The 123,748-nt window shown below is 34.0% G+C and overlaps 17 protein-coding genes, 1 long non-coding RNA gene and 1 pseudogene across 25 annotated transcripts; 11 read left to right on the top strand and 8 right to left on the bottom strand.

The window, feature by feature from the left end:
• The first annotated feature begins 5,217 nt into the window (after positions 1-5,217).
• On the top strand, positions 5,218-25,710 carry LOC109159001. Its single transcript, XM_019306963.1, has 4 exons — positions 5,218-5,233; positions 24,667-24,789; positions 24,980-25,306; positions 25,405-25,710. Exons 2-4 carry the CDS (start codon positions 24,720-24,722, stop codon positions 25,560-25,562), a joined length of 555 nt encoding a protein of 184 aa, XP_019162508.1. The 5' UTR covers positions 5,218-5,233; positions 24,667-24,719; the 3' UTR covers positions 25,563-25,710.
• Positions 5,240-8,643, top strand: LOC109158996 (uncharacterized protein At1g04910). The gene is made up of 8 exons (XM_019306956.1): positions 5,240-5,933; positions 6,321-6,393; positions 6,474-6,541; positions 6,626-6,714; positions 6,798-6,930; positions 7,010-7,242; positions 7,323-7,799; positions 7,892-8,643. The coding sequence occupies exons 1-8, from the start codon at positions 5,382-5,384 to the stop codon at positions 8,151-8,153; spliced, it is 1,887 nt and encodes a 628-aa protein (XP_019162501.1). The 5' UTR covers positions 5,240-5,381; the 3' UTR covers positions 8,154-8,643.
• Positions 12,332-15,121, bottom strand: LOC109158999. Its single transcript, XM_019306961.1, has 5 exons — positions 14,678-15,121; positions 14,137-14,315; positions 13,390-13,741; positions 12,961-13,077; positions 12,332-12,753 (listed from the first exon to the last, which is right to left on the bottom strand). Exons 1-4 carry the CDS (start codon positions 15,083-15,085, stop codon positions 12,997-12,999), a joined length of 1,020 nt encoding a protein of 339 aa, XP_019162506.1. The 5' UTR covers positions 15,086-15,121; the 3' UTR covers positions 12,332-12,753; positions 12,961-12,996.
• Positions 16,319-18,814, top strand: LOC109158997. Of its 2 annotated transcripts, none has more exons than XM_019306958.1 (7): positions 16,319-16,584; positions 16,698-16,914; positions 17,135-17,335; positions 17,418-18,096; positions 18,185-18,288; positions 18,388-18,447; positions 18,540-18,814. In XM_019306958.1, exons 1-7 carry the CDS (start codon positions 16,399-16,401, stop codon positions 18,575-18,577), a joined length of 1,485 nt encoding a protein of 494 aa, XP_019162503.1. In that variant the 5' UTR covers positions 16,319-16,398; the 3' UTR covers positions 18,578-18,814. The 2 variants fall into 2 exon arrangements, with proteins under 2 accessions (XP_019162503.1, XP_019162502.1); XM_019306957.1 differs by having other exon boundaries at positions 18,535-18,814.
• On the bottom strand, positions 18,761-20,674 carry LOC109158998 (fructose-1,6-bisphosphatase, chloroplastic-like). Its single transcript, XM_019306960.1, has 4 exons — positions 20,146-20,674; positions 19,830-20,057; positions 19,114-19,620; positions 18,761-18,997 (listed from the first exon to the last, which is right to left on the bottom strand). The coding sequence occupies exons 1-4, from the start codon at positions 20,566-20,568 to the stop codon at positions 18,926-18,928; spliced, it is 1,230 nt and encodes a 409-aa protein (XP_019162505.1). The 5' UTR covers positions 20,569-20,674; the 3' UTR covers positions 18,761-18,925.
• Positions 25,711-31,969: 6,259 nt separating the features above from the next.
• LOC109159000 (phosphatidylinositol:ceramide inositolphosphotransferase 1-like) lies at positions 31,970-35,253 on the bottom strand. Its single transcript, XM_019306962.1, has 11 exons — positions 34,575-35,253; positions 34,357-34,446; positions 33,818-33,904; positions 33,659-33,727; positions 33,410-33,490; positions 33,209-33,280; positions 33,049-33,109; positions 32,855-32,957; positions 32,654-32,749; positions 32,388-32,550; positions 31,970-32,296 (listed from the first exon to the last, which is right to left on the bottom strand). Exons 1-11 carry the CDS (start codon positions 34,605-34,607, stop codon positions 32,216-32,218), a joined length of 936 nt encoding a protein of 311 aa, XP_019162507.1. The 5' UTR covers positions 34,608-35,253; the 3' UTR covers positions 31,970-32,215.
• An 11,720-nt stretch (positions 35,254-46,973) lies between these two features.
• On the top strand, positions 46,974-51,596 carry LOC109159032. Its single transcript, XM_019307020.1, has 4 exons — positions 46,974-47,079; positions 47,196-47,282; positions 50,179-50,341; positions 50,877-51,596. Exons 2-4 carry the CDS (start codon positions 47,214-47,216, stop codon positions 51,449-51,451), a joined length of 807 nt encoding a protein of 268 aa, XP_019162565.1. The 5' UTR covers positions 46,974-47,079; positions 47,196-47,213; the 3' UTR covers positions 51,452-51,596.
• On the bottom strand, positions 51,585-55,624 carry LOC109159029. 3 transcript variants are annotated; one of them, XM_019307018.1, is made up of 3 exons: positions 55,389-55,624; positions 52,194-54,607; positions 51,585-52,095 (listed from the first exon to the last, which is right to left on the bottom strand). In XM_019307018.1, the coding sequence occupies exons 2-3, from the start codon at positions 54,522-54,524 to the stop codon at positions 51,823-51,825; spliced, it is 2,604 nt and encodes an 867-aa protein (XP_019162563.1). In that variant the 5' UTR covers positions 54,525-54,607; positions 55,389-55,624; the 3' UTR covers positions 51,585-51,822. The 3 variants fall into 3 exon arrangements, with proteins under 3 accessions (XP_019162563.1, XP_019162561.1, XP_019162562.1); XM_019307016.1 differs by having other exon boundaries at positions 55,393-55,624; XM_019307017.1 differs by having other exon boundaries at positions 52,194-54,602; positions 55,393-55,624.
• A 2,709-nt stretch (positions 55,625-58,333) lies between these two features.
• Positions 58,334-58,888, bottom strand: LOC109158751. Its single transcript, XM_019306649.1, has 3 exons — positions 58,830-58,888; positions 58,753-58,799; positions 58,334-58,596 (listed from the first exon to the last, which is right to left on the bottom strand). Exons 1-3 carry the CDS (start codon positions 58,886-58,888, stop codon positions 58,334-58,336), a joined length of 369 nt encoding a protein of 122 aa, XP_019162194.1.
• A 4,759-nt stretch (positions 58,889-63,647) lies between these two features.
• On the bottom strand, positions 63,648-64,633 carry LOC109158750 (annotated as a pseudogene).
• Positions 64,634-72,405: 7,772 nt separating this feature from the next.
• On the top strand, positions 72,406-73,143 carry LOC109158749 (copper transporter 6-like). Its single transcript, XM_019306648.1, has one exon. It carries the CDS (start codon positions 72,406-72,408, stop codon positions 72,970-72,972), a length of 567 nt encoding a protein of 188 aa, XP_019162193.1. The 3' UTR covers positions 72,973-73,143.
• Positions 73,144-73,931: 788 nt separating this feature from the next.
• LOC109159033 (copper transporter 1-like) lies at positions 73,932-74,647 on the top strand. The gene is made up of 2 exons (XM_019307022.1): positions 73,932-73,937; positions 74,044-74,647. The coding sequence occupies exon 2, from the start codon at positions 74,054-74,056 to the stop codon at positions 74,477-74,479; it is 426 nt and encodes a 141-aa protein (XP_019162567.1). The 5' UTR covers positions 73,932-73,937; positions 74,044-74,053; the 3' UTR covers positions 74,480-74,647.
• A 103-nt stretch (positions 74,648-74,750) lies between these two features.
• On the bottom strand, positions 74,751-80,806 carry LOC109159031 (peptidyl-prolyl cis-trans isomerase PASTICCINO1). Its single transcript, XM_019307019.1, has 20 exons — positions 80,533-80,806; positions 80,346-80,430; positions 80,095-80,164; positions 79,778-79,875; positions 79,519-79,641; positions 79,229-79,261; positions 78,645-78,703; positions 78,434-78,518; positions 78,026-78,184; positions 77,619-77,676; positions 77,256-77,404; positions 77,036-77,133; positions 76,873-76,942; positions 76,643-76,702; positions 76,305-76,361; positions 76,124-76,192; positions 75,855-75,932; positions 75,538-75,639; positions 75,359-75,430; positions 74,751-75,271 (listed from the first exon to the last, which is right to left on the bottom strand). Exons 1-20 carry the CDS (start codon positions 80,604-80,606, stop codon positions 75,014-75,016), a joined length of 1,857 nt encoding a protein of 618 aa, XP_019162564.1. The 5' UTR covers positions 80,607-80,806; the 3' UTR covers positions 74,751-75,013.
• Positions 80,807-88,686: 7,880 nt separating this feature from the next.
• On the top strand, positions 88,687-90,009 carry LOC109159200 (universal stress protein PHOS32-like). The gene is made up of 4 exons (XM_019307272.1): positions 88,687-89,038; positions 89,127-89,236; positions 89,338-89,456; positions 89,674-90,009. The coding sequence occupies exons 1-4, from the start codon at positions 88,864-88,866 to the stop codon at positions 89,762-89,764; spliced, it is 495 nt and encodes a 164-aa protein (XP_019162817.1). The 5' UTR covers positions 88,687-88,863; the 3' UTR covers positions 89,765-90,009.
• A 3,668-nt stretch (positions 90,010-93,677) lies between these two features.
• Positions 93,678-96,277, top strand: LOC109159199 (rop guanine nucleotide exchange factor 7-like). 4 transcript variants are annotated; one of them, XM_019307270.1, is made up of 6 exons: positions 93,678-93,925; positions 94,010-94,229; positions 94,308-94,744; positions 94,828-95,091; positions 95,353-95,676; positions 95,753-96,277. In XM_019307270.1, exons 2-6 carry the CDS (start codon positions 94,010-94,012, stop codon positions 96,152-96,154), a joined length of 1,647 nt encoding a protein of 548 aa, XP_019162815.1. In that variant the 5' UTR covers positions 93,678-93,925; the 3' UTR covers positions 96,155-96,277. The 4 variants fall into 4 exon arrangements, with proteins under 4 accessions (XP_019162815.1, XP_019162816.1, XP_019162814.1 ...); XM_019307271.1 differs by having other exon boundaries at positions 93,678-94,229; positions 94,308-94,424; positions 94,515-94,744; XM_019307269.1 differs by having other exon boundaries at positions 93,678-94,229; positions 95,753-95,906; positions 95,940-96,277.
• A 581-nt stretch (positions 96,278-96,858) lies between these two features.
• LOC109159201 lies at positions 96,859-99,594 on the bottom strand. 2 transcript variants are annotated; one of them, XM_019307274.1, is made up of 6 exons: positions 99,097-99,594; positions 98,637-98,703; positions 98,233-98,387; positions 97,957-98,017; positions 97,790-97,854; positions 96,859-97,118 (listed from the first exon to the last, which is right to left on the bottom strand). In XM_019307274.1, exons 1-5 carry the CDS (start codon positions 99,211-99,213, stop codon positions 97,838-97,840), a joined length of 417 nt encoding a protein of 138 aa, XP_019162819.1. In that variant the 5' UTR covers positions 99,214-99,594; the 3' UTR covers positions 96,859-97,118; positions 97,790-97,837. The 2 variants fall into 2 exon arrangements, with proteins under 2 accessions (XP_019162819.1, XP_019162818.1); XM_019307273.1 differs by having other exon boundaries at positions 98,233-98,399; positions 99,097-99,593.
• Positions 99,595-111,942: 12,348 nt separating this feature from the next.
• LOC109158629 lies at positions 111,943-113,285 on the top strand. Its single transcript, XM_019306513.1, has one exon. It carries the CDS (start codon positions 111,981-111,983, stop codon positions 112,998-113,000), a length of 1,020 nt encoding a protein of 339 aa, XP_019162058.1. The 5' UTR covers positions 111,943-111,980; the 3' UTR covers positions 113,001-113,285.
• Positions 113,286-113,624: 339 nt separating this feature from the next.
• LOC109158630 lies at positions 113,625-115,550 on the top strand. Its single transcript, XR_002050424.1, has 2 exons — positions 113,625-114,473; positions 114,759-115,550. It is a non-coding gene; the product is annotated as an uncharacterized LOC109158630 (long non-coding RNA).
• Positions 115,551-116,227: 677 nt separating this feature from the next.
• On the top strand, positions 116,228-118,198 carry LOC109159321 (aldehyde oxidase GLOX). Its single transcript, XM_019307451.1, has one exon. The coding sequence runs from the start codon at positions 116,477-116,479 to the stop codon at positions 118,076-118,078; it is 1,602 nt and encodes a 533-aa protein (XP_019162996.1). The 5' UTR covers positions 116,228-116,476; the 3' UTR covers positions 118,079-118,198.
• Positions 118,199-123,748: the final 5,550 nt, after the last annotated feature.

The following is a 123,748-nucleotide window of genomic DNA, read 5'->3' as shown; positions in this document are numbered from 1 at the left end:
TAATCATATTTAGTAAAATAATTTTATTGATGATAGTATCAAATTTAATCATCTGCTATAATTTTTAATTCAATTAATGTTAATTTCTAACATTTTTGACAATTTCATAATTTTAGCCTCATTTATAAACAACATATTAAATGACAAAAAAAAAAAAAAAAAAAAAAAAGTAGGGGTAGCCTGGTGATTGGGATATACGGACTCTATGTATCATTGCTGATGAACTTCTTCGACATGAACTGAGCATCTCCCAACCTAGCAAGTTGTGTAGTTTGGTGTTGATGTGGGGCATGACTGACTTAGCTATTCATTGTTTGGATGCCACATGCCCCTAGTGGGATTTTTGACATGTGTCTCGTTGACAATATTATAAAAGGCGAGCGACATTTCTAGAAGAGCGACTTTTTGACACAGAATACTCTCTTAGTACATTGGAATTCACCAACCTAAAACTTTCAGCAAATACGGAGTAATATATTACTTTTTTTTTTTTTTTTTTTTTTTTTTTTGGAGGGGGTGGGGGGAAGTCATATTTAGAAGAATTTCATTTCCCCAATTTTGGAGTCATATAAAATTTAGAAAATGTTAAATTAATTATAAATAGTTTTTTAGCCAAATATTGTTAAAAGAAATAAATTTTGCAATGTTACAATAGTGGTAGTAATAATAATTAATAAAGAGTTAATACCCAAAATTGTCCTCGACTATAGTGGTTTTTCTCAATTTCATCCTAAACGACTTTGGTGACCTAATATAGTCCCAGACTTTTGTGTTTCGCTCAATTTAGTCCTCCGTTTGTTATTCCGTCAAATTGGTGTTAAATAAAGGGACAATTCAATAATATCAATATTGGCCTCTCTTTACTTTCAACCTGGGAAGTGAGAAATCTCTCTTTCTTACACGAATTACACCCAGAGTTACTCTCAGACATACGAATCAAATTTTATATTCGCAGCATTAGAAGTGATTCTGGGAGTAATTCGTAAAAAAATAGGGATTTCGCACTTCACATGTCTATGAATAAAGAGATGCCAATATTAAAATTACTGAATTGTCTATTTATTTAACAACAAATGGACGGAATAACAAATGAGGGACTAAATTGAGCAAAAACACAAAAGTCTGGGATGAAACTGAGTAAAAATACAAAACTCTGGGACTACATTAAGTCACCAAAAGTCGTTTAGGACAAAATTGAGAAAAACCACTATAGTCGAAGACAATTTTGGGTATTAACTCAATTAATAAATATGAATCTTTGTTATGCACCAAAACAACAGCAATGCGAAACCAGTAAGAAAAAATACATTAGAAAAGTCCCAAAACTAGTGATAAAGTGAGTAGAGCATTATTTTCATGGCGGCACCTTCTTAGTTGAGTACATTGAACAAGTCTTCTTAATGCAATTTACTTCTCATGTATAGTTTACAAGTTATTATATATGAACATGGTTTACATAACTGTAAGTTTCCGTAATCATCTAAAAAATACATTAGAAAAGTCATTTATTCAAAAAAAAAAAAAAAAGTTTTAACATACTATAAATAGTGTACTTATTTTTGTTCTATTATAAATACTACAAATGACAAAGAATAAGATACGAAGATATGAAATGATTTTTGGGCACTTGGTTAAGTTAGACCCATGGGAATCGTTTGATGGTTTAGGAAGTACAAGTACGTATTGATCAACATCTAACGTACGTGCCCCAAACAGCTATCATAACATACTACATTAATTCTTTATTTTTAATTTAATCATATTTAGTAAAATAATTTTATTGATGACAGTATCAAATTTAATCATCTGCTATAATTTTTAATTCAATTAATGTTAATTTCTAAAAATTTTGATAATTTCATAATTTTAGCCTCATTTATAAACAACATATTAAATGACAAAAAAAACAAAAACAAAAAAAAGTAGGGGTGGTCTGGTGATCGGGATATACGGACTCTATATATGTATCATTCATGAACTTCTTCGACATGAACTGATCATCTTCCAACCTAGCAAGTTGTGTAGTTTGGTGTTGATGTGTAGCACGACTGACTTAGCCATTCATTACGGGATTTCTGGCATGTATCTTGTTGACAATATTATAAAAGGCGAGCGACATTTCTAGAAGCTAAGAGCGATGTTTTGACACGGAATACTCTCTTATTACATTGGTTGGAATTCACCAACCTAAAACTTTCAGCAAATACGGAGTAATATATTACTTAGTTTTTTTTTTTTTTTTTTTTTTTTTTGTGTGTGTGTGTGTGTGTGGAGGGGTTGGGTGGGGGGTGGGGGGGGGGGGTTCATATTTAGAAGAATTTCATTCCCCCAATTTTGGAGTCATATAAAATTTAGAAAATGTTAAATTACTTATAAACGGTTTTTTAGCCAAATATTGTTAAAAGAAAGAAATTTTGCAATGTTACAATAGTGGTAGTAATAATTAATAAATATGAATTTTTGTTATGCACCAAAACAAATATCACCATACGCACGCATCATCGACCGACAATTAAGTTTTAATTTTCTTGTCGGTGGACTCTGTGTTCCATAACGTATGTATACATACACATCTGATAAAATCAAAGACTAAATATATAATTTTAAAAATAAAAATTAAATGGGACATTGCATAGAAGCAACATTATTATTTGATTTTACAAATTAAAGTACAGAAGACAAACAAATATTTATATTATATTGTGAGATATTTGATGAGATGAATAAATGAGACCACAATTTAATGATGAATTGAAGCAAACATGGAGACCCTTCCTCCGACGTGTTGTGTCAAAACGAAATTAAGGCTGTAGGTCAGCTTGCTCCGATACGATTCACTGGATTGTGATACGTACCATACTTCTAAAAGTATTCGGGCGGGTAGTACATGAATTTCAAATTTTAAATTGTATCACAAATTAATTCTTATATATATATATATATATATATATATATATATATATATATATATATATATATATATATATATATTATAATAATAACAAAATAAATAATTGAAATGAATATGGGACCGACGAAATCGGTTCCAAATCCTCATTTTATTTATTACTTAATGAATTATGTGATGAATATGTTATTAAACACTTATTTTGGGTTTTCAAAAAACAAAAAAAAAAAAAAAAAAAAACTTATTTTGGAAATAATTTTTTTAATGGGGGGAGGGGGGACATACATATTTTCCGATCCCTTTTCTATAAAAGCACATTTTTTATTTGGTACATAAAAATGGATCACGGAACTTCATTGGATATGTGTTTTATTTATTTATTTATTTATGGATCATTTTGAGTCACTATAAAAACTCGCAATCATTATTAAGAGTTTACATGGTGTAAACCTCAAATTGTGACTTAATTTAGCAGTTAAAGAAAGACAATGAAGTAAATCAGTTTAAGTTACTTATAATTTGATTGGTTCAAATCGAGGAGTTTAATAAGCTATTCATGTTGGGAGTCGAACTTGTAACATTGTGTGTGTAATTTTTTTTTTTTATTTATTTACTAAAACTAATAGATCTCATGTTTACATATATCCATACACATTTAAATACTTAATTATTATGGTTACTGGGTGGAATTTTTAAAATATATTGAATATTCACATATTATTGTAAATAAAGTAATATAAGAGTAATTTAAACAAATCTGGATATATTTGATTTTGTGTTGATAAGTAAGAGTATGGTAGCAGACATAGAAGATTTATTGTGATTATATGTTCACCAATATTTAAATAATATTTGGGAAGAATGTATATATGGTGAGCCAACTAAGCTGCCGACATTTTACACGGACGGCGATTGGTTGGCCTTGGGACTAAGAATGACGCGTGTCCCGGTGATGATTGCATCATCTAACGCGGGACCTTACAGCCATGAAATGTCGCCACCGCCGCCGTTAGTTGCCGACTGTTACCCTCCGGCGAATGCCGACGACTATCGTTATCATATACTCAGTGCTTCAATCTCACTTCCATATATCATGTTAATACCAGATTAAGAATCGTATCTCCATCATTAAGCTAATTACATTAACTTACACGATTTCTTGCCTTGTTAGTTGCTAAGCGAAACGGGAACGTTATATTATATTATTATATACGTAAGAGAAATTTCAGCCCTGAATAATCTAATTATCCTTAATTTTCGGGTAATTTAAGTATTTGTTTTTATCTTTCAAACTGCAAATTTATTTCCCACACTCAAAGCCCCGGCCAACAGGTCTGAGCATCTAAGTTTTTTTCTGTTTTTTTTTTTTTTTTTTTTTTAAATAATTTGATCCGAGCGAGCTTTGAGCGATGAAACGTCTTAGAAAGTTTTGTAGTTGACATCAAGCCAAACAAATTAATCATTTAATTAAATTTCTTATGTAACAATGCAAGTAGGTTGCATGTAGTATAATTGACCCATTTCACTGTTCAAATATTATGCTAAAATGTTCTAGAAATACAATTGTAAGATTGAATGGGTTTTTAGAGTTAATTTCATTTGTTGTCCTACATTTATAAGTGGTAATCTACTTTTAATCTTTTTTTATTGGAACATATCTCTCTGGTTCTAGTATTATTGTGGAGGGATCATTTTATAGAGGTTCCGATAGCTATAAATTTTTTTTAAAAGTTGAATTCCAACCCTAATCTTGGCAGCTATTCATGCCAACCAAGCGGCTTGTCTTGCGATGTATATTAATTATTATTATCATTGTCCACGTAAACTCATACAATTTATTTATATTTATATATAAATATATACATAGAATAATTGATTGATGGGAATATTTACGTGACGAAATATAAAACAAAAAGGCATTAGTTTGTTGGGAATCTAAGGGTTTTGCAGAAGGCATTACCAAAATTACTAGTAAAAACGATAATATTGATATAAATGCATATGCGGAAATCAAGGGCAGTTCCGTCACTTCAAGAAACTTTCGTCTATCACCCCCAATGAAAGGGAAGGGAAAACCGGAAAAGAGCAAAAAATAATAAATTTTCACATAAATCGCCTTCGCGGCTAACAAAACCAGACATCCCTTTTTTGAGTTGGAATATTAATCTCGTATGAAACCTTTCCTTAATTGGAGGAAATCCATGCTATATATACTCTCTAAAATTCTCTGGAGAGAGAACAAGCTTAAAGAACAACCTTTTTTTAGAGAGAGAGAATTGTCGTACACCCCTCTCTCTCTCTCTCCCTCTCTCTCTCTCTCTCTCTATCTCTCTCTTTCTATCTCTATCTCTATACACAAACAAAGCAACGGCACACAATAGGAAATTAGAAAGATCTCTGCCTTGTAGCGCGATCGGTTTCCTCGTATAACGCACTATTTTGTTGTTTTGTTTGCGTTGTTCTCTCCGGGAGAATGCCGACCATTGCCGGCTCCGCCGGCGGAAGCCCCCATACGCACCACCGTCGTCATTTTACAGAGGCCCCGAACGCCGGCGAGAAACTTTCAGATCAGGCGCAGAGCTCCTTCTCCGGCGATTTTGGTGATTCGGAACACAGCAATGCCAATAGTGGTAGTAAATGCGGCGGCGCCGGCGCCCACCACCCGGCTATTCGCTACCTTTTGGTGCGTAAGAGGGTGCCGGAGAAAATTGTCTATAGAGGAGAGGAATTCGTGTCCAGTATTTTGGCGATTGTGCAGTCTTTTAGATCGAGGAAGAACACGGGGCGGTCGGTGCTTGGGCTGCTGCTTGCATTGGTGATGGTCTCTGTGTTCCTCAAATTCTCCTTCTTCATAAATGGCAATGTCGGCGAGGTTAATGAAAGCTTGATGAGGTTAACGGACAATGGCCAATTGGTCCTCCAGAATTTCAAGAATGCTCATCAGAAAATCGTTTCTGAATCAGACTCTTCTCCCTCTTCTTCCGGCGATAATGTTGTTCTCAAACGTCAGATGAAGGAAGTTTTTGTAAGTTTCTTTATACATTACTAATTAAAGATTCAATTTTTAACCGGAATCCTTGCTGTTCGAAAAAAAAAAATCATTTTTTTTTTTTGTTTTTTACTTATTTCCGGTTGATTTCCAGAAAATCTGTGTTCTTTGTTTTTTGTTTTCTGTGTTCTTCTTTGACCCACCCGTGAAGTAGTGGGCGGCATGGGCAGTTGCTTTAGAAATGTTAAACTATGACTCTGACCGTTGTGACATTTCTTGTTAATAAATTCACTATTAAATTAATTAATTTATTTCCCATATTATTTTACTTCCAATCAGCTCTATATGCATGCTTTGCAAGGATTTGTTGCAGCTGGTTTCTGTTCATCATTTTGGGAAGCTTAATTAGGAATTTTTTGGCAGGTCCCAGAAATATGGATGAAACCAAACAGTGATAACTACTATAAATGCATTGCTCGATCAAAGAATGAAATAAGTATGTTACACCTTTTGTCTTTGGTTTTGGCTTTGATTTTGGTTTTGGATGGTGCGTTTATATGGCTGTTACTCTTTCAGGGAGACCAGCAAGAAATGATTATATCTTGGTTCATGCAAATGGAGGACTAAACCAAATGAGAACAGGAGTAAGTAGAAGAGGCAAAATTTTGTGTTTGCTAAACCGAACTGGAATTATGTGCTAATATAATGTAGCTATATGGTTCCTGCAGATATGTGATATGGTTGCTATAGCCAAGATTCTAAATGCCGCTTTGGTTCTTCCTTCTCTCGATCACGAGTCTTTTTGGACTGATACTAGGTGCCATTCTCTAGTCCTTGTGGAGTTGTGATCAGTTCAGAATTGCCATTTTTCTCCAAAGTTTTTAAATTTTGCTTTTGCAGTGATTTCAAGGATATCTTTGACTGGAGGCACTTCATTGAAGCTTTGAGAGATGATATTGAGATTGTTGAATCTTTGCCAGCAAAGTATTCAGTGGTGGAACCCCTGGTTAAGGCGCCTGTGTCTTGGTCACAGGTCAGAAAACTGGATTTTTGCTCAGAAATCTGTCACTTTGTTATGGTTGGAAGTGAATGTTGATGTATTATTCCTGCAGGCTAGCTACTACAGAGGAGAGATTTTGCCATTGCTAAAGAAACATAAGGTAATCCAATTTACACACTCAGACTCGAGACTTGCTAACAATGGCTTAGCTGCCTCTATTCAGAGGCTTCGTTGTCGAGCAAACTATGAGGCTCTTCGGTACACACCTGAGATTGAGGAGCTTGGAAAAAAATTGGTTAATAGACTAAAGAACAACGACAATCCGTATATTGCTCTTCATTTAAGGTATAATAACTAACACGGTTTTTGTTTTTGGTTTAATGTTTGAGGGGTAACTTAATTAACTGACTTCCTTTGGAGTGTAGATACGAAAAGGACATGCTTGCGTTTACTGGCTGCAACCACAATCTGACTGAAGTAGAAGCTGAGGAACTTCGCGTTATGAGGTATAATGTGCAACACTGGAAAGAGAAAGAGATAGACAGCGAAGAAAGGAGACTGCTTGGAGGGTGTCCTATGTCCCCGAGGGAAGCGGCCATGTTTCTGAAGGCAATGGGGTACCCATCCACGACAAAAATATACATCGTTGCAGGGCAAATTTATGGTAACAACAGCATGGATGCATTCCGCTTAGAATACCCCAACGTGTTTTCACACTCAACACTCGCAACAGAGGAAGAGTTGGAACCTTTCAAGCCATACCAGAACCGCCTCGCTGCATTGGATTACATTATAGCCCTTGAAAGTGACGTATTTGTTTACACGTATGATGGTAACATGGCAAAGGCAGTACAAGGGCACAGGAGGTTTGAAGGTTTCCGAAGGACCATTAGCCCTCACAGGTTTGCTCTCATCTCATTCTAACCTTATACTTTTTTTCATTATAACATATGCCAGTCGTCTTAATAATCCCAGAATTATTTTCACCATGCAGATTAAATTTTGTAAAGTTGATAGATTCATTGGATAAGGGTGATATTTCTTGGAATGAGTTTTCTACTAAGGTTAAAGCCTCACATTCCAATAGGCTTGGAGCTCCATACCTTAGAGAAGGAATTGACGATTCACCCAGATTAGAGGAGAACTTCTACGCAAATCCCTTCCCCGGTTGTATCTGTAATAGATCCCACGATCAAATTAGTAGCCAGCAACTTGTTATGAAGAAGCCAATCCCGGAAGTTGCTTCACAAAGATAGGGTTTTGTTTCATGATAGTCATAGGTTGTAAATCACACCGACTCCATACCCTAAAAACGGGGGCTTATAGATCCCAGAATCCAGGCAGCATAAAGAGGGTTTTGATGAAGAAGTGAAGAACTGAGAATGGCGGTATACATATCATATTGTTTACAAAGAAGAAGATATTAATGGCGGCATGCTATGCTGCACAGAGGAGATGATACAGAATTGTTCATGGGTGTGTTGATGGATCAAATTTGCACATATGAAAGCTTTGTTGTTTCAATGCTGTAATGGAAATACTTCTGCTCTGTTGCATTTTGCAAAGGAATTTGTTGTTTTCTTTTACGGAGTACTGTACTTTGTTGTCATCTGCCCCATTCTAATGTTTGATTTGGGCATAGGAAGACCACCACAGTCTGTCTGTCTTTAAGATTCACCTTTGTGTAAAAAATATTGTATTAATAACTTAATCTAAGTATTTATATTACAAAAGAAATTATATTCCCTCAAGTGTCGGTGGGAGTTTTTTTTAAAAAAATTTAATTTTTTTTTTCAGGGAGTGTAGCCACCTGGATTGGCATGAATATTTGGGAGGAGATTGATGTTCGATGTAGGCTGTAGTTTATACAAATTGATTAGTTCAAAGTTATAATATTATCAAATTGAGACCATATATTTTCAACGATTCAATTATCAAATTGAGACCATATATTTTAAACGATCCTCTTAAAAGACAATGGCCATTTCTAGTGGTTGATTTAATAGGAGTAGTCCAACTTAAATTTGTATAGGACTTTTTATTGTTGTGGTGTACAGAACAAATATAATTTCAATTCATAATTTGTATGATATTTCAAATGTGTTTCATATTTAGGAGGATGAAATTTGAAGATAATCACTTAGAAAAATTACACTTTTGTCTATATTTTGTACTTTGGTCTATAAAGTGTAACTAGAAGACAAAAAATAACCATTTCAATGACTAATTAAGAGTAGCACTAAAAGAAAAAGAGTATATTTGCAACAACATTTAATTTAATGCTTATATTATACTTAAGTTAAATTTTAAGGTCCAAAAGTATAATTTTTTTTCAAGTATCTTTGTAATAAATAATAAATTGGTGATTACCAATTATAATTGCTAATAACTTCTAGAAGTGATCTTGCAATACTGCAACTTATAATTATGATATAATTAATATTATTAAAGTAAGAATTTTAGATATGATCAATTTACTAAATATAATTATGATAACCTTTAATTAAAATTCAAATGATTTTTTTATATTCCTCCATTATATAATATCTACATACATTGTTACCATTAAAAAAATATAAGAACAGATATTGTGTGTGCGTGTGCATTAAAATAATAACGGGAAAGATAACATAAGTTATAACTACAAAGATATTTTTGTCTAAAAATTATATAGTTAAACTCTTATAGCATAATGTATTTAAAAAAAAAAACGGACATAAGTAGTGATATAACATGAATTGATACTTATTATGTTTAGATTTAGATAATAAGAAAAATGTTCCCCATTCTAATTTTCTAATTTATAGTCATTTTTTGATGTGATTATTTTTGTGTGGTTAATTTTGTTTTTTTAAATAGATTTTAATTCACCACAAAATGTCACATAAAGGAATGAACATGTGTGGGGTAAATGTGGGGGAGATTTAATTTTCAATAGCTTTCAGTTAGATTATTATTATAAATATCAAAATAAAAATCAATTGATTAATTTATTAATAAAAAAGAAAAGATTATAAACAATTTACAATTTAATGCAATTCTTTTGAAGTGGAGGTAAACGGGCGGCCCAACACTGCCTTTTGAGATCCAAAACCTCATTTGGGCCGGACCATTATCCCATGAAGATCTAGGGTTTATGCCGTCTCATATCACTTCTCCAAACAATTCGATCAAACGCCGTCGTCTTCCTGGAGACTCCTATATATAAACACCTGCAGCTTGTTCATAGTACCGTCTCATAGAATTGAAGCATTGTTTTCTGGTGTGTTTTTTTTTTTTTTTTTTTACCTGCAGATTTTTAACAAGAATATCTCAAGTATTTCCACGAAGCATCTATTTCCGTTTTTTTTTTCTTCTTCGCTTTTCAGTATTGGATCAATGAGGAGTAATTTTCCCGAATCTGAATCTTCAAAACATGAAGATTAATCAATCTTATTGTATTTCACTTTTCTGAGATCCATCTCACCATTTCTCCCTATATCATAGTTTGTGAGCGATGCTCCATTTACTGGCCTGCCGATAAATCTCCGGCTGAGCCATGGGATCTATTTTTTCATACTTTCAATGGCGAGGCAATTTTACGATTATTATTTTGCTACATTTATTTTTCTATTATTGTTTTCGGATAACATTTGTTCATTGATCTGTGATGGCTGAAGAATAATCTGCGTTATCTATCTGAAATTCCATCTTGGAATTGAAGCTGAACATTTTTTTCTTTCTGAGATCAATATCGTAATCCTTTCTTTCCGATTTTTTTTTTTTTTAAATCGTTTTGTTTTTGTTTTTGTTTTTCGAATATTAAGAGAGCATCAATGAGGAATACCAAATCGTTATCCTTGCACTATGATTCTCCCGTGAAGAAAATTTTGGGGACCAACAATCTGAGTTGCTCTCTTTTTTTTTTTTTTGAATTATTTTATTTTAATTGTTCTTCTTTTATATATAAGTTAAATTTCATATAATAATCATATATGCTTCATTTTAATGAGGTTATCTGGGTATGATTCCTTCCCTTCTCTAGATAGGAACACAAGACACTGCCTGTGGAAGCATTTCGAGATTAGTTATGGACTTTAAATAAAATTAAAATATTTGAAAATTATTTTAAATAGCTGATGAATTTTAAAAGAATGATGTGGTAGTTTTAAAATTATAATAAAATAAAATGCTAAAGAAAGTAAATAATTATAATTTAAAAATTTATAAAAATTCAGTGTTAATTGTAGGAAATGGAAATGGAAAGAGTGAAAGTGATTGTTATAACTATTTGAGTTTATTATTATCAATTAATTAATAAGTTTAGCCTAAACAATTCTAACCTTAATTTTTAGGAGGTTTTTTTAAAGTTTATTTGTTGAGTCTCTTAAGTTTATCATTTCTTTTTCTTTTCACAATTTCTAAAAAGAAAAGAAAAATTGAAAAATGAAGATTAATGTTAAGCCATAGGCCATAGCCACAAAAGATCAAAATTACCACTAAAGATCAAAAATTTCTTTTGGCAACTCTGCTCACAATCTCTTCTTACTTATGAACTTCTGAGATCAAAGCATGTTGATGTTAATACTGTTTGCCAGCTTTGCAACATGGAGGATGAATATGCTTTTCACCTTTTTGTGAGATGATCTATGGCCAGAAATTGTTGGGATATTATTGGTGGAATTGACTGCCACAGTAATAACTCTCTTCTCAATTGGCTGGAAACAATGTTCACCAACAAACCAAAGGATGATCTCTGCTTGCTAATCACAATCTGCTAGAAAATTTGAGAGGCTAGAAACGAAAAAACCAAACCTGGAACTATAAATGCTTTCAGCCCCCTAAAGTGCACAAGCTTACCTTCACAATTGGAGCACAGCCAATTATGAAACTGATCAACCTCCTGTAAATCTTAGTTACACTGAAATCTGGTTGAAACCTGGCTGGATAAAATTGAATGTTGATGTTGCCCTCGATCAGAATAACAGAAAGATGGGATTTGGTTTTGTGCCGAGAGATTCCACCGGCTCCTTTACCGGGAGAAGCTGAAGGTATTGCTGTCCGCGAAGCTCTAAAATGGCTAAAGGAACTCCATTTTGACCACGTTCAAGTGAAAACTAATTGCCTTCAAGTTATCATTGTGATTCATACGCTTAATTTGTAGTCTCTTTTGATCTAATCCTAAATGATGTTAGAGAACTAGCCCCGATTAAGTTTTTTCAAACTTTGTTTGCTAAACAATCTGCAAATTAGTTCGTTCACTTTTACTATTTTTCTGTTTCTTTTCCTTCTATTATTCTGAACTTGGATCTTAATTAATATATTTCCATTTTACTTAAAAAAAAAAAAAAAAGAAGTACTCAAGCTAATTATTAGTTGGTACTCAAGCTAAATTTTAGTTTATTAGTAGCAGGCCTTAAATAATCGAGTATAAGGTCACCCAAAAAAAAAAAAAAAAAAAAATGAAATAAGGATAACTATAATCCAATGTAGCATGAGACTTTGATCTTATAATTTTCCACAATGCCACAATGCAGCTTTCATTTTCCAGGAACCCTGTCAATGAGTATCTTTCTTGTGTTTCCTGTTTTACAGACTGCATGGATCTTTCAGACTTCACACAAACTGTTCTCTATCACTCATGGTACATATACTCTTCTTTCAACCTTCATTGCTAGAGCTGGACCCTTGCATAAAAATGATCCTTGCACCATTGATTTTATGGATCTGTGAACCGACACATGAGAAACAAAATGGGTTCCTTCCCACTTCCAGTCTCGGTGCAGCCATAGCTAGCATTAAATCCTAGCAGACCTTGATAAAATCTTGAAACATGTCTGTATATGTATTAAATTCTTCAAGATGCACATTTTGTTCCTGAAATGACATAATGAATTGTCAATTGGCACCACCTCTCATCAGATGGTGAGGTGTCAAGATAATTCAGTCTTTTCCTATGAAAAGCTAAATATTTAGTTCTCAATTATTGGTTATAAGTGTCACATTCTAGCAGGCAGATTAGAATGCATACCCGTCCTGCTTCCTACATGGGTATGCATGACTAATTTCAAATAAGATGCTTACCACCAAGAAAATGATGATTATGAATGGTTGTGAGTATTAGTCAACCTCGGCAACAATTTCTTTGACATCTAGATCTGCTAAAGTTTCCTTGCCAAATAGTGTGAATCCAACCGTTGCCTGCAATAACAATTTTCACATAAGTTCTAAAAGTTTATCAAACAATATTTACTTTCCTAGCTAACCTGTTCATTTCTATCAAAATTATAAAGAAAATGTCAATCTTCATTAAATTATGTCAAATTGTTGATTGTTGATTTTCAACCCAATTCCTTCCACCTCTCTGTGTATCTGTGTGTAAATTGATAGGTGAACACAGGGCAGAAAGGGAGAGCATGAGAATATGAGAACCCAGGAGGGCAAATTCAAAATCTACCCTCACTATTGATTTCTTTGGAAGGGGATGAAAGAGAGGAAGGGAAAAAAAAATACCAGGCCAGCTTTTTTGTCAAGCTTCTTGAGGATGCCCGAAAATCCTAAAAAGGTTCCAGATACAACTTGAATGGTTGACCCTGGCACTAAAAGCTTATTGTCTGCTCCAAGAGGTTCTGAAGCTTTTCTGCCCCGCCGTCCCCGTTTTGTAGGACTAACTGGTACTGTAGCTTCAGGACTAACTGGTACTGTAGCTTCAGGACTAACTGATACTGTAGCTTCTGGAGCTTCTTTTCCTCGCTGCTCTTCTTCAAAGGCTTGATCAGCTTTCTCTTGCTCTTCCTTTGCTTGTTTGAATATCGCCTCCATATCTTCCTCATCTACAGGCCTAGGTTTATTTATCTGTCGCTTTCTGCAAATGATTCAAATATGTTTTCACTTTCAAATACAGGGAATTTGAAAAAGGATGTCAGCTACATCCACTCATTGTATGAAAAAGCCTTATCACATTTTCTGCCCAGAAATTTTCATAAATATAAACAAATATTTTATTTGAATGCCTTTTGCTCATTGCAATGGTAAAACACGATTTTCAGGGATGATGAAACACATTCCACGGGAAATCAATAGATAGGCAGACATCCTGGTTTATGTGGGTTTGACCACAAACCACGTTGCCAGTCATGGAATCAGTATCACCTCCCAAATAAATGGAGCACCTTCCAATGTGAAAGGAAAATAATAATATTTGATAACATGAAATCACCTTGCTCAAAGGCTCCTAGTAATAAAGCAGTGAATGCTTACATATTTCCAACCTTGGATCCCACAAAGCCTCCAATGCCATCGCATTCTCTAATGAAGTCATGTATATCCTTGTTCAAAACACACTTCAAAAACATACATCCAGGGAAAAGCGATTTTGGTTTAACAGAGAGTGTTCCGTTCTTTAATATCCTTTTGGTTTGCACGGATGGAATGTAGACCTGGGATAGAATTCCAGTGATGCATTCAGACATCCAAACAATCTCTTATACTAATAAAACGAACCAAATCATAAACATAAAAATGCATTCAATAACCTTATGCCTTCTTATTGCTCAATTAATCTCAGACAGTATTAAACATCAGATTCAAGTGCTTGGATTTGTAATGATACTAACTTGGTGATTGTGCCAAGCACGCTATTCAATGTTCTTAACTTGAATACAATTATAAATTAAGGATTAAATTGTTAAGATTTACATTTCACCACAATAATTTCTCTTAATTCAGCATGTTTTCCAGTGAAGCGAAGAGGAAGAATTCACAGATTGTTTAAAAAGGAACATCAGAAATGGAGAAGTACCTGGAAGTCGATATCTGGGAAGTTGCGAGCCAAGGATCGAGCTAGGCGCTCAGCTTTCTCATGGCCGTTAACTCTGGAGACCCGAACGACCCACCACTGGGGGCCCAACCTTGCGAGGTGATTGAGGTTGAGCTCTTCTTTCCAGGATTTAGTCTCCTTCTTAGTCTTCTTGATAAGCCTCTCTTCCACCTCTTCTCTCCAGTTGTTAGCCGGCTTGCTCTCTCTTCTCTCGTTTCTCAGCTGTCTTCTCTCCCTCGCCGTCAGCTCGCCTTGATTCACCGACTCCACTGCACCAGCGGATACAACCAGCCGAACATGCTTCTGCCTCTGGGGGAAATGAGAGGTGCGAAGAAGAAGCGGAGCTCCAACGCTCCATGAGTGATGAAGAAGAAGAATCCCCGGCTTCATCTTCTGCAAATCAATTTCTATCCTCTTTCAATTCTATCATTTCTATGTTGATAAGTGATAACCCCCCTTGCACTCTAATCTTCTTTTCGATTGATCCATGGGCTTTAGTCCAGGTCCAATGGGCTGGACTTGGGCAGACCATATCCTCCAATATTACTTTTGTTACAGAGTTATTTCATTGATTAATATAATATGCCTTATATGAGATGAACAAGATTCCACTTTTAAATGTATAATTACAATTTACAGTGTGACATTTTTTTGGACGGAATTGGTGAGTGATTGAGGGCTTGTGTGCGATATTCATGGTAGTGGATCATTGGTTTTAGAATTGAAATTAAACTTCTAAATAAGTAGAGCTGTCAAAACGGGTTTAGCTTGCTGATTTTATTATGCTCGCTACTCAACAAGATTAGAATGGGATTAAAATTATTTGAAAGTTTCAATAACCGAGACCAGCGACTCTTTTTACGAAATTAGGGTAGTATCACATTTGGATAATTTTACAAAATTAAATTAAATTTGATTTTTTTTTTTTTAAATGTGTATATTGTGCACAGTGGATTCTTAATATGTTATGACCATTATAAGTTGACCAAAGAAGAAAAATTTTATCATTACATATTTATATAATATGCTTTACAAATTTACCTTTGGGGGGGTCATATGTGATGTATTTATTAATTTAATGATTGTAATTAAAAAGTAAGCTAAATTGATTTTCTGTATTAAGTTGTATTATTTTCAGATTTTATGTACTGTAATTAATATTTAATCCAATTTGCCATTCTATATCGGTATAAACCATCATTTACTTTGTATGGAGCGTAAAATATCGCAGTCATTAATTTTTATAAATATTTTACTTTGTTATTTTACAGACAAAACTACGGAGTACTTATTAAAAAGTGAAATTTTGTTACCAAGAAAAAAAAAAAAAAGGAAATGAAATTTTGTTTTGTTTGACGGGAAAAGATCTCAGAAGCGGGAAGCACAACTATAAATTTGAGTTGAACCGGACCGGTTGGGTTGATATAAGGGCAAAACCGACAATCCCCCCTCATTAAAATTTACAAACGCTGAGAGGGAAATGAATCTATGAAGCTAAAATGGGTTGAGCTACAATTTGGCGCAAAAAAAGATTCAAAACCGCGCGTTTTTCATACATCTCCCGCTATTATATGTTCTCTCTTCGTTTTATTACATTCTTTTACAGATCTCCGTGAACAATCTCTCACTGCATTTTGCTTTGTTTTTCCCTTACTGCATTGAACGCTTAGAGCGATAGAGAGAGAGAGAGAAAGAGAGAGAAAATGGGGAAGCAGAGCGGCAGGTCAAGGAAGGCGGGAGAAAACATACAGCTTGGCAAAGGGAAAGTAACTCAGGCGCAGGTGGCCTTCCTCGTCGATTGTTACCTCGCCGACAACAATCTCCCCAAAACCAGATCGGCCTTCCGGTCCGAAGCTCCACATCTCCTCTCCAAATCCCCCGTCCAAGATGTAAGTATATGAGGTTTTCTGTACTAGCATGCTTCTGATTTTATATGATTTGTGTTTCTAGGTTTTTTTTTTTTTTTTTTTTTTTTTTTTGTTGATGTGTATTTGTCTAACAGTCACCGAAGCTGTTAAGTTTGGGGGAATTGCTGGATGAGTATATACGTCTGAAGGAGCATAAATTGTTTATGGATCAAGAAAGGCGACATATGGAGCAAGAGAAATTTCGGCTTCAGAATTTGCTCAAGGGAATGCAGGACGCCATGAATGCTTACAATGCTGGCGTTAACCACAACACTCCCCTTCCCCTTGGTTCTTCTCCTCCAGTTCCAATAGGTACACAATTTTAGCTTCAACTCTCCAAAATTTTATTGATTCTTTCATTGGTTGAATGTAATCGAGCAGATCATTTGTTTAGTATACCAAATGTTTGTTATTCTACTTGCTAGAAGAAGAGATTTAGAAAAAGTATAGGATGGTGTTCTTGTGTGTTGAATAGAAATGAGTAATTGGTGTTGCAATCTTACTTACATATGAGGAAAATGCATATTGTCAGGTGGCTATTCAGTGTACAATACTCCAACTATGATGCCAGCATCAATTCCCTCTACTATTCGTGCAGATCCCAATTATTCTTCCACTCCATCTACAGATCCCACCGCAGCAAAAAGGAAGCGCTCCATATCGGATGCCCCGTCTACTTCTGCTGCCAAGAGATCTCATAAAAGTTTAACTGCCAACCAACTGCCTTTGAAAGGTAAAATGAAATGAAATGTCTTCTTTGTGTACTGTATGTATGACAATTCTTGAAAAAAATGTTGACTTTACTGTTATTGCAGATGCCAAGGCAACTGCTCAAGCAAGCAATGCAGATAATGGTCAGGAGAATCATCTCAGAATCTCTGCAGTTCCATCATCAGTCCAGCATAATGTGTCTAATGTAACAGCAGTCCAAGGGTCTAATGTTGCTAAATGTTTGTTTAATCAGGCCAATCATTCCCCTGTGGGAAATTCTTCTGGTCCTAAGACACCGCCCCGTGCATCTTCCTCTCAAACAGAGAAGTCCATCTCACCAGTTGAAATTAGTTCTACTGCTACTTCTGCTAATAATGTTACTCCCCAGCAATTAGTATCCTCTAACTGCATGATCATCTCTTCTGAAACAATTAGAGTGAGCCCTTCCAAACAAATGGGCTACTATTCTATTGAAAGAAACCATTGCATTTCTACTTTGTCACCAGTTAAGACAAATTTGAAGCCTGCCAAAAGGGATCATGTGAAGGGAAGGCTAGATTTTGATACCTCTGACATGCCATCTTGTTCAAATGCACTGAGTGTTGGTGGGGCTTCGACCTCTGAATCTGATGAAGGAGAGATGTTTGACTTGGATTTAGCTACTTTTGATGCTCTTGGAGCAGATTTTAATCTTTCTGAACTGTTGGTTGACTTTGATCTTGATGGAGTAAATTATTGCTCTCCCCAACAAGACATGTATTCTTCTCCAGAACCCCTTTCAGAGTAAATACTCTCACCTTCTCTATCCATTTCTGTACTATTTGAAATCTACTTACAGGATCTGAGATGATGTTTCATGTTTAATCCACAGTTCACCAAATAAATCAGGAGATGTTGATATGGGAGCCAACCAATTTACATCTCAGATTTCATCAACAGTTACTGAAGTCCTTGCAAAGGACACTGGTTTAACAGGTAACCAAGAAATACTCAATTATGCAGTTGGATATACAAAATGGTTCTGTTGAAGGGTGGTTCCCAAATGGTTTAAAAATATTCTTGTTTGCTTTACAGATCCAGATGCTGTCACAACAGTGAAGTCTGTTACTAAATGTATCAAGATCTTAAGTCCTGGTAACTTCTACTTTTGCCTGATTTTTCACCATTGTTTTGATTTCTAAGTGAAAGCAGAGTTTAATTAGGGTTTTGCTTCCTCTGCAGTAAAGGTTTATGGAAGCTCAATGGATCAGAGGAATCACCATAATTGAAGTATTCATTTCTTCTGCGACAAACGTTTTTGGAAGATCAATGGATCAACAGAAGCTGTGGAAAGTTGACTTGGATATGGATATTGGATAGATATGACTAACATTGTATCCATACATAAGTTGTAATATAACAAATATGTTTTATAGTAGTAGTTCTAAGAAAGTGCTGCAACAAATTAGGCTGCTGACAAGATTTATGAACAATTACTGATTGATGTTGAATTTAATGCTCATCTATGTTCTATACTACTATGTTTAGCACATTTTGAAGTATTGAAAGGCAGGTGCACCATACCTTGCCTACTGTTTACTGCATAAATTCAATATCTATCAAACAGAAACACTTAAGCCAGGTACTTCTCTAGCCTCTCAATCTCTTCTGGACTTCCAACAAATATTGGAGTACGCTGATGAATCTGCAACACATAGTAAAATGAGATTATAAGTTGTATTTTTGTGTGATTTTTCCCGCTTTATATGCTCATTACTTATACTATGATTCAAAAATTTCAGATATGAATTTATAATCTACCTTATCAGGCTTGATGTCAAGTATCCTTTGGTAACCATCTATAGCTTTTCCACCGGCTTGCTCCACAATATAGCTCATCGGTGCACACTCATACAAGAGTCGCAGATTCCCATCCTTGCTGTTGATGTTCTTAGGATTCCCATATATGCCACCATACAACAACATTCTATGGATTTCACCCACCAGACATCCTATGTAACGCCCAGAATATGGCTTGCCATTGGCGCCCGGTGTCCTCAAGTAAGCAAGGTAGTTCTTTAGCTTCTCATCCCACAACTCATAATTCCCCTCATTGAAGGAATAGATTTTCCCAGTCTTAGGTATCTTGATGTCTTCATGTGTCAAAACGAATTCGCCATAGGCAGGGTCTAAGGTGAATGCATAAACCCCTTTCCCTAGAGATAGTGTGAATACAGCTGCACTGGAATAGAGGCAGTATCCTGCAGCCACCAAGTTTTTCCCCGGCTGGCAGACATTCACTATACACTTCTGCTTTTCTGGGTCTAGCTGCGAGATATTGTAATTAGAAAGATTAATTCCATTGTTTGAAAGGAATAATCTTCCATGATAATAATGATAACCAAATTCAATTTTCCTCGGCTTTTAAGAAATTTAGTTCCTTCAAAAATTTGTTCAGGGAACTAAACAGGCCATAAGTGTTGAGTAAACTTGAAGCAAATGGGATTTTCATGGTGATCAAAGTGCAGCAGAATTACCGTGGAATCTTCATCATCAATGTCGAAAAGGCATTGCTCATCTGGACTGTAGATCCCGAATATGGATCCTGTTGTCAAGGAAGTATCGATGTTAGCAGATCCGTCAATGGGGTCGAAAACCACAATGTAGTTTCCGGAGTTAGTTTCTTCAACTGCAACCGGCACGTCTTCTTCCTCCGATGCTATAATGCCGGTCCTCCCACTCGATCTCAGACAATTGCAGAACAACTAACAAGCAGCGTTAAAGCACCAAATTAGGTCAAGCTCAAATTACGCAAATTCGCGAATGATAGTGCCGGGGAGTTAATTAGCGTACCGTATTGGAAATAACATCCAACTTCTTCTGATCTTCACCTTGGACATTAACGGTGCCCTGAGCTCCGGTGAGGTTAATGATGTTGGAGCGTTGCAGCAGCGACGCGATTTGCTTGCAGGCCAGAGATATGCTGGAGAGGACGATGGCTAGCTCCGCATCAACATTGCCTTCCTGTTCTTGCTGCAATAGCCAAGTAGTCAAATTCACCATTTCATATCTACTCTTCTGCTTCTTAGTCCCCGTAGCGGCCTGCTCTGATCCCACAGCATTGCAGCGGAGCTTGGAGGCGGCGCCGCCGTTGAGGATGGGTGGCTTGTTCTTGGCATGGGTGAAGGTTGGGAGAGTATGTGAATGTGGAGGACAGAGACGAGAGAGAGGAGGAGAGGGCGAGAAGAAGGTGTTGAGAACTGGTTTTGCTGCCATGCTCTCTCTCTCGCTCAGGCCTCAGCTCTCCAAATTGTTAATGGAGATTGGTTATGACACTTTGTTTTGGATATTGTGTGGACATGATCGATTTGTTGTTTCTACCAGGTTGGATTACTGGATATTCGCAGGATTCTTTATACGGGGCGTATCATGTTTTTATAAAAAGTTAATTACATTTTTTTTCCTAAATTTATAGCTTTCATTTTATTTTCAATCTTTACTTTAAAAAAATGTTTTATAGTTAGCATAATCATTTTGTATAAAATGATCAAAATGTTAAATACGAAAACATTTTGATCATTTTATACAAAATGAGTTAACTCATTATATTTTATTTTAAAAAAATCCCTAATTCATATATAGAGCCCCATGTCTTCTTCAATTGCAGTCAGCACCTCCGCAACAACGCCTCCTAAACTTGAGCCTCCATAGCAATAAAATAACACATATATATTTAGGACAAAAAAAAAAAAGAATTAACATTTAGAACCGAATAGATTGAAATGCGCTTATATTTAACGCTATTTAAACAGGTTTATTGACGGAGGATAAAAAATGTTCATGCCACAATAATACTAGGACCAACAAGGGATGTTGTGAAAAAATAAAATAAAATAAAAAAAGTGGAAAGCTAAGTCACCAATAAATATAAGACCAAAAATAAAATTAACTCTTTTATAAAATTTTAAAGACTTTTAACGATTATAAAAAGTACCGGTATTCAATTCAAACTTTTAAAGAGTTTTTAAATCAAAGTTGACTGGTATTCAAAAGGGTATTAACTTTTATATAGACTCAATCATAATATGATCTCTACGAATATTGAGTCAATATCACCCACATTGAGGCTCGAACCATGACTTTCTATATGAGGAAGTCACTTCATGCAATCGTTATGCTATGGACCCGTGTCCAGCATGCACAGTGCCGTTAGGCACTGTTATCTCTCTTTTTTTTCTTTTTTTTTTTTTTTTTTAAATTTCAGACCGCTTCATTATAGGAGTACATGTTTATAATTTTATTACAATATGTTAATAACTGTACATTCATAACTCCATAACTGTACATTCATAACTCCATAATTGTACATTCATAATTTCCGAAGCTCTATGTTCACAATTTTAGAGCTCTATGTTCATAATTTTATCACTATATGTTCATAATTTTAAGTTCATAATGTCAGAGCTCTTTGTTCATAATTCGATCAATAACTGTACATTCATAATTCCATAACTGTACATTCATAATCTCATAACTGTAGATTCATAACTCCATAACTGTACATTCATAATCTTCGAAGCTCTATATTCACAATTTTAAAGCTCCATGGACATAATTTTATCACTATATGTTCATAATTGTAAGTTCATAATGTTAGAGCTCTGTGTTCATAATTTCATAATTGCATAACTGTACATTCATAACGGCATAACTGTACATTCATAATCCAAAAAAATAATGCCGTTAACGGCAAAACACGCGCGATTTTTATTTTTATTTATTTTTAACTAAATGAAGCGTTTTTTTTTTTTTTTGAAAAACGACGTCGTTTTGGGCCCGTGTTCACAATTCATTGTGGACACGGGTCCAGGGCATAATTTGCCCACTTCATACCACTAGACTACAAGGTAATTGACATGCAATTATATGTATTTGTGTTAAGTTGAAATTTTACAAGTTATTGTAAAAAGAAAATAGTACAGTTTAATTTTTTGACTGATTCAAATCTATTTTATAATAATTATGCTAACTATAAAAAAGAGTTCTCATTCATCCTAAAAATCATTATGTAAACATGCTGAAAATATTATTCAGAGATCACAATAAAATGATTCTAAAAGTAAAAGCCACATTCATTAAGATCATGCCAATCGATGCAAATCTCTATTGAAAATTTAAGTTCGGAGGCCCTTCAATGAAGAACAAACATATAAGCTATTTGAAGATCAAGCCACTTAAATTTTGAACTACTTTTAATGGAGTGTTCAAGACATTCAATTGGAGAAATACTATTTATAACTAAAATTTAAAATTTTGAATTTTAATATATAATAATATTATATATAATTCAAATTTTCTTTATTCACAATAGACACACAAATTTATTTAATGGTCGTGTTCAATCGAAACGTTTTGAGCACGTTGTGGACTCTGTACAAGATTTTCTGAAATCAATAGAGCCCACCTCAATGCAGGAATTGGTTTAATTTGCATCCTTAAAATAAAGAATGAAAGAATAGATTTTGAGACGTACGTGAGACCCACGTATTTATTTATTTTTAAGTAATTAGTTTAACACAATAGAATAATAGATTTTGAGACGTACATACGTGAGACCCGCGTATTTATTTATTTTTAAGTAATTAGTGTAAAATTGAGAACGTAAAAAAAGTAGTTCAACAAGATCCATTAATAGTTAAGAATTTTAGTTTAAAAAAATATAGCTTAAATTTTATAATTATTGTACAATATCTATAAAATTGATACGTGTCATTTTTTCTTATTTTTCAGCAATCATCAATCATTGATTTGTTTAAATTAATGTATCATATTAATTTTTATTTTTTACCTGAGAGCATAATCTTAGATAAAATCTCCCCTATATATATATACATAAGAGCAGATTAAAGCAAAGAAAAGAAGCATTAAGAATATATATATTGCTCACGTGAGTAAAACACCGCATTAAGAATATATATATATATTCCTCACGTGATTAAAACATGTGTTTTACTTCAACTAAAATCTAAACTAATAGTTAGATTGTATATTTATGTTTATATATTATATATATGGTCAACGCAATTGAAGTTAGTTACGTTCATATTCGGCATAATAAACTTGCGTGAACAAATTGTGTTTAATGAATATCTCTGAGGGAGGTCAAAGAAAAACCGACAGAGTATAGAAAAATAAAAGCTGCGTTCAACCATAAAATGCTAATAATTAACAGAACGAAAATGACTGTGTGATTTCTGCGAAATTTTATTTTTTATTTTAAAAAAAAAAAACGCGACAAGAATATTGTAGAAACTTCTAAACGTTGAACTCTGAAACTTTAAAACTGACTTTGAACAATATGGAAACACGTCTTCAATTTGTTAGGCATCAATAGGAAATTAAGAAGGCACCAACCAACTCAACATGCAAATTAAATTATTTAATATTTTATTTATAGAAATTTAGATTTTTTTAGATGACAAGAAAAATCTTTTGTCACTATTTAAGAATGAAGATGATATAAATTTCGCTATATAATAATATCTTGTTTGATAGATTCGACCTTCTAGTACAATTTAAAATCATACTTTATCTATTCAATCACTTCTTTTTTTAAAAAAATTAGATTTTTTTTTTTTTTGCTTGAATTACATGTTGTTGGTGATGATAAAAAAAAAAAAAAAAAAAAAAAAAAAAACGTTATGGTCAAAGTGTAGAAGAATTTTCACTCAAATATGACATAAAACCATATTTATTACTCTATCTCATTTATGTAATATCATATTAGAATTACTTACTAATCAATTGTTAAGTTATATATTTAAAAATTACTATATTAAAAGTATTATTACACATATAAAAAATTAAATTTAAAAATTATAAAATCAGTAAAAGAAAATAAGTAAAAAACAAAGAATTGATTTGATTAATGAATAGTAAATTGAGTATTTAAAATGAACTAAGAGATCAGAGTATTTTTTAAGACTAATCTAACAGAATTTTGATACGCACCAATGAAAATAAGTAGATCTAAAATTAGGTTTAAACATACCATTTTCCCATTATTATTGTCAACTCAAATATTTAAATTTTATTATTATTATTATTATTATTATTATAGCATAAGCAATGCATGGGCTCCACTAAGGGTGAAGGTTGCCATGGATGACCTACTACTACTAGTTGCCATCCATCATTCCACTTTGTGCAAATCAAACGAACTTTCAGGGAATCCATATATTCACAGCAATTATAGCTTTAGTTTTTGCAACGTCTATATTTAGGCACCTCCCATCGTCACTGCTATCACCCATAAACCATTTCACACACTTCATATCACTCTCTCTCTCTTCTCTGATCCCCCAACAAAACACATCTCATTTCTTCCACCAAAAAACCCAGAAACTATATACAATTAAGCATCAAACATGGCTTCTTCACTCAATCTTTCTTTCATTTTGTTCTTCACTTGTTCTCTCCTCATCCATGTTACTCTCGGTACGTGTTAGATTTTCTCTTTTTCCATTCATATATATTTTTTTTCAGTCCTATGACATTTACATCTTGCCCCATTTATTCTATCTGACTTATTAAACCATAAGATTGATGCATGTTTTGCATGCATGCATGGTGATAATGTGTTCGTTACTGATGAGTAATGTTTTTTTTTTTTTTTGATGATTATTAGGGGAGATTATATGCGAGGAATTGGGTGTGAATGTTTGCGCGTTTTCGATCTCGTCGTCGGGGAAGAGGTGTCTGTTGGAGAACTCGGCGATGGGCGACGGGAAGGTGGAGTACCAATGTAAGACGTCGGAGGTTTTTTTCGGAAAGATGGCGGAGCACATAGAATCCGACGAGTGCGTGAATGCATGCGGGGTTGATCGGAACAGCGTCGGGATTTCATCGGATTCTTTGCTGGAGGCACTGTTCACCGCCAAGCTTTGCTCTCCGGCGTGTTACCAGAACTGCCCCAACATCGTTGACCTCTACTTCAACATGGCCGCCGGCGAAGGTACACGTCACTAACATACACTCTTCATCTTTCCATCTTTAATTTCTTTACATTTTATGTAATTAATTATTTTGTTTGTGTGAAATTATAATGTTCAGGAGTGTACTTGCCGGACCTTTGTCAGAGACAGAGGAAGAGCCCCCACCGAGCCATGATTGAACTGTTGAGCAGTGGTGCTGCAGCCTCCGGCGACGGCGGTATTGAAAATCTTATAGCTGATTCGCCGGCTCCGGCGCCGGCGCCTTCTTCTTTCTAAATCATTTATTAATTTATTGTTTCTTCCATGTAATTTGTGCACCATTATTTGTGAGAGGGTTTTGTGTTGAGTATGATCATTTGAGTTGGATATGTCTATTCTTGATTATTATTGGCATGGAGAATATTTTTTAATGGAATGAAAAAACTTGAAGTCGATTGTCGTCTGAGTTATTTTTGTGGATGGATCTGATCCAATATGAACAAGTTTACGGGCTTGGATTTTATTTATGGGCCGAATTTGAATGGCTTCTACCATTTAATAATATTTTTGCACTTCCAAAAATATAATTCACTTTAAACAATATAAAGAGATAGGGGGAGAGTAGAGAAAGACTAATGGCCCGTTTGGTTCACGGAATCAATTTGGGGAATATGAATGTTATTCCATAAAGAATGGAATAGGTAAGGAATATAATAGGGATTGTATTCTGTTATTTCGTTCCGGAAGGAATAGACTTTAGAAATTGTATTCCAACGTGGCAAATTATGCCCTGGACTCGTGTCCACAATGCATTGTGGACACGAGTCTAAAACGACATCGTTTTTAAGAAAAACGCGTCATTGCAGTTTTAAAAAAAAAAATTTGATTTTGTCTCGCCGTTAACGGCGTTATTCGTTTGTGCCATTATGAATGTACTATGGGATTATAAATGTACAGTTATGACATTATGAATGTACAGTTATGACATTATGAATGTAAATTATAAAATTATAAATACACAATTCTGACATTATTAACTTACAATTATGAACATATAGTGATAAAATTATGAACATAGAGCTCTAAAATTGTGAACATGGAGCTTCGAAAATTATGATTTTACAATTATTGAATTATGAATGTACAGTTACGGAATTATGAATGTACAGTTATGCAATTATGAATGTATAGTTATGCAATTATGAATATACAGTTATGGAATTATGAACACAGAGCTCTGACATTATGAACATATAGTGATAAAATTATGAACATAGAGCTCTAAAATTGTGATAGCTTCGAAAATTATGAAGTTACAGTTATTGAATTATGAATGTACAGTTACAGAATTATAAATGTACAGTTATGGAAGTATGAATGTACAGTTATTGAATTATGAACATAGAGCTCTGACATTATGAACTTACAATTATGAACATATAGTAATAAAATTATGAACATATACTCCTATAGCAAATCTGATTTAAATAAATAAAAAAAAAGTGTCTAACGGCACTGTTACACGTGTCCAGATTGAGGATCGCCGGTGTCCAGAATTAGCGGAGTCCGCTCTACCGCTCGCGGCCAATTAGACCCCTCACCTCTAATTTGTGATCGGAGAACGGAGAGGACTTCTGGGATATGCTGCATGCAGACTTCACGCCGGGCAGGATGCTCGTCGACAGCCTCAGGCTCTTGAGGTCAGTCGCGAGCTGCCGGTTGCGACAACTACTAGTGGTGTCGACACTGCCTTGCTACTTTGCTCAACTAAGCCTTATTCCCAATTTGGTTGTGGGGTTAGATACACTCGTAGTATTGAACTGCTAAGAATTTGTTAAAATGTATTTTCTACTTAGGAGGAGGTCTTTCATGCTGCAGTCTCTCCTAATTAAAGGTTGTTCATCCACAACTATGAAAAGAGTTTTCTGGAGTTGTTTTAGTTTTTATTTTCCTCATTTAGGATAAATTAAAAAGAAGAAAAAGGATGGTGAAAGCTTTCTTGTTGTGCTCAGCCCTTTTATTTCATTTTTATTTTAGGAGATGTGTTGTTCAGTTGTATTCAGAATTTGTTCTATGTCTCCCTGGGAAAGCTATTTTCATCTTTATTTATTTAGCCTTCTTTTATTGCATTATTTGAAATATAATTGTAAAATTCAATGCAGGATGCTAACAACAATTTTCCTTGCTTGCCAACAGCTACAGAGATGAGTTGTCGGCCTCCCAGCCCGTGATCGCCTCGATGAGGCGGAGAAAACTATCGGTTCAGATCATCGGAACATTGTACGCAAGCCTGAGAAAAAAAAAATCCATTTGAAAGAGATGCAAAACAGAGAGAAAGGGAGGAAGGGTACAATAAGAAATAAAATATAAAATCTATTCCTGAGTACTCAGGAATAGGTTAATACCGGGGGGCCCTGGTAATAGCTATTACCTTATTCGAGGTAATAGGTTATAACTAGGAATATTATTCCTGGTAATAGAAACTGTTACCAAACAAAGGAATAGGCCTATTACTGGGAATGCTATGTCATTCCCGGCCTATTCCGTGAACCTAACAGGACATAGGGAAGAAATAGAAATAAGGGAAGAAATAGAAATTGATAGCGTAAATTAACTCGGGGTTAACCTACATTGTAGGAGTGAATGTAAAAGGGAGTGATGAGGTTGCATTGAGAAGCAAGGGTCCAACCCTATTGGCACAATACAAGTTGGGAGAAGAAGCCACCCCTCATATTAGGTAGAATGCTCTATTTATATTTAGTGGCAAAGAGACATAATGATGACAAAATAGTGGCATTGTTGACATGACATACATTGATTACACTTAGATCGGTCATGACACGTGTAAGTTGTTGATGTGACAATTTGTAAGGTGAGTGTAAAGTTGACCTATCTACCCTCAAGAAGTCCACTAACATAGGGGTCAGTAAGTACACACGTCCTTGGGTTGAGAAGTACACATACAAATCCTCAGGCCTCATGTCAAGAAGTGTGAATGTAGACTCTCTAGTTGCATCTAGAGGAACCCTCTAGGTTGGGGGGAGGGGGGTAGACCACGTAAGGCAAGTAGGGTTGCCCTAACTCCTCTAACAAAGATAATAATATTGAGGGGAAAGAATAATTTCATCATATTTAGCTCACGCTTCATAATTTTCTTGCATGGCACCAAGTAACCCTTTATTTCCCCACATGCGGTGGATATGAACTCTCCTTAGTTCTCTTTAAATTTTATCAAGCACCGGGTAATCCTTTTCTGCCACGCACCAACTTACAATTATGAACATATACTCCTATAACGAATCTGATTTAAAAAAAAAAAAAAAAATGCCTAACGGCACTGTTACCCGTGTCCAGATTGAGGATCGCCGGTGTCCGGAATTAGCGGAGTCCGCTCTACCGCTCGCGGCCAATTAGACCCCTCACCTCTAATTTGTGATCGGAGAACGGAGAGGACTTCTGGGATATGCTGCATGCAGACTTCACGCCGGGCAGGATGCTCGTCGACAGCCTCAGGCTCTTGAGGTCAGTCGCGAGCTGCCGGTTGCGACAACTACTGGTGGTGTCGACACTGCCTTGCTACTTTGCTCAACTAAGCCTTATTCCCAATTTGGTTGTGGGGTTAGATACACTCGTAGTATTGAACTGCTAAGAATTTGTTAAAATGTATTTTCTACTTACGAGGAGGTCTTTCATGCTGCAGTCTCTCCTAATTAAAGGTTGTTCATCCACAACTATGAAAAGAGTTTTCTGGAGTTGTTTTAGTTTTTATTATCCTCATTTAGGATAAATTAAAAAGAAGAAAAAAGATGGTGAAAGCTTTCTTGTTGTGCTCAGCCCTTTTATTTCATTTTTATTTTAGGAGATGTGTTGTTCAGTTGTATTCAGAATTTGTTCTATGTCTCCTTGGGAAAGCTATTTTCATCTTTATTTATTTAGCCTTCTTTTATTGCATTATTTGAAATATAATTGTAAAATTCAATGCAGGATGCTAACAACAATTTTCCTTGCTTGCCAACAGCTACAGAGATGAGTTGTCGGCCTCCCAGCCCGTGATCGCCTCGATGAGGCGGAGAAAACTGTCGGTTTAGATCATCGGAACATTGTAGGCAAGCCTGAGAAAAAAAAAATCCATTTGAAAGAGATGCAAAACAGAGAGAAAGGGAGGAAGGGTACAATTGGAAATAAAATATAAAATCTATTCCTGAGTACTCAGAAATAGGTTAATACCGGGGGGCCCTGGTAATAGCTATTACCTTATTTGAGGTAATAAGCTATTACTAGCAATATTATTCCTGGTAATAGAAACTGTTACCAAACAAAGGAATAGGTCTATTACTGGGAATGCTATGCCATTCCCGGCCTATTCCGTGAACCAAACAGGCCATAAGGGAAGAAATAGAAATTGATAGCGTAAATTAACTCGGGGTTAACCTACATTGTAGGAGTGAATGTAAAAGGGAGTGATGAGGTTGCATTGAGAAGCAAGGGTCCAACCCTATTGGCACAATACAAGTTGGGAGAAGAAGCCACCCCTCATATTAGGTAGAATGCTCTATTTATATTTAGTGGCAAAGAGACATAATGATGACAAAATAGTGGCACAGTTGACATGACATACATTGATTACACTTAGATCGGTCATGACACGTGTAAGTTGTTGATGTGACAATTTGTAAGGTGAGTGTAAAGTTGACCTATCTACCCTCAAGAAGTCCACTAACATAGGGGTCAGTAAGTACACACGTCCTTGGGTTGAGAAGTACACATGCAAATCCTCAGGCATCATGTCAAGAAGTGTAAATGTAGACTCTCTAGTTGCATCTAGAGGAACCCTCTAGGTTGGGGGGAGGGGGGGTAGACCACGTAAGGCAAGTAGGGTTGCCCTAACTCCCCTAACAAAGATAATAATATTGAGGGGAAAGAATAATTTCATCATATTTAGCTCACGCTTCATAATTTTCTTGCATGGCACCAAGTAACCCTTTATTTCCCCACATGCGGTGGATATGAACTCTCCTTAGTTCTCTTTAAATTTTAGCAAGCACCGGGTAATCCTTTTCTGCCACGCACCAGCTTCTCAATGCAAGCATCAAATGATACAACACTCAAGTTAAGTTCTTAACTCAAGCACAAAAATTAGCTCAAAAGTAAAAATTTGACTAAACTAAAATATTACTTCACAATTTCTTGTAAAATTGGTGTAGGACCGTATTACAAGTTTTTGTTTTGTTTTTTTTTTTTTTTTTAAATCATCATGTAGTGAATGATACGTGAATAAGTTTGTTAAAAATATGAAAATTAAAATAATATAAAAAATTACTAACATACAACACGTCAAAAATTAGTATTTAAGGAAAAAAAAAAAAAAAAAAAAAAAAACTTCCCAACAAACTAGTACGTTGGAAACTAGTGTAGAGCATACGGCACATACAAATATTAGAAAATTAAATAATAATATAGCAGAAGAAAACTAAGAAGGCCGGAAAACAGTAAATTATGTTGCCGTAACTTTTGCTTAAGTTAAATTCTTCAAATTCGTTGTAAATATTGTAACCACCGCAGTATTTTGTCACCATAATCTGCTTATCTTAGCATATCTGTTTACGGAATCTCAAAAGTGGATTCGATCTGTACAATTATTGAGATTATGAGAGTGACAATTCGTCACTATTTCTGTTTATCGACAAGTATATAATCTACGACGAAGCTAGAAACGTAAGTAATTAAAAAAAAAAAAAAATACAAGCTAGCTAGTAAGATTTAAGAACACATTTCAGTGTACTACTGTACTGTAACATGTGTTCAAAACATTGGGGCCCTAGGAAGTTAATGCAACCGCCGCCTTAACTAGGTGTCTAGGTTCGTTAGTTGGTACTTGGTAGGGGCTAACGACAAAGTGGCACAACATTAATGTCTTCCCACCACCGCTACTTCCAATCAATACCCCACACAGCCACATGCCCCTCTCAGTTTAGGCACAACACAACAGTTGAGAAAGAAAATGAAGGCAGTAGGTTCCGGTAAAAAATGGTTGGGAAAAACACAAGATCAAGCCAGGACAGTCGGTAGTCACAGCGGGAGATTGAATTTCACCTCCTTGTGAGTATCAGTTACTAATTTTCTCACAAAGTGTGAAACCTTCAGAATAAGTGAAATTTCATTTTTTGTGGTAAGATTAGTATGAGACTCTCGACGTGAAAATTTTTGTGTTTTATGGGGAAAAAAATGTGGACAGGGATCGAATTTCACCTTCTTGTAAGTATCAGTTACTGATCTTCTTACGAAGTGTGAAACCTTTGGGATAAGTGAAATTCCGTTTTTTATGGGCAAGATAGATCGTTGAGTCACAGTATGAGACTCTCGGGGTGAAAATTTGTGTGTTTTATGGGAAAGAAAATGTGGGCAGGAACATATTGCGTGCTCTTCTGTAGCCTTGCCAGTCCACATGGGAATGGGAGAAGAAGAGGCATGTGATGTCTGGACACCTTAAATGCAAAGGCTATGTTTTCCCAGTGATGGGTCAACATTCAAGGCCTTAAACTTGACAGTAGACAGGAGGAATGCTGGGTCCTAAGAAAAGATATGATCATTCAATTTGCACCAACTCCGACCCCCCATGCTTCTGTTCTATTGCATAGATGGCACCAGAGGTGTTCAGAATGTAATGCTATCTTGAAATTAAGTTTTATAAAAATTGCACATTGGAGAGAATAATTTGCATCAATTAAGAAACTTTAATTCCATGATACATTATGATGTTTACATCAAGTGATTAACCATTATGATCAAGACAATGGGTATTGAGAAGCATTAACACTTGATTCGATTCCTACTCTACAAATCAAATCAAAATTTACCAGACGAGGGCGAATTCATCCATATAAACAGACTTGTAAGTTGAAGTAGTTGTTCCTAATTGATTGATCTGCTGCTGCTAATAACTTCTATATCTATCCCCCATTCATCAACCCTTCACCGTGCACCGTGTTTCCGTCTTCTGTTATCTTCCCACTTATTTGGGTTCTTGGCCTCTGAAGCAACAAAATGAATATGTATTATCATTGAGAAAAAAAAAAAAAAAAACATAAGATAATAATACCAGGAAAGATGTTATTTTCATACCTTGTCTGCAAGATCTCCAGAATTCCCATTCAGAAGTTTGAGGTTCTCGTCTCTAGTCTTGTTGTCCTTGGTCAATGGAATCAAAAATCCCGCTGAACCAGAGCGGTCAGGCAATTCTGGTAATTTTCTGTCAACAAAGAACACCACCAGATTCACGGTGTACCTGGAAGAAAAAAAAATATTCAAACGAATTAAAAAATAATAAAAATTTGTTGGTCTTTATGGCAACAGATTATCAAAGAAACTGTAGTCGAATAATCCCTCACCAAGCCACGACAACATCAACTGTGTAGTGTTTGCGAGACGCAACAATCAAGAAACTTTGGGCGATAACAGCTAACCAGGCACATTGCTTGATCAACCTAAAGATTCCGCAAAATTATTATGGGCTAATCACCTAATCAAAACTGAAAACATACCTCCCTGGCTATCGAAAGCAGCCAAGTCAAGACAGTATGAGAATATACCTTCGTGTGCCGTATTTTTGATATGTCCGAACAAAGACAAGAGAGAATATCATATGCGATGAGAATATTAGATCCCCACAACCATAAAGCATTCCCTGAGAAACTGCAAATTCATACAAATCATGTAACTCACAAGAATAAAGTCAAGATCACAGATTCAAGGGGAAAACAAATAATGCGTAAGTGTCACCTACAATTCATAAATAGAAATTCTACAATACTATCAGGGCGAGGAAGCGTAGCAAGCTTTGAACCCTGCATATTTCGAAATAAATCTCCTGTCAGAAGTGTTCATAGATAAACACAAACACAAAAGAAACAAGATCTTCATAACACTGCAGTTTAAGCTTTTACCTCCCGACAGTGATAATTTGGACCAGGAAGTTGTGTAGAATAGAAAGTTATAATCCGAAGAAATTGACAAGCCTGCATACAAAAACTCAGTTGTCATTTCAATTGTAAATTAATATTGATCTTCCACTTATGGACTTATGGTCCAAACCATATATATATGGAGATACGAACATACAAATACATGGGAGATAAGAAACTTACAACTAAGAAAGCCAAGACCCTGCACCATATTAGCACAGTGTAGATCTTTTTGCTCTTTAAAATGAACGGATGGAAAGTCCACTGTAAGCATAATAGAAGCAACACTTTTTTATAAATGAAAGTGCTAATAGGAGTAGATGATATAAAAATTTACAGCTCGTAATATAGAAATACCTAATCAACTAGAGTTACGGATCACTTAATTACACCAAAAGTCAAACCAGAAACAGATATGCAAGGATGACTCACAAAGACAAAAGACAGAAAGATGGAAGTGAATACTGTCTCACTGATGTAAGCCTTGTCTTGACCAAGTTCCTGGAGTTTGTTGAGGTAAACAAAAGGAAAATGAGCACGAATCTTCTCGAGAGTAAATGCAATCAGACAAATGGAAGAAGCATAACTCACCGGAAGAAGAAGGAACCCAACATCCTGTAGAGTCGGTCCTGGCCGATGTATGTAATGAACCCCTCGAGCAGCCAATCCATGGATGTACTGGAGAATTGAGACATTGATAGATTCACATTTTAGGCATCTAAACAGATAACCCAATCCCCTAATTTTGAACAAAGCAACTACAACTAATAATTCATGATGCTCTTCAATATATAATCTTCCAGCTTAGCACTCAAGGCTCCATGAAAAGCACCCAGAAGAAAACACTTTGCAAACATATAACATCAAGTTTTCTCAGCAAAAAATGTATATTCTTGGCAACATGGGAAATAAAGCCTGATAATTACACCAGAGATAAAGTCAGTGGAATCTGCATCACTAGGAAAATAACTTAGCCTAAAATTTCAACCATAGTACTAAGCAGTGAAGCACTGCAGCCTAGATGTGGTCCCATAAACACCTATACAGAACTTAATCACAGGCTTTAATCTTCAAGAAAACCAAGACCACACTTAACAGAATAAAAATTTGCATTTCCACTGAATCACAACCTGACAAATTAGACCTCCAAGAAGATACTTCCAATTCTCGGCAAGAAGCTTGATCTCTGCTGTAGTCTCTGCACAAATTCTCTTCCATAGCTTCTCCACAGAACAGAAATAACAAGTGAATCAAGAAAATGCCTTATTTTTGTTAAACGAGAGAATAAAATATGGAATTTAAATCAAAGAAGTATCTTGAAGCAATATAGCAGAGAAAAAAGACGAACCTTTGAAGCCTCGCGACCAATGTAAAGCGACATCTTCTTCGTCTGTGTGCACCACTACCACCACTTCCATATTACATCAGAAACCTACTGCGAAGGTCAACATCGCTCATCCCGAGCCCCCCTTTCTTCCTCGGAAAACAACGCAATTCCAATTCCGACGACCCGAACTCGGCCACGATCGCCAAAAAGGAAAATCCCGGGAACCGGCGGCAAACGACAAGGAATCCGAGGATTCCCTCGACGTAAAATCAAACTACGGGATCTCAATTCGAGAAACGACCAAATTAAATGACAACCCAAATCCCACAATCGCAGAACAAAGTCTGAGGAAAATCAATTCCACAATGGCAATTCAAAGACATAAAGAAATTGACCGATCGATTCCTCTATCTACATACTGTGTTTACGCGTGTATTTTTTTTATTTTTTTATTTTTCTCTTCAGTTCTCTCTCTATATAAATGTATATTTTATCTGCGTCTCGGGGTGATTCGTCTCCTTAGATGCTAAGACTGCTAAAAACGCGAGTCGAACACGGAGCGGCAGTTGAGTTCCAGAGAGAGAGAGGGGAGGGAGAAACAAGAGAGCCTTTTTAAAACACTGGGAAAAGGAAAATCGCCGGTACGAGAAAAACTGTCTCCCTTTGCGAAAATTTGCTGGAAATTCGAGACTGAAAATGAACCCCCTTTTTTCTTTAAAATAATTATTCATATGCTCCGTATATTTTTTATTTATTGAATCTAAACTAAAAAATCATTACTAAACTATTTTATTGAGTAAATACCCAAAATAGTACCTCGACTATAGCTAAATTCACAAATTGGTTATCGACTTTCAATTTCAACCAATTAAGTCCTTAACTTTACAATTTTAACACAATTTGATCCTCTGTCTATTTGACCGTTTGTTAACTGTGATTTTTGAGGATATATATGTAATTTCATGGTCCATCATCGGGTTTTTAAGGTTCTGATTGCATTTTCAGACCTCACTGTTTCATTTGAATCCACTGCCGAAAGCAATCTACCAAATCTGGTCGCCTTTCTTCATCCTCCCTTTGGATTCAATGTAGTTGAGTTCGTACCAGAGCGAAGAAGACGACATGTTTCCGAACCGGTGCAAGTCAATGACCAATTTGTGAATTTAGCTATAGTCGAGGGACCATTTTAGGTATTTACTCTATTTTATTTCATTCAACTAATTTTTTTTATCATAAAAAAGGGAATTAGTTCATAGTGTTGCCATTGTGCCGCATAAAATTGCCTCTCATGTCTTGTACTTTTGAATGATTTTACTAACTAGTCCGAATGGTACAATGCCATCATTAATCCAATTGACGATCTCTTTGGAATCACTTTGGATCCAAATCTTTTGCTCACCTTTGTGCCATGCCCAATGAATTGCATCAAGAATAGCCCAAGCCTCCCCTTCGACAATGTTTCTAATCGTTAGAAATAAATGTTAAATAATAAATATTTGTCAATAATCATATAATATTTGTCGGGCCGGGGTGTGGGGAGCCCTTAGAGTTGGGATTCAGCCTTTTGGAATAATCATATGTTTACTTTTAAATTTCTATGAATTGCATACTAAATTAAATTTTACTATTTCGTATGATTCAATTTACTTAATGATGTTAGCATAAAATTTAGAGCCTTAGAGGTTAAGAGAGGGAATAGAAATAAAGTTATTATTGGTGTTTGGTGTGTGTGTGTGTGTATATATATATATATATATATATAATTCTAAGGACATAATGTTTATATATATATATATACATAATTCTAAGGACATAATGTTTGCCCCCATTTATTTGTTTAATGAGTGGTATTGGTCATCACATTTAATGGGAGGATGAGTTAAGTTTATCCCTCAACTATCATGTCGTGCGAGGTATGAAGCCCTAAGGGCGAGGGAATTTCGTTTGTGTAGGCAAATATAAAGAAAAATAATATTAATATGAATTTTAATCTTGATTCTTATTGCATAGTGTTAAAAAAATAGTTTAAAAATGACATTTTAAAGTGATATTTTGAGTCACGTTAGAATATATATAGGTCTTTATAAATGAGAAATTTAATTTGATATATTATACTCATATATGAGTTGATAAAGCTTTTAAGTAATATTTGTTATTTTGAGAATATTTATGAGAATTAATAAGACAAATATGTATTTACTTATCTTGATAAGTAGATACCAAATGAGTATATTTTGAGAATTAATGGAACATTAATTCTCAAAATATACTCATTTGGTATCTACTTATCTTGTTTTTGCCAATATTTTTCTATTTAAAATTACAAAGTGTTCCATTGCACAAGTTCACTACAAATATGTATTTGAGTGTTGGTGTTTTACAGTGTACTAAATTTCAAAAGTATTATTTTTCATAATGAAAAAATCTCTCCACAAACTGCACATAGTAGTATATTTCTTAGGGGTGGGCTTAATTTGGATTATCCGAACTACCACATAAAACTCGAACTGAATTTTAAATTTCGGGTGAACCTGAATATTTATCAATTCGAATATTTTAAAATTTGATATATCTGAATATAAATTTGATTCGGATACCGGGTGTTAAAAATTTATCCATACTCGAATCGAAATCTGAACTAACGGAACTTTTATTATATATTTAATTTTAAATGTATTTAATAATTAATAATATATTAATTCTCATAAATTTCTTAATTATTAATTAGTATTTTGTCTTATTTTAGTTTGATAGTATATAGAAAATTATAAATTATAAATACAAAAATAATAAAATCATTAAAAAATTCAAAATATAAAAATAAAATTTTAGTGTGGCTAATAAAATTTGACTTGGATATCAAAAACATCACCAGAAATTTCCAAAATAAAATTTAAGTGCCACCCAAGTCGAAACGATGCCAGCCCTTAATATTTTCATACAATAATTTAATTATTTTGATTTTTGAGTATGTCATCATAAAATATATAACCAAACTGCCTGTACCCCGGTCCCCGGCGTCCTTGCTCTGTTATGCGACCTGCGATCATGGCAGCAAAGAGAAAACCACACTCGCAAACAGCAAACTAATAACCTCACAAAACATCCTTAAAGAGTTAAAGGACAGAAAAATGTATAAACAAAACAAAAAATAAACTGCGATTTTTTTAGTCGGAGTTGTTTGCAATGCTTTGGCGGATTCCAAGGTCACGGGCGGTCGCGGCTCGACGGCCGAGACGCTATATTCTACCACCACACCTCTGCCGTTAGTCCACTACTGCTTCCTTTAAAAAAAAAATAAAAATAAAAATAAAAAATAAAAAAAACATTTGAATGTTTATTGGATTGGGGAAATCCAGGAATCTGTCCCCATCCCCACAGGCCAACACTTCTAACAGAACCGGCCAGGAACTTGACAACTCATTTTACCATCATCAATCTTACCCCCTCCACGTGGCATCATTAACTTCACAAAAACTTTCTAATCCATATACTTCATCTAATCTGGTCCCCCAAATCTCTCATTTAGTATGTCTGTCTCTTTCTCTCCCCTCTCTCTCTTTTTAATTTGTTAGATTTATACATCTAAATAATACAATGCTAAGACATTGTGGTCTAATGATATCAAGGTTGGACTCTTATATAGAAGTTGTGGGTTTGAATTTCAGTGGAGGCGGCATTGACTAGTTTATTTTAGATTGAGAACTTCAGTGGAGACGGCATTGACTACTTTGTTAAATTGAGAAACTAGTTTATGAACACATACTACATTGTAATAGAGTAATACCCTTCAATCTTATTTTATATATGATTGATTTGAAATTTGAATAAGAAGATTTAATTGAAATTATTTTAACTTTTTTTATAATTTTAAGTTTAATAGTAATATATCAAATTTATATATTTAATGAATAATGACGCAAATTTTAAAGTGTATCAAATATTGAGAGTAAAGTATTATATTTTTTCTTAAAAATATTATTGCGTGTGCAATTTCTTAAAAATATTATATTTACCCTTATAAATAACAAAAATTTTATTGTGATTATATTACATTTGAGCATATAAGTATAATATTTGTGCATATAAGTATGACATCTGTATGTTGATTCGACCTGACTCGACTCGTCTCACGAATAAGGATCTGTGAGACGGTCTCACATAAATGTGATCCTAATTTTTTTAATCTCCTTATTTTTCTATCCAGTTTTCCTCTAATGACTAAATAAAATGATAAATGTGTCAAACACTTTGTGTTCATATGACATTTAGTGTGATCTCTCCTTTTATGAGGTCATGAGATCGAGCCTCAGTTGAGGTATAACTCTTTATATTTTATTAGGTTGAGAAAGTATATTTGAACAGATACTACAATATAATAGAGTCAATAGCATTTAAAAAATAATAATAATGAATGTCTTAATTTATTTTAACTTGTGTAACCGCAAACTAAAGCGGTGAAAATGCAATCATTATTGTATGGACCATGGTCCACACAAGTTGTGTGGACCATATTTTGTCTACTGTAAAATAATGTACATTTAGTACAAAATAATGTACATTCAGTACAAAAATAATATACATTATATTCAGGGGATGTACATTATTTTTGTTTAGAGTGTACATTATATTGTATAATGTACATTCAGTATAAAAATAATGTGCATTTAATATATTAAAAATGTACATTTTATTATGGTCCACACAACCATGGTCCATACAATAATTTGCCGTGAAAATGGGTTTAACTCAATGAGTTTGACCTATATAACATGTTTTGAGATGGGTTGGGTTAGTGTTTTTTTTTTTTTTTGGCCGGCCCTATAACTATTGTTTTACCGTGGTCTACCTTGCATTATAGATTATAATTTAAAAATTATGTATCTGTAATTAATAAATTATGTGATTGTAGATAAATTGAAAACACATAATATGTTAACTACATGCACATAATATGTTAACTGTATATTGTGTGTTTATAGTTAACTTTTTATGTGTATTTAATTTATATACAAGCACATAATCTATTAACCGTAAATACATAATATGTTAACTGCAAACACATAATTTGGATGTCATTTTAAATTAGGAGGGTTCACAATCCAAAGTGGATTATGGTCCATGATACAATTTGCAGTATAACCATACTACCCAAAAAAATATAATATTTATAAATAATGTTATAAACTATATATGTCATAAACTTTAAAACCTTATATAGAGTTAAATTAACAATGTTATGGTTAAGATTTCAAAAAAAAAAAAAAAAAAAAAACAAATACAGATGATAAACTATATTTGTGTTAAAGTATAAGTTGAATTTAATTATAAATTAAAACGTGAAAATTAACTACAGATGATAAACTATATTTTTTTTGTTAGACTACGAGGTGTTCTGAGTAAGTCTTAACTATGACAAATTATGTTGTGGAATCGTGCTCACCTTGCAAGGTGGGCACAATTCCACAACGGCGTCGTTTTCGTTGAAAACGACACCGTTCTAATTAAAAAAAAAAAATTGTTTTTCGGTTGCCGTTAATGGCGTTTCCTTTTTTGCAATCACACTGTTTAGAAATTATGAATCTATTGTATTTAAATTATGAATCTACAGTATATAAATTATGAATCTACAGTATTAGGTTTGTAAACATGTGATAGAGCTATATGTTCATAATTATAGAGCTATATGTTCATAATTTTCGATGTTCATATTCCCAATTGTTGAACTCTGTATTCACAAATCGCAAAACTATATGTTCATAATTTGATAACTATACAGTTTAGAAATTATGAATCTACAGTACATAAATTATGGATCTATAGTACAGATATTATGAATCTGCAGTATAGAAATTATGAATCTACTGTATAGAAATTATGAATCTATAGTATAAAAATTATGGAGGATAACGGTGCCACTAAGCGCACCGTTACTCAACCACATGAAAACGGCATCATGTTCCACAACATAACGACTCCCTAACTGTAGGAGGCACTTTTAAGCTCGTACCTTACTCAGACTAATCCCTGTTCGCATCGGGCCAGCCTAATTAAGTGTCAAAGTACTGGCCAAATTGATTTTTTCCATACGAGTGGGAGTTCGAACTCTCAACATCTCTTAAAGTATACGAGTGCACGGTCAGTCACGCCAACCAACCTGGTTAGATGATAAACTATATATTCATACCTTGTTTTTTTAGTAGATATTCAAACATTGTTTAAAAGAGTTAAAGTTGCTTAATTAGTCAGAATACTATTAATTTAATTCGAGGTTAAAGGTTCAAATTTTGACTTATGCAAAAATTAAGTTTAGATTTTAAAATTTAAAAACTAAAAGTGAGTTGATGGATTGGCTCGTTTAGCCTACCAACTTGTCCTTATGTAGGTCGGGGTAAACATATTATAGTACCTTTAAAATAGGCCAAGCTAACTCAACTCGTATTTTGGTTGGTCAATTTTTTACGGCTCTAGTCATAGCTGCCATTGAGTTATTATTTTTTTAAAAAAATTTTTGTATAAAATATATTTGTATTTAACCATATTTCAACGATTTTGTTGATGAAGATCTAAAAATGGTCATGTTACAATAATACTATGAACAAATAAAGATATTTTAATAAAAAAATTTACAAAATTATTAAAAGTGAACTGTCACATATAAATCTAGAATAAAAAATAGAATTAACTCATTTGTGTAAGTTCAAATATGTATTTGGAACTTTTTAGAACTCAATAACCTCCTCCTCCTTTCTTCCAAAAGGCTGAACCCCAATCCTAAGGGCCCCGACCCGACACCCCCTCCTTCTTCTTCTTCTTATTATTATTAAAGTTGAAACTCTTATCTCTAAAAATTATCACAATAAGTGAAAGGAATTTGGAAAATCAAAAACTAAAAAAATAAAATATTATAATCATTTTTTTTATTATTATGCAGGAAGGGGATACCCAAAGATGTACAAACATAGTTATGATTTATGAATTACAGACATTGCGCCGGATGGAAAAACATAGCGCATCATCCTCCAGGATACTAAGAAGCTCCACAGGCGGGGTACGAATAAAATATTATAATCATTTTGACATCTCAATACGTAAGATATAATTTTAAAAAATAATGCAAAAAATATTTTCAAGTTTTTGGATTTTCCAATGCCTTGAGGTGTCGGAAACCGTGGACACTGGCGCCACCTAGCTAAACTTTTAAGACATTATAGTGACAAATATTTTTTAGTACGGTTTATGACTCTATTTGGCAAACCTAGCTGAAAAGGTATAAGTTAGGAGTTGAAAGTTTAAAAGCTATAAGTTCAGAGCTGAAAACTGAAGAGCTGTTAAGTTAGCTGTTATGATTGAAAGTGTTTGGTAAAATTAGCTTTTTTATAAGCTGATAAATGTAAAAGACTAAAAATAACAACTTCATAAAATTTAAATTAATTTGTTTACATATTAAAATTTAACATTTTGTCATTAAAAAAAATAACATTTTGAAATAAAACTATTAGCATAATTATAATTATCTAGCATCTCATAATGAAGTAGCAATATTGTTGCAAATCTAATAATAATAATAATAATAATAATATTATTATTATTATTATTATTATTATTATTATTATTATTATTATTTGCAGTGAATATTGTGGATAAAGCAGAAGAGAAAATGATTTTAATTGGAAAGGGTAAATTATGTCATTTCTTTAAAATAATAAGGATAAAGATGGAAGAAAAAGTTAGGAAGCTATGAGTTTATTTTGAAACGCTACCAAGGTAGTATTCCAAAATAAGTTCTTATTTTAAGCTAGGAGCTTATTTTAGGAACATTACCAAATAGAGCGTATAACTTATTAGTAGATTAAAATAAACTATAAGCTCGTAAATAAACTCTGCCAAATAGAGCCATATATCTTATATGTAATTGGGAGTTATTGTATAAATAAATTATATTTAATATATATTTTTGAATAGTAATTATAAATTTTAAATCAATTTGTACTTCGTAATGAGACAAGAGCCTATGTGAAGAAAATTAGGTATCTATATGGTCCTTAAATTTTTTAAGATGTAATACTAAACTTTGGAAATGTATGAGACCGTAAATATGATAATAATGATAGCTGAGTGTAAGAGGTGAAAGTTTGGAAGAATGACCAAGGATCGAGTCTCACCAGCGACAGTGTGGAATAACCTCTCAAAGTGAGGGGACTCTTTGTGCGCAGTAAGCAAATGTTAGTTTTTGTGGTTCATGTTCAGTATAGTTATCATGATTTACATCTTCCTAAATGCTCTGTCGAGTTGGGGTTCAATCTTTTGGAAGAATGATAGCTGAGTGTAACCTTCCATAATTCAGCAGACAATAATGAAATATATTAGCATATAGTAGTACAACTCAAGCCCACCATAGGCAAGTGATTTAATTCATCAAATAATTAACAATTATTTGGATTTAATGATTGTATGATACTTCTTACTCGAATTCTCTTTGCATTTCCGTTTATAATTGAAATTAAATCTCCTTTCTATATCAACCAAACAAATAATGTCATGAAATGAAATCATGACAAAACCAAGCTAAGGCCCTATGAAATTGGTTTGATTCTCAATTATCTTGAAAATATTTGCAATAATGTTGTTTTAACAACCACAATAATGTCTTTATATTTAAAAAAAAAAAACTATAAATGCCTATTAATTATTTTATTCGCAACATTTGTCGTTGTCGGTCAAAAAATGATTAATTTCTTAAATTTATTGAGTATAAGTGTATAATTTTAATAGCATAAGGTGGCCTTTGATATTGTTGAAAAGAAAGAAAAAAAAAAAAAACAAAGCATTATTGATACGTTGATGACTTTTGGGTTCCTAACATCTATATCTATATACATATAATCAAACGTTAAAGGACAAAAACGAAAAGAAAGAACTGGTCACGCTCAATGCGGGACACATATAGAATTTTAGGGTTAGTAGAATATTAGATCAGATTATGCAGGACGACAACTAGTCGTGATTGTCAGAGTATAGTGTAATAGTGGATTAGTAGAGAAATAAATTATACTAATTGAATAATTTGTTAAGTGGAAAGATCAATGTTTGGTAAGAAGCTCATCATATTAAGTGTCACTCATACATTGCAGTTGTTAGGACTCGATCTTGTATTATTATCCATAATCTATCAATTATAAATCAACTGAGTTCTTTATGGAGACAACATACTTTATTGTGATCGCAAGGGTGCGTGACGAGTGGTTCAAGAGTATTGTTGATTACACAAATTAGTATGTCTGAGGAAATGAACAGCACGTCATAGTTGGTCGAAAATTTGATCGGAAAATTAGACGGCATGACCAATGTGATGCAAATTACATAGTCATGCACCTAATTTGAAAACATTAATAGTCAATGACCAAATGCGATACAAATTACATATTCATGTACTTAATTTGAAAATATTAATAGTCAAGGATCAAATTTGATAAATATACAATAATCAAAGATCAAAAGTGAATTTTTTTTTATGATGAAACTTGGAATGTAGTGGTTGACTCAGCTCTTACTCTATATTATATATATATATATATTATATTTTAGGATCAGACGAGTAATTGTCCAATAGAAAATCAAACAAATTCATCAAAATAGACATTCTGACCAAAATTGACTTTTTTTTTTTTTTTTTTTTAATACCAAATTTGAAATATCATCTTCTACAATAAAAACAAGTGATCAGAAATTAATTTTCCACTTCAATGAAATTGACACTTTATTTGTACTTCACAATGCATGGCTATGGTCTATGGATAAGAGCTCTTTGGGTTAGATCAATATTTAGCCGACGAAGGAAACATGCAAATCACACGAGAGATAACTCGCACTATAAGGATTCTATGCAATTAGTTTGATTAATAGAATGTTTGTAATAATCGAATTCATAATCTTTAAATACCATATTAAAAAAATAATAATAATAAGTACCATAATCATGCTACACCTACTTGAGTCACCTCTTTCGAAGTAATAATGTAATACTTTTGAATGACTATATATTTAGTTATTGGACATGCGATTTCATCATACATGTGTGCTCACAACTATTGTATGTAATTTATTAAGGTGAGATATAACAAGAAAATTATATTTTTAGTTAGAGATAACAAAAATAAAACTATTAATTGAGAATAAATATCATATATCACAATATTGTTTTCTTTTTAATATATAAAGTTAATAACTATTTTGGTCTCTCAATTATTTTCCAATGGTTATGTAGTTCATAATTTTCAATTTCAACCAATTTTAAGTTCAGTGGCCTAATTGCATTCTCGTGTGCAGTTCAGTGATCTATTTGACCCTTATTCCAATAGTTTATAACACTGCTGGAAATTCTGAAATTTCCGATCACCTGAAAGTGATCTTAATCAAGTCGAAAGCCTTGTGCCGACCACTTTTGGTATCCGAAAAGACCCTTATTGCTATTTTCGACCACTTTTTACTTTCAACTTGATTTAAGATCACTTTTAAGTGGTCGGGAATTCAATAATTTCTAGTAGTGTAAGTTACACAAAATAAATAAACCTCTGATAGGGTTATGTTGTCATTGTTGTGTGTGTCTGGTAGACAGAAACCTGCTGGCAATAATTTTTGATCACTTAGCATCCAACCGTAGCTTGTCGAACCTAGTTTCTTAAAATATTTTATTAAATTGTTTCCTCGTTACGTTCTCTTTTGATGAATGTGATACCAATAAAAAATAAATAAAGAATAACAAAAGAAGAATGCAAAAGTGAAGTAAAAGAAAAGTGAAAAAGGACAATTGTTTTCTTGTGTGGGTAATCTAATGAACATAGTAGTTTAAAAAAAAAATAAAAAATGAACATAGTAAGAATCCCAAAGAGTTAGAACAAAAAGGAAAAAGAGAAAGCTGACAGCAGAAAAGCTTCAATCATCTTCCGCATGTATCTGTGTAAAAGCAGCTAGGGTTATTAATGTAGTTCTTGTATTTTTTTATGCATGCAAATAATTTGAAACGTATTAAAAATTGAGAATTATATTTATATAATTATCTCGTTATATGATTAATTAAATTGTTGTATTATGAAAGTTAGTTACACCTTTATGGCTATATCTAATTAAGCTTCAAACCCCAAAAACATATTTATGAATTTTTATTTTAAATAATTTTTTAATTTTTGTCAGGCATTGAGGTATGATCAATCAATTTTCATTAAAAAGTAAAAGAAAAGGGAAGAATATCCATCACCAGAGAATCTATAATTTCTCTGAAATTCTGAACCAAATCAACAAATTTCAGCAAAGGTCCCCAGGAATATTTCTTCTCACACAAACAGCCAAAGTATACCTGACACTACATATTTTACCCCCATTGACTAGTTCATGGGGAAAACTCATCACACTTTCAATCTAGTTTCTTCCCAACCACTTAGTTTTGGGAAACAATTGCATTTTCTTGCATAAAAAGATAAAAGAGTATAAAATATCTGAATATTGTATTCAATTGTCTTGTATATTCTTAGATTTTGGATAGTGATGTATGTTGTTTCTTGTCACACTTAGGTTATTCTTTCCTTGGCTTCTTACACTTGGCCTCACCTAGCTAGGAACAAGTTCTTAATTAATTTTGGCAAGTTGCTTTGAGATTTTTTTTTTCTTTTTGAATACGAAAAGACCCGCAACCTACTCGAAAGTAGATTTGTAGTTATCAAACTAACCATCCGACCAATTTGACTAGAATTACTCTTACATTTTCTTCTTCTCATATGCAAAATACATGTACTTTATTTTTACCTTTGTGCGTGATTAGGTAAAAAGATAATTGAACTTATAGAGAGATATGATACAAAAAGTGATTCAATCATAATTGATTAACAATAAGGGTATGGTTACTAATTAGAGAATTATCGATTTTTTGGAGAAATAAAAAATTGAAGAAAGAAAAGTAAAGAATACACTTGATATTAGACAACAACGAAGATAAGAGTGACAGCACGGATTTAGCTCAATTTGTTCAGTAGGCAATATTTAGGATAAATGATCAATGTTCGAACTTCGACGATGGTAGTGTGGAGATTATGTCCAAAACAGATGATTTACATCCTCCTTGTTGGACCGGGGTGTGAGGACCCTTTAGGATTGGAGATTCAACTTTTTAGGGTTTGATTAATTCCATCCTGCATGGTGCAAATACTAGTATAGTGTGCAAAAGAAGGCGAACCCGATACCCTTTTGGTTTAGCCCATTAAAATGCAACAAAGTTTCGATCCGAAATGGGATAGGCCCATTTCATATACGAAAAATAACATTCAAACCTAGCCCGTTACATATATGGGCCAGTTTTTAAAATTGGTTAGAGCCCATTCTCCCGATACAGCCCAATCCACCTCCTAGCTTAATTTTCCACGGTGCAATAGCGTCGCGCCGTCGCCTCTATCAACAATTCTTCGCAGTTATAGTTTTCCTGGTCAGAGGGATAACGGACTCCGTACTCGGATCTTCCAAAATCCATACACGGGTGAACAAAAATCCTTTGAAATACATTTGGATTATTTTTCAGTAATTTTCTTGGTAAATTTCTTCAGTTTAATTGATTGATGATTCATGTTTGTATTTATGTTAATGTGTATGCAGTTAATGAGTTGAGGTTCAATGGAGATTTCGAATTCCTCTGCATTATTTTTGACTCCTCGAATCAGTCGAATTCAGCTCTTCTACCGAGTAAGCTCTGTTTTTTTTTTCTTCACTTTCATTCCAAGATTTACTAAGTATGCGATTTTGTAAAGGTAGGGCGAGTAGTTCGAATCTTATGCCAATTTAAAGATTTTATGATTTACTGTATGATTTTATGCCAAGCTGACGAGTTTCAGCGTTTTACGGAGTAATATTTTTTGGCATTTGATTTGGACTGTATCTTAGAAAATGAACATTGATTAAAACGTTGGTGATTTCCGGTATGACCTGATGAATAGTATAATGCTGAAACACCTCATCCTACTTGAACATATATTTATAAATTGTAAAAGGAAACTGAGCAAAATGTTGTACTAGAAAGTGGTTTAGCCTTTAGACTGAAAATATCAAGGAGTATATTGAAGTTGCTTTATTTTCTTCAGACTGTTAAGTTCTCGAGCAGAGCCATCCAACCTGCACTATCCCATTTGGTAAAGACTAAATCATGTGGTTGTGGATTCTTCATAATCCATAATCAACTTAAACTTATAAATTATTGGCTTAAATAGGCTGGAATGTTTTTTACATTTTGTAAACCGTGACCTTGCCAACCATGTAAAAAGCAGATCATTAAATCTATGATTTTAATGATTGGATTAAATAATCTCTACCAAACACTATTGCCCAAATATACTTTAGGGATAAGGCCCAAGGGTCAGTAATCCCTCCAACTATTTAGAGAAAGGAAAATGCTAAGCACCCCTACAATTGCCAGTTGCCACTCACAAATAGACACTCCCTAATGTGGAAAAATGTCACATCACAAACACGCAATTGCCACATCAGGGAGTGGTTGTTTGTGAGTGATTAATGTAGAGGTGCATAGCATGGTCCATAGAAAAATAAAATTAGGCCATTGAACTAAAAAATTCCAAATAAACCTTTAAACAGGTAAAAATAATCCAATTGAACCTACGGGAAGTCAACAAGTTGCCCACCCAAAGTTGATGACATGGCGAATTATTAATTACTTGTATTATACATGGAAGCTCATCTGGAAAAAAATGAAATATATTATTGTTAGTATTGTTGTTGTTGTTATTATTATTATTATTATTATTATTATTATGATTTATCATTTATGAAAACTGAAATTACCGGCAAACATTAAAAAACCTGACAAATTCCGGTAACCATTGAAAACTCCAGCAATTAAAAAGGCATCAAAATTTTTACTTCAAGGCTACCAAATTTGTCATGGAGGCCATCTTCAATAGAAGCCTCCCATTCAAGACAGCATTGAAGACATTCTGCCTAGGACGTCGAGGCTTTCCAGATCTGGAACCATTTGGACAAAGACCAATCAGTTAGTCTTCGTGTTTGACGAAGAAGAGGAAAGCAAGTTGAGGTCTTTTCATGGAGATGAAGGGCAGTTGGTCCTCGTCTCCACTTTAGTCTTTGTCTTGGAGACCACTCTATTCCAGATCTAAATGTCTTGCCATGGCAACATTGGTTGCCAAGGTTGCCATTTGAATTTTTTCATGGTTGTAAAACTCGGCCTAGGCGGCGCCTGCATAGGCGCTAGGTGCCGCCATGCCGTGCCATTTTTGAGTGTAGTCGGCCATTACTCGGCCGGCCGCCTAGGCGGCCAACTCGGCCATAATCGGCCAAGTCGGTCGATTCTGTCTGATTTTGACCGATTCCGTCTGATTTTGACCGATTTCGTTTGATTTTGACCAATTTCGTCCAATTTTGACCGATGTCGTCTTTCATTAATTATTGATTTTAATATTATTATGATGTTATAACTTATGATTTATCATTATTTCATTTATTTGGATGTGTTATTTGATTGAATGTTGAAAACAGTCTCATTAAAATTGTCAAATTACAAGTCTGCCCCAATATTTTATATTTTTTTTGGTGCCCGCCTAGCGCCGCCTAGTTTCCGCCTAGGCGCTAGGCGCTGCCCGGGCGCCCGATTAGTGCCTAGGGCCTACTGCAACCATATTTTTTAAAGTAAATTTTTAAATTCTTTGAAAGAGAGATGGAGTAGACATTTACATGGACAATGAGTAGGGTAAATATATGAGGTGGCATTTTACATGGCAAATTTCTTGTTGTTTACAGGTAATAATAAGTCAAAAGGGCTTAATTGCATTTTCTTGTTGATGGTCTAATTTCATTTTCTTTAATAGTTGGATGGCTTATTTGACCCTTACGACCTTACCCGTATACTTTATAAATAAAAAAATACATGTTTACCTAAGGTACTAGTTAGACTTATGAAACCTCTTCTTCTGGTATTATGATTAATGTGAATAATTTTACTCATGTCGTGTTGGTAATACATAGTGTGTGTGAATACTCTATACTTGTCAAAGAACTTAGGGTGTGCTAATTAAGTTGGAAAATTTTCCAAAAAATGGAAAACGTTTTTCCAGGTTTTCCAGTTGGAAAAGATGGATGAACATCGAACAGTATCCCATAGTTCATCCATGTCGTCTTTCTTTTTTTTTTTTTTTTTTTTTTAATAAAAACTTTCAAGTGGGATCCATTGTTTTTGGAGAATGGAAATGGAAAAAGGCAGAAAAAAAGTGAAAAAATGGATTTGGTAAAATGGAAAAAGTGTTTGCATAATCCATATTCCTACGTTTAAGAGAATCTTTGAATAGCCTTTTAAATGTAGGTTACTTAATCTATAATCTTTCATCCAATCAACTAAGCTTTACCAAACATGAACAAGGTACATCCCACAGAAAACATTGCCCATGCACTCAAAGAGAGATTACTTTGGCTCTTTTTGTATTTGAAATCGGGGTTTCGTAGCTTGCTAAATTATTTAATGGTTATTTTTATGCTGCTGCCTACATGAATGGATTACTCACAATTCTATAGAGGCTTTATACTGATTTCCTCTTGCATTTTGAACTTTTAATTTTAGGGAAGCAATTTTAATGTCCGAAATCACATGACTCTCTCTGGTTCGGTCAATCGTATTCAGACAATGCATTGTTTTCCTTCAGATTTACAGAAGCAGTGCAATGCAAATTTTCCTGGAAAATTGGAGAATAGGCCAATGTCTTTGCCTGCACATGGAATCATAAGTAATTTCTTTTTCCTAAATTTGAAACTTCTTGAAGCTTTTGTTAGCTTGTTTTCCTGTTGAACATACCACTGAAATAATGTATGTGCAGTGTGATTTCGCAGCAATGCCATAACTTCTGCTGCTCTGTCTTCTGGATGCACAGTCCAGTTTCTCACTAAGAAATCTTTACTTAATCATAGATGACTAGAAGCATAAAGAGTAGATTAATATTGTGTTCTTTTTGGGAGAAATGTCTTATGGAAATCAAAGAAAATGTGCATCTTGAGAAATAAAACCTTGAATTCTGAAACTGTATACTATACAACATCGATTCTGACTACTGGCATGCATCACATATTACTTGTGATCTCTAGTTGTCAGTTAACTTAGCCTTATCCTGTTAATTACTTATAGTTTTCTTAGTTCAATCTAATCCTGTAGTCTTTAGATATGCCTTTGCTGCTTGCATGTTAAAATAAATCACATTCGTTTCATTTATTCTTATATCTCTTATCTGCCATGGGTTGGTCTAATTATGTGTTTATTCAGAGCAGAATCTTCTAGGCATGCTTCCCATTCATATTTTTTAAGGCCATGCCAAGTTAAAAGCGAGGACTCAGAAGGAACATTGAGTGGGGAAAGCATCTTACTAAATGAGCAGAGCTTGGAGCAGGAACTACAGCTTGCCATTCAAGAGGAGAATTATTCCCAAGCAGCAAAGATCAGGGATAGCCTTCGACTTCTCCACGAGGACACCAAGGCATCAGTTTTAGCAGCAAATGCTCGATTTTATAATTCGTTTAGAAGTGGAGATTTGGCTGCTATGCAAGCTCTCTGGGCCAAGGGTGATAACGCGTGTGTTGTGCACCCTGGAGTAAGTGGCATATCCGGCTATGATCTTGTGATGGGAAGCTGGGAGTTTGTGTGGGCAGACTATGAATTCCCCTTAGAAATTGAGATCAAGGATGTCCAAGTTCACGTTAGAGGCGACTTGGGATATGTTACTTGCATAGAAATGGTGAAGACAAAGGGCAGCAGCTGGGGAAAACAGTTCGCCACTAATGTTTTTGAGAAGATTGATGGTCAGTGGTATATATGCGTTCACCATGCATCATATATCGACTTGTAAAAATCATGGAAACTTGAAATTGCTAAAACTAGCTTGGAATTTTGAAATTTTGTATTCTATGCAGTAGTTGTAAACCCTTTTTATCTGTAATAAAAGACACTGCCCTGGACAAATGAATAGAGTATCCATAGCCTTTTTCATGTTAGAAATACTGTATTGCTGAGAACTGCTTCATTCCCCGAGTATTTTTACAACGGATCAAAAACTAGATGCCTCAATGCAGATTAAAGCTACTCATTTACCAGTAGATCTTCATGTCTCTCTACTCACAGAAGCAATGGTGAATAACCATTTATTCTGTTTGAGATTATACTAAGCTTTACATTTCTTAAAGTAACACTAAAACAAAAACGTCTTTTGCACTGTGAAAACTAGATCCTGGCAACTGGGGAGGGCGGTGGAGACGGTACATATCTTGCAGGTCCCTGCCCCTGGACTGCAGTTGAAGCATTTGTTGTATCAGAGATGACCTTCTGTTCCAAAGGGTCTGTAACCAACATGCTACATAGTTTCTGACTCGTTAGAATAGCGACGCATATGGAGAACGCTTCTAGCAAAGGGGTTGATTGGTCAAATTGAACAGAGTGAAGTCCATTTTTCAAAGGAGCCAAGCTAATGACGAGCTTCCTCTCATGCTCTCCCCCCTATCGAGACGAGCAAAAGACCAGAGAGTTATACAAAGCATTTTCAAGAAAAGCTATGGGAAAAGGCAGAGAATGAGAAATAAAGCAGAGACTGATACCTGAAGGTAAAGTGCAATGCGATCTTGGTTGTTACAGTTTTTCTCCTGTTCGGTGAGAACTTGTAACTTGCAACCAACATCCCACCCTCCACAATCGCATAATCCACCGGATTTCCATCTTTCAATTAGTGATGATGGTGAACCTTTTTGGGGCAAGCCATGAACACCACCGGGGAGGATGGCAATGATGTTACCAGGATTTTTATCATTATCCTTCGAATTGCTGTCTCCTGGAAAATGCTGGTTGCATTGATTGTCACTCGTCTCTCCATCATTATGGTTCACAATTTGGTTCCTAACCATAATGGCTGCAATCTCTTTGTCCAGCAGAAATCCAGGTGCTTGCTTGTCTACCTGTCCAAGTTTGACACTATACAAGATGGATTCTCTCACAATTGATTCATCCTTGCTATCCTCAAAATTTGAGTTGAGGACAGAAGAACTGGAAACCTTCATCAGACCAATCGTGTTATAAACTAATCCACTGCATTTCCCCTTAGATCCCTGGCTCATCCAGCCTCCACTCTTCTTTTTAATTTCAGAAACTGTATAAAAAGAATAAATCAAACATTCATCTACCTTTCCAGATTTTGGTAACTGTTTGACAGCAGCAACTAAAATGTCATTGCTATTGTCAACAGCAAATCTGAAGAATGGGAGCCCATCCTTAATCATAAGCTGTAGAAGAGCCCCAAGAGTTGAAGGTTGATGCTTCTTTTCGCAATGGTGTTCATTACTACTTGCAGGCTTCAAGGTCATGGAATTTAAGTTTTCATTTCGTGGCTTGCTAGTCTCAGCAGAATGAATTCCTTTGGACCTAAGCAGCGGGTCTAACAACCTCCTCATAGGGCTAGACGACCTCCCTTTGCCGCTAGCATTTGCCTTTTCTCTGTTGCCACCACCCACAATGGGACTATCACATACCCCAGAACTCACTGGACCAGACTTGTGAACAGTATGTGCATCACTCGATTGTGAAAGTGCTGATGTCTCCTTAAAGCTGAAACTTCTACTCATCCTACCAAGACTGAAGCTTAACCTTCTAATAGGTGATGGATGCCTGCCCTTCACTGCTTGCTGTTCGACAAGATCTAGATCCATTTGGGACATCTCAACTGAGTCCAAGGACTGTATACTGGATTTCTTATCTCTTAGACATTTAGCTTGAACCTGAGTGGGTGTAGTTGGTATCTCACCTTGATGCCGACATGTGAATAAATCTGAATTTTCGTCCTGAGCATATGATTCATGTTGCTTCATTCCAGATTCGCTAGAAGGTAAGGGACATGAATGTGGAATTGGATACAGTTCTCTTGAGTAAGATTCTTGAGAAGAGCAGGCATCAGAATATCTATTCTTCTCTGGCTCATTGGATATTGTTCTGGATTCTGAAATCTGAGAAGTCTCCATGCACTTTGTTTTAGGAGAATGCTTTGCCTTTGGTATTAGAATAACAATATTTTGTGGCTCAGGAGCACAGTTCTGGGTGGTAGGATTCACTTGGCTGTCTGCTTTAATCCTACTTCTACCATCTTGAGCATTTCTTCTGTCATTCTTGAACTGGTCTGAGAACAAATCATCTTTGCCTGATTTGGTTTTATTATCAGAAACTTTCTTTATGTCTTTATCAAAGTTTGTTTCAGAATAGCTCCTTCGAGAAGTAGGTTTTGAATGGACGTTTTTGTGTTGCCCATCCAATGTGCTACTTGGGGCTGTCCAAAAATCTTGACCATGCATGGAATTTCCACGGGCATGCTTCACAGATTCCACCAGTTTTTGTTCATGAGATAAACTAGGGAATGGACCATGTGGTCGGGTGTGTTTGTGCTTGTTCTTGTGCTGAGGAGATGAGCCATACGCTTTAGGTGGCCTGCCAGCCATAGAAAACGATTCACCTCCTGAAGATGATGATACTTTCTGGTGACCTCGGGTAGGCATACGTTCATTGTACTTCCATTTTTCTAGATGGTTCCAGTCAATAACTCCAAAGTTCAAAGCTTTTGCCCGGACGTTTTTATCCAATTCTGTTCTCTGCAGATATTTAGGCAAATTTGACATGTGCTTCACAAGCTCCTCATCGTTGTCTGCCTTGCTACCCAGTTGCTGCTTTTGGCAATCCGCAGAAGAGTTCGGCTGGACCATATTTTTATTCACCGCATGTTTTGGCACTTCGTGATGCTTGCTGCTATCTGCATGACCAAACGGGTAATCATACTTGTCTTGAAACTTTGAACTTAGCTTTACTTTGGATACTCGGTTCTTTTCCTCCACAACACTCGAGGTCTGTTGTTGCCCTGAAACCTGCCTAGTTGACTCTGCTATGTACCCCATATTCCAAACAGTTTATAAACGATAATCGTTGGATTTCATACTCGATGGCATAGCATCTTATGCCTCATGCTTCACCAACTTCCCTTCAAAACAACAATAAAGTAGAAACTATCAGATATTATTGCTAATGGGGGTGACAACTGACAATGTGACATAAACCTCAGTACATGGGAAAAACATAACTACAAAATAACCATTTTCCCCAAATGGGAGAATTGGGCTCAAATACAGACATGATTTGGGCTCAAACCCACTGCACTCTTCATGGAGGCTTCAATTTTGAGGGTGAAAATTATCAGAGGAGAACCAAGACAAATGGCCAAGAAGGTAAAAGCAGCAAAATCTAAACATCTTATTTACTACTTGTAAATTCAAGATATGGAATCACATACCATTAGCCAAGACATTTATGACCAATATAGACATTGCCTATACACAAACAGACAACAAGCCTTAGGTTTCAATGCTCATTTTGACCAACATGCACACCAGATATAGAAAAGCATATATTAACCACACCTTAAAAACATAGAATTTGCAAACAAAAAACTTCTAAAATGCCACAGATCATGGTACTAGAACCCCAAGATTTGCAGACATGAATGGAAGTTCAGATCTTTCTCCAAGATTACACCAAAAAACTGCAAAATAATCATGCCCAAAACAAAAACTCACAGATCCACACAAAAGTAAAGCTAAATCAACGGTAAACACACAGTAAACACATTTGAGCTGTGAGTCAAAAGCAACCAAAGAAATCCAGGAAAAGATGTATAATGCCCAGACATTCTCTATACATTCCACTTTTATAAGCACAAAAAAGGAAAGCAAATACACCTGGGGAGACAAAATAGATGTACATACTTACGCTAAACGCAAAGAAAGGAATTGCAGGGTGGCTGAGCGCAAGAAATCTTCCTGGAAGTAACTGAAAGGCGGTTTCTTCAAAGCCGGAGAAGAAAAGGGATCTGTGTAGTGGCTAAAGATGGATACAGAGAGTGGTACACTAAATACAGAGTGAGAGAAAATACCCGCGAAATATATATGTAATAATGCGAGTCATAATTCATAATAAATCGCAGAGAGAGAGAGAGAGAGAGATGGAGAGTGGGAGTGAGTGAGGCATTTTCTTTTCTATCGAACGGTTAAGAGTGGGAGTGGCGGTAGCTAAGGTAGATGTGGATGGGGGCGAGGTGGGGACCACGAATTTGCAGCATTTTCTTTAATATCGAATCCCAAAGCCACGAATCGCGGGGCCCACATGAGCGACGAATGGTGGGGCCCACGTGGCTACCTGGGGGGGGGGGGGGGGGTGGTGATTCCTTATGTCGTCGGGCATTCTTGGTTCTGTCTTCTATTCTGCGGGACTGCATAATTTGCATTGTTCTTTTTAGTATTTGTCACACTTTATATTAACATAAAGAAAAGCAAAATTTGTACTTTTGTTTCCAAAATCCAAAATTATAACCGAGATTTGAGTTAATATTTGTATTATAAGCACTATCGTTGTTAAGTCAGAGAGATAGAGTTTTTTTTTTTTTTTTTTTTTTTTTTTTTTTTTTAATGAGAAACAGATTTCATTAAATAAGATCCAAGCTCAAAACGTGAGCAATGGAAGGAAACGGTAAAGAAAGACAGTTCATACAGTCAGACATAAACAAACTTCCCTAGCTAGGCAATGGGCAACCTTGTTCGCAGACGGTTTAGCAAATAAAAACCTTAAGTTTGTAAAACTATAAGCTATGAATCTAATATCATCAAGAATGAGATCAAAGTATGAAATAGAGTCATAAGAATGATGAATGCCATTAATAGCTAACGAAGGAACCAACAACTCTATCTGAGAGATAGAGTTGTTGGTTCTTTCGTAGCTATGCTATTAAGATTTGTAAATACTTTTTTTTTATATTTATAATACGATATATATTAGTGTTTTTAAAAAAATATAATAACAATAATTTTTGATAACGCACTAACAAACAAAAAAAAAAGACCTAAAACACCACTTATTGACAACTCGTGAATTATAAATAGTGACTCATATCACATAATTGATGAGACTATTATTACTTTCTACTTTAAGAACTACAAATGTATTTTTTTTTTTCTAAAAAATATTGCTTAGTGTACTTCCAATAATATTAGTATATCTTATGTCGGGTCGGAGTGTGTGGAGGCCCTTAGGGTTGGGGACTCAATCTTTTGAGAGAAGTATATGCTTAGATATAAAAATAAAAATCATATACACAAAATTTGAAAAACTATATAGTGTAATTTGTTTGTTTAGCAAAAACTGTAACTATAAATGCATGTATTCATACTTTTAAGATATTATAAATAACTTTAATTATAATAAAGTTGTTATTAACAAAACATGAAAACATTCGACCATGAATTCGTGTGAATTTGTAGGGGAAGTGGGTTTGTCGTTTGTACAAATTAAATAATTTTGATTTTTTTATAATTCAAATTTATAATCCCACCTTATATTCAGGACTCTATGAACCTGCCTCAATACTTATAAGGAGGTAAACTGAATTTAACTAGTTTCGAGATTTCATACTAAATTATACACTTTTACGCATAAGGAATCAACTCCAAACTTAACCATGTATAATATTCATGATAGGATTCACTTATTTAGTTATTTACTAAACTAATGTTTTATAGATAATTTTGATTTTCAACTAATGTGAAACCTTACACAAAGATGTGCTAGGTAAATTCACTCATGTATAATAATCAGTAATAACTACACCACTAAAAAAAAATATTCAACAGATTCAAGTAAAAAATTATTAATAAGAAATGAACTTATAAATGTATTTTTAAATATGAGAATCCTACCCTACTAACCAGGCTACATATTTCGGAGCCTTTGGAGATTATTGATGTGTGAATGAATTGTTGAAAATTTGAGGATTACAGCGTTTGTTATGTCTTGTCCATTTGTTTTATTATCTGATCTTCTAAATCCAAAGTCATCGTCATGCTGTTTCTTTTGGACTTTTCGTCGCAACAAGGTGAAAAGCATTTCCTGAATCCCATTTTCGTCAGAAATACAAAATAGCCACTTCACGTTCTTTCATGTGCCACAGTACCACGGACTAATTCTTATCTTTCTTTAATCATTAAACAAATAAACAATGACATATAATAATGGTGAAAAAATATTTGTTTGATTAGAGGAAAAAAATTAAACTTCTTTTGGTACGGTTTAATAATCCATTGACTATAGGACATGCATTGGAACTTCAAAGGAAGAAAAAACACAAAGACAATGTCTTTATATATTTATTTATTTTTATTTTTTCCTGCTTGTCTGATTATAAATGGATAAATGCTTTTGGCAGTTGGCATCAATGAAAAATAATTTAAGTGTGTATTTGATTCCTGAGTTTACACATTAAGAATGATGATCAAAATCATAATTAGTGTTTGAATGATAACATTTTAAAATGTAATTATATGTTTTGATTACTTCTTCAATTAAAAATTTGAGTTTTTTCCACTTTTGGTCCCTTGACTTTACTTGTGCTGACAAATGTGATTCATGACTTTTATTTCAGACAAAATTAGTGCCTAACTTCAATTTCTTTTCCACATTTGGTCCCATCCGACCAAGAATCCGGCCAACCCACCGGAAATTTACACATCTCTTGTTTTTTTAAGGGAAAATTAGTCTTTTCTAGTCATGTAAAATAATAAAAACTAAGAGATATTTAATTGCTTCATTGTTGTCTTTGCTCTGCGGCGGCCTCTGAGCTTTGAACTTTTTGCAGAACGTCGTGTGGCTGTTCAGAGCCTCTTCACTGCCAATATGCCGCTCCGACCTCGCGCACAACCCGCATATCCACCGCTCTCGGACCTTCGCTACGTACGCCTTCGTGCACTCTTCCGTCAGTCCGCAGCACTCGCATTTCGCGAACAACATCACTTCGTTCATCTTCGCCGCCGTCGCTGTCGCCGCCGCTCCGTTTCCCTGCGGTGCCACCTCCTTCCTCATCATCATCGCCTTCGCAGCCATTCTCCGTGAATTCCAAATCCAAACCGCTCTTCCGAAATTTACGCACTGCATAATAGCACAGAGTATTCAAAAATCAAACACAAAATCAGAATCATTTGATAAATTCCACGAATCAAATATATATCCCGTAAACCTACACTATAAACTTCTCAAATCTACATGCAAGTTTAGACTATATCTGCAAAATTACATTATACATACATTTAGCAGACAACCTGGAGAGAATTTGCAGCAACGGTCTTCGTTTTCTGTTTGAAAATTATCTTTTTTTCTCCCACTCGCCTTCTTCTTCAACAATCTCGCCGCCGATGATCAGGAGCTTGAAGATCATATACATTTCAGAGAGCCCTGTATTTCAGAGAGCCATGTACTCCACCGAACAAAGTTTTTTTCTATCACCGTCGTCGAGTAGACGCAAATATAGTTAGCACTTAGCAGAGAAACTTCGGGAAGAAACTGGCAGTGACATTGATTTATAGGATGAGGATGGAGGTATAAATATAGTTAGCACTTAGCAGAGAAACTTCGGGAAGAAACTGGCAGTGACATTGATTTATAGGATGAGGATGGAAGTATAAATAAATAAATAATAGGAAGCAACTTTAATTTGATGAGAATGAAGCAATTAAATATTTCTTAGTTTTTACTACGTATTATTTTACAAGGGCAAGAAAAGACTAATTTACCCTTAGAAAAACAAGAGATGTGTAAATTTTCGGTGGGTTGGCCGGATTCTTGGTCGGATGGGACCAAATGTGGAAAAGAAATTGAAGTTAGGCACTAATTTTGTCCGAAATAAAAGTCATGAATCACATTTGTCAACACAAGTAAAGTCAAGGGACCAAAAGTGGAAAAAACTCTTAAAAATTTCATTCTCTAATTAAAGAGATGTATCGTTTCGTCTTATTAGTAATCTAATTTTTAAGTTTGTGATAGTATTTTTAGATTTTATTTTATTGATGTTTTGGATGTCATTATATTAGGATTAGTTGCCTTATTTTTTATTTTTGTATTTTTAAAACATTTATTCCCATTATAGGGTAATATGCAACCAAACATCAATATTGATAATCATTCTAATTTCACCTTACTACCAAACATGCAAAATACCTTCACCAAAACCCATTATCATTAGCAAGAATTTGATTCTCATTCTAATTCTGATTTCAATGTACGAACAAAACACACCCTAAATAATTAAGAGTATATATGAGAAGAATTAAGAGTACTTGTAGTACTTAATAACGGTTAAGTGTGTGATTATTATGTTATTATTTTTTTATTGTATTTAGTTAATAATTGTGTGGTGCTAGAATAGTTAGCTAGGGAGAGTCTATTAGTTTGGAGAGTTTCACGTGTAACAACTCTTCTTAGTATTCTATCTCTATCTGTAACTTCATTCTGAATTAATCTCTCTCATCTGGTATCAGCCAAGCCTTACGTTAGGTCCTCCTTTTTTCTCTCTCCCTACCGTAAACGCCAAACATGTCGACCAATTCCTCTGAGAGAATCGTCACCGCCGTTGCACCACCGCCAGCGACCACCCAAACCCTCTAGCCACCGCCCATCACTTCGTCTCTATTAAACTCGTCTCTCTCATCATAACAGGCCGTTTGGTTGGAGGGGGGAATTACGCGGGAAAGGAATTGCAATTTCATGAAAAATGAATTACTGGGAATAAAGTGGAATTTAAATTATAGTGTTTGGTTTACATGAATATAATTATTGGAAATTTCAATTTCAATGTTTGATATATGTGAGAATAGGTAGTATAAAGTCTAAAATGCCCATACTTATTATTATTATTATTATTATTATTATTGTTGTTGTTGTTGTTGTTATTATTATTATTATCATCATTAATCCTAAATGACCAAATTGAAATATTGCTTTTAAAAATTTATGTAACACGTTGTAAATAAACTCTAAAATTGTATAGCGAAAGTAAAAAAAAATAGATAAGGGAGTTTTGAGAACACATATTTGATTGAGGTTGACATATTGATTGACGTTCTATGTTGAGAATATAATAAGAATGCACACCAATTTTACAGTAAATACATAATATGTTATTATTTGTATATCTTTATGTGCATAAACTTACATCTATAATCTGTTAATTATAAATGTATCATGACATGTAATTTTAACTGTGTTCTAAGTTCATAATATTTTAATTGTTAAGTAAATGAATTTAAAGCTAAAAATATTCATAAGTTGAGTGTTTGAAATGTAATTATGATTATAATATAATTTTAAGAGATACTTGGTTAATTGGAAAATTAACAAGTTTTTATTATGAATTTAAATTATTGATTTTATAAACATGTACTTAATATATTATATACTTGCTATTATAATCTTGTTAGCAATAAGTATAATATACATAATATGTTAGCACAATTTATATACTTATTGCTATCATATTATGTATATGTAATTAACAGATTATGTATTTATAATACTAGCGTTATTTCTAATTGCGTAGGAATAACGACACCACTAGTGGCACGTTTGGTTCGTGGAATAGGTTTGGAATGGAATAGCATTCTCAATAATAAGCATATTCCTTTGTTTGGTAAAAACATCTATTCCCAGGAACAGTTCCTGGGAATGACCTATACCTATTACCCTTGCAAGGGGAATAGAGATTTCTGGGGGCCCCCCTGGTATTAGACTATTCCTGAGTTCTCAGAAATAGCCTAAAGTTGCTATTTCCTATTTTGCCCTCAATTAAATTTATTTCCTATTTCACCACCACCACCACCGTCACCACCGCTGCCGCCACCTCCACCACCGCCGCCGTCACCACCACCACCACATATTTTTATAAGGATATTTATGTCTTTTAAAACATATTTCATTTCTATTCCTTAAACTAATCAAACACTGTAATATAATTCCTAAAGTATATTCCTTCCGCGAACCAAACAATAGAATACAATTCATATTCTATTCATTGCATATTCCATTTCTTATGGAATAGTATTCCTATTACCTCAAAATTCATTCCGTTAACCAAACGTGCTATAAAGGTACCAATATGAGCATATGAATTACGGAATGGAATTGTTTTGGACCGTATCACGATATACTGATTTCCGCATTTCATTTGTTAAACCTTTGACATTTGAGTTAATTGTCTTGGGCCTAGATAATTAAAACCATCAAAATGTTAGAGCATGAGGAGCAAATTATTGTGTGGACCATAGTCTACATAGTGTTGTATGGATCATAAAAAAAAAGTATTTTTAATATATTAAAAGTACATTATTTTTGTATTAAATGTCAATTATAAAATATTATATATTTTTAATATTCAAATAATGTAATTTATTTAAATACAAAGTACATTTTTTATATACTAAAAGTACATTATTTTTTTTGGTACTAAATATACATTATTTTATAACATACAAAATATGGTCCATACAGCTTGTGTGGACCATAATGATTGATATGAGATGGCTTCCATTCTTTCAATGTATAAGAAATATAAGAAATGATGACTAAATAAGATTTTATTTTTTTCAAGACAATAATAAATACAACTAATGTATAATTGTATACATACAATTACTGAAAAAAATAATCGAATTTAAATCTAAACTTTAATTTACAAATAATATAACTTATCCCGAAATGTTTATTGCCTTCACCGAATTGAAGCCCCATCCAAGTCTGAAAAGCCACTTTCCCCGGTTAGGTTTGCTATATCGATGAGAATATATAATATCATTAATATGTGCATATGAGGTGGCTTCCATTCTTTCAATGAATAAAGAATCTTTTTTCAGTCTTTTATTTCGTGATTGAATCAAACTCTCCCGGGTTATGGCGGCTTAGGGGTCGTTTACCAAAATGGAAAAATAGAAAATATTTTTTAAAAAATGGAGAATTGGAGAAGTAGAAGAATGGAAAATGAAAAACTTGTTTACTAAAATCAATTCTCAAATATAATTTTCTATCTCCATTCTTCCATTTCTTTAAGATTTTGGAGAAAGAAAATTCCATGTTCTCCATTTAGAGAATTGGTAAAAATACGCATGAACAGTAACTTGTTGAGTAAAGGTCCTAGGTTCGACTCTTACCTTGCGCTTCTTCTTTACATTTTGCTTGGCTCCTCTTCTTCAATTATTATTATTATTATTATTATTATTATTATTATTATTATTATTATTATTATTATTATTATTATGTTTTTCTTCAGTTTTCTCTTAGGCGCCTCTTCTTCAGTTTTTCTTCTTCAATTATTATTATTATTATGTTTTTTTTTTCTTTTTTCCTTTTCTCTTGTTATTATTATTATTATTATTATTATTATTATTATTATTATTATTATTATTATTATTATTATTATTATTATTATTATTATTATTATTATCTTTGTTGTAGAAATGTACAAATGCTATATGATAATATTTATTTATTTAATAAAATCAGAAAATTAGAGAAATGAATATTATTATTATTATTATTATTATTATTATTATTATTATTATCTTTGTTGTAGAAATGTACAAATGCTATATGAGATGATTGTATTTAATAAAATCAGAAAATTAGAAAAATGAGTATTATTATTATTATTATTATTATTATTATTATTATTATTATTATTATTATTATTATTATTATTATTATTATTATCTTTGTTGTAGAAATGTACAAATGCTATATGAGATGATTGTATTTAATAAAATCAGAAAATTAGAGAACTTAAAAACTGGAGGAATGGGGAATGAAAATTAGAAAATTGGAGAAATGGAAAACTGGAGAAATGGAGAAGGAAAAATGGAAAAATGGAGAAATGGAAAACTGGAAATGGAAAAACAGAGAAATGAAGTAAACGACCCCTTAACCTTTAATTTAATTAATTAATTATATATTTAAAAAAAAAAAAGACAACGATATGTTATGAGTAAGCTCTAATTATAAGAGAGAACAAATTGCACTTTTGGTCCTGTGAGTATTAGGGTACTGACAATTTGAGTACGTGACTTTCAAAACTCCCAATTTAAACCTTTAACTATGCAATTTTTGGCAGATTTGGTCCTCCGGACCAAATTGCCGGCCAATTTTGGCCGGAAAAAGATTTAATGCTTCGAATTAATTTCTGATGAGGGTAAAAACGTCATTGCGAGTGTATTTCGATCATCATGAGCATCATGGTACTCCGGCTCGTCTTCTTCTTCCTCCACTGAGGCCACAGAGACAATAGGTTCACCACTAGCATTTCCACTGTCCTTCTCATCGGGATATCTAACAACAACTACAGGGCAAACGCAATGTCTAACACAGTAATCACTAACGTTGCCAAGCCTTCCGTCGTTTCCTCTCTTAGTAGCCCCAAATCCACGGCTCCCCATGATGACGGCACTGAGTACCAGCCTTTCGACCTTGAGGCAGAGCCTCTCCTTCATATCGGTGGCCTTAGTAGTAGTAAAAGTGTCGAAATCATCCTCCAGCTTCTGCTGCGACTCCTCGTTGTCAGTGTCGACGATGGAGGTCAACAGAACCCCAGTCAGCTCCATAGAGAACAGAGGTGGGGCGGACATGGAGGAGTATGACGGCGTCCCCGGGACGGAGGTAGTGGTGGACCGCCCACTTGACGGCGAAGGCAGACTCGTCGCTGAGGTCTACGGCGATGCCGATCTTACGCTGGGCTCCGGCCGTGGGGGTATCGGTGGAAGACGGGGTGGCAGGAGGCGGAAAGCGCGGGGAAGATGAACGGACTTTGACGTTGGCAACGCGTGGAAGGTCGGAATCCGCGGAGTTAGGCTGTATTTTCCGGCGATTGAACTCGGATTGGGGGCACAGGGACAGGGTGGGTACTCACCGTTTTGATTCGCCGTTGCTACAATATATAAGAAATGACGTTTTTACCCTCATCAGAAATTAATTCGAAGCATTAAATCTTTTTCCGGCCAAAATTGGTCGGCAATTTGGCCCGGAGGACCAAATCTGCCAAAAATTGCATAGTTAAAGGTTTAAATTGGGAATTTTGAAAGTCACGTACTCAAATTGTCAGTACCCTAATACTCACAGGACCAAAAGTGCAATTTGTTCTTATAAGAGACATCGTTAAGCTCATATCATATTTAGACTAATTTCTGTTCGCATTGGGTCAAACTAATTAAGGTATAAAGTGTTGGCTATATATATTGATTTATCAATATGAGTAATTGTTATACTATGGACCAAGGCTCATATTACATTGTGAATTCTAGTAAAAAAAATTATGTGACTGCAGTCAACAATTTCTATGCCTATATATAAACAAATCGAAGGCATATAACATGGTAATTACAGATACATAACATTAAAACTACAAACACATTATAAATTGTTAACTGCAGGTACATAATAAGTTTAAGGGAAAATGACACTTTTTCTCCCTGTGTTATATGCTTATAGCACTTTTTCCCCCTGAGTTATTCATGCATTCACATTTGCTCCCTCAATTATTATAGAAGTGGCGGTTTTTCCCCCTGATAATATTAAATGGACATTTCTACCCTTAAAACAAATATTTTATTTATTTCTCTTCTTCACCAAATTATTGTTTATACGTAGGGATGACCACGGTTCGGTTCGAACTGAACCAAACACTATAGCAATCAAATTAAAAAATTTCGGTTATGATTCATAACATAACCCAATATTTGGGTTTCCGTTTATTAAAATCGTGAAATGGAAAAAAATGGATCCTAAACCGTGAACCGGAGGTTCAAATCGGAACAACTACTAGCAATAGCTTAAATTAGAATTATAATATTTGCAAATAGTGCATGTTTTTTTCCGCATTTATATTGACTCTCACATATAAGTATATATAATCGCGATTTGAGTTTTATTTTGAACCGTCGGTTCACGATTTTGGATCCAATTTGAACGGTTGGTTCAAACTTTCTTTTAATTTTTTTTTAATTTTTAAAATATTCTAAATTTAACACTTAATGTATTTTATTTTTTCAAATCGTGGTTATAATTTGTTGGAGAAGAAAAATAAATGAAATATTTATTTTAAGGGTAAATATGTCCATTTAATATATCAGGGGAAAAACTGCCACTTAAATAATTTAGGGGGGAAAAGTGCTATAAGTATATAACAAAGGGGGAAAAAGTGCCATTTTCCCTAGGTTTAATTATAGATACATAAGATGTTAGTTAACATATTATGTACATGCAGTTAACAATTTATGTATATGTAGTTATCATGTTATGTGTTTATAATTATCACGTGATGTGCCTTCAATTTATTTACATGTACAGAAACGATTAACTATATGTACAGAATGTGTCAGTTGCGTGTACAAATGCAAGGTAGACCATAGTTCATGGTATAATATTCTCAATACGACAGGGAATTTTAAACTTTCGATCTCTCTTAATGGATGGTAGTGCACAACTATCCAACCAAACTGGTTAATTTTTAAATATCGATTTACGAAAAATTCGAGGTCATTATTTAAACGTGTGCTTTGAATTATTTATAATTGGTCGGTTCAAACAAAAAATGTCAATAAATTATTTAGAGAAGGAGACAATGAATTGAATTTTGAACTATGTGAAAGTCAATTATCCAATGAACTTGAGCTAGTTTTTTTGTTGTTACTAGCATATCATAAAAAATTATTGACATTATTTTGTATTATTCATTACTTGTCATGCATGACAGTTGAAACATTATTGATAATGTACATACATGTACAGACATCCCTAGGTATATATATTGATTGATATCGAAGCAATTTATGTCTGTAAAATTACCCACGCCCAAATGACAAACACAATAAATATCATTATTAAATAAGCAAGCTATACGGTACAATATATGATATACCTAACCTGTCTGTTGATAAATGCTTTTGGAAAAAGTTTTCATAAGAAAAGAGTAGTGTTGTTATTTTTGGAGAAGACGGAAACTTGCAGTCACTATTTGATTGTATATGTGTAATGAGTAAATCACTTCTTGTAATCATAGCTAATAAAGAATCACAAAAAATAAAATTAGTTTAAATTATTCGATCCATAACAAATTGGTTCAAATCAGCTCAAAATCGTGTGTGATATCAACTAATCAAGATAATTGATTGTCATATTCTATCCCTATACACATGTAATGTACTATTTGGACTTCTCAATTCACATAGTCTCATCATGATGGTCCGTTTTCACACCTCCAAAATATTCCAAAGATAGCCACTAGACATGCATGTAATTTCTTGCCAACTAATTAACAACACATTTCGAACAGAGACGAAGATTTCCCCAAACTCTATTATTATGTGATATCAACTAAACAAGATATATAATTGATTGTCATATTCTATATCTCTATACACGTGTACTATTTGGACTTCTCAATTCACATACTCTCGCCGTGGTGGTCTGAATACTATTTGGACTTCTCAATTCACATACTCTCGCCGTGGTGGTCTGTATTCACGACGAAGGTTTCCCCAATGTTACAATGTAATATTTATTCATAACTACTTTCTCAACCTACTGAAGCACAAAGAGTCAATATCACCCTCATTGGTGATCAAACTCATGACCTCCCATTTGAGGAAATCACTTCGTGTTACTAGACCACAATGTCATTGACATTATTATTAATATAATTATATTATTATTATTATTATTATTATTTTCAGATATCAATTATTGTGGTATTAACTTTTCGTGGTTCCGATCGTGCAGATGCATGGTGTTGGATTTGTAATAATGCTGCGGCATACATTGCACTCAAGTAATGGCCACTGAGAGTGTAAAACCTGCACCAACCTAACGTTTTAATAAATAATTCTAATATGCTTAGTTGTTTGGTCAATGTTCATCAAATCGGTGACCAATTTTCCTTTTCTTTTATTATAATTTAAAGCCCAACCTACGAGTTATAAATAAACATATATACTATAACAAACTTTTCTTTGATTAAGATTCAAACTTTGTTAACGTAATTTAAATTGAAATTAATCAAATTAATCTCACAGTACTATATATAAGTTATAGTAGTGAGATAATAGGTGTCATAAGATAAGAAAAAATGAGAAAAATGCTAAAAATTAAGTAAAATGTGGTGATTATTTTGTAATTACAACGGTGTATTTATTATTATTATTATTATTATTATTATTATTATTATTATTATTATTATTTAAATAAAGATATTGTTACTTTGCGAAATTCCACTGTGAAACGTAGGACAAACCACGAAGAAGAAAGAAGGCTAAGCGGTACAAAAGACTTGGGGAAAATCTGTCCCACGCCGGCCTCTTAATTATTATTTTGTGAAATCATCCATCATTGATTTTTTTTTTTTTTCTCTTTATCATCATTTGGTTTCTTTTTGGCTTTCTTGTTTATACTATTCTTCCAATCTTGGACTGCTTTCCTGTCCCCGTTGGCATACCATCACTATGAATCATCCAAATTATATTCATATATGTAACTATATATCAGCTTATATATTCAACGATAAATATAATATTTACATTAATTTTATTTGTAAGATAAATATATATATATGGTTTAAAAACAATAATTTTATATATAGTAATAAACCCTCTTTTTGTTTACTAAGTCATACCATAATTTAACCTTGAGGTTCTTGAGGTCTATTACTAATCCGAAAAGAATTATAATTTTTTTTAACAGAAAAGAATTATAATTAATAACATATCAATTAATATCTATATTTTTAATCTAAAGTATGTAAAAATCAATGATAGTAAGGTTTTAATTAACACGGACAAAAAAAATATGTTGTTGTAATAAATTGCATGTTAATTAACTTATATATTGTGTTTACTTTCTTGTATGCATTTGACATTCTTTCTGAATTTAGGAAATAGATAAGGCCAAATGAGAACATGAACTATGCAAAACTACAAACTATATCTTATGAGATGTAAGAATGCGTGCAACTTATGACATGTATAAAAGGAAAACTCAAGAACGGATGCACATTGTAGTTTTGTATGGTGCACTTTTAGAGTTCATACATTTCTTGAGTACACTTTTACATATAATAGGATACACTTTGTAATTTATGCAACGCACTTTTTCTTTCACATGTTCACATCTCGGTGATATTCTCACCTGATCTTGTCCCTTCAAACTTACCTTTCTTCTTCGTTCATGAAGTATATATTAGTTATTTCTATTGTTCTTTTCTCTTAATAGTTTTATTACTAGTTTTTTTTCCCAGTGTTTATATAATCGCACAATGCAAGATATTTTACTAATTCTTTAAATAAGGGTAGATCAAAATTGTTGGTGGACTAATAATCAAAATATTAAGTGAGTCAAGGATGTAATTTATAGAATTTCCAAGTTGAAGAACCTTTACTCTTTTGTTAAATAAATTAGCTAAGAGAATCACTCTTTGGCATAGACAAATTAAAGTTTGGGTGATGGAGTGGGTGAAAGTTTGCCCCTCGTGTATGTATTCTATATCAATGCAACTTTCATTTATGATCTACCCTACATGTTGATGAGTAATAAGTGCAAATTGCTTGAAGTTGAAGCATGCATGTGTAATCAATGGGTGCAACTACGAGATTGTGATCATTTACTTTCTTTGTATAATTAGGAAGTAATATTTTCTTAAAGCAAACACTTTTAAGTATCATATACTTATAACCTTATTAGTGAAGCTGCAGAGGTTTGATTGTTACATAGGTTGCACTTTAATTATGAAAAAAATAAAATAAATCATATTTCAATGTCGTGCTAAGTACTAAATGTTGCCAATCTTGATTTATAACAAAGGTAACAATAACAATAAACTACATGAGTTTAAGGTTTTGCAAAACTAAGTTACATCCAATTAATGAAGTAATTAATTTGGTCACCACTTTAATTTAGGAAAAAGTTCGTAACCGCTTTTTGAATGTACGCATTATGAGAAGTATACTTTGTGATATTCCTTGACAAAAGACTACAATGAGATAAATCAGCTTAAGTTACCATTCGCTAATTAATTCAAATTAATAGTCAAACTTAGAACCTTGAGGTTATCAAGTCGATTATCCGACCAATTTGGTTGAGATTACCCCTAATTGGTCACATCTGTTTGTATTGCATATTTATGTGCTTTCACACCAATAAAATTATACGTTTCACTAAAAAAAATGGACATAAATTTTCAATCAATTTTTCATGGGACATCATAAATAAACGAAATTTGAATGGCGTATACAAATTTGCATGGGCAAAATTGGAAGGCAAAAATGGAGCTAAGTTGATGGGTGGTCATGATGGGCCTTGTTTGATGCCGGTAGACATCCCAAAGAAGTCTTACAATCATTATTGCATGGACCATCGTCCATACAATTATGTGGACCATAAATAAAAAGTACATTTTTAATAAACTAAGGGAACATTATTTATATATATAAGGTACATTTTTTGAATGTACATTTTTAATATACTAAGGATACATTATATTATATAATGCAATTTCAATACAAAAATAATGTACCGTAAGTATAAAAATAATGTACTTTTAGTATATTAAAAATGTATCTGATATTCATGGTCCACACAATTGTGTGGACCCTGGTCCATGCAATAATTTGCCGAAGTCAATCATTATTGCATGAACCATAGTCCATACAATTATGTGGACCATAAATAAAAAGTACATTTTTAATAAACTAAGGGAACATTATTTATATATATAAGGTACATTTTTTGAACGTACATTTTTAATATACTAAGGATACATTATTTTATATAATGCAATTTCAATACAAAAATAATGTACCGTAAGTATAAAAATAATGTACTTTTAATATATAAAAAATGTATCTGATATTCATGGTCCACACAATTGTGTGGACCCTGGTCCATGCAATAATTTGCCGAAGTCTTGGTTGGAATCTATTGGGCTTCCAAAAGGTAGCTGAAGCTCATTGGACCTTCATCGTGAAATGTGAATACCAATGCAGTTAGCACCCAAAAAATGCAGAATTGGGCCGAAATAATGGCCCAAGATTTCAGAAGCGGCAAATTATACTGTTGACCGCAGTCCACAACGTATTATGGTGCAGACATCAAATATGCATTGCAGTTTCATTTCAACACAATTAGAATATCATTTTGATATAACTATAGTTTCGCTGGACAATATACACTCAAATATGTAAAATTGTTATTCAGTTCCATTTTGTATTTTTGTATACACTGCAATTTCATTTCAACACAACTACAGTTTCATTTCAATTCAAGTGTAATTTCATTTGATAATATAATAAAAATAATACGTGAGACCGTGTCAATTTAGATACATTATAGTGTCTGCCATTTTAGACCATAGTCTACAGTATAATTGTTGTTTAGAAGTCATCCGAACAATCATTATTCTTTGGATCATGGTCTCCACACGGATCATAAATAAAAACTATATTTTTAATATATTAAAAACATATTATTTAAATAATAAATTCTCTTTATTTTGTTTGTCAGGTTTACTATTCATTTGTTATTTTTACTTATTTTCTTAATTAATTTTAAATATATTTTTTTGTTTAATATTATTTTTAATAAAATTTCTCTAAATATATAAATTTTATATATTAATATTAAATTTACTATTATATAAAAAATTAAATTAAAAATAACGCTAATCAAACAAAACGAAACACAAAAGTGTTAAATAATGTACATTCAGTACATAAATAATATAATTTTAGTATATTAAATGAGTAAATATCCAAAATAGTCCCTCGACTATAGCTAAATTTACAAATTGATCCTCGACTATTGATTTCAACCAATTAAGTCCTTAATTTTTTAATTTTGATCCAATTAAGTCTTCCATCTATTTGACCGTTTTCTATGAGGATATATATGTAATTTCAATGTTCTTTCTCCATTTTTAGCCACATGGCCATGTCTTCCAGCTCCATCAACGCCTGTTGTTCTTTGAGCGCGCCATCGAACGTGCTTCCGACGAAGAACGAGAACGACGTCGGGAAAAGGTTCTGTCGTAGATCTTGGGCATCCTTTTTCGACTTGCCGTTAAGCCTGTTGAATAATCGGATCACGTCTTTCATATACGTTTCGACTTCGGAGGCAAGCGATTCGAGATCCTCCTCCCTGTCACGTGGTCGGTCTTCCAGCAACGTGACCTCCGCCACCAAGTACGGTTTGGTCCGGCCAACTTCGTGACCTGGAACCGCTCCTGGCCTTTGCAGATTAGGAAGAAGCGGTCGTCAACGAGGTGCCCGTGCTTCACCACTTCCCCGATGCAGCCCACCTCGGTGGCGTCATTGGCATGCTATCGGAGTAAATGACCCTGAATCAGAGATCGGTCTGCAGCAAAGTGTGCATCATGATTCGGTACCGAAACTCGAAGATCTGAAGCGGAAGGATTGCACCGGGAAGAACACTGACTGCAGAGAGAAAAGCGGATGTTTACACGTGGACATGTGTTTATAAGTGTTTCTGTAATCTATACTATGGAGTTTTGCAATTACATAAATATCCTCTTAGATAACGATCAACAAACGGTCAAATAGACGGAGGACTTAATTGGGTCAAAATTAAAAAGTTAAAACTTAATTGGTTGAAATCATTAATGAAGGATCAATTTGTGAATTTAACTATTTTGAGTATTTACTCTATTAAAATATACTTGATGAACATAAAAATTTGACCGGCCGAAGGCGGTGGGTGGTGGGTGTGATGTTGTCCAAGGAGATGCCGGAAAAAGTCCAGAAGCTGTCCACCGCCTAAATCGGGCAATGTGCTTTGGTTGAATTAAGAATGTGCGTTGAGAATTGAGATTGCTTGCGAACTAGTGATGCCGCAATATTCCCTTCTGACTAAAGAGCAAAAAATATGCCTTCTGTACCTCTTTCACTCGGCACACCGAATCTCCATTTTCGGTCTCCACTGCCATTTTCTTCCCCTTTACACTTTCACACTCCCTCCTTAAACCCTTTCCTCCTTCCCCACATTTCCATTCCCCAAACTCCCTCGCTTTTAATGGACTCTTCATACCTTCTCCCAATACACCACAACACGAACGCGCCGCCGCCGCCGCCGACCGGGCACTCGAAATCGCTGTTCTGGCACCACTCATTCTACTGGGGAAAAAACGTTGAGTTCCTCTTCCCGGGTTGGCCCGGCCGGAGCTCCGGAATGTACGCTCTGAGCTTGATTGTGGTTTTTGTGCTGGCGGTTATGGTGGAGTTTCTCTCCAATCTCAACTTGGTTAAACCCGGATCCAACCGGGTGGCGGCGGTGGCCTTCCAGTCCGGGATTCACGCGATTCGTGCCGGATTTGCGTACATGGTGATGCTGGCGGTGATGTCGTACAACGGTGGTGTTTTTATCACGGCGGCCGTGGGGCATGCGGTTGGGTATGTCGTTTTCGGAAGCCCACTCTTCAAAAAGGCTTCCTAAAGATGCTCGTCAGATTCCGAGTTTAATGGGCTTCTGGCCTTTCTGGGTGTGCAATGAAATAAATTATAACTCTTTTTTTCTTTTAATTAATTAATTAATCTTTTATTTTGGGTTGTGTTTTGCGAAATTATATGAAAATTTGTTCATTTTAACGTGTAAACAAACAGTTTGAACTTCAGATGTGTTTGCCTCACTCCGTATGGTTTCAAACACTTCTCTAGTATTCGTGTCCCAAAAATGTTTAATAAGATCGATATTCATAAATCATAACATTATTACTTTAATCATCACAATGTATTTAACGAATTATTTTATTTTAATAGGATTGACAGGTCTTTTGATTTGATATTAATAGCAATAATATAGTTGAATAATTCAACAATAAAGTTAATATGAATTATAGATGGAGCTACAACACATGCACAATCAAACTCAAAAAGCTTTGATACAAGAATGTCGTGATCTTAAACGACACTTTGATACAGTGTTTGTTCAGTTTATTTCTTGATCAGTGAATAAGTCTGTTCACGCATTGACTCGAACAACTCGTTTTCAAACTGGTCCTCTAGTTTGGTTATATTCGATTCTTGTTTGAATTGAATCTTTGAATTAATGAAGTTATGATTTTTTTTTTTTTTTAAAAGCCAAAGAAGCTAAGCATATTAGAGATTGAATTATAACTGCTGCATGCGTTGGAGATTGGACAGCACAACCAAACCAGCATGTGACCGATATGATCATCGAACTAACAAACAAAAATATTGACAAGAAAAAGGATTCCAAGTGAAACAATATAATCGTCCCAATCAATGCGTTTCATCGTCACTAAATAATTCGACAACGATATATATATATATATATATATATATATATATATATATATATATATATATATATATATATATATATATATATACCCGGCGGAGTATTCACGTCCAAAAGAAGAAGTTATAGCAGAAGTCAACGTACATTGGCCTTTCCTTTTTAATTATTATTTCATTAATATAATTGTAGTTATTTATACTGTAATGTGCATTTCTCTTTCAGCTTCTTCTTCTTGTGGTTCTCGAGAATATTTGTGATGATCATGACGCCGTCTGGCTCATCACCATCTTCAATGTACAGTGGCGGTGGGATGAACATGAACGCCATGCACGATAGCTTCTTCTGGAGTAAGAACGTGACCATTCTGTTCAATGGATGGCCAAACAACAACCTCGGAATGTACGTACTAGCCTTGGTCTTTGTGTTCTTTCTAGCATTCTCCATTGAGATCTTGTCGGTTACTGCGGCGGTCAACCGGGCTACGACGCCGGCGCTTGGTGCTTTGGCTCAGACCGGCGTTTATGCCCTTCGCATCGCGCTGGCTTACCTGCTTATGCTCTCAATCATGTCGTTTAACCTCGGAGTGTTTATAGTTGCGGTGGCCGGCCATGCTTTCGGCTATTTTGCTGTCAAGTTCCGTGCGCTCCGCCACAGTGCCGCCGACACCATTCCTAAAGTCTGACGTATGTACGTTTGCGCAAACTTAATTCCACAACTCAAGTATCTATCTGCATGTGCTTTATTCCTCTGATTGATCTGCATATATATATGTTTTTACTTTAATGTAGTAATGATCCCAGTCCGAGCTAGGTGTTGTAATAAAGTTTATTTTGTGATTAAAGGCAATATATATATATATATATATATATATATATATATATATATATATATATATATATATATATATATATAAAGCAAGAATGACAGTTAAAGTGCAGTAACTCCCGGTCGACTAATATAATAAGCACTATAGCGCATATGTTATGTTTTCAATTAGAAAAAGAGTACCGGGATGCATATAATTTGAGTTTTTTCTGTTATTCGATCTGTATTTTCCAAGTTTCATTGGTTCAAAAAAGGTAGTGCGTGAGTTTACAGACTCGAGCTTTTTTCACCATGAATGGTGACAGAAAAGTAGAAAACTACCCACGCACTTTGACGTGTTGAGGAGTAGTCATAACAAGGGCAATATAATTCAGCTGCCCAGAACCCACACTCACAATATGGCACATCTGTTTAGGCCAATAGATGCAAACAGTCTTCTAAGCTTGGACAAAATACCCGTGCTAGGGGGAACCGCTTCAGTCTCATTCATACTATCTTCAGTTGTAAGTAAGCCTCTGGTTTCATTGTTGTCTTCGTCATTTTCACTTGCATCCATGGCACCTGTTTCACTGGTATCAACTTCTGCGATTTCTCCAGGTCTTTTGTCAAACAGCCCTTTAAATTGCTTACGAGCTCTCTTGTGGACTTCCTGCTCATCAAATACTGGAAATTAGAACCATAAATCCACTCTTGAATGGGAAAAAGAGTATGTTTTAAATACCAAAATCCTGCTCACCTGTTCCTCCTTTTTTAGTTTCATGAGAGCTGCCTTCGCTGTTGTCTCAGATGACTTGTCAATGCTCATCATCTACAACCCCATCCAAATCAATTCAAAACATTGTAAATGTTCTATCATATGGTTGCTCAACTCAGCAATGAAGTCATTATGTGGCTGGCCAGAACTAGAATATTTACCTTGTTAAAATCATCCCTTGCTTCCTCAAAATCTCCACCCGCCATGTAAGCCATTCCACGTCGATAAAATGCTTTGACATGAACAGGATTCGCATCTAACACCTGAATCAGAAACATCAATTATATTAAGCTAGAGACACACCCTTCAATTACATACAAAATGGTTCAGTATATAAATTAAAAAATGAGGAAATAGCATATACTGATATTAATAGCTGCTCATATGAAGAGTAAATGAATGAATTCCAAGAGTGGTGCAGACAGATGCAACCACATGTTGTACTACTGTATTATACTCTGAATCAAGTTGACGTTACCTTATTACATGCCTCTATTGACTTTCTGTGCTCTCCCATCTTCAGATAGCAGGCAGCAACATTAAGATGCAACAAATTCTACATACCAAAAGAATGCACATTACAGAGGAAAAATGGGTTTAGAAGAATAAAAAATGTGACTAACACACAGGTGCATAATGACATTAGTCAAACTGTTAATAGTAACCTTTCATTCTTTAACTAGCTAAAAGATATGTCAGCAGACGAAGAAAATTTTTAATTTCAGTATTCCTGTTAAAAATATATACCCTGGTTTCAGAGAATTCCTTTCCCTCTTCATCATCTTGAGGATTAACATGATTAAATTCACGAAGAACCTGTAAAACAAATAAAATAAATTCCAACATAGATTGAAACTTCAAGGGGCAGGTTGTGTAGATGGAATTTTTATTGGATTCCAACAAACTTGGAAGTAAGAATAGTACATGCCTTCTCATACTTTGACTTTGCAAGTTCAAACTTTCCTTCCTTAAAAAGCCTGTTTCCCTGTAAAAGAAATTACAACAGATGAGTGTCCATTGAAGGATTATATCAGAGAACAATCTCAGTTCCCATAGGGCAACCTTTGAATTTACTAACTAAAAATAGAAGCACAAATGCAAATGGAACGAGAACATATCCGGACAATGGAAGAATTCCTAACAAACAGAAACCTTTCCTACGTGTGGGTCATTACAGATAAATACAGATACAGAGGGAAGAGAGAAGTGGATAGTTCAGAAGGTATTTTGGCTTGTGATTCCTCCAAACTGTCATCTAATATATACCGTGCCTTTAATCTTCTCAACATCTTCCATTATTTCTCTAAAATTGAAGCCAGTCCAATCCTGTAACAATTATTGCATGAATGAGAAATATCAATATAAGCAAACAGAATAAATAACACTAAATTACAGAGCAGATAAATCATTCCCCTCCATTGCCAGTGCAGCACAGTGCTTCCCCTTTTGCCTAATTAGTAGCTAACTGTTGGTAGTTGGTTGACTGGTTCAATTACCTTCGGTGTACTAAAATCTAGAAGTTCAATTTCCCACTGGACATAGGCACCTTCAGGAACATTAGCAGGCCTGATCATATTATAGACGAATTTGAATAATGCTATCAGTACAAAGTTTAATAATATGGGGTTGTCAAATGATGTGATGATGAAAAAAAAAAACCTTTCAAATTTATCATAAGCATAATCAGGAGGGCATGTGACAAGAGCAATCTCTCCTGGCAACATCAGACGAACACACATCTCAAATCCTTCAGGAACCTGATGCAGAAAAGGAAGACTTTCATCATTCAAGAATAGATTTTGTATATAATTAGAAAGCAAAACAAGTTACGCAAACAAAATTATGAATACATGAATTTTACATGGTTCAATTGACTTACAAGTCCCTCTCCAGAACTGAACTCCAAAGGCTGACCATTGTTGTCAAATTTTGTATCATAGAAGACTGTCTTTTCTTCATTAAGAAGCATGCCCTTGTAGTGGACATGCAGAAGACTGTCCTGGAGAGGGCAATCCATAGGAAAGTCACCTAATAATTTTACAGAATAAAAAATCAGTTACCCGTATACATTAACATCTAGCTTAATACAGTGAAAATTCAAGTTATAGTAAGGATCACATAAAATCACCCCATCATTAAGTACAAGTTCAATAAAGAATCAGAATTAAAGCTGGCTCCTAAAATAAAATTATCCCTAAGGGCAAGGTTTGAAGGGACTAGGGACTAGGGACTAGGGAGACACCTCTTCCATCACGAATGCGACGTTTAATTAAGCGTCCATCTCCAAGCACATCTCGTACCTGCACAGACACCAAGGCATTTAGGACATTTGTTTTCTGATAGGAAGTTGAAGAGATACTGGTACTAAAGTCAGCCAAAAAAGTTGTTATTAAAATGATAAGTGAAATAGTTGTATCAAATCATTTGGCATTTAAAATTTGGACTCTGGAAGCAATAGCAATTTCAACACATTTAAGACGCATTATTTCAATTGAAAGTTGAAGAAATTATAGTACTAACATTAGCCAAAACAAGAGTTGATTATTAAAATGAAAAGTGAAATAGCCATATCAAATTATTTTGCATTGAAAACAAGGACTCTTGAAGTACGTATGGCCGTACCAAATTATTAAAATGAGAAGTATTCACCTGAATGAAGTGGACAAGCTCCACCTCAAAATGAATTTCCTCAATGTCTTCTGTTATAGCCATTAGAGGAGATTGACTAAAGTATTGACGTGTAACATAAACCACTGCTTTCTCTCCCCGTGACATTGATCCTATTCCCATTTCAAGACCTACTGGTATCTAATCTTGACAAACCAAAATAAAAACATGATCAGTGCATATACATCAAAGTAACAGACCAGAGGCAAGGTCTTTTAAGGCTTGCCCTGTACAGAGAGATCAAATTACCCAATACTGCAGCACGATACACGAATAATGAGGTTTCAAAAAACCATGCGGACAGTAGAACTTTCATTTGAAGCAAACTTGGGAATAATGTGGATCAAGAAAATAAAAGAAGAGAAAAATGTCAATGAATATATTGCTGACCTCAGATTTACCAAAAGTAAAGGAATATGGTTCACTCTGAGTATGAGACAGAATCACTTTTCCATCACCCGACTTTGCCGAAATCCTAAAAATATTTAAGAACTAATATTTTTTCCAAAATATAAAAATATAGAAAGCACATATAGCTCAGAGTGTGTGCACAAGCTGACATAGAAGATATGGCCAAAGAAAATCAAGTCCGCATCTTTACCGGGCTTTTACTTCACAAGGTTCCCTAGGTGATTCCCAACTCTGTCCTTCTTCTAGAACCTGTATAGAGAAATGACAAGAACAATTAATTATGCAATTAAATTTATCCTCAAAAGCACATACTATATTTTCTGCACAGTAAGCATTGATAAAGAATTTATGTGCCATTACTCAACTACACCTTAGTTTACATTTTTTAAACAAGGTTTCCTTATAAACATGCAAGGAGCTTTACTGATCCACAACCGTTCTATAAACCCCTCCTCTCAAACATTGTCCATTACATATAAAATTGTCTATACCTTTCTTAATAACTATTTGCAATTCAGCATCACAAAAGAGAACGGAAATCCATATGTGCATCTAACAAAAAACAGATGGGGAAATATACGCGTGTGCACACACACAACAAAAACCTACCTAAGAATTTTCTAGGTTGTTCTAAATAATAAAAGATGTTTTTTTGACAACACCATCACATCAGGAAGAGTCCAAAGATATATAGAACTCAAAAAGAGAAAGTCACAAAGAGGAAAAGAGTTAATGAAATGTAACCAAGCAGAACTTCATTCATGTTCTCAATACCTTCTTTAAGACTCCCAGATCAGAACTGACAACCTGAGGATCAAAGAAAAAAAAAAAGGTATAATAAATAAGGATGAATCCTAGGAGTAGATGGAGTGTCCAAATATTTGTAAGAGTTGGCAAAAGGAAAAATAAGTTTATAGACATGTATAACAGTAATCAAGGGCCAATTTGTGGCTCCAGGAAACATGGGTTGCAATTGACAAGCACTTCATAGCTAGTGTGGAATATAAAAACTGAAAGCCAAAAGAGTTGGAAAAGAATTGAAACAGAATATATAATTATCTTGCCTTGACTTTAGAGAATTCTATCAGTTCAATCTCAAAATGAAGTTCATCTTCCTTTGGAAAGCTGTCAGAAACTGAAACTGGACAATCTTCCTCCCCATAGTGCATTTCTGGTTTCATCTTGAACTGAAACTCAGAAAATAAACAAATAACGCAATGCATTACACTCGGTGTGTGATACAAAATTATTGATTCAAGTAACAAATGTTACATTCTAACCCAGCAGTACACTGGCTACAAAATCAAATTCTCAAATACTTACCACTGCAATTTCACCCTTCAACATTGTGGGAATTCCTTCGAGTAACCCCAGAAGCATCTTGCTCTTCCCCAAAACATGCCTTATTGGGATACCCTTACCTGTGAAATCATAATACAGAATAGGAGAGGCATTTCAATTCAGTGGCACGCTTTTTGGTATGGAAATGAGGTCATAGTAATTAAATCCTAAAGAAGCAAGTAGGCAAGTAGCAATCAAAAGGTAGTAGTAGAAATGCATTGTGTATACTTCACAAACACGTACAATATATTTTAATATAAAGAACAAAAGTTCTGAACATACTTTAGTAACAAACTAACCTCCAAGGTCTGACCTTGTCGACTCAACAGTAACTCCTTCCAATGTTCGAACTGAACAATGATATACTACCTACATAATTGGTAAAAAAAAATTAACTAAGTTTTTCTCCATCTATTAGCAGTAGTAATCATCACCATCAGTAGCTTATCATCCAAAACCAATATTGCGTTACTGCAACTTACTGTAAGCAAAGGATGCATTCTTAAGTACATAATTACATGCTTTAATCATGAGACACCAAATAAACAACCTGATCACCCTCGGTAGGTCTTGATTCACCGCCACCAGGCCTAACCACGGCTTTCATCAAACTTCCGGGCACAATCTTTTTTCTTCTGAAAGAGCATAATCCAGAAAACTAATATTAAGTTTTCAATTCTCTTGGTAATCACTTAATCTCTCGCTTAATATCGAAAGGGGTGAGGGAGGGAAGAGACCTTTTCTCATCCTCAGAAAGAGGTTTCTTCTTTTCGGATTTGAATTCTTGTCCAGCATCTTCATCTACTGCCATCGTCCAAAGCAATTGTGCGCGTTAATGAATTCAGAGCTCCAATTTGGGTTCAATGGATGTATAGAGTTAAGAGATATGCTGAAGCTCAGTGACGGAGAACCCTAGGATTTTACCGGGAAATTGAGATTAGAAACAGGTCAACGACCCGGCGTTTGTTCTACCTAGCTCACCAGCTGCTTCTCTGGTTGATTACTCTTTTTTTCTTTTTTCTTTTTATTTTTTATTTTAAAAAAAATTGAAATGAAATGAAGGCAACAGCCCAAATGGTCAAGCTAAACTTGGGCCCGGCCCAAATCATCTTTGAGCAATCGTTATACTGTGCATCAGAGCGCACAATACATTGTGCGTCTTGTCTAAAAAAAGTCATTTTAGCTATTTTTTTTCCTAGAAATTCTGTTTACTGATGTGAGGTGGGGTTTTTGGAGATAGTTAACTCTTGCAAATTAATCGATTTTTGTGGAGTCCACATTTGGAAAAGGGAACAAAATTGATCGTCTGTCTCTGCGTGCTAGAGAGTGGAGACGCAGCACACCCAGCGGGGTGCGTGCACTGCACGCGCCCCGCTGGTGCGTTACAGCTCAATTTTTTTTTCTCTAGTTCCATGTCAGGCTCCTTGTTTTTTTTTTTCTTTTTCCTTTTTCTCCTTTTTTTTTTCTTGCTCCTTCGCACTCCTATTTAGCACATAAAAACCAACAAAAATCCTATACTATTATAGATGCTCTTAGTCAACCCCATCAAATGACAAACTTTGCGAGGGGATGCCAAAGCCACGTAGTTTGTGTGTGTATAAAGTGTATTAGTAATTAGTACATTGTATAAATGCTTTTTTATGGACTTATAGATAATGCATTATGTATTTAATTATTTATTTGGACTTATTACTTTATTAGTTATTATTATGTTTAAAAATATAAAATATAAATGTATTAATGTATGTTTAAACTATCAAGAGTATTTTAGTATACTTTTATTAATTTTTTTATATTAATTTTATTTAAATTTTAAAAATTTTAAAATTTGACCGGCCCAACCATGGACCACAGGCAATTTATATCCTACACCACGGCGCGCGTTGCACTATGCGCCCAGATGCAAAACGACGTCGTTTTAATTATTTTTTTTTTTTGAAATTTCCCGCCCCAGTGAATGACAGTAGTTTTTTCTTAAAAAAAAAAAAACCGTTGTTCAAGAATGTACATAATGTTATACTAGAATACACATAATGTTATACATGAATGTACATAATTATATAACAAAATATACATACTCTTTTTAAAAGATAATAAACATAATCTAACATAATACATAATAAACATAAACTTTTAACATAATACACATCAACTCTTAACATAATACACACAAATTTTCTGATTCGGATGTACATAATTGTATAAAAAGAATGTACATAATTGTATAAAAAATACACATAACTGTATGAACCAATACACATAACGTTGTTAACAAATACACATAACGTTGTGAACGAATATACATAATCTCAGCAACTTCCTATCGCGCCTCCCAACACTACCCCAAAACGACGTCGTTTTGGGAGGCGCGCGGCGCACAGTGCTATGTGCCCGTGGTGTAGGATATAACGATTGTGGACCACATGCCTAATGCGGGCCAAGACAACCCGTTTTAGCATGTTGACTCACTTTGCTGGCTCTATTGAGAAGTGGGCAAAACCCCTTGCGGCCGAGTTGCGGGTGGCTAGAGCTAAACGCGCAAATTATGCTGTGCAACCGAATGCACCTTGCAAGGTGCATACGGTTGCAAAACGGCGTCGTTTTGGTTAAAAAAAATGCGCGTCTCACTTAAAGAAGAAATCAGGTTCGATTCCCGGCAATAACATTTTTATATATCCAGAAATTCATAACTATATAACCACAATTTCATAACTATATATCCACAATTTCATAACTATATATCCACAGTGAATGAATGAAGTAAAAATCCACAATGAATGAATGAATGAATGAAGTAAAAATCCACAATGAATGAATGAATGAAGTAAATATCCACAATATATGATTGAACTAAATATCCACAATATATGATTGAACTAAATATCCACAATGAATGAACTAAATATCCATAAATTCATAACTATATATGATACGAACCCGTATCAAGCCGGTACCGCTTTGAGTGAGCGCAGACTCCAAAGATGGAATTAGGGGAGGGGAAAAATCAGAGAGAGAGAGGGAGAGATAGAGAGAGAGAGATTTCAGAGAAGGAAGATGAGAGTAGAGAAGAAAAAGATAATAATAATTCGCATGTCTTTCCCCTAGCATGTAGGGTGATTATATACTAAGTTACTCCTATTATGCTTAGGACTATGATTCTTAATTAATATGATATAATAACGTATTAGGACTAAACTAATGTATCCTATTATGAATAAACTTAGTCTAACAAATGTAATCAGCCATCCATGCCGGTTTCCTTCGTTCTCTCCTTGGCCTAGTAGCTTGGGTTGTTTCTTTTCTTTTTCCCAATTCTTGATTTTCACTCGTGGATGTACTCGTATCACTCCCCTTCCCTTCGACGACCACCTTGTCCTCAAGGTGGAGATTCGGGTACCATCGTTCCATTTCATCGGCAACTTCCCAAGTGATACGAGTATATCCACAGTAGAAGAAGGTGAAAATCAAGAATTGGGAGAAAGAAAAGAAACAACCCATGCTACTATGCCAAGGAGAAAACGAAGGAAACCGGCATGGATGGTTGATTACATTTGTTAGACTAATTTTATTCGTAATAGGATACATTAGTTTAGTCCTAATACATTATTATATCATATTAATTAGGAATCATAGTCCTAAGCATAATAGGAGTAACTTAGTATATAATCACCCTGCATGCTAGGGGGAAAGACATGCGAATTATTATTATCTTTTTCTTCTCTACTATCATCTTCCTTCTCTGAAATCTCTCTCCCTCTCTCTCCCTCTCTCTCTCTCTAACTTTCCCCTCCCCTAATTCCATCTTTGGAGTCTGCATCCACTCAAAGCGGTGCCGGCTTGATACGGGTTCGTATCAATTGGTGCTTTCATTGCATCGAACTCATCTTTCTTGTTCTTTTACACACTCAAAACTGTAATCATACTTCATTATGTCAGACAACCAATCCACATCAACAACTCGTCCTTGGGAGCAGGCAATTGCCGAATTTCAAAAAAATTATGATAGACAAACTGTTACAAATCACCAACTCATTCAACAACTCATTACCTCCGTGTCACGGTTGGAAACGATGGTAACAACAAATAAAAATGCAGCAGTGCAACCTCAAACACATGGAATTTTAGGGCCTCCACCTGATAATCATCTACAACCATCTTTGCAACCGGAGAGTGGCCAAGGGACTCAACGATTTCATATGAAACTTGAGTTACCTCACTTTGATGGCTCAGACCCTCATGGTTGGATATTTAGAATTCAAGAATATTTTGATTTTTATGATACACCCGACACACAGCGATTGCGAATATCAGGATTCACAATGGAAGGGATTGCTTCTGGGTGGTATCAATGGATGAAAAGGAATGGAATGTTAACTACATGGAAGGAATTTTTACAGAATATCACAAAGCGGTTCGGCGAGTCTCGTTTTGAGGATTCCCAAGGAAAATTGTCAAAATTGACACAGCAAACCACAGAAGATCCAATCTTAGAAGAAGAAACCATAGTGCATGAGCAAGATGACATAATCGCAGGAGATATTTCCAGTCTAAACTCATTGGCAGGCCTGGTTAATCCCAGATCACTTAAACTTTTGGGAGAAGTTAATGGCCGAAAGTTACAGATTTTAATAGATAGTGGCAGCACCAACAACTTTGTGCAACCCAAAATTGCTGAGCAATTAAAGTTACATACTTTGAAGGTCACACTAAGTGGCACAACACTGAAGAGAAGCACATTATACCATCCACAGACTGACGGGCATACAGAAGTAATGAATCGAGTATTAGAGCAATACTTAAGGGCTTTTACTCACATCAAACCAACCAATTGGACGTCATACTTGGGATGGGCAGAATTTTGCGGCAATACAAGACCACCACCCACCTTAGCACTGTATACAAAAGACACACCAACAGTGCAAGCACTAGATGAATTATTGTTGGATCGTGACAGATTGATAAGGCCACTGAAACACAATCTTCGGGAAGCTCAGCATCGCATGGCCCAAAAAGCCAATGTCAAAAAAAAGCAAAATGAAATTTTCAGTAAGAGATAAGGTTTGGTTTCGTCTACAACTATATAGACAGATATCAATAGCACGTAGAAACTCTAAACTAGCACGACGCTATTATGGTCAATTCAACATCTTGGAAAAAATATGGGAAGTTGCATCCCGCCTCGAGCTACTACCACAAGCAAGAATTCATTCAGTATTCCATGTCTCACAACTCAAGAAACACATAGGAACTGAAGAAAATATAGAGGTCCAATTACCAGAACAAATTGTGGGCCGATCACCAATTTCAGCTCTACTAGCACTCTGTGGGGAACAGAATGTTCTAAAAAATGGAAAAATACAACGCCAAGTCTTAGTGCAATGGTTAGATAGTAGTACAGAAAACGCCATTTGGGAAGCTGCCGAGGAAATGGAACGATGGTACCCGAATCTCCACCTTGAGGACAAGGTGGTCGTCGAAGGGAAGGGGAGTGATACGAGTATATCCACAGTAGAAGAAGGTGAAAATCAAGAATTGGGAGAAAGAAAAGAAACAACCCATGCTACTATGCCAAGGAGAAAACGAAGGAAACCGGCATGGATGGTTGATTACATTTGTTAGACTAATTTTATTCGTAATAGGATATATTAGTTTAGTCCTAATACATTATTATATCATATTAATTAGGAATCATAATCCTAAGCATAATAGGAGTAACTTAGTATATAATCACCCTGCATGCTAGGGGGAAAGACATGCGAATTATTATTATCTTTTTCTTCTCTACTATCATCTTCCTTCTCTGAAATCTCTCTCCCTCTCTCTCCCTCTCTCTCTCTAACTTTCCCCTCCCCTAATTCCATCTTTGGAGTCTGCATCCACTCAAAGCGGTGCCGGCTTGATACGGATTCGTATCAATATAACCACAATTTCATAACTATATATCCACAATTTCATAACTATATATCCACAGTGAATGAATGAAGTAAAAATCCACAATGAATGAATGAAGTAAAAATACACAATGAATGAATGAATGAAGTAAAAATCCACAATGAATGAACTAAATATCCACAATATATGATTGAACTAAATATCCACAATGAATGAACTAAATATCCATAAATTCATAACTATATAACCACAATTTCATAATTATATATCCACAATAATGTTATTGCTGAGAGTCGAACCTGATTTTTTTTTTTAAGTGAAACGCCCGTTTTTAATCAAAACGACGTCGTTTTGAACCGTATGCACCATGCGCATGGTACATTCGGTTGCACAGCATAACTATTGAGCTAAACGTGGATGCAACATATTATGTGAGTAAAAGAAGAGTGGGCTTCAGTTATGTGTTGAGAGATGAACAAGTTTCATAACGGCATAATGTGTGGCTTGGAATGTTTTATTTACATCCAAAGAGGCATAACCTATTACCATTCTCAAAGCTTTAAGTTGGCTAAAGACAAATTTGTTATAATGTGTAAGTGGATTATGATGCTCTCTATGTGGTCCAATGTCTCAGTAGCACGATTGAGTCGTCTTCTTTTGATATTGTTCAACTTGGTATTAAATATATGTTATTGCATATTAATAACATTGTTATCTCTTTTGTTAAACGTTCAACGAACGAAACTACTCATTCGTTAGTTCGGGAGTCCGTTTATTTATTTGGTTACAAGGAGTAATTTTTTCATCCTCCTTTCTGTATTCATAATGTGTCCAAACAATCTTTACAACATATCCAAAATAAGATCGTTTGAATATCCTCTAGAGAATAGTGAAAGCCAACTCCTTCCGGCCACTAGCACACATGTTTTTTCTCGATCTATGAATGTGATTGATCGGGTATTTTCACTCCGACTTATCAAAACTTTAATAACACTTGTTATATAGTATTATAATAGTAGTGATCTTGAAAGTCTCAATGCTACTTTAACTTGTAAATAATTATCACATAATTACTTTCTCCATTATCTTGTCTAAAGCTCTTTTCCCAAAACCATAATAGACGGCGGGCTTGGGGAGCAAATGCACATCTTGGCACCAACCCAAAATCATAAATACAAACATTAACAATTGAGAGACTAATTAAATTCACTATATTCTTATTGATTAATGAAACCAATAAAGTAAATTAGTTCATTTGATTCTTCATAATCAACGTTTGCAAAATTGATCCTCAAATGCATCAACTTTGTTTGCTTTCGTTCCATCACCTTAATAATTTGTATCCATATTTAAACCTAATTATTAAAGAGTATTATAATAAATGATATATTTTTAAAACAATAACCATATTTGTATCTACAACTATCTACATCTACATCTACAATCTATCTATCTATCTACAATTCTAATAAGAGCCAATAATGTTAGGCCCTTAACTGGACAAAAAAATGTCGGTCCTATTGTTTCTTAAAATGAATGGTTCATATTATACTATTATTTCAAAATGAATGGTTCATATTATTTTTATTTTAGAATTTTTTATTGATTTTTCTTATTTACCCTCTATTATATTATTTTCTTCCGTTAAATAACTTAAATTCCGTTAGCATAAACTTTAGTAACGGAATATTCCGTTAAGTATTTATTATTTTAACTTACACATTAATTTCTATAAGAAAAGTCTTAGTTTCGAACCACATCCTAATTAGAGTTGGCATAATTGTTAAACATATACTACGAATATGTTAAAATATATTTAAAATATATATAATATAAAATTTAACATAAACTTTGTTCAAATAATTAGTCTGACTAAATACATAACATTCAAAGTTAAGCATCAAAGATTATAAATCAAGAACTTTAAAAATCATTTGATCAGAAAAAAACTTAATATTTCAATTATAATTTTGCATTAATATTTTTTGTATGTATTTTTTTTTTAAAATCAATGATTGCATTATTGTTGATGAAAGGTATATACGCCACTTTATTACTCTTATTAAACTAAATAAAGTAGTAGCTACAACAACAAAAATACATATCCATTTAATTAATTTTGAATTAGATGTCTATAATGCCTTTATTTAAAAAAAAAAATATTCATTATAAAAAATTTAAAAATAGATATAATTTCATTAGTTATATTATATTTATTTTCTACAATTCAAAGATTCATTACCTTCAAATTTATCAATTTATTATATTCACTGCATTGTCCTGTCTTCTTTTTACATTATCTTGTAATTAAATATCAAAGTTATATATACCAGGACTATGTGGTCTAATGGTACCCGGGTTGGACTTCCATTTGGAAGATTATGAGTTCGAGCCTCAGTGGAGGCGTTATTGGTTCTTTGTGTTTCAGCAGGTTGAGAAAGTAAATGAACAGATACTACAATGTAATAGGACCAGTAACTTTCAAAAAAAAAAAAAATATCAAAGTTATAATACAAAATACGTTATATATATTTATTTACCAAGTATTTTATACAAATATAATAAATATTCATATTTTGTTCAATACTTTCACATGATAACCTACGACACACATCTCACAATGCATGAAACATATAGGAAAAACTACCACTATCAAATATCGATTAGAAAATTCAATAAATATTATCTTAAATTTATATATTTTGAATTATCGATTTAAATAAACAAATTCAATATTTATTTACATATGTAATAAACATCTCCGATATAATATTACATTGATATACTTTAAGATACTTATTTAAAAATAATCATTGAGCATTATTCCATTTGCGCAAAGCGCGTAAAAAAAACTAGTTACTGAAATAAAGTTGAGACAAAATCTGGGGACAGTCTCGCCCACAGATCATATGAAACTAATAATTAAAAAAAATAAAAAATAAAAAAAAAAATGGCATGCCCACCGATAATCTGCAAGATGCTAATTACGTGTAAAAAATGAAGCGTTGTGTGGAAGCGATTAGGCGTGGCGTTATTCGCTAAGAATAGAAGCACAATAACTTTGCCGTCTCTCTCTCCCTATCATACGGTTGCTTTCAATATTCGCACGCTAACACCTCTCCGTAATTGCGATCTTCTCTACAGAGCAAAGCAGATCGATAATCGAGTAGAAGACAATGGTGAAGGACAGGAAGGTCGGAGTGGCCATGGATTTCTCAAAGAGCAGCGAAGGGGCGCTGAAATGGGCCATTGATAACTTAGCTGATAAGGGGGACACTTTCTATATCATCCACATCAACACTCACGCCTCTGATGAATCTCGCAATAAGCTCTGGTCTCAATCCGGCTGTCGTAAGTTGAAAAAAAATGAAACTCTGGCCTGATTTTGGATTTGATTATGGATGTTTATTTGTTTGTTTGTTTTGATCATGTTTTATAGCTTTGATTCCGCTGTCCGAGTTTCGCGAGCCTGAGTTGTTGAAGAAGTACAATGTAAAGGCTAATATGGAAGTTCTCGATTTGCTTGATACCGCTACTAGGCAGAAAGAGGTATAAATTCAATCTGATCTCATCACCTTTAACCTCTGTTTATATATATTCTATGGGGCTTAAGGAGAAAGATCTTTTACTAATCCAATAATTGTTTATAGATAACCGTTGTTGCAAAATTGTACTGGGGTGATGCAAGAGAGAAACTCTGTGATTCAATTGAAGATCTGAAGTTGGATTCTCTGGTTATGGGCAGCAGAGGCCTTAGCAGCCTCCAGAGGTCCTTTCTATTAATATTATTCCTTTCTTGCTATTTTAGTAATAAATTTGACATTCCCCCTTCATTTCTCCACCTGATCTGTATCAAAATCGGTTATAATTTTGTGATTAATGTTCATCTAAAGGGTCATGTCATCTTTGAATTTGATTTGAGTTCTTATTACCTGGATGTGTGATATTAAAGTTTTGATGTTTTTTTAATGGTGTGATGGAGACAGGATTATCATGGGAAGTGTGACCAACTATGTACTGACAACTGCAACCTGCCCTATAACTGTGGTGAAGCATCCAGATTTTCACAAGCACTGATGGAGGAAGAGAGCTGATGAAAAGTGAGTTGAGTTCCAAACATGAATAAGATGCGGAGCTTTTTATTATTATTATTTTTTATGTTAATGTTCTTGTGTTTTTGTACTATCTAAAGAACAAGTTGTGTTCCTACCCAGATTGTGTCTGTATTAGACTTATATTGAGTTTATGGTGTTAATTTTATTTCTTTGAGATGTTTCTCTATAACTTTTTTTAAATGTCATACCATTTTGTTGTTATCGGCATTAGTATTTCTTCTTGCATTAGCTTTTTGTAACCTTCTCCAGATGCCTGCATACCTCCATTATCTCCTTTAGTTTTTTTTTTTTTTTTTTTTTTTTTTTTTTTTTTTTTCTTTTTGAGTGATGAAGAAACCACAACCAGTATTTGGGGGGTGTATACTGGATAAAGCTGTGAGGTGCCATTACTAACCCTTCCCAGGCTGTCGCCCTCTAAGGTGGCACAATATCCTTGTGCGCTCAGCATTAGTTGAATGTTGTGGGGTGCCATACTGCCATTGCTAACCTCTTTCCAGGTTGAGAAGTACAGTAGTAGAAAACGTTTGTTCAACGAAAATGAAAAAAATAAGGAAAAGAAACCATCACTGGTCCCCTAAGATGTCCTATTCAACCTGCTACGGATACACCCTTTTTTTTCTTTTCTTTTTTTAATCAAGTGTTCCTTCACTAAGGAATCTTCAACTACATGAAAACAAATTCATCTGAATGGTCATACGTTGAGTACTACTAACTCTATTACAATGTAGTATCTATTCTACTATTCAGTTATGGCAACTCGACCACGGCAATATAATGTTGGTATATATAAAACTTGTAACTCAAATATTGTGATGGTAAACCAAATTTAATATTTACTCTTTTATTTCTTTGAGTGTCAATAAAACTAAATAATTTATTATTCAACAAAATATATAATTTATATATTTGATAGAGTAAATTGTTGAATGTTGAATATGATTAATAAGGATTTCAATTACTTAAGATATTATACGAATATTTTGTTAGAATAACATACAATAAATAGATATCAAATTCTAAACAAATTAACCAATTAGTTCCCAATTGTACAAGATTTATATATATACGACATTTATTTAGTTACACAATGCGCTTCATTTAATTTAATGGAATAAGGGTCAAATAGGCCATCGAACTGCACTTAATAATGCAATTAGGCCACCGAACTTCAAAAAGCTACAATTGGGTCCCTGAACTAACGAATTCTATTCAATTAGTCTAATTTGTAGGTTTCCAAGTTGTTAGCAGGTTACCCCTTTTCAAATTTTTTTTAATTATTATTTAAAATAATTATTTAATATTAATAATTTAAAAAAAAAAAAAAAAAAAAACAGATTGACACACCGGAGACGAAGAAGGTTTCTTCGTCTCCGGCCATGGAGACGGAGAAACCTTCTTCGTCTCTGGCTGGAGACGAAGATCGGAGACGAAGAATATCTTCGTCTCCATGGCCGGAGACGAAGAGACTCTTCGTCTCCGGCCATGGAGAAGAAGAAGGTTTCTTCATCTCCGGCAGAGACGGTATCTTTTTTTTTTTTTTTTTTTAATTTTAATTTTAAATAATAATTTTTTTAAAATATTATAAATTAGGGGTGACCTGCTAACAACCTCCAAAACCTACAAATTGGACTAATTGAATAGAATTAGTTAGTTCAGGGAGCTAATTGTTGCTTTTTAAAGTTCGATGACCTAATTGCATTATTAGGTGCAATTCGATGGCCTATTTTACCCTTATTTATAATTTAATTAGATAATGGCAAAAGGGGGAAATAATGTTACAGAATTGTATTGTCTTCCTATAAATGGGTTGAAGCCCATATGGTAACTGGGGCAGTAGGCTTGTGACCATATTCTCGGCAAATTATGTTGTGCATCTGTATGCACCATGCATGGTGCATACGGATGCAAAAACAACGTCGTTTTAATAAAACGTGCGTCTTCCCTTAAAAAAAAAAAATCAGGTTCGATTCCCAGCAACAACATATGAACTAAAATTCCATAATCGATGAACTATAATTCCATAATCGATGAACTATAATTCCATAATCTAATCTATGAACTAAAAATTCCAGAATGAATGAACTAAAATTCCATAATCTATAAACTAAAATTTCAGAATCGATGAACTACAATTCCATAATCGATGAACTATAATTCCATAATCAATGAACTATAATTCCATAATCTATGAACTAAAATTTCAGAATGAATGAACAATATAATGTTGTTGCTGGGAATCGAACTTAATTTTTTTTTACAAGGGAGACGCGCGTTTTTTAATAAAACGACGTCGTTTTGGCATCCGTATGCACCATGCATGGTGCATACGGATGCACAGCATAACGATTGCATATTCTCACAAAGCAAATTGCTTCTGCCGAACTGAAATTTCGGATCTAAGGAAGATCCAAATTTAGGTTTAGTCAAACCGGATCCATATTATATGTTCAAAAAAGTCGGTGTTGGTCCTATTGGAATATACCTAAAGGCTAAAGATTGGGTTGGAGGGACTGTGTTCAAAATACAAAACTTCAAATTCTCAATATACCAAAGACAAAGAGTATAACCAATCCTTTACTATAATACATAAAAGTATAAACTATCACTTTACTTTTCAAAACTTCAAATTAACAAATATACCCACACTCAAAAAAAAAAAAAAAAAAAAAAAAAGGAATAACCAAACCTTTAGTATAAAGTATAAAAGAAAAAAGTAGATATTTCAATTCTACAAGGAATATAATTACTTTTTCCTACAAATTATTCAAATTATTTTGGATCAAATACTTGTTTATAACAAAATAATACATTTTATTTTTGGGTTCAAACAAAAGACCCTTTTTCTTGTCTAGTTCTCAGAATCTCATCCTTTGTTATTTTTACAAATGGCAACAAGTGGTGTTGATTGTGCGTGAAGCTTCCCATTTATGGTCCATAGCTTTATATTTTGTCTCCCTTTTTAAGATTCCAAGACTTGCAATTAAAATTGTATCACAAAGTAATATTTTAAAGGAAAATATGTTAAGTTAGATGTGTGACGTGTATATGATGTATAATTAAAATATTTTATATGTTAATTCGATATTGAAAATTTAATGTGTTTGACATTCTATAGATAACAATATTAGGCTAAAACTATTCTTGAAATTTACCTTGATAGGAAAATACCTAGCATGAGGGACCCCGATCCGAACCTGATTAGATTAGCGTAGACAGATCCGATCGGATCTCCTGAACTTGAGTAAAATGGGTAGGGCATTTCGAATGGCACCAAACATGTCGACCCTCCTTTCCCATTTACTAACCAAGCAACCGTAGGGCGTGAGTACCAGACCCCAGCCTTCCTCGCCGCCAGGACTCTTCGAGCACGTGGCAGCTAAGTTCGACTTCAGAAATCTTTTTATACTTGGCGCCACCGTTCTGACTTTCCAGTTATCCAGGCACTATGTGGATGGCATGCCAAAATGTCGGCATTCGGCACCGTTACCCCTTATAAAAATCCCCCAATAGCGCTAGAGGGAGGAATGAAAAATTGGAGACTTGTATTGTCTGAAAACACGTTTCCCGACCACTGTACTCCACCATATTTCAATATCCAATAATCACCTAATTGCTAGGTGATGTAAAATTTTTTTAGCTTATGTGTATTGAAAGCTTTCAAAGAAGTACAAAAATTGTCATTTGACATTCTTTTATTATGTTCAAAAAAAAGTTTTTATTTTATTTATTATTATATTGTTACTATTTTGTGATTATATTATAATGTGATGTGAAAACGATACCACTTTTAAAAGTGATAAAGTATTATAGATTTGCAAATGTAGAAAATAGGAAAAGAATTGTAAATTTGATGACGTGAGAGTAAGACGCACTTTTAAAATTGAGTGCATTACAGGAATAAAGATAGCATGATCCGTAGAAGAGGTTAATATTATTACATGGCAATGGGAGTATTCATTTGAATCATTTCCCTTAATTTTCACTTTTCCCCTATAAAAACAGAATCTTTACGGATTGAGCTCTTCACTCCAAGAAGAAAGCAGTGGCAGCCATAGCTCAAGCATTGACAACTAGAGCTCCAAAGCCAATCAAGAATCCGCATTGCAGTTCCAAGAATCCAAAGGTTTGGCTCCAAATGCTTCTACTAGATTGCATTGCAGCAAACAGCTCTGCTTCTTGTGCCTCACCTTGTTTTCTTGGCGAAAAGATGGAGATTTTGGGCGAAGTTTTTGAAGTGGAATGGAAGCTGGATGAGGATGAGGATAAAGCTGGGCGTTTTGAGTATGCGAATGGAGAGAAGAAGAGCAGTTCGAGCTCTAATAGTAGCTCTGAAGATTCATCCTCACCCTCTTCTGTTGTTTCTGAAGCAACAGAGAAACCATATTTGGATTACAGGAAATGGGAAAAACAAGGATCATCTTCACCAGGTAACTATCATTCTTCATTCTTTCATGGCTGTACTAGGAGTGCATGTGTATTTATAATCCGAGGTTGTTGAATTGCAGAGATTGGGATGCTTAAGGATACATTCTCGAAACTGCTCCTCGGAGAAGATATGTCGGGCGGTGGAAATGGTGTGTCTGCAGCACTGGCTGTTTCAAATGCGATTACTAATCTCTGTGGTATATATGCTGCAATTCTTGCTCAATCTGCTTCTGCATCATCATCATCATTTCATCTTGCCTCATTCGTCGTTTTTTTCTTCCTGCTAGCTGCAATTTTTGGGAAAATCTGCAGACTGGAGCCTTTGCCTGCTAAGAAGAAAATATCATGGAAGAGAGAAATGGAATGGCATCTTTGTGTTAGCGATTACATTGTGGAGTTGACACCATCTTGGCAGACATTCCCCGATGGGACTGAAAGAGAGGTGATGGTGTCTAGACCGCGATCAGATCTTTATGTCAACCTCCCAGCTCTTCGCAAACTAGATAATATGATCCTGGTAAGATATGACGTTCTCTCGTTTAAAAAAGTTTAAGCTAATAGTGAGATTAGACGTTTATATGTTATATCCTCGGGTTGCAGGAAATCATGGACAGTTTTGAAAATACCGAGTTCTGGTATGTGGACCAAGGCGTTTTAGCCCCTGCAGAGAGTGATGGTTCGAAGGAGAAATGGTGGTTGCCTGTTCCTCGAGTTCCTACGTGTGGTCTCACTGGAAACGCAAGAAAGGTGTTAAAGCAGACGAGGAACTGCACGAATCAGATTCTGAAAGCAGCCATGGCCATTAACTGCAGCACTTTAGCTGAAATGGAAGTCCCAGAATCATACTTGGAAGCTCTTGCAAAGGTGAAAGACCCTGTCACTCTGTATATATATATTCAATTAGAACATCTCAAACCGATGTTCCTCGTTTAGTGTTGGACAGAGGCCAGTGAAGGGCCAAATCCAGCTCTCAGTGGCTAGAGGATTGTTGGGCGGAGGCCTGAAGGGCCAAGTTCAGCACCCTGCCTTTCAAAAATGTGGTCAGTTAAAGCTAGCTCGCAGGTGCTGGAGGGGATTGTTTTGTTCTCGTTGATCCTAACATAACATTTAGCTTTGTTGTTGCAGAATGGTTATGCGAGCTTAGGTGAGGTCATCAATGGATACAACATCTCGGATCAATGTTCGCCTGAAAGTTTGCTTGATTGCCTCGATTTGTCTTCTCACAATCGAGCTCGGGAGATAGCCAACCAGTTGGAGGCTTCAATGCACGTGTGGCGCCAGAAAACTCACTCGAAGCTGTCGTGGGAAGGGGTGAAGGAGATGGTGGTTGATGCAGATAAGAGAGAGCTGCTTGCATACAGGGCTGAAAGCCTTCTCCTCTGCCTCAAACAGCGGTTTCCTGGGCTTCCTCAGACAACATTAAACATGACCAAAATCCAACACAACAAGGTTTCTTTCACCTGTCTCTTTACATGATTCATGTTTTGTCTCTCATCCTCTCACTGGATCTTCTATTCTTCCTCAGGATCTTGGCAAATCCATTCTGGAGAGCTATTCAAGAGCTCTGCAGAGTTTGGCATTCAACATCACAGCGCGCATCAATGATCTTCTTTACGTCGATGACTTGACAAAGCATTCGGATCCTTTCATGCCCGTTTCTCGGAAGAGCACAGGAACACCAAGCTCCTCGCCTTCCCAGGGCTTCAGTGCATCAAAGGAAGAAGAAAAATCACATATTCAAGATAACAGCAAGCTTCCTCCCCGCGATTGTGGAGGGAGGAAGGCTTTGACAGATTTCTTGAGCATTGATTTAAATGGCAATCGTGTTGCCAGTAATGATCTCAGAAAACCAGTCTCATTCTCAAGCACATACCAAGAAATGTCAGTAACAGAAGATGAACTCAATACTTTGAATTCTTGTATTTAGTCTTAGTTATAGCAGGAAATGTGGGTATGTGACATGGTTTCTGACAAGGAACATTCTACCTTGGTGCAAACAAGATGTTTTCATGACCAAACCTTAAAAGTATAGTCTCAAAATTGGGTCTTTTATGTAGCAGTCACAACTGACCTCCATTTCCAACCAGTTTGAGATGGATGCCATAGATGACAAATGGCAGTGAATATAGACAAATCCAAAATATGAGACCAAGATAACTAGATAAGATTACCACCGAGCAACATCACGTTACAAACCCGAAAACTAAAACATCAAACAACAACTGCTTTCATTTTCATTCCGACCAACAATCTTTGTCATTGCCCCGTGAACCTTATCTGGCAAGCAGACACTAATGACCAAAGCTGGGAACAGTTTTATGGACCACACAATAGTCCATTTCAACACTTCTTATCACAGAACTTGGACACATTACACAAATTATTATGTTCTATGGGGCATACAACAGGGTCTGATATTAACACCCGAGAAAGAAGATAAAAATCGATTCTTTTCCACCCTCGTAGGTCATTCAGAATTCGACAGGCACTAAGAGCTTCTAATAGATAAAACATTGATAACGACAGTAAAAACTAGGTCTATACTGTGTGGACTCCCTCGAAAAGCAACTGAAAATAGACACTCACTCTTCATTTGCGAAATAGAAATGATTTGACAGTGTAAGTTGAAGAACTGACACATATATCTCCCCTCAATGATAGGAACAAAAGACAATTGATTCTCTTCTGATAAAAGCATCAAACTTTGTTATCCTATACAGTAGAGGTAAAACAGAAGAAAGGAAAACTACTACAATGACATATAATGACTGATATTTGGAAAACGAAACCAGCAAGAGGCTGTCTTTGCCTAATTACTGCCCACTATCTATAGTCTACATTACAACGGGGTAGAGGGGTAGAACGGTCTCCCACCATATGTTCACAGCTACCTGACAAAAAATAAAAGATAAAAGTAGAAACATAAGCATCACAAGAATAATCAAGTTCACACTGGCAGATAAGTTGGAGTTGAGTCAAAGGACGACTCTGTTGTCTTCTTTTGATTTATATCTTCTGATAATTTGAAAGAAAATTGGAACCAAAACGTAGATAACGGAGATGCATGATTTACATGATTGGTGTTATGGAAATAGGACCAGTAATCAAAATCTTTAACACCACTCTGTAAAGTATGGCTATCCATGAAAGAACCTTGATTAAATTTTCATTCTCTTTGCTTATATCTGATTACAGAATAAAATATATTCATTGACAGTAAAATTTTAAGGGGTCAAAATCCAATGATCAACTGGATAATGTTTTGAGGATTAAATGAGTAGCACAAGATTTGACCTTGGAGAGGAGGTTCACCTAGACCCACAGGGAGCTATAACACTATTTTATTAAAGAAGAGACTTTATTAACCGGGAGACATGCCTCTCCTTTAATAAAAGCACTCCACTATGTATAATGCATCAAATCAAAGCAGATAATACAATCATAAACACGAGGTAATTACATGGCATGAAGCATTGCAGATAACTTTTCTCAAGTTCATTTCATAGATAATTAGATACAAAAGTACATATCTAAATCAAGAAGTAAAATCAACTTTACATACCTAGGTAATTATATATGTGAAATATGCACGCCTTTTAGTGGTGAGCTCTTAGTAATAGAAAGACCCTGAAAAACATTAATAAAAAAAAGCACCAAGATATGAGTAAAACTAAATAGCTCAAGCTCAGATATGATTCTATACAGCGATGTAATAACCACACCATTTACCTTTCCACCAGTTTCCTCTGGACACACTTCCTTGCTCATCCTCTCCAATATCTTTCTTGAACTGACAATATATTACAGGGTTAATGTTTTATTCCTTAATCACATTTGTTTCTAATCTCAATGGAATTCTTTGATTGGAAGAGAGTTATTCTTTATTCCAGCTACAAGAAGCAATATGATTCCCACGGCAACATAGGAAACACGAGTATTTCTTAACTTTGAATTCTTTATTGATAAAGAAGCTGCTTAAGTGGATTAAGTTATTAATATACTTACAGTTGAGAACTCGCTGTTGTTATTTTGAGGATGAGGATAGATGTCTTGGCCCCCATAGTATATTGATGAGCACAAAGAACTTGGTTGCGATTTCTGCTCCTGATAAAACAGGCTAGTGTCCTTACTCTGTGTCCATTGGCTTGCAACTTCACTGCTAGGAGTACTGCCTGAAAAACCACCCAGAATTAGCAAGTTTGCCATGATAGAGATATGATCCAAACAAGGACTTTCAACAACACCATATAAATTGGAAAATTTTAAAGTTCTTTCTCAAAAATCTAGAATTCCCACTTATATATGATTTCCCATGAAACAAAACAAGAAAACAACATCTGCAATGTAAAAGGAACAAACTTTTAAGGCTTAGCATCCACTTGACAACACAAAAACCTGAAAACTCTCACCTTTGGCATTCCACACCTGAGTCCCGGGATCTTGCTTCCAGTTTACCATCTCAGGACGCATGGAATCCTGTCCCATATCAAGAAGAGATATATATATCAATGAGAGCAATAATCCAACAGAATACTAGAGTAGTATTTAGTGATTAACCTAACAAAAAACTACTCCGAATTATAATGTACTCCGTGCTTATTTTAATCAAGAAGATATAAGTTTTAATATTTCCAGTCTTTGCTTGTCCAAGTAACTTGAAATCTGAACATGCAAAAGCATATTCGCCTTCCTGAGAAAGACTGGATATTGAATTCAAGAAGTATTTCCAACAAAAAGTCGTATATAAAGAAGGGGAAAACTGGGAAAATGCAGAAGAGCAATTACAGAAATAAGCAAAACTGATTCAAGAATTTCCCACCTAAAGAAAGATTCTTCTTCATAAATCATGGTGACAGAAGAGAATAATACCTTTGAAGGGGGTGCGAAAATGGACGCGAAAAGTGTTGGGGGAGATGACCCGGATGAGTCTTTCACCCCGAAAAGATCAGAAGTCAATGAAGAACCGGATTGCTTGTTTCCTTCCATTTCTTTCAATCTCTCTGTTTCCCTTTAAACTCTCTTGGAGAAGCGATATATGGACTGAACCAAGAGAGCACCTTTACAGGTATATAAGCAAAACCCACCGTCAAGAAGCCTCGGAAAAAGGCCGAAACGGCTCACCAATTTCCCGCAGAAACGAACAGAAGAAATTAAGTGAAAGCGAAATACAGAAAAGGAAAAAAAGAGAAAATTTTGTAACGGAAACCGAAAGAAAGAAGATGATTAAAAAAAAAAAAGAACACAAAGGGAGGAGAGACACGTGACTTCTATCACTTTCTCTCTCTATATATGTATGGTTTCTCTCTCTATATTGCTGTGATCTTGTTTGGCCGATGATCTCTCTGTATTTTCATTTCTCTCTGGAACTCTTCCCTCTGAATATATATATTATTATATGGAAGCTAAGGGAACGATTTAATCTCGCACATAAAATTGTTTATATTCTAACATATACAAATTAATGCATTTTTAATTATTTACCTAATTTAAAATGCATTTTAGAGAGCGATTGAAATGACTTAAGAAATCTACCATTTTAATCACTTATTATTTACTAAATATGGATTAAAATATTTTTTTACAAAATGCATTATAACATTTTCCATATAAGCTATGATTTTGTCTAATCGGCAAAACTTTGAACCTTTTATTATTTGATGTGTTTATAGTAATTCATTAATTGTACTAAGAAACATACAAATTAATTAAGAGAGTAATTTTTACTTTTCGTCTATCAATTATTATTTATTTTTCACATTTAGTATCTAATTATTAATATTGTCATATTTGGTGCACTAGTATGTTTTTGTTGCCATATTTGGTCTTACCAGCCAAATTATCGACAACTGTTCGCTAAAAAATGTAATTTTATTCCAGCTAGTGTTGCTATAGGGAAAAATTATCAATTTAAATTTAAATATACAATACTATTATTGTGGTCAGATGAATTGTAGTGGCTCTTTTATATGGGAAGTCATGAGATCAAGCCTCAGTCGAGACGTTGTTGGCTCTTTGTGCTTTCAATGTAATAGAGTCCGTAGTACTCAAAATATACAATACTTGACTCTTTGTGCTTTCAATGTAATAGAGTCCATAGTGCTCAAAATATACAATAATATTATTAAAATTTGTCCTTGTTGCAACCTCGAATAACATTTTTAACAAGTAATTGTGAAATATTTGTCCAAAGATACCAAATGTGACAACAAAAACATACTTGTGCACTAAATGTAACAAAATTAATAAATAAAAATCAAATAGGAAAGAATGAATATAATTGATGAATCAAAATGATAATAACTCCCTTAATTCATCACTACTCCGGTTCGAAAATATGTGTAGATATTGACTATTTATACTTTAATAATTTTAAAAAGTATGTATAGAAAGATACTACATTGTAACAGAGTTAATAATATTAAAAATATAAAATATTAGCGATTTTAGAAAAATAATTATATATAAAATTGTGATTAAAAAAAAAAAAAGGAGAGATTTTGTGTTGAATAGAAAGATTAATTATATTATTAAGAAATAGAATAAGATATGTGTTGATGGATGGGTGGTTTCGGTTGCTCAGTTTCGGTTACTCGGCGTTAGTTCGTCATAGGGTTCTACCTGTCGAAAGTGTAACAGATTGGTGACACGTAGAGCAATGGATTTGGGAGGTGGGGCCAGAGGCAGGGAGTTCCAACGTTTTACTGCCACGAATACCTAGTGGATAATAACAGACTCTGCCCTATGGCCCCACTTTTGTACAGTTCTTTTCGTTGAATCCAACCCCAAGTTTTTGACTTTTCCTTTTTAAAGCCCTATGGATATGCTCATATTTACATACTCCTCTTTGTCTTTTCCCTCCTATTCATAGCGTAAATGTTTAGATCGGTGAATAATAGAGTAAAAATACTAAAAAAATTTCTTTCTTAATGACAAAGGAAATTTTAGAGATTCTTGGTAATAAGGTTTGTTTCTTTTAATTTTTTTTTTTAAAAAAAAAGTATTTTCTAAAATTTCTTTCTTAATGACAAAGGAAATTTTAGAGATTCTTGGTAATAAGGTTTGTTTCTTTTAAATTTTTTTTTTTTTAAAAAAAGTATTTTAGGGAAGAAAATGGTATTATTTTCGTTATAAGCGTGATATTATTGAAAGAAAAAATATATATTTCTCATTTTTGTATAGGAGCATGATTTATTCAGTATACATCGACCATTTATTATGCATGTCCTGGACCTAGAAGAGCATGGCAAATTATGTTGTGCATCCATATGCACCATGCATGGTGCATACCGATGCAAAAACGAGTCGTTTTATTAAAAACGCGCGCCTCACTTTAAAAAAAAATTCAGTTTCGATTCCCAGCAACAACATTATGTTGTTCATAGATTCTGAATTTTTAGTTCATAGATTCTGAATTTTTAGTTCATTGATTATGGATATTTAGACGTGAATCGAAACTGATTTTTTTCATTCATGCTGGATATTTAGTTCATTCATTATGGATTTTTAGTTCATTCATTCTGAAATTTTAGTTCATAGATTTTGAAATTTTAGTTCATCAATTCTGGAATTAAAGTTCATTGATTCTGGAATTTTAGTTCAAATTATGCACAATATAATGTTGTTGCTGGGAATCGAAACTGAATTTCTTTTAAGTAAGACGCGCGTTTTTAATAAAACGACGTCGTTTTTGCATCCGTATGCACCATGCATGGTGTATACAGATGCACAGCATAACGATCCTTGTAAAGGGACGGTCGATTATTGAACTGGGGGCAAGCTGGAGGATTTTTTTTTTTTTTGAATGTTACAGGCTCGAACTCACAACCTTCCAAATGGAAGTCTAACCCGGGTACCATTGGACCATATAGTACTGGTAGCTGGAAGATTGGATATAAGAAATCCTTGAATTTTTTGTCTGATTGGTGGGTTGGCTCGAAACCCATTCCCTTAGATATGTACATTGACATTTCAAAAGAGCTAGCTAAATGTGTCTTCTATTCTCTTATAATTAAAGACTATAACTTACTCAAAACATCTTTTGATCTAACTAAAAAAATTACATTCAATGAAAATAAATCATATTATTTATACAAAAAAAATTACACCTTACTATATATTTTGATTTTCGAACACAATGTTTTTATTATTTTTTTATTTTTTCCAAAAATTTCTTTACCTACTAATTTATCACCATTTTCCCCCTTCTACTTTCTATCCATCCAAAGTCCAAACTCCAAATTCCAAACACCGTACCGCACTACCACCTGGTGACTGGCCTAAACTTTCCGACGGCATGCAAACGTTGAAAGAGACGTCGGAAAAGAAAAACGTTAATATTCAATGCATTTTGATGCGTGGAATAAACGGAGTTCTCTAGTAATCAGAATATTCCCAGCCGCTATGAGGTATTTGGTTGGGAGGAAGGAAATTACAATTCCGTGGAAAAAGAATAAAATAAAAATTCAAGTTACATTGTTCGGTATGAAAAAAAATAATGGTGTAACAACTAAAATATTCATGTGTAATAATAATAATAACAATTACCAATGATACTCTTGTCACTTCTTCTAGTTTTTCCTTTTCCACAAATATGGAGTATCCAATGAATTGCAATTCAACAAAAGCAGTGAATTACAATTCGGTGAAATTATAATTCTTTCAAATTAAATAATGTAATTAAGACTTTCATTGAATTACAATTCAATTAGAACCAAATTACATTATTCAACCAAACGGCCTGTTAAATACATTTCTGACTCCTGACTTTTCCTTTTACTTTCTATTCATCCAAACACGGTATGGATGGTGTGGTTAAGGTCTTGCGTTTATGGCAGATTTATTTATTATTTATTTATTTACATCCATCACGTGATGTTACTGTCTGCATATATCTTTTCGTCAAACGGTACAAAAAGGAAACAAATGCATGTTGGTTCCATCAGATCATCGTATTGGGTGTTCAGTCATCTTTATATCTATTCAGAACAACTTTTTATTTGCACAGTTTGGTTCAGAAATGGTTTTATTCATAAAATAAAAATTCATCATTGATGATAACGTAACCAGTCGACAGATAAATACATACCTAAATAATGTTTGTCCTCGTTCACACAATTGGGAAAGGAACACACATACACCTACCGGAAAATTAAACAGTACAGTGGCATCATCGTTTTGTCTTGTCGCACCGCCGTGCATGGCTTGTCTTCCTGCATGTTCATCCCCTCAAAACTTTGCATAAAAGTTTGTATTCTTTTAGGGAAATTTGTTTGTTTGTTTTTTTAATGTCCATATATAATTATAGGCCGGGTTTGGTAAAAAAATTGGCCTATAAGTCAATTTTGAATTATTTATCACTATTAATTGTTTGATTTAGTTAAAATATTAATATAAATATTTGGTTAATTAGCATTTTGCAACTTCAAATGACTAAAATTCAAAAAGCTACTCCTAGCAACTTTTTCAATTAACTTTTTGAGAAAAAAAATTATACCAAACAGCTATCAGCTAATAGCTAATTTACCAAACACTTTTCTACAATCAGCTAACGTTATCAACTATTTATACCATCTAATTAACACAATCCACTAACAGCTAACATCCATTTTACCAAACAGGGCCATAATCATTTTATGTAGTATTGATATTACCATTATTCACTTTTTGAAGTGAAAAATTCGATAGCTTACTAACAAGTTGAAGCGGGTTAAATGTATCATATATGAAGTCTATAACCTGAGGTGTGATTGAGTGGGAGGGACTCATTCATTCTTAATTAAAGGTCAATGGTTCAATCCTTGAATTTGGGTTTAGAACATCTTTAAATCTTTAGTCCAGCTGTCCCACTCAAAAGAAGTGCCTACAAACTATTAGTTTATATATATATATATATATATATATATATATATATATATATATATATATATATATAAATAATGACAACTTGTAATTAATTTACAATGTTAAACCATTAAACGATTTGTTAACAGGTTAAATACTCAAAATTATATTGTCAAAATTTCTACCTAATTTAAAAGTGCTCGAAACAATTGACAAGTCAATAATGGTCATTGGTCAGAATATCGACTAAAGTCACTGCTGAAAATTATGAAATTTTCGACCATCTAAAAGTGATATTAAATCAAGTTGAAAGTAAAAAGTGGTCGGAAATAGCAGCAAAGTTTTTTTCGGATATCAAAAGTGGTCGGAACAAGGCTTTCGATTTTATTTAAGATCACTTTCAGGTGGTCAGAAATTTCATAATTTTCAGCACTGAGTGTTGAATAGTTACTTAATATATAAATATAAGAAAAAAAATGCATTTTTAAAACCAAAATGTGATTTATTCTATTTAATTCCTTAATATGATCTATTTGCGGTCCTTTTTTTTTTTTTTTAAAGGGCATTCTTTTAAAATAAATAAAATTTTAACGAGTGTTGACGAGTTTTGATAATTTCATACTATTTTTTTCTGTTTTGCTGAACCAATTAAAACTACTAAAATGCTATAACTTTTTCATATTTGAAAAATCATACTTTTTTTAGTTAAACTTAACCAAAGAGGGTTTTACTATTTCATTGTGTGATAATACATGTACATGGTAGACTTGTTTTGAAGCTATTCATGAAGAAAAAGAAGAAGGGGCGATGTTTAAAAAAAAAAAAAAACTATTTTCATATAACTTTATGTAATTGATTTGTAATGAAATTAGCTAAGTTTTATAGATTATTAATATGTATAAAGCTACATGTTACAATATTTAGCTACATGTTACAATATTTATAACATGACAGTACAAATTTTTAATAAAGACACAATAATTGAGTATAGAGTTTGACTTGTAAATCATGTGTGAATATAAATAAATAAATAAATAAATATATATATATATATATATATATATATATATATATATATATATATATATATATATATATATATTTAATGCTATTGACTCTATTACAATGTAATATATGTTCATATGCCACCTCCACTAAGAACCAAACACACACCCTCCCACATGGGAGTGTAACCTTGGTGCCATTAGACCACAAGGTCTTGGTCATGTGTGGAATATTTATCTTCACTATCAAATTATTAAATTTCAACTGAATTGATTTGTGGGGTGGTGGCGCAATTGGTTAGCGTTGATCTGTCTGGTCTCATAGCTTTATAAATTGATTTGATAATCATAAAATTTTAAGTTTGACTAGCAGTAAAAATTGTTTGTTAGTCATATCGATTTGAGCTGATCAACTATAACTAACCTAAACAATAATAATTACAAACTTTCTCATAAATAAAAAATTAGCAACTCATGCATTGTTCAACAACCAACATTGTAAATATCAATTTTTATTTTTATTTTTTTTCAAGTTGGTAGGTCTATGGTCAATTTTTGGACCCTTGCATGCCTTGATGTTACTTTTCCTTTATTATGTCCTCTTCGTGTATGGCCCTCTACCAGTACATTTCCTTTAATTTAATATACCTTATGTTTTCTACGGTTGAAATATCAAGTTGTGCATATTACTTAACCTTATCATTTTGTCTTGTACACAAACTTTTACCAATTTATCCAATAGCCTAAATTTAGCTATTGTATTCCGGTGCATCCCCCTCTTACCTTTATAATGTTAAATTTGTCGTTCTATCTAGTCAAACTAGATGTCTAGACGTTAGGGGCATTTAATTCAACAAACATGATAAGCATTTCTATAATTGTCACTCACAAGTACTAACTCTCTTATGTACTAAAATTTCATATTACAGAAATAGAGTTAATCCCATTTTTTGCTCTTAGATTTATAGGTTGTAATTCATTTTTAGTCCTTTTTCGGAACATCCTCTTTAGTCATAATATTATTGTGGCATGATCATTTTTGGTCATCAATCAATAAAACTGTTTAAATTCGGTATAATATAAGAGTATTTAGGTCTTCAATTATGTTTTTTTCTTTTTAAAAAAAAAAACTAAAAATATAACGGGTCAACCCACTTTGTATTTAAAAAAAAAGATCAAAATATCGTTATATTTAACGACATTTCAACGATTTTGTTGATAAATGACTCATGCAACATTAATACTAGGACCAAAGGGGATGTTTTAATAAATAAAAACTAAAAGTGGACTGACAGGTATAAAGCTATGACCAAAAATGGAATAAACTCTACAAACTTATATAATTACCACATCAAGAAGTGGTTGTTTGTAAGTGATAAATATAGGTATACATCATAATCTTTGATGTAAAATCGAAATTAGAATAAAATGTATTTAGTATTTTGAATGAGGTTTTAATAAAAATAGCTGTTTTTTTAGCAAATAAGAATCAGAATTAAAATAAATAAAGATAAATATAAACTCCATAATATGTAAATACACACACGTGTGCGTAAAAAAGGAAAATTGCAAATGTAGTTTTCAGTTTTTCACATTTAATTATCATGAAATTGCGATAACACCCCTAATTAATCACCAAGGTGTATTATATAGTCATTCTTCTTTAGGGTGTTGTTGTTTTGAACTAAATTGTATTTTTTTAATGATTTTTTTCTCCCACTCTAATGGGAAACTGCAATTTTAGTTATTTATTATGTATTTTGCAGTATTCTCTTAATTTATCTAGAGATTGTAATTGTACTTTCTATTTCCGTAATTGATTTTGAAAATATAATTTTTATTTATTTATTGTACAATCTCACACATACACATGTTATTTGCCTAGATGTACTTGATTGTGGACCTGGGTAATACAATGACAGTCTTTAAATCAATAAGAGATACTAAGCATATGCAGGTAAGGACAAAAAATAGTAAATGAGTGAACTTTCTGGGTGCAATGAGCAAAAGTCTAGCACATATATTGATTAGTTGAGTCATCATGATTTACTTATTTTCAATTTTGTCAGGCCGGGGTGGGGTGTCTAGAGTGAACGATTCCATATTTCCACATTTTGTCACAATAAATACTAAACATATATTTTTCCTATATTAAAATTCCTCATTGAATGCATGAAGAATGATGACATTTTAAATTATTTTCAATAATTTTTTCTTCTTTATTTTTTATTCAAGTGTTCAAAAGTATAGTAAAGAGAAAAAGTAAAAAAAGTATTTTTTATGCTCGTAATATATTGTGAATTTAAAATAGAGTTTATTATTTTGTATTAAAATGTATTAATAGATTGCACATGGTTGAAATGAGAAAAAAGTAGAAAACAAAAAGAATGAATTCTAGTTTGAAACTCAATGTAGATTACACTAATTAGGGATGGATTTTGATGCGTTACACAAAGAAATTGGACTTTGTTGAGGATACAAATTCCAAGAGAATTTTGAATGAGCAAAAATCGGGAGAGAGTTCAAATTGGGGAAGAAAGGAGGGAGAGAATGGAGTCAAGAAATGTGAGGTGGCGTGGGTCCCAACAAGGCGGTGGATATGGGCCCCGCAACACAATCAGCGGCAGTAATATTTTTTGTGAAGAGTACGACTGTGAGTCGCCGCATGGTCTACCGTCTACGTTTGCCCACTGGATTGTTAATGTGTTATCCTTGGAATTTTTTTTTTTTTAAGTGTAAAATAGATAAATTTAGTATTGTATTCCTAACACATAAAGTATCATAGGGAGACCAACCTACTATCCACTTTTATTCTTTAAATACCATTTTTTAAAAAATAAAGTTTGTGTAAACAACCTTATAATTAAGCACCATACTTACTACATCGTAATAGAGTCAATAGTGATCCCCTATAAACTCTTCATTATCTCTGTTCGATCAAGGTCTTCCAATGACCCTCTAAATTTGTAGTGAAATTTGAACATTCATATTGTCGTTGGAGCAAAACTTTATTAATTTATAGTAATTTGTAACCACTAACGATGTATATTTGTACTATAAACTCATGTGTTGTCTCACTAAAAGAACAACTATAAATTTAATAGTATTTTAAAAAACCAAATTATATGTAATTTTTATAATGAATTTTTTATATCATTTTTATAAGAAGACGCGGTGCATTTTCACCGTTAAAAAATATCTTTAATTTTTATGCACCTGAAAGTGGATGAAAGTAAAGATTTTATGGACAAAAACACCGTTTCTATCCGCTAACGGGGTTCGAAAATTAATCGGTTGGTAATTTTTGTCCACTAAATAAAATTTTAAGGATTGAATTTTTTTGAGTTTATCAAATAATGTACATTCAGTAAACAAATAATTTATTTTTAGTATATTAAAAATGTACATTCATGATCCACACAACTATGTGAACCATGATCCACACAATAATTTGTCCAAATGCCAATATCCCCCCGATACCAAACTCAGCTCACTCAACGGGCCTTTTAGATTTTAAAACACCGAAAATAAAACAGGCCTCTGGATAAAAGGTTGTGGGTTTTGGGTATATTTCTTAGTACAACACAATCTGAATCCTAAAAAGTTCATACTAAATGGGCTGGCCTAAACATCTTTGTCCGGTATGATCGGGTCAAACTTGTTTGGTGAAACGTTTTAAATTCGTTTGGTTTGACTACTTGAGAGAAGGAGACTGCCTAACGCGTCCAAAACTTACAACTCGCAAATTTGAACACTAAATTTATACTGTAATTTTTATTATCATTATTCTTTTTACGATGAGAAGATTCGGAATTATATTTAAAACTGTACACGGAATAAAACTTTATTCATATATAATAATTTTTATAAACCACATTTGAAAGGTTTAAATTTACAATTTATTATAGAAAAAATAGTTAAATTAATCTCTAAGTCAACCGAATAGGGTAATTGGATCCAAAAAACTTCAATCAAATCCCATAAATCTATAAACTTGTACAATTGAGTCTAACTAGATTTTACATGTGTCCTTATTTTTTTAACTTTTTATTTATTTATTAAAAAAAAAAGTTACAGCCACCCGTTATTCTTGCCTGACAACCGATGAACGTATTCTTTTTTTTTTCTTAATAAATAAATAAAAAGTTTAAAAATAATAAAAAAGGACACGTGTCAAACTTGTGAATAATTAACCTGTCAATTTAGACCCAATTCAACTATTTTACTGATTTTGGAGATTTGAATGCATTTTTTTAATATATATTTGGGGATCCAATTGAACTATTGACATAAGGAGTCAATTTGACTACTTTTCCTTTATTATATTTCTATATGATGTCGCAATAATATACGCATTACATTTATATAATATACAAAAGTAATATTTACTAAAAACATCTCTTATTTATTTAAATTGAACTGATAATCTCGACATCTATATAAATATACAATATTTGAATTATATTGTATTATATGGCAAGTCCTATATGAAGATTTCGTTGTCACACTTAAATAATATATACATTGGACTTGAAAACAATAATTTATAATGTGATCGTTATCCCGCCTTCATTGACTAAGTCAGTCAACGCCAACTTATAAAATGGCTAAGCCATTTCCGCTGCTTGGTTGGTTACCACTCAAAATGTCCTGCTATGATTAAATGCCACACTGGACAATAATTCATTATAGGAATTAATGAATTATTGTTTTTTTTTTTCACATTAATTCTATATATTACAAAAGCAACCTCAATTAAATTCGTTAGGTAGTTGACTTCTAATTAGTTAAAATCACAAAATATTCATTATTTAGAGCGCATATTTATATAGCAATTGTAAATTTCTCATAAACTAAAGGATAAATAATATCATCATTATTATTACTTTTTGAAGTAGTATTCGTAAATTGATTTATTATCAAATATCAAATAAATATTGACATAAACATAACATAAATGAAAGAACAAAACATTGCCACTTTTATGAACTATTGGAAAGAGACATGGCAACATGCCACATATACCAGGGTCAATATTCCATTCACATGACTACAATATTCCATCCACAATACATACGGTTACACACAAGTAAATTATCAAAATGATTCTTTAACTATAATGATTTTATCATTTTAGTTCTTGATTTTTTATTTTTATTTTTAAATACTGTTTTTATCTAAAATTTTAAATTAAAGTAGATACAAATTTAATAATTAAATGAAATTAAAAGTAAAAATTTAAAATAATAAATAACTATGGTTGAAAAATCATTTCGATAATTAACTGGTACACACCGACAAAAGGATAAAATTAGAAACAAATAATATATACTAAAAATACTAGTGTAGCTTCCATGGAAGGCATTGAAGCTTTGAGCAGGAACCAGACCATAGAGTCACACACCCTTCTTCTCCGGCGGAGGCAACGCCGTCGCAGCACTTGCAAACCACTCCAAGAGTTGCTAAAATCGACGTGGCAAAGCCTGCAAATGAAATCATGTAACATAAATTCAGATTGGGAGTTGTTTATTGTATGTTTAATACCATAAAGATTGAAAAAGAAGCATGTATTATATATATATATATATACCGGTTTGCTGGGGCATGAAAACAGAAAGTGGTCTGGCATACGCGAAGCTTGAATGATGGAAGGAGAGGTGGATAAGCATAAGCAGAAGAATTAGAAGATAGAGCCTAGAGGAAGAGGGAGAGGAAGAGGAAGCCATGCCTCTTCTCTTCTGCTTAATTAATTAATTAATTTCTCCCAATTCCAACTAGTATGGTAGGTGATGATTTATGTAGTCTTGGAGCATAGGACTTATTGGGAGTGTAGGGGGACTAGTCTACTCCTGTGGAGGTCATTTTTTAATAGATTAAATGGACAACTAGACACAACTAGACAAAGGGTGAAAGAGCCCTACCAAAAAAAAAAAAAAGACAAAGGGTGGAAGAATTGGAGCCCAAAAACAAACTAAGACGGAATAATATAATTAACATAATCAGCTTCTAGAAACATGAATGGATAGATGGAGACATCCCATCTTTGAAATGGCTAATTTCAATATGGTAGATTAGACTAGTTGGTAAATAAACGGTTAATACAATTACAATTTTTACATGTGTGTAAATTCTAGAGAAAAGGTATACTATTTGATGGATACCTCCGAATAGAGTATTTAATTAGGATTGTACTTTGGCAGTCGGAGATTTACAGTTGTGTTGACTTGCCGTTTGAACTATCGGTGGCCGTAAAACCAACCCTATTCAAACTGAATTATACGGATTAGTTTCACAATATATATAATAGAAATATCGAATGTTCTTGACTAATAATCCTGGGATTGCAAAGTGAAATTGTGTTGACTTTTAAGTGTATGCCGTAAACAGTCCTTATATCGTGCCCATGGTGCACAATGCATTGTGCATCCCACTCTACCCAAAACGACGTCGTGGTATACTGTCTAAAAAAAATTTACTGTTTCGAATACACATAAACTCATAATAGAATATACAGAAACTCTTAACTGAATATACAGAAACTCTTAACTGAAACACAAAAACTCATAACACAAAACATAGAAACTTTTAACTGAATACACATAATGGAATTTGGACCGTTTGGACGGACAAAGTGACGTTAGCCATTGAAACGCACATGTTTTGTGCCTGAACGCACATTGCTCTGTGCGTCGTGGTGCACGATATAAATTGCCTGCCGTAAATGAGATTTGAATTTTTAGATGTTAATCAAGATATGGAATTTAGTTCAGACTTCACAAGAATCACAACAATCCACAGCATTAGGCATGTCAAAATTGGGCTGGCAAAAAATGTACGTATATATTAACAACAATCCATTGTATCATATAGTATTTGATATCGGGTTGCGCAACCCGATATCGAAGGCCCATGCCATTGACGCCACAAATTCATGTTCCCACTCTCCTCATCTTCAACATCCCATCAGCAATCAAATTTCTGGTTTTTTTGAGAAAGAAAATGGCGGTCCTTCAGTCATCTTTCGCCATGAAACCAATCCAACAATCCCTTTCATCATCCGTATCTCTTTCTTCTCCTGCAAGCCTATTCCTCGACACCAAATTCTCCCAACTCAGGCTGTCCCCAGCAACCACCGCCAATGTTCCCTTCAAAACGACGACGATTCGGATGGGTGGAGGCCCCAGGACCTATCCAGGAGGGGTTTCCAAGTGGCAGTGGAAGCGTATGCAAATGAAGAAGTCCAAGCAGCTCCTTAAAGCCCGGCTGGCCCGTGAACGCCAGATATACGAGATGCGCAAACGTACCGAGCTCAAAGCCGCCATCTCCGAGCTCGAGAGGCCATGGGAAATGGTTGAGAAGGCACCCACTTTGTTCTCCGTCAGCGCCGATGAACAACTGAAGGTATTGGCTGACCGGTTCCAGAGGCCGGGAGGGTTTGATATGTGGTCCGAGAAAGACGGACCCGAATTGCTCAAATCCGAAGCTGATCTCCCCTCAGCTAGGTTTTTCCCCAAAGGTGTTGTTCATAGCATTAAACCCTATGGAAAAGTTGAGAATATCAGTGATGGGTTTGATGATGAGAATGAAGATAATAGGACATTAGGAAGGAACAAATCCAGCTTCGAATGGGACACGGTCAAGACTAATTCTTTGAACAGGAGGGAAAGAAATGTTACTCATTCAGGTGAGCAGAATTCGAAGGGAATGCCTTACAACAATAAAAATGATAAGGTTATGAAGAATAATTTCAGGAAAGGGAACCGGAGGAAGTATAACACTAACTTGGAGAGATTGAGTTCTGATAAAGTTAATAGTGCAAACGAATTTAGAAGACAAAATGGGAAAACAAAATATAATCATTCCAAATCAGCAGTGTTTGATATGAGTCTGCAGAGTGATGGAAGTTATGAGTTTCAAACAGAGAATTGAGCATGTAAATTAAGTTTTAGATGGCTGAAAATGTTGTTGAAAGTGAATTAAGGGAGTCCTGGTTGTTGAAGAATCTGCATTATGCTAGTTTTATTGAACTGAGGTTAGAAGTAATGCAGCTTTATTTGGATTGTGCACCAACCAAGCAAGATGGCAATGTTTAGAAAATATGAGGTACAGATCATCTTTGCTCCTGTAGTACTTTGTACATTACTTTTGCTTATTGACCTGTGAAATATGTATTTTAGACTAATGAGAATTATAGTTGGTATTTAATATGGTTAAGTGTCTGATACTTATCTACATTTATTTTTGGTGGCAATGAGTTTTGATGACTGTTTTTTCTGTTCCTTTCTACTCTAATCATTTATTAGGGAAAATTTTTATCAGTAAAAAATGCAGCATAAGTGCATAACTGAAGACAAAATAGATTTTCAATTTGATTGAGGAAAACTTTTGCAGCTTTGCGATTCTTATAGTGTATTGTGGGATAGAAAAACTGGTTAACCCATGAGTTCATGAGCACATTGCAGCTGTGCACTTGGTCACCATTTACGTCTCTTCTTCTGGTGTTGCTTCCCAGGTTTTGGTCACCACTGGTTTCATTTCTTCTTTTCCTTTGTGGGTTGGCTCTTCTGTCTTGGTGTGATGTGATTAAGGATCAGGGTGGTGCTGCCTAAGTTTTCTTATCAATATGTGACAAGTCTTGAGACTCGCTGAAGGTTGGTAGGGGCCTGCCTTTTTCCCTCGGGTATGGGCTCTCTCAGTTTGGTGGAAGCCTGCCTTGCCTTTTCCTTTTGTCCTGTGGATTCTTTGTTCTTGGCTTCATTTTCTTAGCGCATGCATAATGCATTTCTCTTCATTCCTTTTCATGTGACTAGCCTTCCCAATCAACTTCTTTCTTTTCATTCCTTTCACAGTTTTGGTTTTAAGAATTGTTCCCTTTTCCAGCCATTGCTGCTGGTTCAACTTCCCAGGTATTCTTTGCCACTAGTTTTTCATTTCTCAGTGGTCTCTTTGCTTTACTTTGTTTCCTGGTGTCTGGTTCTGCTGTGCACCCGGTGGTCAGGCAGTTGCCAATTTTATACCATTTGAACTTTCAAGTTTCTTTTCCTGGTACTTTATTTGTTCGGGAGCATTTAATTTCCATGTTAAGTTATATATGCAATGGCCTCCATGAGAGTTCTCTTTCCTTTTCTTTTTTTTTTTTTTTCCTAAAAAAGGTTGTGTATTATATTCAGTTGACATGGGATTTGTTTTTCAAATTTCCATGCGCACAAGAATCAGGTGCTTCTAGTTTGCTTTATGCCATTTTTGGTTTTTATAGTTGAAAGTGATAGCTCTATGAAACTGGGATAGCATTTGTTTCTATCATATCATGCCTGTATTATGATGATTGATGAGATCACGTAAATCAGTAAATGTAACCCCACATGAAATTAGGGTGGAAATGCTGTGAGGATTAAAAAGAATGTGATATTTGATGTTTTCATATCAGTCTGCTAGTTCTCCAATAAATGATGTTTACATAAAAAGGCCACCACATTGCAAGTACCCTCTTTTAATGGTGACTTGAAGTAATGCACAAATAAATATGTAGAAGAATTCCCTCTGTTTGAATCTAATTGGATTTGTTAGGTGTTCAGTTTTTTCCTTCAAAACACATAAAATGGGAGGGCTATGGTTGCCGAGTAAATTTCACCTACAACTGTGGTCATTCCTTGCTGATTTTGTTCGTTGTGCAGCATCCTTAAAGAGGAACATTTATGCATATCTTAGCTGCTGGGTGCTCTTAGGGGTGGCATGAGTTTAATCAAAAAAACAAAAGATGAATGGGGTTGCACCATAAAAACAAAAGAAGTAACATCTTGCCTTCAACCTCCATTTTTCTTGGTGTTTTGTGCTGTTTCAAATGCAGGCTCTTGTGATTGCATTTACTCTTGCTTCTGCCGATGGCCTTTGCTCCTCAAAGGTGCTCATCTTGTTCTCTCGTCTCATTTCTCTTTTGCTTTGTTCTGAGTAGGCTCTAACTATAGAAGACGTCTTTAATCCTAATTTGTACTTGGCTGGCCCAATTAAGGGGCAAAATGCTTGCTATGTTGGTTTTTCCATACGAAAAGATGTTTTGAACTCCCGACATCTCTTAAAAGATGAGAGTGCACGACCAATCATGCCAACCAAGCTGGTTATGTTTCTTGGTTCTTGGCTTGGCCTCTACTTTGCCTTTAAGCGGAGTTGATGAACCTTAGTGCTACTTTTCCTTGGAATGGATTGGATGCTGAGCTTTTCTTTTTCAAGAGTGAGATATTTTTACAACTTTACTTTTTAGACAGTGGGTTGTCTTTCTAATCCTTGCATTCATGGATTTCAGTGGGGATATGTTAGTTAATGTGCTTGAAAATGATCGTGCCTCCATTCCTGTCTGGAATGATTTGCTCGTAGGGTTTAGAAGGCCACAGCAAATTAGCAATGATCTGTAATCAACATGCCTGTTCAATCATCGATTAGGATGTTGAACCGACCTCCATTATCAATACTCCATTCATATCATACCCAACTCATAATACGATGACATCGCACTGAAAGTTGCACTTTCTAAAAACTCTGTTATAATTCAGTATAGAAAATTCGCAACTAATTCTAGTTAAGTGTTCAAATAACTCGGTTAATCATTATTTGATATCAATTAAAAACTAATAAAATTTTGAGATCATTTAACTGTCCAATTAACTGGGTTAATCATTATTTTCATTAGGGAGAAGTGTCAAATAGGCCTATGTACTTTTGTCAAGTGCTCAATTCCCACCATGAACTAAATTAAAGGCTAATTAAGCACATTTACCTACTAAATTTGTTCAATTAACATTTTTTGCAGGTAATTGACTTTTTTTTTTGCAGGTTACCAATTTAATTATTAAAAAAATAATTTTAAAATAATTTAAAAATTATTTAAAAAAAAATACAGCCACCGGCTGTCCTGCGAGGACAGCCGGTGGTTGTATTATTTTATTTTATTTTATTTTATTTATTTTAATAATTAAATAGGTAACCTGTAAAAAAAGTCAATTGAACAATTTTAACTCGTTGATGGACCTATTTGACACTTAATTTAGTTCGTGGTGAAAATTGAGTACTTCGCAATAGTAGATGTACCTATTTGACACTTGGGGCCTTTTCATTATCAATTTAAAAATAATACTCCGTAAAAATTTTGAGACGATTCGATTGGATAAATCCTTCCACTTTTTGATGGGACTTACGTTACCGTTATGTAAATTTCTAAATAATGATGATAACAATGCCGTAACGTTTTGTCATTTGCATCAGCATAACTATAATTTTTTCTCCAAGTCCCAATAATTGAAAATTTTGCCCGTTATATCGAATAAACGACATCCCATATTCCCATTTGGTGAAGACTCATTTTCAAAGTCTCTCAACTCCCAGTCTAGTCTGTTCAGTTAGCTTTCTTTGCCATGGCTCTTACGAACCTTCTTCTCTTTCTTCTTATCCATTCCACTGTAAACCCCGCACGCGCCGCCCTGCCCGGAACGTGGGAACTTCTGGTGCCCAATGCCGGCATAGCTTCCATGCACACAGCCGTCACCCGCTTCAACACAGTCGTGCTCCTCGACCGCACAAACATCGGTCCTTCCCGGATACGCCTCCCGGCTCACCACTGTCGCAATGACAAAAACGACCCCGTTTTGAAGACTGACTGTTATGCTCACTCTGTTCTCCTCGATCTTCACACCAACTCCCTCCGCCCGCTCACCGTCCTCACCGACACCTGGTGCTCCTCCGGCCAGTTCCTCCCCGACGGTTCCCTCATCCAAACCGGCGGCGACCTCGACGGCTTCCGCAAATTCCGCAAGTTCGTTCCTTGTAACTCGTCTTCCCTCTGTGACTGGCAAGAGCTTGAGGACGTTCAGCTCTCTCAAGGCCGGTGGTACGCCACCAATCAAATATTACCCGACGGTTCTGTAATTATCGTCGGCGGCAGAACCGCCCAGAGCGTGGAGTTCTTTCCGCCTAGAAAAGGCGGCGCCGTACATTTTCCTTTTCTCGGTGAAGTCGAAGACAGGCAATTGGACAATCTGTATCCTTACGTTCACTTGTTGCCTAACGGCCATCTTTTCATCTTCGCTAATAATAGGGCCGTTATGTACGATTATAAGGTGAATTCAGTAGTGAAACAGTTTCCGGTGCTCGACGGCGGCCCTCGGAACTACCCGTCGGCTGGATCGTCGGTGATGCTGGCCCTAACAGGGGACTATTCCTCTGCCACTGTAGTCGTATGTGGCGGAGCGCAATTCGGAGCTTATTTACAGAGAATTACGGATAGTCCGGCGGTTGGGAGCTGCGGCCGGATTGAGGCCACCGGTTCCGACCCGGTTTGGGAGATGGAGGATATGCCGTTCGGAAGGATCATGGGAGATATGGTGATGCTTCCCACCGGAGAAGTTCTGGTCATCAATGGAGCTCAGGCCGGGACTCAAGGTTTCGAAATGGCATCCAACCCGTGTTTATACCCGGTTCTTTATAGACCTAGCGAACCGGCGGGGCTCCGGTTTATGACTTTGAATCCGGGTACGGTGCCCCGGATGTATCATTCCACTGCCAATTTGTTGCCGGACGGTAGGGTTTTACTGGCCGGAAGTAATCCGCATTACTTCTACAAATACAGAGGCCCATTCCCAACACAGCTGTCGATCGAAGCGTTTTCGCCGGAGTACTTGTCGGCTGACAGGGCTAACATTCGGCCTGTTCTAGTAGAGTTGCCGGAGAAGGTTGGGTACCGGCAGGCTTTCGAGGCGGCGATCACGGTGGAACTGCCGGTAGTCGGGGTGGTAGAGGTGAATTTCGCCAGCGCCCCATTCTCCACCCACTCGTTTTCTCAAGGCCAGAGGCTGGTAAAGCTACCGGTGACGAGTGCTATCCCTGATGGCACCGGGAAATACCGTATAGGTTGTACCGCGCCGCCGAATGCGATGGTGGCGCCGCCGGGTTATTACATGGTTTTCGCTGTAAACCAAGGGGTGCCGAGCGTGGCACGGTGGGTCCAACTAAGTGCTTAAATATGTCTTTTAAATTATTCTGCTTTTCTCTTTTGGCTATTCTTTTAGCCTTTTAGATAAGTCCAGCATTATTTTAATTTAAAATTTAATAAGTAAATAAAGTGAAGGAAATTTCAATTTTTTTTTTTTTTATATAACATTGTAAAATAGTATTTTAGCAATGTTAATAATATTTGTTTGGGCCCGTATTGTTTATTTAATTTATTAAAAAAATCGTTATATTATCAATATCCTATAATTTACACATTTTGAATAAAGTCTACCTTATAGCTCTGGTAAAGAAATAATTTATCTAAATTATCTATGACTATTCAGTTGATAGTTAAATTTGGAACCTCACAAATTTAATTGCTTGATTAAGTTAGGTGGATTCTCCTAAAAGTTGTAAATATTCTTATCTTTGTGAAAAGGAGGGGCATGCATTATCTTTAAGATTAAGCACCAATGATGTCGCATGCATAGAATCTTTTTGATTCTTCTTGTCTTGTTTTTTCGCATTGTGCAAAATACACCTGGACACTATGAGTATATGACACGTCATGTAAATTAGTTAATTAGTAATGATCATTATAATAATAGGCCACAATTATATGTTCACGGGAATTCACAAAGTCATTTTCATTACATTTAGCATGATGTAATATGTGACGTCCCCAATAATACTGCTATATTAATCATGTCACGTTCAACATCTTAGCAACGTTAATGAATTGTTAGTACCAATTGGGCATGTGTCCAAGCCCTAAAGTACAAGTCTCTTACGGGATTGGAACACCGGTGTAATGGTACAAGCAGAGAAAACTGTTCCTCGCCTTTAATCTTGCCCACCCACGTGTCTAATCTAGGATCGCACCAAGTGTCTTAGCCCAAGCTCCATGCCACCAACCGCCCCTAGCACCCCTTCTCACATACCACTTATTGCTGGCCGTTATCAGCTACGCCCTGATCGGGTTGTGCCCCCCGTGGGGCGGCTATGTGCTGGCCCTAGCTCCACCCCCTCACCGGTGCCCCTCTCTCTTAGCTAATAAATATGTTTATAGCCTCAACATAAATAAGGGGATAAAATAAATTAGATGGAGTAAAGGGTAGCTATTTTGTTGTTGTTGTTCACTTGTTAGTCAGTGGTTCAAGTTCTAATAGTTGTGCTTCTTTTCTTTTTGCTCCCCCCACCCCCGCCTCCCTTAGCTTAGACTGTTTACTACTTCAACTTGTACAACGAATAAGATAGCCTAGTTGATTGTTACCCACGGAGTTTGAGTCCTAGTTCCAATAGTTGTGCCTATTTTTCGCTTGTTTCAACTTAACTTGAACCATACAATCTTTTAGGCCCGATATTTACCCTTGACTTTAGGTCGAGTAGTTATGCTGTGCATGGTGCACACGGTTGCAAAACGACGTCGTTTTGATTAAAAACGCGTGTTTCATTTTTTTTTTTTAAAAAAATTCAGTTTCGATTCCCCTCAAACATCATTACTGTGGATATATAGTTATGAATTTATGGATATATAATTCAAATTATGCACAAAAAATGTTATTGCCGGGAATCGAAACTGAATTTTTTTTTTAAAAAAAAGTGGGACGCGCGTTTTTAGTCAAAACGACGTCGTTTTTGCAACCGTGTGCTCCATACATGGCACACACGGTTGCACATCATAATTTGCGCTTTAGGTCCTGAAATACCAATCGTTATACCGTGCACCAGGGCGCACATAGCACTGTGCGCCCCCGCGCCTACCAAAACGACGTCGTTTTGGTATGTTATGTAGGGAGTTGACTTGATTATGTGTATTTTTTTATATAATTATGCACATCCGAAACAGGAAATTTATGTGTATTATGTTAAAAGTTGATGTTTATTATGTTAAAAGTTTATGTATATTACGTATTATGTTAGATTATATGTATTATCTTTTTTTTTTTTTTTTTAAAAGTATGTGTATTTTGTTATACAATTATGTACATTCATGTATATAATTATGTGTATTCTAATATAAAATTATGTACATTTTCAAACATAATTTTTTTTTAAAAGAAAATTAACCGTCAACACAGAATAACGAAATCTATATATATATATATATATATATATATATATATATATATATATATATATATATATATATATAAAAGTAAAATCCTCCAAACCAATTTTCCCCCCAAAACTTAGGGTCATTTATGTGAATTCATATATATTCTGTTTATGGAAATAATAATTATAGATATAAAAAAATAAATATATTCATTTATATATACATGTGATATTATACATATATATTAGATGTATATATTGGTATTAATAATATATAAATTAGGTAGTAAAATAATAATTAAATATAGTAAATATTCCATGTGATATATATAGACATTATATACATTATACAATTAATATTTAATTTAATCTATATATACTAATAATAATAATAATTTTATTACCTTACTTACTTTACTTTTTATATTTTTTAAATAAATTATTATACTTTCCTTTCTAATTACTATTTTCACCTATAAATACAAATTTATAGACTTTGGCATTCATTCATCTTCCCTCACACTACTGGTTGTTCATGATTTTCAATATATTCCTACGTTTTCTTCAATCCTAGCAAAACTCATTCACTTAATCTCTACTTCAGGTAATTGTTTCTACTCTCCAAATTCTTTTGTTTAAATCTAAGTTTGTTGAGATTGATGATGATGATCAATGAATAATATGCTTCGCTTATTATTATTATTCGATTTATTTGATTCACAGGTTTCTTATCAAGGTGGTTAAGATGCTATTGAGGTTGATAGAAAGTTTGCATTTGAAGGTAAGATTTTATATTCACCAAAATTATTATTTTCCCCGAGTATTGTATGTATTGATATTATATGATATATGTTATTCATGTGAACACAAGTAAATTTATCGATAAATGGTAATATTGTGAGTGGTGATTCTCGAAATATCGAAGTATTGTATTAATACTGGATTATGGACTATAATTATATTTTGGACAAATCATATGGAGAAAATTGTATTTTTTTTTTGAAAAATGTATTTGGAGAAAATTACATATTCTGGAGAAAATTGTATTTTGTGGAGAAAGTATTTATTTGTGGAGAAATAATGAAATTTTGAGAAAATAATATATTGTGTGGTGTCCAAGTAAGAGTAAGTACTATTTACTACTCATTGGGCTTGGAATCACATGAGAGTGTATCACATAAGTTATGATTCAGTTTCCAAATTGTTTGAGTGGTAGTAGGTAGGAAAACCTAACTACTTTGATCATATATTGGGCTTGGAATCACATGAGAGTGTATCACATAAGTTATGATTCAGTTTCCAAATTGTTTGAGTGGTAGTAGGTAGGAAAACCTAACTACTTTGATCATATATTACCCAGTGGCTTGAAATCTACTGGGTGTGCACATAGGTTTTAGTCCAGTTTCAAAGTGGATTTCAAAAAATTTGGTTACTTCTCCATAAATAACTATTTATTCTCCATACAAGAAAATGTATAACTCCACATGTATTTTAGAAAAGTATGAAATTATATGAGTTTTGAAAATATAAAAAATTCAAACCATTATTTTACGGGGTGAAGTGAAACTTACTTAGCTTATGCTCATTTTTGTCTACATTCTGTTTTTGTGTAAAATTATTTATGCAGGTGAACATAGATACGAATTCGGGATGAACAAGTTGAGAAGGAATAAAGTTTAATTATTTGTTATTTTGAGGAAAATATTGTTGTACAGTAATTTCAGTTTTAATTACTAAGTTGATTTTGAGATATTATTTTATGTTGTAAATTTAGCATAATTACCATAAATAATGTTTAATAATTGACAAATTCTATTAGATAATAAAAATTAACATTATAAAATCTTTTGTACTATGGATACATTATTTTTAATTATTTTGGTTTAATAATATTATATCTTATTTATAAAAAATCAAAGTAATACTTTTATTACTATTGAATATTGATTGACTAAAAATAATCTTAATTATTATTAATGCAATTAATAGGTATTTAGCTTTAAAAAGTCTTCAAATATATGAATTATACAACCATAGAATCAATTAGTAGGACAATTATATTAGGTAATCTAATTAATAATTTACTTTTTAAATTATATCTCCTTTTCAATAATGAATATAAGATTTATTCCGTGGAAATATTTATGACAATTTTATTAAATTATAATTAATAAAATATAAAATATAATTAAGAAAATAAAATTATAAAATTAACAAAACATGAATATTTATAATTTTTTAAAAATATACATACATACACTTTTTTTTTAGATAAATACATACATACACTTATGCACTATACTAATAATAATACAAAATTTAAATATTTCTTTTTTAAAAAAAAATTCTAAATGTAATTTTTAATTATAAATCGATGAGTGCACATAATAGTGTTTATTTCAGTGTATTTTAGAGAATAAGGTTACAGGCTTTATATACACAAAGAATAGCTAAATGATAGGAAACTAACATAGAATTATTCTAACAATCACAATAATGCTAACCGCTCAATAAAATCTATGAATATAAATTATAATTAATGAAATTATATTATATAATTTCCTATATACATATTAATAAATATTATGTGTATATACAATCTATTATATAATCATATAAGGAAATGCATCTGATTAGAGTTTAAGTTTACTCATACAAAATTTAAAATTTCATTTTTTTTATTGATTTCTAAGTATATATAATTTTGTTAGTTAGTATTCATATTTTTAGAATTATAATATATATGAAATATAATTAGGAATAAATCAACTTAATTATGTGAATATTTTCTATAAATTTATCTAAATATGTATTTGATTAGAGATTCTATTAACCATACAAAATTTAAATTTTGTATGTTATGAAAATAGATACTTGTCAAATATGTAAAAGTCTAACTATATTATTATATTGTACAGTTTAACGTCTTTTCATCATTTTTGTCTATTTTCAATTTTAAATTCTTAATAACAAAAATTTTTCGTGCAACGAACGAGTAAAACACTATATTTTTAAAAAATACAATTGGATAAATGTCATAAATTGGTACAAAGTCATTTCTGTTTATAATAATTAAAGAAAAAAATAAATAATCAAAATATGTGAACCAATGATTTCAAAATGAAATTAATATACAATTACAAATAAATATAGCATGATTAGATTTACTTTAATTAGTTTTAATTTTTTTAATGAAATGACTTTTCTTTATCAGTTTTTGATAGGAGTGTTTGTGTTGCCGGAAAATATTTTAAAAATAAAAATACTTAATAATAATAAATAATTTTAAAATATTTTTAACCCTTAATAACATGTGTAAATCTTATATTTTTTTTAAAAAATACAAATTGATAAATATCATAAATTAATTAGTACAATATCATTTCTGTTTATAATAATTGAAGAAAAAATAAATAATTCAAATATGTGAAGCAATGATTTCAAAATGAAATTAATCCATCTATACTATTAATTTAATAAAAGTAAATAATAATTTACACCAATCTATATCTATACTATTAATAAAAGTAAAATCTTCCATTAAAATGTCTCTTGCCCCTTTTGATACGAGATTGTCCTTCAAGTTCTAGCATAAACAATTCCTGTTGATGCTCGCATATACCATGACTGTCAACAAAAGT

This window comes from Ipomoea nil, unplaced genomic scaffold (genome assembly GCF_001879475.1).
Source record: "Ipomoea nil cultivar Tokyo-kokei standard unplaced genomic scaffold, Asagao_1.1 scaffold2826, whole genome shotgun sequence".
NCBI classification, from domain to species: Eukaryota; Viridiplantae; Streptophyta; class Magnoliopsida; order Solanales; family Convolvulaceae; genus Ipomoea; species Ipomoea nil.
This window is presented reverse-complemented; position numbering and strand designations above follow the sequence as displayed.

Coding starts and splice junctions, on each gene's coding strand:
- LOC109159000 (XM_019306962.1), bottom strand. CDS start 34,607: ATGTCGCTTTACATTGGTCGCGAGGCTTCAAAG. Junction 33,110..33,208: donor CAAATTATCACTGTCGGGAG/GTAAAAGCTTAA, acceptor CGAAATATGCAG/GGTTCAAAGCTTGCTACGCT. Junction 32,297..32,387: donor CTGGAGATCTTGCAGACAAG/GTATGAAAATAA, acceptor TTGTTGCTTCAG/AGGCCAAGAACCCAAATAAG.
- LOC109158629 (XM_019306513.1), top strand. CDS start 111,981: ATGCCATTGACGCCACAAATTCATGTTCCCACTCTCCTCATCTTCAAC.
- LOC109159031 (XM_019307019.1), bottom strand. CDS start 80,606: ATGGCAGTAGATGAAGATGCTGGACAAGAATTCAAATCCGAAAAGAAG. Junction 80,431..80,532: donor CTTTCTGAGGATGAGAAAAG/GTCTCTTCCCTC, acceptor ATGCTCTTTCAG/AAGAAAAAAGATTGTGCCCG. Junction 78,519..78,644: donor CCTTGTGAAGTAAAAGCCCG/GTAAAGATGCGG, acceptor AAATATTTTTAG/GATTTCGGCAAAGTCGGGTG.
- LOC109159200 (XM_019307272.1), top strand. CDS start 88,864: ATGGTGAAGGACAGGAAGGTCGGAGTGGCCATGGATTTCTCAAAGAGC. Junction 89,039..89,126: donor CTGGTCTCAATCCGGCTGTC/GTAAGTTGAAAA, acceptor CATGTTTTATAG/CTTTGATTCCGCTGTCCGAG. Junction 89,237..89,337: donor CCGCTACTAGGCAGAAAGAG/GTATAAATTCAA, acceptor AATTGTTTATAG/ATAACCGTTGTTGCAAAATT.
- LOC109158998 (XM_019306960.1), bottom strand. CDS start 20,568: ATGGCAGCAAAACCAGTTCTCAACACCTTCTTCTCGCCCTCTCCTCCT. Junction 19,621..19,829: donor TTGATGATGAAGATTCCACG/GTAATTCTGCTG, acceptor AATATCTCGCAG/CTAGACCCAGAAAAGCAGAA. Junction 18,998..19,113: donor TTGACATCAAGCCTGATAAG/GTAGATTATAAA, acceptor TATGTGTTGCAG/ATTCATCAGCGTACTCCAAT.
- LOC109159201 (XM_019307273.1), bottom strand. CDS start 99,213: ATGGAAGGAAACAAGCAATCCGGTTCTTCATTGACTTCTGATCTTTTC. Junction 98,400..98,636: donor TCAGGTGTGGAATGCCAAAG/GTGAGAGTTTTC, acceptor GTGGTTTTTCAG/GCAGTACTCCTAGCAGTGAA. Junction 98,018..98,232: donor ACAACAGCGAGTTCTCAACT/GTAAGTATATTA, acceptor ATATATTGTCAG/TTCAAGAAAGATATTGGAGA.
- LOC109159032 (XM_019307020.1), top strand. CDS start 47,214: ATGGAGATTTCGAATTCCTCTGCATTATTTTTGACTCCTCGAATCAGT. Junction 47,283..50,178: donor GAATTCAGCTCTTCTACCGA/GTAAGCTCTGTT, acceptor TTTTAATTTTAG/GGAAGCAATTTTAATGTCCG. Junction 50,342..50,876: donor GCCTGCACATGGAATCATAA/GTAATTTCTTTT, acceptor TATTCAGAGCAG/AATCTTCTAGGCATGCTTCC.
- LOC109159321 (XM_019307451.1), top strand. CDS start 116,477: ATGGCTCTTACGAACCTTCTTCTCTTTCTTCTTATCCATTCCACTGTA.
- LOC109158749 (XM_019306648.1), top strand. CDS start 72,406: ATGCCTTCTGTACCTCTTTCACTCGGCACACCGAATCTCCATTTTCGG.
- LOC109159029 (XM_019307018.1), bottom strand. CDS start 54,524: ATGGGGTACATAGCAGAGTCAACTAGGCAGGTTTCAGGGCAACAACAG. Junction 52,096..52,193: donor GCATTGCACTTTACCTTCAG/GTATCAGTCTCT, acceptor TCGTCTCGATAG/GGGGGAGAGCATGAGAGGAA.
- LOC109158999 (XM_019306961.1), bottom strand. CDS start 15,085: ATGAAGCCGGGGATTCTTCTTCTTCATCACTCATGGAGCGTTGGAGCT. Junction 14,316..14,677: donor TCCCAGATATCGACTTCCAG/GTACTTCTCCAT, acceptor ATTCTATCCCAG/GTCTACATTCCATCCGTGCA. Junction 13,742..14,136: donor GGATCCAAGGTTGGAAATAT/GTAAGCATTCAC, acceptor AATCATTTGCAG/AAAGCGACAGATAAATAAAC.
- LOC109158996 (XM_019306956.1), top strand. CDS start 5,382: ATGCCGACCATTGCCGGCTCCGCCGGCGGAAGCCCCCATACGCACCAC. Junction 6,394..6,473: donor TCGATCAAAGAATGAAATAA/GTATGTTACACC, acceptor TTACTCTTTCAG/GGAGACCAGCAAGAAATGAT. Junction 6,542..6,625: donor TAAACCAAATGAGAACAGGA/GTAAGTAGAAGA, acceptor TGGTTCCTGCAG/ATATGTGATATGGTTGCTAT.
- LOC109158751 (XM_019306649.1), bottom strand. CDS start 58,888: ATGTATATGATCTTCAAGCTCCTGATCATCGGCGGCGAGATTGTTGAA. Junction 58,800..58,829: donor ATTGTTGAAGAAGAAGGCGA/GTGGGAGAAAAA, acceptor ATTTTCAAACAG/AAAACGAAGACCGTTGCTGC. Junction 58,597..58,752: donor CTCCAGGTTGTCTGCTAAAT/GTATGTATAATG, acceptor GCTATTATGCAG/TGCGTAAATTTCGGAAGAGC.
- LOC109159033 (XM_019307022.1), top strand. CDS start 74,054: ATGATCATGACGCCGTCTGGCTCATCACCATCTTCAATGTACAGTGGC.
- LOC109158997 (XM_019306957.1), top strand. CDS start 16,399: ATGGGGAAGCAGAGCGGCAGGTCAAGGAAGGCGGGAGAAAACATACAG. Junction 16,585..16,697: donor CCAAATCCCCCGTCCAAGAT/GTAAGTATATGA, acceptor TTTGTCTAACAG/TCACCGAAGCTGTTAAGTTT. Junction 18,448..18,534: donor TATCAAGATCTTAAGTCCTG/GTAACTTCTACT, acceptor CTTCCTCTGCAG/TAAAGGTTTATGGAAGCTCA.
- LOC109159199 (XM_019307268.1), top strand. CDS start 93,938: ATGCTTCTACTAGATTGCATTGCAGCAAACAGCTCTGCTTCTTGTGCC. Junction 95,092..95,352: donor ACTTGGAAGCTCTTGCAAAG/GTGAAAGACCCT, acceptor TTGTTGTTGCAG/AATGGTTATGCGAGCTTAGG. Junction 95,677..95,752: donor CCAAAATCCAACACAACAAG/GTTTCTTTCACC, acceptor ATTCTTCCTCAG/GATCTTGGCAAATCCATTCT.
- LOC109159001 (XM_019306963.1), top strand. CDS start 24,720: ATGGCTTCTTCACTCAATCTTTCTTTCATTTTGTTCTTCACTTGTTCT. Junction 24,790..24,979: donor CCTCATCCATGTTACTCTCG/GTACGTGTTAGA, acceptor GATGATTATTAG/GGGAGATTATATGCGAGGAA. Junction 25,307..25,404: donor CAACATGGCCGCCGGCGAAG/GTACACGTCACT, acceptor TATAATGTTCAG/GAGTGTACTTGCCGGACCTT.